The 125,981-nt window shown below is 46.7% G+C and overlaps 4 protein-coding genes, 1 long non-coding RNA gene and 1 pseudogene across 6 annotated transcripts; all 6 read left to right on the top strand.

Moving 5' to 3' along the window:
* The first annotated feature begins 9,982 nt into the window (after positions 1-9,982).
* On the top strand, positions 9,983-14,874 carry LOC131818877 (leukocyte immunoglobulin-like receptor subfamily A member 5). Of its 2 annotated transcripts, XR_009348955.1 has the most exons (8): positions 9,983-10,250; positions 10,406-10,441; positions 10,623-10,910; positions 11,052-11,354; positions 12,092-12,394; positions 12,659-12,773; positions 13,912-13,962; positions 14,105-14,124. XR_009348955.1 is itself a non-coding variant. In XM_059153650.1 (7 exons), the coding sequence occupies exons 1-7, from the start codon at positions 10,109-10,111 to the stop codon at positions 14,239-14,241; spliced, it is 1,260 nt and encodes a 419-aa protein (XP_059009633.1). In that variant the 5' UTR covers positions 9,996-10,108; the 3' UTR covers positions 14,242-14,874. The 2 variants fall into 2 exon arrangements, 1 of the variants encoding a protein (XP_059009633.1); XM_059153650.1 differs by lacking the exon at positions 12,659-12,773 and having other exon boundaries at positions 9,996-10,250; positions 14,105-14,874.
* A 21,512-nt stretch (positions 14,875-36,386) lies between these two features.
* Positions 36,387-43,748, top strand: LOC131818868 (leukocyte immunoglobulin-like receptor subfamily A member 6). Its single transcript, XM_059153627.1, has 11 exons — positions 36,387-36,420; positions 36,576-36,611; positions 36,792-37,076; positions 37,220-37,522; positions 37,895-38,191; positions 38,403-38,705; positions 40,418-40,460; positions 40,540-40,577; positions 40,780-40,832; positions 41,578-41,742; positions 41,817-43,748. Exons 1-11 carry the CDS (start codon positions 36,387-36,389, stop codon positions 41,961-41,963), a joined length of 1,704 nt encoding a protein of 567 aa, XP_059009610.1. The 3' UTR covers positions 41,964-43,748.
* Positions 43,749-50,484: 6,736 nt separating this feature from the next.
* On the top strand, positions 50,485-51,966 carry LOC131818905 (leukocyte immunoglobulin-like receptor subfamily A member 5; annotated as a pseudogene).
* Positions 51,967-60,832: 8,866 nt separating this feature from the next.
* LOC131817668 (leukocyte immunoglobulin-like receptor subfamily B member 3-like) lies at positions 60,833-80,491 on the top strand. The gene is given in 16 exon segments (XM_059151206.1): positions 60,833-60,866; positions 61,023-61,058; positions 61,239-61,523; positions 61,667-61,969; positions 62,344-62,640; positions 62,854-63,156; positions 67,619-67,668; positions 67,756-67,945; positions 72,822-72,869; positions 73,026-73,061; positions 73,240-73,524; positions 73,668-73,970; positions 74,345-74,641; positions 74,855-75,157; positions 80,160-80,243; positions 80,355-80,491. Coding segments are annotated over 16 exon segments (2,991 nt in total).
* Positions 80,492-82,953: 2,462 nt separating this feature from the next.
* LOC131818913 (uncharacterized) lies at positions 82,954-86,632 on the top strand. The gene is made up of 3 exons (XR_009348968.1): positions 82,954-83,299; positions 83,667-83,700; positions 86,495-86,632. It is a non-coding gene; the product is annotated as an uncharacterized LOC131818913 (long non-coding RNA).
* Positions 86,633-86,998: 366 nt separating this feature from the next.
* LOC131818862 (leukocyte immunoglobulin-like receptor subfamily A member 6) lies at positions 86,999-124,367 on the top strand. The gene is given in 13 exon segments (XM_059153614.1): positions 86,999-87,218; positions 87,375-87,410; positions 87,592-87,876; positions 88,019-88,106; positions 88,108-88,327; positions 88,701-88,945; positions 89,164-89,411; positions 89,414-89,500; positions 113,108-113,407; positions 115,273-115,572; positions 123,321-123,425; positions 123,758-123,798; positions 123,907-124,367. Coding segments are annotated over 13 exon segments (2,136 nt in total). The 5' UTR covers positions 86,999-87,184; the 3' UTR covers positions 124,054-124,367.
* The last annotated feature ends 1,614 nt before the right edge of the window (positions 124,368-125,981 follow it).

The raw sequence follows: 125,981 nt of genomic DNA, 5'->3' as shown, positions 1-125,981 counted from the left end.
AGACCTGGGGATAAAAATATATGTATATAAAAAATATATGATTATAAAAAATAAAAAATAAAAAAAAATAAAATAAAATATTCAGAAGCTATGAAAATATCTTAAAAAATACATGTGCTATGATTTCTTAAAAAAAAAAAAAAGATCAAAATCTCCTGCACAGCAAAGGAAACAGTCAACAAAACAAAGAGGCAACCCTCTTTGTTGGGAGAATATATTTGCAAATGACAGTACAGACAAAAGGTTGATATCCAGGATCTATAAAGAACTCCTGAAACTCAACACACACAAAACAGATAATCATATCAAAAAATGGGCAGAAGATATGAGCAGACACTTCTCCAATCAAGACATACAAATGGCTATCAGACACATGAAAAAATGTTCATCATCACTAGCCCTCAGGGAGATTCAAATTAAAACCACATTGAGATATCACCTTACACCAGTTAGAATGGCCAAAATTAACAAAACAGGAAACAATATGTGTTGGAGGGGATGTGGAGAAAGGAGAACCCTCTTCCACTGTTGGTGGGAATGCAAGTTGGTGCAGCCACTTTGGAGAACAGTGTGGAGATTCCTCAAGAAATTAAAAATAGAGCTTCCCTATGACCCTGCAATTGCACTCCTGGGTATTGACCTCAAAGATACAGATGTAGTAAAAAAAAGGGCCATTTGTACCCCAATGTTTATAGCAGCAATGGCCATGGCTGCGAAACTGTAGAAAGAACCAAGATGCCCTTCAACGGGCGAATGAACAAGGAAGATGTGGTCCATATACACTATGGAGTATTATGCCTCCATCAGAAAGGACGAATACCCAACTTTTGTAGCAACATGAACTGGACTGGAAGAGATTATGCTGAGTGAAATAAGTCAAGCAGAGAGAGAGTCAATTATCAAAAGGTTTCACTTATTTGTGGAGCATAACGAATAGTATGGAGGACAAGGGGAGATGGAGAGGAGACAGGAGTTGAGGGAAATTGGAAGGGGAGGTGATCCATGAGAGACTATGGACTCTGAAAAACAACCTGAGGGTTTTGAAGGGGCTGGGGGTGGGAGGTTGGGGGAACCAGGTGGTGGGTATTAGAGAGGGCACGTATTGCATGTAGCACTGGGTGTGGTGCAAAAACAATGTATACTGGGACGCCTGGGTGGCTCAGTTGGTTAAGCAGCTGCCTTTGGCTCAGGTCATGATCCCAGCATCTTGGGATCGAGTTCCACATCGGGCTCCTTGCTCCACAGGGAGCCTGCTTCTCCCTCTGACTCTGCCTTCCACTCTGTTTGCCTGTGCTCGCTCTCGCTCTCTCTCTGACAAATAAATAGATAAAATCTTAAAAACAAACAAACAAACAAAAAACAATGTATACTGTTATGCTGCAAAGAAATAAAAAAAATTAAGAAACCCTATGGAATAAATAAAATTAAAACTTAAGAAATAATTTCAACAGATGCAGACTAAGCACTTGTTAAAACACACAAACAATTCATAAAGAACTCCTCAAACTCAACACACACAAAACAGGCAAACATATCAAAAAATGGGCAGAAGATATGAACAGACACTTCTCCAATCAAGACATACAAATTGCTATCAGACACATGAAAAAATGTTCATTATCACTAGCCCTCAGGGAGATTCAAATTAAAATCACATTGAGATATCACCTTACACCAGTAAGAATGGCCAAAATTAACAAAACAGGAAACAGCATGTGTTGGAGAAGATGTGGAGAAAGGGGAACCCTCTTACACTGTTGGTGAGAATGCAAGTTGGTGCAGCCACTTAGGAGATTCCTTAAGAAATTAAAATAGAACTTCCCTATGACCCTGCCATTTCACTCCTGGGTATTTACCCCAAAGATACAGATGTGGTGAAAAGAAGGGCCATCTGTACCCCAATGTTTATAGCAGCAATGGCCACAGTCGCCAAACTATGGAAAGAACCAAGATGCCCTTCAACAGACGAATGGATAAGGAAGATGTGGTCCATATACACTATGGAGTATTATGCCTCCATCAGAAAGGATGAATACCCAACTTTTGTAGCAACATGGAAGAAATAAGTCAAGCAGAGAGAGTCAATTATCATATGGTTTCACTTATTTGTGGAGCATAACAAATATCATGGAGGACAAGGGGTGTTAGAGAGGAGAAGGGAGTTGGGGTAAATTGGAAGGGGAGGTGAATCATGAGAGACTATGGACTCTGAAAAACAATCTGAGGGGTTTGAAGTGGCGGGGGGCGGGTGGGAGGTCGGGGTACCAGGTGGTGGGTATTATAGAGGGCACGGATTGCATGGAGCACTGGGTGTGGTGAAAAAATAATGAATACTGTTTTTCTGAAAATAAATAAATTAATTAAAAAAAAGAAAACAAAAACTCATGTTTCCTACCATCTATGAAGGCATGATTAGCCATCAGTATCTGGACATCATAATGGGGAACCCTCTTACACCATAGGTGGGAATGCAAGCTGATGCAACCACTTTGGAAAACAGTATGGAGGTTCCTCAAAAAGTTAAAAATGAAGCTACCCTAACACCCAGGAATTGCACTACAGTGTATTTACACCAACGATACAGATATAATGAAAAGAAGGACCATATGCATGCCAATGTTCACAGCAGCAATGTCCACAATAGTCAAACTGAGGAAAGAACTGAGATGCCCTTCAACAGATGAATAGATAAAGAAGATGTGGTTCATATATACAAGGGAATATTCCTCAGCCATCAGAAAGGATGGATACCCACCATTTACATCAGCATGGATGGGACTGGAGCGGATTATGCTGAGTGAAATAAGTCAAGCAGAGAAAGACAATTAGTATATAGTTTCACTCATACGTGAAACATAAGGAATAGAATGGAGAACATTAGGAGAATGATGGGAAAAATAAAGGTGGGGGGGTGAAAATCAGAGTGGGGGAAAAACCATGACAGACTCTGGACCCCAGGAAACAAACTGAGGGTTTCAGAGATGAGGAGGTCAAGGTGGTACGTTAGCCTGGTGATGGGTATTGAGGAGGGCATGTGTTGCAGTGAGCACTGGATGTTACATGCAAACAATGAATCATGGGACACCACATAAAAAACAAATGAAATACTATACAGTGACTAACATGACATAATTAAAAAATTATATATATGTATATGTACTTGAAGTTCTTCTCTCTGTGATGGGAAATGTTCCAAGTATGTTTCTTTTGAGCATTTGTATTCAGCATAGCAATCAATTCATAATTGGAGATACCAACTAATTAAAGGAAACAAAACAAAGGGAGAAGCACTGAAATGGATAGAATAATACTTGTATTCCTCCAAAATTTCACAGTTTGAGCATAACTAATGAATCACTGAACATTATATAAAAAACTAATGATGTACTATACCTTGGCTAATTGAATTTAAATGAAAAAAAAGGAAAAAATGAATAAAATAAAAAATAATATAAAGATGTATTGCCAAAATTGAAAAGGAGAGGGGGAGATGAACTATGAGAGACTGTGGACTCTGAGAAACAAACCAAGGGTTTTGGAAGGGAGGGAGGTGGGCGGTTAGGTGAGCCTGGTGGTGGGTATTAAGGAGGGCAGGTTATGCATGGAGCACTTGGTGTGGTACATAAACAATGAATCTTGGAACACTGAAAAAATAAAATTAAATTTTAAAAAACAATGAAAAGGAGCTTTCCAGATTCACTGCATACATGGTCAATATTTAGAAGTCAATTGCATTCAGAATTCGGGTTCTGAATGAAGATGAAGTAAGTGAATGTTGCCCTATTCCTTGAGTTTATAGCTGTTAGACTCTATTTGTATTTCTGACCTCCAGAATTTTAACATAATCTATTTATATTGTTTTAAGACACCAAGTATGTAGTCATTTGTGACAGCAGCAGTTGGAAGCTAATTCAATGACTTCAATATTCTTTGGATTAGTGTTTCTGTTATACATTTTTCTTTCTCTTACTTTTTATAATGTGGTTGAATATACAGAACATAAAATTTACCATTTTAATCACTACTAAGATATATAATTCAGTGGCATGAACTACATTACCAAGTTAGACAATCATCATCACTATCCATTTCTAGAACATTCTTAATATCCCAGTGGAAAGTCCCTACCCATTACATAATTACTCACATGTGCTTTTGCCACCAGCCCCTGTCAATCTCTGCTCCACTTCCTGTCTCTTGAATTTGCCTCTTCAGGTCATATAAATGGAGTCACACAAGATATGACCTCTGTGTCTGGATATTTTTTCTTAGCATAGTGTTTTTGAGGTTCATCCACATTCTTTATTCTTTTACTTTTAACCTATTTACATCATTACATTGGAAATGAATTTCTTATAGACGCAAATAGAAGAGTCTTGCTTATAGTTGTTTTTCTTGAACCCATCTTACAATCTTTGTCTTTTAAGTGTTGTGTTTAGACTGCTGACATATAATGTAAATACAGATGAGATTGTTATTAGATCTCCATTTTATTTTTGCTTCTCTCCTCTTTCATTTGTTCTACTATTTCCATTATCTGCCTTTTCTTGGCTTTAAGAAATCAATGAAACAAAATGGAATTGGGAGGGAGACAAACCATAAGTGACTCTTAATCTCACAAAACAAACTGAGGGTTGCCGGGGGGAGGGGGTTTGGGAGAAGGGGTTGGGATTATGGACATTGGGGAGGGCATGTGATTTGGTGAGTGCTGTGAAGTGTGTAAACCTGGTGATTCACAGACCTGTACCCCTGGGGATAAAAATATATGTTTATAAAAAATAAATAAATAAATAAATAAATAAATAAATAAAAATTAAAAAAAAAAAAAAAAAAAGAAATCTTTTTAGGATTCCAATTGAATATCCCTATTGGGGTTTTAACTATACCTCTTGGGTGCTGTTAAGCAGTAATCTAGATATTATAATATGCATACTTAACACAGTCAAGTTAGAATTAGTATTTTACCTCTTCAAGTGAAATGTAGGAACCTTAAAACATCTAAATGAGGGTATCCTCACCCTTTTACATTGTAGTTGTTATATGTATTGTATCTAATGACACTTTCAGGATGTGTCAGGCCCCATGGGACCAGGCACAGGTGGGTGTGCCCTCCTCAGAAATCCTGCTTCAACCCAACAACCCCACTGGGCAGCTGGGGGATGCAGAGGGGCAGGGCTGATAATGACCAATGTGGGAGGGCCCTCGGGGTTGCAAGCGGGGAAATGAAAGAAGGGTACCCTTGCAACTCTCCATCTGATTTATTTCTAGGAGTCCTCCCCAAACCCTTACTCTGGGCTGATCCCAGCCCCATGGTCACCAAGGGGAGCCCTGTGACCATCTGGGGTCAGGCATCTCTGCAGGCTGATGTCTACTCTCTATATAAAGAGAAGGTCTCTGAACCCTTCTTTGTGAAGACCTTGCAGGATTCCAGCAACAAGGCCAGTTTCTCCTTTGCATCCATGAGCTCACATGATTCAGGGTGATACCATTGTGCATATCAGAGCAGGAATAGCTGGTCACAGCAGGGTGACCTCCTGACCCTAGTAGTGACAGGTAAGGGCAGGAGCTGGCCCCCTCCCACTGGCACACCTTCTTCAAGCTTAAGGGAAGAGAGTGTGGCCTCAAGAGGATCTCTTGCTCACAGTCCACACCAGGGATAGGTGGGTGATGGCCCTCTTTAGCACACTACCTCCTTCTCCCTCAGGAGTGTAAACTACAACTCTTTTTTTCATTTCCTACCAATCATTCTATCTAGATGGCAAACTGAATGAGTAATTGGATTTATGTTAATTGTGGTAATCCTTCCTCCTAGTGAGATTGCATGGTGGATTGCAGAAATCCCACCATGTCATTCCTCAAAATAATAGATGGACAGATTGAAAAATAGAAAGTGCTGTGGAAATATATAATCCCAAGTCAGGGACCAGAAGGAGTTGGTTAATGTGTGGGGACGAAAAGGTGGATCCTGCTGTTCACTTCTCCACCTTCCTGATTTTAAAAACTGATTATTTCTTTGAGCCAGTGTAGCAGCTCACCACCAGGCTGTCACTTCGAACACCACTGGGTTCCCTCAAACAGATGGTAATTCTGGAAAGCTCTACCAGCTATCATCAGATGAGCAGAGAACAGCTCTATGAGTCCAGAGAGGGTGTAGGGAATGGTCTTCCATTATCTGTTTCCAAGTAGTCTCTCTTTTTACCCCATCTATTCAGTGATTCAAAACCAGATTTTGTGTTCTATAAGGAACAGAAGTATACTTCAAAGGATGTGGTTAATAAAAATGAAGGAGAATGTGTATATATATAGAAGTGGACCAGCCTGTGAGGGTGCGCATACGTGTGGGTCCATACCTGCAACATGAATGCAGTCTCATGTCATGGGAGTGAGACAGGCAGGGACCGGTCAGGGACAATCACTATTGGTAGAGAGGAGATTACCAGCTTAATGGCACAAAAGTCCACTACAAACAAGAAATGTTCTCTCCACACATTTCCTACATGCAAACCATTTTTACTCCTCTGGATATTCTCAACATACAGTTCCCTCAGTGTAATGCTCCAGATTTTCTTCCAGGATTTACCCCACTCAGTGGTGAGGATCTACCTTGCTGAACAGACAGTATTCTATCTCTCAGATTTATCTCCTGGTTGCATCTTGGAGTCTTCTCTGACAGAGCTGCTTGCAAGAGAAGCACCCCGAGAGCCATCAGGATCACAGCAGACATGCCCATCTGGTTGACATTCTCCACTGTGTAATCCTGGCTGTTGTGAGACTAGAGGTTGTGGCGGTCAGGGCAGACTGAAATCACCAGGGATCCCTGCATGTCCACTGGGGTCAACTGCATCTTTGAAAGGATGTGACCCTCTGACCCCAGGCAGATAACCCACAATTCCTCCTCACTCACCTCTCTTGGAGTCTCACTTGTTTTGTGATGTTCTGTGGGTATCAGCTACAACAGAGAGTCAAATATAGAGCCTGTGGTTGAGGAGACATAGGATTGCCTAAGTATTCCCTTCCCTCATTTCTAGGGAGTTCCTGAAACTAACTAATACCATCTCAATCCCTTGAGGTAAACATCTCCAGTGTCTCACCTTCTATCTAACGAGGAGGCAAAAATAAACATGTGAGACTTTATTTTGTCCCAAGAATCAGAAGTCAGATGTCTCTGTTCATCTGATGATAGCTGGTAGAGTTTTCCAGAATTACCATCTGTTTGAGGGAACTCAAGGGTGTTCAAAGTGACAGCCTGCTGGTGAGCTGCTACACTGGCTCTAAGAAATAATCAGTTTTTAAAAAGCTGTCCTTCATGGCATTTTACCTTTACTTTAGTGTAAATATGCCCATCATGGCCAATATCAAGGACCTCTGTGAAGGCACTCTGTGCCCAGGTGGGAGTCATGGATACACTCTTTCACATGTAAGTGTGATCTAACCACCGGCACACCTCACTGGTGACCCCAACATGCTTGTATGCCTTCTTCTATTTTATTTTTCCCCTTTATTTTATAAGTAGACTCTGGGTCCAGCATGGAGCCCAACACAGGGTCTGTAACATGAACCTAAGATCAAGACCTAAGCCAGATCAAGAGTCAGATGTTTAATGGACTGAGCCACCCAGTGGCCCCTCCTTCTATTTTAAACATTTATTTTATTTATTTGAGAGAGAGAGAGAGAGAGAGTAGGGGAAGGGGACAATGGTGAAGCAGAGGGAGAGGGAGAGAGTCTCAACCTGACTCATCTCTGAGCATGTTCACTGACACAGGGCTCAATCTCAAGTCACTGAGATCATGATCTGAACCAAAACCAAGAGTCAGACACTTCACTGAGTCACCCACCACTGTGCCCCTTTTTCTGGCGCCCAGAGTCTCCTTGGACTTGGCAATGTGGGCACTGCTGACACTTTTGCCTTTCTCCCTTCATAATTCCATGGGTGAGTAAGCATTCTTCACTTATCATTGCTTACAGGTGTTCTTCCCAAATCTATTTTTTTTCTGCTCAAAGGTCAGCTTCCGTGAATTTCCTTCACTCCACCATGAGATATGGAAACACAGATTTTATGGACACTTCCATGAACACCAGTACCTGCCTGTTTTGTCTCCATCTGTAAAACTAATATGGCATATTTACTATTGGCCAATGCGACTGTTGCCTGACACCCTCCTCACTGCTTTCCTTCTGGAACTCACAGTACCCAGTGTCCTTCCTGTTCCCCAGATATCTGCAGGCTTTCATTTCAGTCTGTTTTGTACCCCACAAAGCATCCTCAGAATTGTATTCCAGTTTCATGTTCTGCTCTTTAGCTGTGTCTTCTCACAGATGAAACAAATACTTGCATTCTGTTGTATCAAAGATTTATTTATTTATTTATTTTTATTATGTCCAGTTAGCCAATATATAGTACTACATGTTGGCTAAGTTATTATTATTATTATTTTTTACCTCCAGAGTATTTGACTAATTCATTTCCAATTTCTATATTTTTCCACAATATAATTTATTAATTCAAAAATCCAATGTTCACTTTTTCAGTATTTCATGTGCTTAAAGGAAAATGAGTTTCCCATATTCTGGCTGTTCCACTGGACTATGATTGACGACTCTGCACACCGTTTTCCATAGCACTCTTTATCACATTGGTCCACTCTCTGATGTCCATTCCTGTTGGACACTCACATCCCACACTCTTGAGTTCCAGACATAGTTGCTCCCAGAGCTGTCCTGAAGCTCAGGACTGTAAGGAATAGATGGTCACAGCTCCAATTACCCCCTGGCATCCATCTTCCAGCTTAGAAATGGAGCTTGGATGTGTCTGACAGGGATGGCTCCCATGGGAGCCACATACTCATACACGGGCAAGACACCACTGGGGGTGGTGCACTGGATGGAACCATTCCACACACACACACACACACACACACACACACGCACAGAGGATGCGGCTCAGTGTTGACCTCTGGGCTGGGTCAGTGGGCATAGACATGTCAGTGCCCACTCCACACAAAGTGGAAGGGTCACTACTTCCACAGTCAGCCAGAAACTGGATGCCCTTCCTGCCTGTAAAGACCTGGCTACCCACCTGACCTCAGAGAGGCAGAAATCAAATTTGACTACCCCCAACTTGACCCCAGGCACTGGTGGTCACTCAGTTTGGGCCTCTGTTCTATTGAAGTCCCCAAATTCCAGAAATGTTTGTTTCTCTTTTCTGAAATAGGCTGTTGTCAATAATTTCAGAAACATGAGTAGCTTTTCTGAGTGCTAACAGCTCATGGTGTCTCTTGAGAGATGCATCACAGGTCCACCTTCACTGTGGGATCTGACACATGGACCTCTTTGGTCTTAACCACACCCCTCTTAATCAGGTCAGGAATCTAACAAGATTCATCCCATCCACATTCCAGGTCCCACTGACCCCCACAACCACTCTGAGAGTGGGGTTCAGGACAGCAGGCTACAGACCAGGTCACTGTGCTCAAGATCACCTGGGCAGTGGACACTGGAGTAGTAATGGCATGAGAATCAGCTCTGTCTCCCATATCAGAACACTCACCCAAATATTGTTCCCTACAGCTTACAGGCAAGACACCAGGGTGGGGAGCACGACTCTGCCCCTGCAGCAAGAGGCGCCGAGGAGCCAGGACAAACTCACACAGGCCTGTGCCCATAAATGGGGTGTGGACCATGTCACAGGAAAATAGAGAAGTCCTTGGAGGCTGTGACAAAAAGGAAGCCCACACTCTGGGGCCAGGAGAGGGGCCGTGCTTCCTTCCCTAATTGCCCGTTTTTCTCCTCTTGGCTCATTGCCACCGTGACTGTGACCTGGGCCATTCAGAGACATCACGCGCATGTCTGTGCTGACATGAGCTCCCCAGCACAGCAGGAGCCCATGTTCCCTGCAGCGTCTCTGAGTCTGGGGACCCGTCCATGGTGAGGACCAAGGGTTGTGGGGATGAAGGAGACCCATGAGGGAGGCTCTGGGAGGGAAGGACCTTCCCTGGTCCCCTCACCTGGAGGGTGAGGTCCCCCTGCTGCACTGTCCTAGACACCACAGCCAGTCTAGGCCTGGGGAGGGCCGTTCCCCTTCCTATGAGGCTGCTGATGTGACAACTGTATGACAGGCAGGACTGGCCTCTGTGTGGCCACGCCCTGTGTGTTTGTCTGTCCTGTGGTCACAGTAGGCCCTCCGTCTGCAGAGCCACAACCAGAGAAAGGAGACACCATGACACCCACCCTTACGGCCCTGTTCTGTTTCGGTGAGATCTGAGGAGGGGAGGGGACGCCCTAGTCTGGGAGGGACCTGCCCCACAGACAGGTCATGGTCTCTTGGAGACTCCAAGCACAGGAGGCTCATGGGGAGGGGGGATCTGCTAGGATTTGGGGCAAACCTCTCACAGGGACTCTCTTCCAGGGCTGAGTATGAGCCCCCAGACCCAAGTGCAGACAGGTGAGTCTGTCCCCAGGGGCCCCAATCCCACCTCCTCACTGGGGACAGGGGTCACCCACCAGGAAGTGGGGGATGGAGACCAACAGCTCTGGGCTGACAGAGTGGGATGTCTTGGGGTTTTGTGCTGAGCTGGGACCTGGGAGTGCGGAAGGTCTGAGTCCCAGCCTCTGTTTCCTTCCAGGCACCCACCCCAAACCCACCATCTGGGCTGAGCCAGGCTCTATGATGCCCTGGGGGACACCTGTGACCATCTGGTGTCAGGGGAGCCTGAAGGCCCAGGAGTATCGCCTGGGTAAAGATGGGGACTCATGGAATTGGGACTCACAGAAGCCACTGGAGCCCGGGGACAAGGCCAAGTTCTCCATCACACACATGACAGATGTATATGCAGGAAGATACCGCTGTGACTATCTCAGTCCAACTGGCTGGTCAGAGCCCAGTGACACCCTGGAGCTGGTGGTGGTAACGGGTGCGAGCCCACTCAGAGTCCCAGACTCAGACTCTACCCTCAGGAAGGGGGACCTCTCAGGGGTCTCCCTTACACAGCCCAGCCTGGGGATAATGTGAGGGTCTGAGCCCCATTTAACACCACTCTCTCCTCCTCTCCCAGGATCCCAGGACCAACCCACCCTCTCAGCCCTGCCCAGCCCTGTTGTGACCTTAGGAGGGAACGTGACCCTCCAGTGTACCTCATGGATGGGAATCCACAGGTTCATCCTGATGAAGGAAGGAGAGCGCCAGCCCTCCTGGACCCTGGTCTCCCAGGCAGCCCCTGGTGGGGGGACCCAGGCCCTGTTCCCTGTGGGCCCTGTGACCCCCAACCACAGGTGGAGGTTCAGATGCTATGGCTATTACAGCAACACCCCCCAGGTGTGGTCGTACCCCAGTGACCCCCTGGAGCTGCTGGTCTCAGGTGAGAAAGTCTGACTATTGCCCCATATGTGTTTTGAGGAGCCAGACAGTTAACAGGGACTATGCTCCCAGGGAGCCCCAATGAGAGGGTGGGTGAGGGGACCATGAGGATTCACAGGTCAGCATCACTAAGGTTGATGGACAGTGAGACCCGGGGGTCAGAACAGGAGAAGGGGAGGCCCGGGGAGACTCAGCCCCTGCTATCCATGGCTCATCTCTCCCAGGTGTGTTGGGGAAGCCCTCCCTTCTGACCCAGCAGGACACTGTTGTGACCTCTGGACAGAACCTGAGTCTCCAGTGTTGCTCTGATGTTGGCTACAACAGATTCGCTCTGTCCAAGGAAGGGGCACCTGACCCTCCCTGGCAGCTTGGCCGGCAGACCCAGGCTGGACTCTCTGGGACAGACTTCACCCTGGGCCCTGTGAGACCCTCCCACGGGGGCCGGTACACATGCTATGGTGGACATACCCTCTCCTCTGAGTGGTCGGCCCCCAGTGACCCCCTGGACATCCTACTGGCAGGTGAAGGCTCACAGCATCAGTCAGGACCCCAGATTTTGCACAGGTCCTACCAGGGGACCCCCAAGTGGTGGTGGCCAGGACCAAGGCTGTGGGGTCCCCAGGGAGAGAAAGACAGAGAGAGAGACAGGGGATGGGATGGCACAGACTTGGAGGACACAGACAGATGCACTTCAGAACAAGGACTGGACAGCCCCTCACCTGCCCTTCCTCTCTCTAGGACAACTGCCTTTCACACCCTCCCTCTCAGTGCAGCCAGGACCCACGGTGGCCCCAGGAGAGAATGTGACCCTTCTTTGTCAGTCACGGAGCTCTGTGGACACTTTCCTTCTGTCCAAGGAGGGGGCAGCCGATCCCCCGCTGCGTCTAAGATCACAGTACCGAGCTGGGCAGCACCAGACTGAATTCTACATGAGTTCTGTGACCTCAGCCCAAGAGGGGACCTACAGGTGCTACGGCTCTGCCAACACCTCCCCCTACCTCTTGTCACAGCCCAGTGACCCCCTGGAGCTGCTTGTCTCAGGTGAGCGGCCCTGACCCTGTCCTGTCTGAGCTCTGTCAGCTCAGGACACACGTCTCAGGAAAGCCTGACACAATAACAAACATGGGTTTCAAGGGGTCTCCACAGAGGAGGGTCCTGCCCTGGAGAGTTTGGGAAGATCCACAGTATGCACCCGGGTCCCCCACCTTCAGTCTCAGCAGAGTAAGGAGTAGGGGCTGCATGGGGGGTGAGTGAGGACAATGGTGAGTGGACAGCGCCTCCTACTCACCTCCTGTCCTTCCATAGCTGAATCCAATCCGCGGTGTCAGCCCGACGGTACAGTGTCCAGAACAGAAACCTCCACACCTGCAGACACTGCTCGGCTGCCCCTGTGCTCATCTGGGGGCCTCCATGCTCCTTGGTGAGCACCTGACCTGGGAGTGTCAATCCAGGCTCACAGGAGTCCCCAGGGAGGCTGCACCCCATGTCCATATGCAGCTGGTGACCACTCTGCGTTGTGTGTGGACGCTGGTCCAGTGTCCCTGTGTCTGCTTCTCACACCTTCTAGAGCAGCACCTGCAGATGATGACAAAGGGAACTCAGGTGACAGGGACGCCAGACTCAGAAACCAGTCCTCCTTCTCCTGTGTGCATTGGGTCAGACTGGATTCACAGGGTCCTTGTGGGGCACAAGCTCTGGGCAATCCAGGGTCTTAGCGCATTTTCAATCAGTCACATTTATTTTTTTTTGTTCATTTATTTATTTGTTTATTTACTTATGTAGCTCTTCTTCCCATCTCCATCCACACTGCATGCAGGCAATAACTGGGTGTTCCTCTGACCCAGTAACTGACTGTGACCTTCCATGGATACATATTTATATGTCTGTTGTAAATAGGCGCCCACAGATCTCTCTCCCTCTCTCTGTGTGAGTGTGTGTGTGTATGTCTAGCACTGTGGTATCTGTAAGTATTTGAAAAATGAATTAATGAACATAACCAAGGAGGAATACTGCAGGTACAGAATGAAGTGCAGACCCTGAAGGAAGGGAGCTGGTTGACATGGAGGGACAGGAACCCGACCCCAGACATGGGCCCCTCTCTTCTCCTGACAGTCAGGAGCCCCTGGATCCAGCCCCTCGTCCTTGGACGCTGCTGGGACCTCGGCTACTGAATAAGTGGGAACTGTCATCTGCAGGGACATGAGCCCAGGAGGTCTTGTGTCCCAGACAGAACAGAGAACATGCAAGGACATGATGATTTCTGTGCTGGGAGGCCATTTTTCTCTGCAACCCTGAGCTGGTGGGGCACAGCCAGAATCTATTCTGAGTGACTCAGAAGCAGAGTCTGAAATCAAAGAGAACAAGGAGGCTGAAGGAATCCAGTGAGGAGAGCAGAGGAAAGCCAAGGCACCTGCCTTGGGCTCAGGAGAGCAGAGAAGGGTTAGTTCAGGAACTGTACAAAAACCACATAGTGACAGGTTGAGGGATAAAGGCACAGAGCAGAGGACAGGCAAGACAGGGGTCTCTAGCTCCTTCCATCTGCTTCCATCTTCCTGCAGAAGCAGCTGGCACCGTGAGCCCACCCCAAAACAACTCAGACCCCAGCAGTGGTGAGTAGGAGAAAATCCCAGTGATGGGGCTTGTATGGAGGGGGTGTCCTGTCTGGGAAAGCAGGTCCCCTGGGTGGATATGCAGGATATGGATGATTTGGGTCCTCTCTGCCCTCTGCAATCTCTCTGTCCTCATTCCTAGCCTCAGACTCCAGAGATTACATGGTGGAGAATCTGACCCGCATGGGCGTAGCTGTCTTGATCCTGGTGGTCCTCGGGATTCTGCTGCTAGAGGCTCAGCACAGCCAGAGAAGGACTCCAGACTCAGCCAGGAGCTAAACACAAGGGGGAGCAATGCCACCATTCCATGTGGCAGAGCTGTGGGCATGCATCCCAGGTGCCCAGAGGGATCTGGAGGAAAGCCTGCAGCTCACCCTCTCTGATCTGTCTGCTGACAACATCGAGGGGGAGCATGGTTCAAGTGCAGGAGGTGCACCTGGGCTGCTCCCTGTCCTAGACTCGTCCCTCGTGCTCTGTGGTGCTTTCCCTCCTGCATTGTTGGACATCCTGGCTTTCCCCTCCTTCCTCATCCCTGTGAGTTGAGGGTTCGTAACATGAGGCAGGGCTGGTTCATACCTTCCTACAGCGGCAGCTCTGGTCCAGCTTCGTGGGATACATTTTCCTTCACTTTCCATTTCCCTTTTCCCTATTGTCCACTATTGTCCTCCATTCCTCAGCCAAAACCACAGACTCTGTTTTCATAAGTAAATAAGTGGGTGAAAATCAGGTCAACTTTGGAACAGATGAATCCAAAACCATTCCCTGAACCCTCTCTGGACTCACAGAGCTCTTCTGTCCTCATGTGGCGACACCTGGTGGAATCTTCCAGCAACACCATCATTTTGAGTGAGCTCAAGGGCCTTTGAGGTGTAGCCAGGTGGAATACTCCAAGGAATAAATGGGTTTTCCTTTGTTGTTGTTGTTGTGATTTGAGCGACTTAGAGTTTCATTCTGTGAGGCACCTGCCTTGGGCTCAGGTCATGATCCCAGGGTCCTGGGATGGAGTCTTGTGTTGCAGGATGCCTGCTCAGTGGGGAATCTGCTTCTCTCTCTGTCCCTCCTTCCCATTTGTGTTGGCTCTCTGTCCCCCTCTCTCTGTTTCTGTCTCTCTCTCAAAAATAAACAAATAAAATCTTTAAAATAAATAAATAAGTAAATGAATGTACGAATGAAGATAAAGTTGTGTGTAACCGTCCCTCAGAACAAGGTACTGACCAAACATGCTTGATTGTGGCACAGCAGGGGCCCGTGGGGAGAGGATGATACATGTCCTTGCAGTGGAGCAGCTGGGGTTGCGTGCCTGCTCAGGGCGGTACTTCTGTTTTCTCCCCTTCTCCAGAGATCACCTGTAGTTAATTAGATGATTCCTTCAAATGCCTTTACTCAACCACTAACCCCATCCTGCTTGGTCAGGCATATCTGGTTTATCTATAATCTGCTTCCTCCTTTGTTGATTGTTATCTCGAATCTAACAAATACGGGACTGAGGAGTTGTTATGGGCTGCAGTCTCCGCACCTGTTGACCCCTACTCCCACTCTCTGGAAGCAGACTTGTGCCTCCTTCTTCCCCCGAATGCTGTTGGGAAGTGGCAGTTGTGATTGTGGCTTTTCCTGTTTCTTTGCATGTTTATGTAAGGTAAGTTATGAAATATTTCATAATTGTATACATTTGAGCAAGCATTTAGCGTAAAAATTGATTTTGTGCACTCACCACATCTAATGAATAGATTTGTAAATCTGATAATCTTATGCAGATTTTTTGTTATTTAGTCACCACACAGTACATCATTAGTTTCTAATGCAGTGTTCCATGATTCACTGTTTGTGTATAACACCCAGTGCTCCCTGCAACACGTGCCCTCCTGAATACCCATCACCGGGCTTATCCAACCCCACCTTCCCCTCTAAAACCCTCAGTTTATTTCTCAGAGTCCTCATGGTTCATCCCCCCCCTCCGATTTACCCCCTTCATTTTCCCCTTCCTTCTCTTGATGTCCTCCATGCTATTCCTTATGTTCCACATAAGAGTGAAACCATGTGATCATGGACTTTCTCTGCTTGACTTTTTTCACTCAGCATAATCTCCTCCAGTCCCGTCCATGTCGATACAAAAGTTGGGTATTCATCCTTTCTGATGGCTGAGTGATATTCCATTGTATATATGGACCACATATTCTTTTAATAGTGACTCTGAATTACATGGGCTTAATGCTCCAATCAAAAGACACAGGGTATCAGGTTGAATAAAAAAGTAAGAGCCAGGGAGGAGTCAAGATGGCGGAGAAGTAGCAAGCTGAGACTGCTTCAGCTAGCCGGAGATCAGCTAGATAGCTTATCTAAAGATTGCAAACACCTGAAAATCCATCGGCAGATCGAAGAGAAGAAGAACAGCAATTCTGGAAACAGAAAAACAACCACTTTCTGAAAGGTAGGACCGGCGGAGAAGTGAATCCAAAGCGACGGGAAGATAGACCCCGGGGGGAGGGGCCGGCTCCCGGCAAGCGGCGGAGCAACCGCGCACAAAATCAGGACTTTTAAAAGTCTGTTCCGCTGAGGGACATCGCTCCAGAGGCTAAACCGGGGCGAAGCCCACGCGGGGTCAGCGTGGCCTCAGGTCCCGCAGGGTCACAGAAGGATCGGGGGTGTCTGAGTGTCGCAGAGCTTGCGGGTATTGGAACGGGAAAGCCGGCTGCAGAGACAGAGCTGACAGTAAGCTCGCAGCTCCGTGTTACCTTGAACCGGTCGCAGGCTCGGTGAGCTCGGAGCGCGGCCGGAGGTCAGGCAGACGGGAGTAACTGGGCGCGGTTCTCTGAGGGCGCACTGAGGAGTGGGGCCCTGGGCTCTCGGCTCCTCCGGGCCGGAGACCAGGAGGCCGCCATTTGTATTCCCGTCCTCTGGAACTCTACGGAAAGCGCTCAGGGAACAAAAGCTCCTGAAAGCAAACCCGAGCGGATTACTCACCCCGGCCCCGGGTAAGGGCGGTGTAATTCCGCCTGGGGCAAAGACACTTGAGAATCACTACAACAGGCCCCTCCCCCAGAAGATCAACAAGAAATCCAGCCGAGACCAAGTTCACCTACCAAGGAGTGCGGTTTCAATACCAAGGAGAGCAGCAGAATTCCAGAGGAGGAGAAAGCCAAGCACGGAACTCATGGCTTTTTTCCTGTGATTTTTTTTAGTCTTGCAGTTAATTTAATTTTTTCTTTTTCATTTTTTTTTTTTTCTCGCCTTCGGGTAAAATTTTTTTTTTAACTGTTACCTTTTTCTTTTTTAACGACTTTTTACTAGTTTATCTAATATATATATATATATTTTTACATTTTTCTTAGGTGTTTTCTTTTTTTAAAAATTCTTTTCTTTTCTTTTCTTTTTTTTTTCTTTTTCTTTTCTTTTTGTTTTTTTTTTTCTTTCTTCCTTTTTGAACCTCTTTTTATCCCCTTTCTCCCCACTCACGATTTTGGATCTCTTCTAATTTGGTTAAAGCATATTTTCCTGGGGTTGTTGCCACCCTTTTAGTATTTTACTTGCCCCTTCATTTACTCTTATCTGGACAAAATGACAAGACGTAAAAATTCAACACAAAAAAAAGAACAAGAGGCAGTACCGAAGGCTAGGGACCTAATCAGAACAGACATCGGTAATATGTCAGATCTAGAGTTCAGAATGACAATTCTCAAGGTTCTAGCCGGGCTCGAAAAAGGCATGGAAGATATTAGAGAAACCCTCTCGAGAGATATAAAAGCCCTTTCTGGAGAAATAAAAGAACTAAAATCTAACCAAGGTGAAATCAAAAAAGCTATTAATGAGGTGCAATCAAAAATGGAGGCTCTAACTGCTAGGATAAATGAGGCAGAAGAAAGAATTAGTGATATAGAAGACCAAATGACAGAGAATAAAGAAGCTGAGCAAAAGAGGGACAAACAACTACTGGACCACGAGGGGAGAATTCGAGAGATAAGTGACACCATAAGACGAAACAACATTAGAATAATTGGGATTCCAGAAGAAGAAGAAAGTGAGAGGGGAGCAGAAGGTATACTGGAGAGAATTATTGGGGAGAATTTCCCCAATATGGCAAAGGCAACGAGCATCAAAATTCAGGAGGTTCAGAGAATGCCCCTCAAAATCAATAAGAATAGGCCCACACCCCGTCACCTAATAGTAAAATTTACAAGTCTCAATGACAAAGAGAAAATCCTGAAAGCAGCCCGGGAAAAGAAGTCTGTAACATACAATGGTAAAAATATTAGATTGGCAGCTGACTTATCCACAGAGACCTGGCAGGCCAGAAAGAGCTGGCATGATATTTTCAGAGCACTAAACGAGAAAAACATGCAGCCAAGAATACTATATCCAGCTAGGCTATCATTGAAAATAGAAGGAGAGATTAAAAGCTTCCAGGACAAACAACAACTGAAAGAATTTGCAAATACCAAACCAGCTCTACAGGAAATCTTGAAAGGGGTCCTCTAAGCAAAGAGAGAGCCTACAAGTGGTAGATCAGAAAGGAAGAGAGACCATATACAGTAACAGTCACCTTACAGGCAATACAATGGCACTAAATTCATATCTCTCAATAGTTACCCTGAATGTGAATGGGCTAAATGCCCCTGTCAAAAGACACAGGGTATCAGAATGGATAAAAAAACAAAACCCATCTATATGTTGCCTCCAAGAAACACATTTTAAGCCCGAAGACACCTCCAGATTTAAAGTGAGGGGGTGGAAAAGAATTTACCATGCTAATGGACATCAGAAGAAAGCAGGAGTGGCAATCCTTATATCAGATCAATTAGATTTTAAGCCAAAGACTATAATAAGAGATGAGGAAGGACACTATATCATACTCAAAGGGTCTGTCCAACAAGAAGATTTAACAATTTTAAATATCTATGCCCCCAATGTGGGAGCAGCCAACTATATAAACCAATTAATAACAAAATCAAAGAAACACATCAACAATAATACAATAATAGTAGGGGACTTTAACACTCCCCTCACTGAAATGGACAGGTCATCCAAGCAAAAGATCAGCAAGGAAATAAAGGCCTTAAACGACACACTGGACCAGATGGACATCACAGATATATTCAGAATATTTCATCCCAAAGCAACAGAATACACATTCTTCTCTAGTGCACATGGAACATTCTCCAGAATAGATCACATCCTCGGTCCTAAATCAGGACTCAACCGGTATCAAAAGATTGGGATCATTCCCTGCATATTTTCAGACCACAATGCTCTAAAGCTAGAACTCAACCACAAAAGGAAGTTTGGAAAGAACCCAAATACATGGAGACTAAACAGTATCCTTCTAAAGAATGAATGGGTCAACCGGGAAATTAAAGAAGAATTGAAAAAAATCATGGAAACAAATGATAATGAAAATACAACGGTTCAAAATCTGTGGGACACAACAAAGGCAGTCCTGAGAGGAAAATATATAGCGGTACAAGCCTTTCTCAAGAAACAAGAAAGGTCTCAGGTACACAACCTAACCCTACACCTAAAGGAGCTGGAGAAAGAACAAGAAAGAAACCCTAAGCCCAGCAGGAGAAGAGAAATCATAAAGATCAGAGCAGAAATCAATGAAATAGAAACCAAAAAAACAATAGAACAAATCAACGAAACTAGGAGCTGGTTCTTTGAAAGAATTAATAAAATTGATAAACCCCTGGCCCGACTTATCAAAAAGAAAAGAGAAAGGACCCAAATAAATAAAATCATGAATGAAAGAGGAGAGATCACAACTAACACCAAAGAAATACAAACTATTATAAGAACATACTATGAGCAACTCTACGGCAATAAATTTGACAATCTGGAAGAAATGGATGCATTCCTAGAAACATATAAACTACCACAACTGAACCAGGAAGAAATAGAAAGCCTGAACAGACCCATAACCAGTAAGGAGATTGAAACAGTCATTAAAAATCTCCAAACAAACAAAAGCCCAGGGCCAGACGGCTTCCCGGGGGAATTCTACCAAACATTTAAAGAAGAACTAATTCCTATTCTCCTGAAACTGTTCCAAAAAATAGAAATGGAAGGAAAACTTCCAAACTCATTTTATGAGGCCAGCATCACCTTGATCCCAAAACCAGACAAGGATCTCACCAAAAAAGAGAGCTATAGACCGATATCCTTGATGAACACAGATGCGAAAATACTCAACAAAATACTAGCCAATAGGATTCAACAGTACATTAAAAAGATTATTCACCACGACCAAGTGGGATTTATTCCAGGGCTGCAAGGTTGGTTCAACATCCGCAAATCAGTCAATGTGATACAACACATCAATAAAAGAAAGAACAAGAACCATATGATACTCTCAATAGATGCTGAAAAAGCATTTGACAAAGTACAACATCCCTTCCTGATCAAAACTCTTCAAAGTGTAGGGATAGAGGGCACATACCTCAATATCATCAAAGCCATCTATGAAAAACCCACCGCAAATATCATTCTCAATGGAGAAAAACTGAAAGCTTTTCCGCTAAGGTCAGGAACACGGCAGGGATGTCCATTATCACCACTGCTATTCAACATCGTACTAGAGGTCCTAGCCTCAGCAATCAGACAACAAAAGGAAATTAAAGGCATCCAAATCGGCAAAGAAGAAGTCAAATTATCACTCTTCGCAGATGATATGATACTATATGTGGAAAACCCAAAAGACTCCACTCCAAAACTGCTAGAACTTGTACAGGAATTCAGTAAAGTGTCAGGATATAAAATCAATGCACAGAAATCAGTTGCATTTCTCTACACCAACAGCAAGACAGAAGAAAGAGATATCAAGGAGTCAATCCCATTTACAATTGCATCCAAAACCATAAGATACCTAGGAATAAACCTAACCAAAGAGACACAGAATCTATACTCAGAAAACTATAAAGTACTCATGAAAGAAATTGAGGAAGACACAAAGAAATGGAAAAATGTTCCATGCTCCTGGATTGGAAGAATAAATATTGTGAAAATGTCTATGCTACCTAAAGCAATCTACACATTTAATGCAATTCCTATCAAAGTACCATCCATCTTTTTCAAAGAAATGGAACAAATAATTCTAAAATTTATATGGAACCAGAAAAGACCTCGAATAGCCAAAGGGATATTGAAAAAGAAAGCCAACGTTGGTGGCATCACAATTCCGGACTTCAAGCTCTATTACAAAGCTGTCATCATCAAGACAGCATGGTACTGGCACAAAAACAGACACATAGATCAATGGAACAGAATAGAGAGCCCAAAAATAGACCCTCAACTCTATGGTCAACTAATCTTCGACAAAGCAGGAAAGAATGTCCAATGGAAAAAAGACAGCCTTTTCAATAAATGGTGCTGGGAAAATTGGACAGCCACATGCAGAAAAATGAAATTGGACCATTTCCTTACACCACACACAAAAATAGACTCAAAATGGATGAAGGACCTCAATGTACGAAAGGAATCCATCAAAATCCTTGAGGAGAACACGGGCAGCAACCTCTTCGACCTCTGCCGCAGCAACATCTTCCTAGGAACAACGCCAAAGGCAAGGGAAGCAAGGGAAAAAATGAACTACTGGGATTTCATCAAGATCAAAAGCTTTTGCACAGCAAAGGAAACAGTTAACAAAATCAAAAGACAACTGACAGAATGGGAGAAGATATTTGCAAACGACATATCAGATAAAGGACTAGTGTCCAGAATCTATAAAGAACTTAGCAAACTCAACACCCAAAGAACAAATAATCCAATCAAGAAATGGGCAGAAGACATGAACAGACATTTCTGCAAAGAAGACATCCAGATGGCCAACAGACACATGAAAAAGTGCTCCATATCACTCGGCATCAGGGAAATACAAATCAAAACCACAATGAGATATCACCTCACACCAGTCAGAATGGCTAAAATCAACAAGTCAGGAAATGACAGATGCTGGCGAGGATGCGGAGAAAGGGGAACCCTCCTACACTGTTGGTGGGAATGCAAGCTGGTGCAGCCACTCTGGAAAACAGCATGGAGGTTCCTCAAAATGTTGAAAATAGAACTGCCCTATGACCCAGCAATTGCACTATTGGGTATTTACCCTAAAGATACAAATGTAGTGATCCAAAGGGACACATGCACCCGAATGTTTATAGCAGCAATGTCCACAATAGCCAAACTATGGAAAGAACCTAGATGTCCATCAACAGATGAATGGATCAAGAAGATGTGGTATATATACACAATGGAGTACTATGCAGCCATCAAAAGAAATGAAATCTTGCCATTTGCAACAACATGGATGGAACTAGAGCGTATCATGCTTAGCGAAATAAGTCAAGCAGAGAAAGACAACTATCATATGATCTCCCTGATATGAGGAAGTGGTGATGCAACATGGAGGCTTAAGTGGGTAGAAGAAGAATAAATGAAACAAGATGGGATTGGGAGGGAGACAAACCATAAGTGACTCTTAATCTCACAAAACAAACTGAGGGTTGCCGGGGGGAGGGGGTTTGGGAGAAGGGGGTGGGATTATGGACATTGGGGAGGGTATGTGATTTAGTGAGTGCTGTGAAGTGTGTAAACCTGGTGATTCACAGACCTGTACCCCTGGGGATAAAAATATATGTTTATAAAAAATAAAAAATTAAAAAAAAAAAAAAGTAAGAGCCATTCACATGCTGTCTAGAAGAGACCAGCAGAGTTTCACTGACTTGTGGAGCATAAGGAATAACATGGAAGACATTAGGAGTAGAAAAAAGAAAAGGGAATTGAGGGAAATCGGAGGAGTGGACGAACGCTGAGAGACTGTAGACTCTGAGAAACAAATTGAGCATTTTGTAGGGGGGGAAGGGAGAGCCTGGTGGTAGGTATTGAGGAGGGCAGGTACTGCATGGAGCAATGGGTGTGGTGCATAAACAATGAACCTTGGAACACCCCCAAAATAAAGTTTTATTCAGATCTTAAAAATTTTGAAAATACAGGAAGAAATCGACAACCTGAATAGACCGATATCTAGTAACGAGATTGAAGCAGTGATCAAAAACCTCCCAAAAAACAAGAGCCCAGGACCTGACGGATTCCCTGGGGAATTCTACCAAACTTTCAAAAAAGAAATAACACCTATTCTCCTGAAGATGTTTCAAAAAATTGAAGCAGAAGAAAATTTCCAGACTCTTTCTATGAAGTCAGCATTACCCTGATCCCCAAACCAGGCAAAGACCCTACCAAAAAGGAGAATTTTAGACCAATATCACTGATGAATATGGATGCTAAGATTCTCAACAAGATCCTAGCCAGCAGGATCCAACAGCACATTAAAAAGATTATCCACCATGATCAGGTGGGATTCATCCCTGGGCTACAAGGGTGGTTCAACATTCACAAATCAATCAATGTGATAGAACAAATTAATATGAGAAGAGAGAAGAACCACATGGTCTTCTCAATTGATGCAGAAAAGCATTTGACAAAATCCAGCATCTGTTCCTGATTAAAACGCTTCAAAGTATAGGGATAGAGGGAACATTCCTGAACCCCATCAAATCCATCTATGAAAGACCCACAGTAAATATCATCCTCAATGGGAAAAAGCTTGCAGCCTTCCCGTTGAGATCAGGAACACGACAAGGATGCCCACTCTCACCACTCTTGTTCAACATAGTATTAGAAGTCCTAGCAACAGCAATCAGACAACGAAGAGAAATAAAAGGTATCCAAATTGGCAATGAAGAAGTCAAACTCTCTCTCTTCACAGAAGACATGATTCTTTATATGGAAAACCCAAAAGATCCACCCCCAAACTACTAGAACTCATACAGCAATTCAGCAATGTGGCAGGATACAAAGTTAATGTGCAGAAATCAGTGGCTTTCTTATACACTAACAATGAAAATACAGAAAGGGAAATTAGAGAATCGATTCCATTTACTATAGCACCAAGAACCATAAGATACCTGGGAATAAACCTAACCAAAGAGGTAAAGGATCTGTACTCGAGGAACTACAGAACACTCATGAAAGAAATTGAAGAAGAAACAAAAAGATGGAAGACCATTCCATGCTCTTGGATCAGAAGAATAAACATTGTTAAAATGTCTATACTGCCTAGAGCAATCTATACTTTTAATGCTATTCCGAATAAAATTCCACCGGTATTCTTCAAAGAGCTGGAGCAAATAATCCAAAAATTTGTATGGAATCACAAGAGACCCCGAATCGTTAAGGAAATGTTGAAAAACAAAAATAAAGCTGGGGGCATCATGTTACCTGATTTCAAGCTTTATTACAAAGCTGTGATCACCAAGACAGCATGGCACTGGCATAAAAACAGACACATAGACCAGTGGAACAGAGTAGAGAGCCCAGATATGGACCTTCAACTCTATGGTCAATTAATCTTCGACAAAACAGGAAAAAATATACAGTGGAAAAAAGACAGTCTCTTTAATAAAAGGTGCTGGGAAAACTAGAGAGCTATAAGTAGAAGAATGAAACTCGACCATTCTAATACACCGTACACAAAGATAAACTCAAAATGGATAAAAGACCTCAACGTGAGACAGGAATCCATCAGAATCCTAGAGGAGAACATAGGCAGTAATCTCTTCGATATCAGCCACAGCAACTTCTCTCAAGATATGTCTCCAAAGGCAAAGGAAACAAAAGGGAAAATAAACTTTTGGGACTTTATCAAAATCAAAAGCTTCTGCACAGCAAAGGAAACAGTCAAAAAAACAAAGAGGCAACCCAAGGAATGGGAGAAGATATTTTCAAATGACAGTACAGACAAAAGTTTGATATCCAGGATCTATAATGAACTCCTCAAACTCAACACAAATGAAACAGGCAAACATATCAAAAAATGGGCAAAAGATATGAACAGACACTTCTCCAATCAAGACATACAAATGCCTAGCAGACACATGAAAAAATGTTCATCATCACTAGCTGTCAGGGAGATTCAAATTAAAACCACATTGAGATATCACCTTACACCAGTTAGAATGGCCAAAATTAACAAAACAGGAAACAACGTGTGTTGGAGAGGATGTGGAGAAAGGGACACCCTCTTACACTGGTGGTGGGAATGCAAGTTGGTGCAGCCTCTTTGGAGAACAGTGTGGAGATTCCTCAAGAAATTAAAAATAGACCTTCCTTATGACCCTGCAATTGCACTCCTGGGTATTTACCCCAAAGATACAGATGTGGTGAAAAGAAGGGCCATCTGTACCCCAATGTTTATAGCAGCAATGGCCATGGTCGTCAAACTATGGATAGAACCAAGATGCCCTTCAACGGACGAATGGATAAGGAAGATGTGGTCCATATACACTATGGAGTATTATGCCTCCATCAGAAAGGATGAATACCCAACTTTTGTAGCAACATGGACGGGACTGGAAGAGATTATGCTGAGTGAAATAAGTCAAGCAGAGAGAGTCAATTATCATATGGTTTCACTTATTTGTGGAGCATAACAAATATCATGGAGGACAAGGGGTGTTAGAGAGGAGAAGGGAGTTGGGGTAAATTGGAAGGGGAAGTGAACCATGAGAGACTATGGACTCTGAAAAACAATCTGAGGGGTTTGAAGTGGCGGAGGGGTGGGAGGTCGGGGTATCAGGTGGTGGGTATTATAGAGGGCATGGATTGCATGGAGCACTGGGTGTGGTGAAAAAAATAATGAATACTGTTTTTCTGAAAATAAATTAATTAAGAAAAAAAGTCAGAAAAAAATGAAAATAATAAGTAAGTAAGTAAATAAATAAATAAAATAATCTTTGATTTCCTAGATTAAAAAAAAAGAAAAAGTTAGAAAACATTGCCTTATTCCAGGTACAGGACAGTACCCAAGGATAAGGAGTTGGGAACACGCCTGCTGGGGGACTCTCCTCCTACCTCACAGAGATGAAGCCCAAGGCTACACCAAGTCCCTGTATCCTTGTGCTTGAGGATATGGGCCCTGCCGACGCTTTTACCTTTGTCCTTTCAAGTTCCTTTGGGTGAGTAAAGCATCCCTTATTCATGATTCTGTATAAGCGCATGTTCCAAATCTCTCTGCTTTTTCCTTCTGCTCAGCTTCTGCTCTGACTCCTGTCAACTTCCTTTGCTTTATCAGGAGATATGGAGACACAGATCTCAGGGACACATCCATGCATACCAGCAGGCTGATGCTCTATCTGTGTCTCTTTACACCTGAACACTGGCCCCTGGGACTGTTGCCTCACACATTCCTCACTGCTCTCTTTCCAGACTCATGGTATCCACCATCCCCCTGTTCCCTGGGTATCTGCATGTTCTCATTTCAGCCTGTCTGGCATCAGACAAAGCATCCTCAATGTTGTCTTCCAATTTCGTGTTCTGCCTTTCAGCTGCATCTTCTCACAGATGGAAGGATCAGTCACAGTAAGTTTTTGTTTTTCTCTTTTACCTCCAGAGAATTGAATTAACTCACTTCCTGATTTCCATCTTCTTTCCATAATATAACTTCATTATTTCTACAAACACTCAATGTGCTCCATTTTTCAGTAGTTCACATTTTTAAAATTAATTTATTTTTTCAGCATAACAGTATTCATTGTTTTTGCACCTCACCCAGTGCTCCATGCAATACGTGCCCTCTCTAATACCCACCACCTGGTTCCCCCAACCTCCCATTCCCCACCCATTCAAAACCCTCAGATTGTTTTTCAGAGTCCATAGTCTCTCATGGTTCACCTCCCCTTCCAATTTACCCCAACTCCCTTCTCTCTAACACCCCTTGTCCTCCATGATATTTGTTATGCTCCACAAATAAGTGAAACCATATAATAATTGACTCTCTCTGCTTGACTTATTTCACTCAGCATAGTTTCTTCCAGTCCCGTCCATGTTGCTACAAAAGTTGGGTATTCATCCGTTCTGATGGAGGCATAATACTCCATAGTGTATATGCATCACATCTTCCTTATCCATTTGTCTGTTGAAGGGCATCTTGGTTCTTTCCACAGTTTGGCAAACATGGCCATTGCTCCTATAAACATTGGTGTACAGATGACCCTTCTTCTCACTACATCTGTATCTTTGGGGTAAATACCCAGGAGTGCAATTGCAGGGTCATACGGAAGCTCTATTTTTAATTTCTTGAGGAATCTCCACACTGTTCTCCAAAGAGGCTTCACCAACTTGCATTCCCACCACCAGTGTAAGAGGGTGTCCCTTTCTCCACATCCTCTCCAACACATGTTGTTTCCTGTCTTGCTAATTTTGGCCATTCTGACTGATGTAATGCGGTATCTCAATGTGGTTTTAATTTGAATCTCCGTTATGGCTAGTGATGATGAACATTATTTCATGGGTCGTATAGCCATTTGTATGTCTTCATTGGAAAAGTTTCTTTCCATCACTTCTGCCCATTTTTTTGTATGATTGTCTGTTTTGTGTGTGTTGAGTTTGAGAAGTTCATTATAGATCCTGGATATCAACCTTTTGTCTGTACTGTCATTTGCAAATATCTTCTCCCATTCCGTGGGTTTCCTCTTTGTTTTCTTGACTGTTTCCTTTGCTGTGCAGAAGCTTTTGATCTTGACGAATTCCCAAAAGTTCATCTTCGCTTTTGTTTCCTTTGCCTTTGGAGACATATCTTGAAAGAAGTTGCTGTGGCTGATATTGAAGATGTTACTGCCTATATTCTCCCCTAGGGTTCTGATGGATTCCTGTCTCACGTTGAGGTCTCTTATCCATTTCGAGTTCATCTTTGTGTACAGTGTAGTTCACATTTTTTTTTTTTTTTTTTTTTTTTTTTTTTAATTTTTTATTTTTTATAAACATATATTTTTTATATACATATATTTTTATCCCCAGGTCTGTGAATCACCAGGTTTACACACTTCACAGCACTCACCAAATCACATACCCTCCCCAATGTCCATAATCCCACCCCCTTCTCCCCAACCCCCTCCCCCCGGCAACCCTCAGTTTGTTTTGTGAGATTAAGAGTCAATTATGGTTTGTCTCCCTCCCAATCCCATCTTGTTTCATTTATTCTTCTACCCACTTAAGCCTCCATGTTGCATCACCACTTCCTCATATCAGGGAGATCATATGATAGTTGTCTTTCTCTGCTTGACTTATTTCGCTAAGCATGATACGCTCTAGTTCCATCCATGTTGTTGCAAATGGCAAGATTTCATTTCTTTTGATGGCTGCATAGTATTCCATTGTGTATATATACCACATCTTCTTGATCCATTCATCTGTTGATGGACATCTAGGTTCTTTCCATAGTTTGGCTATTGTGGACATTGCTGCTATAAACATTCGGGTGCATGTGTCCCTTTGGATCACTACATTTGTATCTTTAGGGTAAATACCCAATAGTGCAATTGCTGGGTCATAGGGCAGTTCTATTTTCAACATTTTGAGGAACCTCCATGCTGTTTTCCAGAGTGGCTGCACCAGCTTGCATTCCCACCAACAGTGTAGGAGGGTTCCCCTTTCTCCGCATCCTCGCCAGCATCTGTCATTTCCTGACTTGTTGATTTTAGCCATTCTGACTGGTGTGAGGTGATATCTCATTGTGGTTTTGATTTGTATTTCCCTGATGCCGAGTGATATGGAGCACTTTTTCATGTGTCTGTTCGCCATCTGGATGTCTTCTTTGCAGAAATGTCTGTTCATGTCTTCTGCCCATTTCTTGATTGGATTATTTGTTCTTTGGGTGTTGAGTTTGCTAAGTTCTTTATAGATTCTGGACACTAGTCCTTTATCTGATATGTCGTTTGCAAATATCTTCTCCCATTCTGTCAGTTGTCTTTTGATTTTGTTAACTGTTTCCTTTGCTGTGCAAAAGCTTTTGATCTTGATGAAATCCCAGTAGTTCATTTTTTCCCTTGCTTCCCTTGCCTTTTGCGTTGTTCCTAGGAAGATGTTGCTGCGGCAGAGGTCGAAGAGGTTGCTGCCCGTGTTCTCCTCAAGGATTTTGATGGATTCCTTTCGTACATTGAGGTCCTTCATCCATTTTGAGTCTATTTTTGTGTGTGGTGTAAGGAAATGGTCCAATTTCATTTTTCTGCATGTGGCTGTCCAATTTTCCCAGCACCATTTATTGAAAAGGCTGTCTTTTTTCCATTGGACATTCTTTCCTGCTTTGTCGAAGATTAGTTGACCATAGAGTTGAGGGTCTATTTCTGGGCTCTCTATTCTGTTCCATTGATCTATGTGTCTGTTTTTGTGCCAGTACCATGCTGTCTTGATGATGACAGCTTTGTAATAGAGCTTGAAGTCCGGAATTGTGATGCCACCAACGTTGGCTTTCTTTTTCAATATCCCTTTGGCTATTCGAGGTCTTTTCTGGTTCCATATAAATTTTAGAATTATTTGTTCCATTTCTTTGAAAAAGATGGATGGTACTTTGATAGGAATTGCATTAAATGTGTAGATTGCTTTAGGTAGCATAGACATTTTCACAATATTTATTCTTCCAATCCAGGAGCATGGAACATTTTTCCATTTCTTTGTGTCTTCCTCAATTTCTTTCATGAGTACTTTATAGTTTTCTGAGTATAGATTCTGTGTCTCTTTGGTTAGGTTTATTCCTAGGTATCTTATGGTTTTGGATGCAATTGTAAATGGGATTGACTCCTTAATATCTCTTTCTTCTGTCTTGCTGTTGGTGTAGAGAAATGCAACTGATTTCTGTGCATTGATTTTATATCCTGACACTTTACTGAATTCCTGTATAAGTTCTAGCAGTTTTGGAGTGGAGTCTTTTGGGTTTTCCACATATAGTATCATATCATCTGCGAAGAGTGATAATTTGACTTCTTCTTTGCCGATTTGGATGCCTTTAATTTCCTTTTGTTGTCTGATTGCTGAGGCTAGGACCTCTAGTACGATGTTGAATAGCAGTGGTGATAATGGACATCCCTGCCGTGTTCCTGACCTTAGCGGAAAAGCTTTCAGTTTTTCTCCATTGAGAATGATATTTGCGGTGGGTTTTTCATAGATGGCTTTGATGATATTGAGGTATGTGCCCTCTATCCCTACACTTTGAAGAGTTTTGATCAGGAAGGGATGTTGTACTTTGTCAAATGCTTTTTCAGCATCTATTGAGAGTATCATATGGTTCTTGTTCTTACTTTTATTGATGTGTTGTATCACATTGACTGATTTGCGGATGTTGAACCAACCTTGCAGCCCTGGAATAAATCCCACTTGGTCGTGGTGAATAATCTTTTTAATGTACTGTTGAATCCGATTGGCTAGTATTTTGTTGAGTATTTTCGCATCTGTGTTCATCAAGGATATCGGTCTATAGCTCTCTTTTTTGGTGGGATCCTTGTCTGGTTTTGGGATCAAGGTGATGCTGGCCTCATAAAATGAGTTTGGAAGTTTTCCTTCCATTTCTATTTTTTGGAACAGTTTCAGGAGAATAGGAATTAGTTCTTCTTTAAATGTTTGGTAGAATTCCCCCGGGAAGCCGTCTGGCCCTGGGCTTTTGTTTGTTTGGAGATTTTTAATGACTGTTTCAATCTCCTTACTGGTTATGGGTCTGTTCAGGCTTTCTATTTCTTCATGGTTCAGTTGTGGTAGTTTATATGTTTCTAGGAATGCATCCATTTCTTCCAGATTGTCAAATTTATTGCCGTAGAGTTGCTCATAGTATGTTCTTATAATAGTTTGTATTTCCTTGGTGTTAGTTGTGATCTCTCCTCTTTCATTCATGATTTTATTTATTTGGGTCTTTTCTCTTTTCTTTTTGATAAGTCGGGCCAGGGGTTTATCAATTTTATTAATTCTTTCAAAGAACCAGCTCCTAGTTTCGTTGATTTGTTCTATTGTTTTTTTGGTTTCTATTTCATTGATTTCTGCTCTGATCTTTATGATTTCTCTTCTCCTGCTGGGCTTAGGGTTTCTTTCTTGTTCTTTCTCCAGCTCCTTTAGGTGTAGGGTTAGGTTGTGTACCTGAGACCTTTCTTGTTTCTTGAGAAAGGCTTGTACCGCTATATATTTTCCTCTCAGGACTGCCTTTGTTGTGTCCCACAGATTTTGAACCGTTGTATTTTCATTATCATTTGTTTCCATGATTTTTTTCAATTCTTCTTTAATTTCCCGGTTGACCCATTCATTCTTTAGAAGGATACTGTTTAGTCTCCATGTATTTGGGTTCTTTCCAAACTTCCTTTTGTGGTTGAGTTCTAGCTTTAGAGCATTGTGGTCTGAAAATATGCAGGGAATGATCCCAATCTTTTGATACCGGTTGAGTCCTGATTTAGGACCGAGGATGTGATCTATTCTGGAGAATGTTCCATGTGCACTAGAGAAGAATGTGTATTCTGTTGCTTTGGGATGAAATATTCTGAATATATCTGTGATGTCCATCTGGTCCAGTGTGTCATTTAAGGCCTTTATTTCCTTGCTGATCTTTTGCTTGGATGACCTGTCCATTTCAGTGAGGGGAATGTTAAAGTCCCCTACTATTATTGTATTGTTGTTTATGTGTTTCTTTGATTTTGTTATTAATTGGTTTATATAGTTGGCTGCTCCCACGTTGGGGGCATAGATATTTAAAATTGTTAAATCTTCTTGTTGGACAGACCCTTTGAGTATGATATAGTGTCCTTCCTCATCTCTTATTACAGTCTTTGGCTTAAAATCTAATTGATCTGATATAAGGATTGCCACTCCTGCTTTCTTCTGATGTCCATTAGCATGGTAAATTCTTTTCCACCCCCTCACTTTAAATCTGGAGGTGTCTTCGGGCTTAAAATGTGTTTCTTGGAGGCAACATATAGATGGGTTTTGTTTTTTTATCCATTCTGATACCCTGTGTCTTTTGACAGGGGCATTTAGCCCATTCACATTCAGGGTAACTATTGAGAGATATGAATTTAGTGCCATTGTATTGCCTGTAAGGTGACTGTTACTGTATATGGTCTCTGTTCCTTTCTGATCTACCACTTGTAGGCTCTCTCTTTGCTTAGAGGACCCCTTTCAATATTTCCTGTAGAGCTGGTTTGGTATTTGCAAATTCTTTCAGTTGTTGTTTGTCCTGGAAGCTTTTAATCTCTCCTTCTATTTTCAATGATAGCCTAGCTGGATATAGTATTCTTGGCTGCATGTTTTTCTCGTTTAGTGCTCTGAAAATATCATGCCAGCTCTTTCTGGCCTGCCAGGTCTCTGTGGATAAGTCAGCTGCCAATCTAATATTTTTACCATTGTATGTTACAGACTTCTTTTCCCGGGCTGCTTTCAGGATTTTCTCTTTGTCATTGAGACTTGTAAATTTTACTATTATGTGACGGGGTGTGGGCCTATTCTTATTGATTTTGAGGGGCATTCTCTGAACCTCCTGAATTTTGATGCTTGTTCCCTTTGCCATATTGGGGAAATTCTCCCCAATAATTCTCTCCAGTATACCTTCTGCTCCCCTCTCACTTTCTTCTTCTTCTGGAATCCCAATTATTCTAATGTTGTTTCGTCTTATGGTGTCACTTATTTCTCGAATTCTCCCCTCGTGGTCCAGTAGCTGTTTGTCCCTCTTTTGATCAGCTTCTTTATTCTCTGTCATTTGGTCTTCTATATCACTAATTCTTTCTTCTGCCTCATTTATCCTAGCAGTGAGAGCCTCCATTTTTGATTGCACCTCATTAATAGCTTTTTTGATTTCAACTTGGTTAGATTTTAGTTCTTTTATTTCTCCAGAAAGGGCTTTTATATCTCTCGAGAGGGTTTCTCTAATATCTTCCATGCCTTTTTCGAGCCCGGCTAGAACCTTGAGAATTGTCATTCTGAACTCTAGATCTGACATATTACCGATGTCTGTATTGATTAGGTCCCTAGCCTTCGGTACTGCCTCTTGTTCTTTTTTTTGTGGTGAATTTTTACGTCTTGTCATTTTGTCCAGATAAGAGTAAATGAAGGGGCAAGTAAAATACTAAAAGGGTGGCAACAACCCCAGGAAAATATGCTTTAGCCAAATTAGAAGAGATCCAAAATCGTGAGTGGGGAGAAAGGGGATAAAAAGAGGTTCAAAAAGGAAGAAAGAAAAAAGAAAAAAAAAAAAAAAAAAGAAAAGAAAAGAAAAGAATTTTTTTTTTTAAAAAAGAAAACACCTAAGAAAAATGTAAAAAAAAATATATATATATTAGATAAACTAGTAAAAAATCGTTAAAAAAGAAAAAGGTAACAGTTAAAAAAAAAAAAAAAATTTTACCCGAAGGCGAGAAAAAAGAAAAAAAAAAAATGAAAAAGAAAAAATTAAATTAACTGCAAGACTAAAAAAAATCACAGGAAAAAAGCCATGAGTTCCGTGCTTGGCTTTCTCCTCCTCTGGAATTCTGCTGCTCTCCTTGGTATTGAAACCGCACTCCTTGGTAGGTGAACTTGGTCTCGGCTGGATTTCTTGTTGATCTTCTGGGGGAGGGGCCTGGTGTAGTGATTCTCAAGTGTCTTTGCCCCAGGCGGAATTACACCGCCCTTACCCGGGGCCGGGGTGAGTAATCCGCTCGGGTTTGCTTTCAGGAGCTTTTGTTCCCTGAGCGCTTTCCGTAGAGTTCCAGAGGACGGGAATACAAATGGCGGCCTCCTGGTCTCCGGCCCGGAGGAGCCGAGAGCCCAGGGCCCCACTCCTCAGTGCGCCCTCAGAGAACAGCGCCCAGTTACTCCCGTCTGCCTGACCTCCGGCCGCGCTCCGAGCTCACCGAGCCTGCGACCGGTTCAAGGTAACACCGAGCTGCGAGCTTACTGTCGGCTCTGTCTCTGTAGCCAGCTTTCCCGTTCCAATACCCGCAAGCTCTGCGACACTCAGACACCCCCGATCCTTCTGTGACCCTGCGGGACCTGAGGCCACGCTGACCCCGCGTGGGCTTCGCCCCGGTTTAGCCTCTGGAGCGATGTCCCTCAGCGGAACAGACTTTTAAAAGTCCTGATTTTGTGCGCGGTTGCTCCGCCGCTTGCCGGGAGCCGGCCCCTCCCCCCGGGGTCTATCTTCCCGTCGCTTTGGATTCACTTCTCCGCCGGTCCTACCTTTCAGAAAGTGGTTGTTTTTCTGTTTCCAGAATTGCTGTTCTTCTTCTCTTCGATCTGCCGATGGATTTTCAGGTGTTTGCAATCTTTAGATAAGCTATCTAGCTGATCTCCGGCTAGCTGAAGCAGTCTCAGCTTGCTACTTCTCCGCCATCTTGACTCCTCCCTCTGTATATAATATTCTTAATAGCATTTTCTAAAAGAAAGAAAACTACGCCGTCCTGGCTCAGCCCGCTGCTTCATCTGCGCAAGCCCGGGTTCAAACGTCCCAATCTGAGGCGCCGCGGGTCTGTGCGCTCTGTAGTTCACATTTTTAACATAAAATGAGTTTCCTATATTCCTACCATTTCATATCCTGGACTATGATTGATGAGTCTGCACACAATGTTCCTGAGCCCTCCTTATAACATTGGGGTCCCTCTCTGATGTCCATTCATGTTGAACACTCACCTCCTACACCCCTGAGTTCCAGAGACAATTGCTTCCAGGGGTGGCCTGAAGCTCAGAACTGTAAGGGGTCGGTGGTTACAGCCCCACTGACCTCTGGCATCTACTGTCCCAACATAGCATCTGAGCACGGATGTGTCTGGCAGGGATGACTGCCATGGAAGCCGCACCCTCACATATGGACAGCTGCCTGTGCAGGGTTTCACTGGACAAAACTCTTCCACACACACACATACACACACACACACACAGGGGACATGGCTCAGTGCTGATGTCTGGACTGGGTTATTGGGCATAGACATGCCAGGACCCACCCCACACAAGGTATAAGGATCACACTGCTTCCACAGTCAGTGAGACACTGGATGCCCTTCCTGCTTGTGATAATGTGGATGCCTGTTCTGTTCACACAGAGGCAAAAATCAAATTTGATGACCCCCAACTTGATCCCAGACACTGGCATTCACTCAGCTTTCACTTCTTTTTCTGTTGTGGTCTGTGTCAATTTCAGAAAATTTTGTTTCTCATTTTCTGCAAATACCTGTTTCTACTAATTTCAGAAACATTGTAAATAGCATTTCTCAGTGTTAAGAACTATGGGGTCTCTCAAGGATGTGGAGAACCAACTGCAAGCTGACAGGGTCCTTGCAGTCTCAGGAGTCTAGCCAACGGTTAGCTCTCTCAATCCCTGCAGTTCATTCACTACTTGATTGGGATCACATTGGCTCTCACAGTCATGCTGACACAGACCTTGAGCTCCTCTCTAAATATGCTTTAGCAAAGTCTCTTGCTTGGAAGCAAGGCGGTCACCTGGCACTTGTGGTCCTCCAAACTCAATCTCCCTAATAAACATTCTTGTTATTGAAGTATAAAATAAAGTCTCTTGAGCATTTTGGGGGCTCTACTGGGTCATCAGCCTGTGGAGAACTCCTGATCACAGTTTTCTCTCTTTTGTTTTTCATAATTCCCACCGTTTTCTCTCAGTCTTCCCTGGGACTTATCACAATGATCAATGATCTAACCTGACTGTGGGGTCTGACACATGGACCTTTGGTCTTAACCACACCCTTCTTAATCAGGTCAGGAATCTAACAAAAGTCATCCCATGCACAATCTAGGTCCCACTGACCTCACAACCACTCTGAGGAGTAGAGTGAGGATAGCATGCTACAGACCAGGTCACTGTGCTCACAGTCACTAGGGCAGTGGACACAGGAGTAGTAATGACATGAGAATCAGCTTTGTCTCTCATATCAGAGCACTCACCCAAGTATTGTTTCCTATAGCTTACAGGCAAGACCCCAGGGTGAGGAGGATGTCTCTGTCCCTGGAACAAGGGGGCAACAAAGAGCCAGGAGGGACTCAAAGAGGCATTTTCCCATGAATGGGGTGTGGACCATGTTACAGGAAAACACAGAAGTCCTTGGAGACTGTGACAGAAAGAGAGCCCACACTCCAGGGCCAAGAGACGGTCTGTGTTCCCTTCCCTTTTTGCGTCTATTTCTCCTCTGGTTCATTGCCACCAATATCTCAACTTGAGCCATTCGGAGACATCACACAAGTGTCTGAGCTGACTTGAGCTCCCCAGCACAGCAGGAACCCATGTCTTCTGCAGCAGCTCTGGTTCTGGGGACCTGTCCATGGTGAGGACCAGGGTTGTGGGGATGAAGGAGACCCATGGGGGAGGCTCTGGGAGGGAAGGACCTGCCCTGGTCTCCTCACTTGATTGGGCAACACAGGGAGCCCAAGGGTTCCCCCACTGCACCGTCATGGACACCAGAGCCAGGCTAGGACCCTAGGCAGGGGTTGTTCACCTTCCTATTGTCATATCCTGCATACGTGACAACCCCATGATAGGACACCTACCTCTGAGAACCACACCTTGTATGTCTGCATGTCCTGTGGGCACCGTGGTCTCACCCTCTGGCACAGTCGTCTCACCCTCTGTACAGCCAGAGTGAGGGAGACGAGACACCATGACCTCCACCTTCATGGCCTTGCTCTGTCTTGGTAAGATCTGAGGAGGGAAAGGGAGTCCTTATTTGGGAGGAAGCCACCCCAGAGTCAAGCCCTGGTCTGTCAGAGACCCCAGGCTCAGGAGGCTCATGGGCAGAAGGGGTTCTGCTAGGATTCGGGGCAAACCTCTGACACGGACTGTCTTCCAGGGCTGAGTGAAGACCCCAGGATGCAAGCACAGGCAGGTGAGTCTGTCCACAAAGGCCCCAGTCCCACCTCCTCACTAGGGACAGGGGTCACCCAGCAGGCTGCTGGGCATGTAGAACAGCAGTTCTGGGCTGACCCAGGGGCACTTCTGGGGGTGTGGCGTTGAGCTCTTACTGGGGATGGGGAAGGTCTGTGTCCCAGCCTCTGTTTCCTTCCAGGGACACTCCCCAAACCCACCATCTGGGCTGAGCCCAGCTCTGTGATGCCCTGGGGGACACCTGTGACCATCTGGTGTCAGGGGAGCTTGGAGGCCCAGGAGTACCACCTGCATAAAGAGGGGGACTCATGGAATTGGGAGACACGGAAGCCACTGGAGTCCGGGGACAAGGCCAACTTCTCCATCACATACATGACAGATGTATATGCAGGAAGATACCGGTGTGACTATGAACGCCCCAATGACTGGTCAGAATACAGTGACCCCCTGGAGCTGGTGGTGACAGGTGTGAGCCCACTCAGGGTCCCAGCCCCAGACTCTGCCCTCAGGAAGGGGGTGGGCTCTCAGGTGTCTCCCTCTTACAGACCAGCCTGGGGATACCTTGGGGGTCTGAGCCTGATTGAACACCACCCCATCCTCCTCTCCTAGGATCCCATGGCCAACCCAGCCTCTCAGCCCTGCCCAGCCCTGTTGTGACCTCAGGAGGGAACGTGACCTTCCAGTGTGCCTCACAGATGGGATTCCACACATTTGTCCTGATGAAGGAAGGACAGCGCCAGCCCTCCTGGGCCCTGAACTCCCAGCCAGCCCCCCGTGGGGGTACCCAGGCCCTGTTCCCTGTTGGATCTGTGACCCCTAGCCTCAGGTGGACGGTCAGATGCTATGGCTATTACAGCAACACCCCCCAGGTGTGGTCGGACCCCAGCGACCCCCTGGAGGTGCTGGTCTTAGGTGAGAAAGTCTGACTGTTGCCCCATCTGTGTTTTGAGGCACCTGACAGTTAACAGGGACTCTGCTCCCAGGGCCCAGAGCCCCCATCTGGGGCACAGCCTGTCTCTGCATCTTCTTCCAGAGCTGATGGTCCTTCCCGATTGCTCTTATTACCTGAATTCCTCCGGCCATTGTCCTCCCTCCCCTCCCCCTACAATGTCACTGTCATTTTGCAAAAGGACCCATGCCCCAAAGACAGGGTGGGAGAGGGGACCACGGGGACTCACAGGTCAGTGTCACGGAGGGTATGGACAGTGAGACCCGGGTGTCAGGACGGGAAAAGGGAAGTGTGGGGAAAAACAGCTCCTGCCATCCACTGCTGGTCTCTCCTAGGTGTGTCAGGGAAGCCCACCCTGCTGACCCAGCCTGGCTCTCTAATGATGCCTGGACAGAGCGTGACCCTCCAGTGTCGCTCTGATGTTGGCTATGACAGATTCGCTCTGTCCAAAGAGGGGGCACCTGACCCTCCCCGGCAGCTTGGCAAGCAGCCCCAGGCTGGGTTGTCTGGGGCAGACTTCCCCCTGGGCCCTGTGAAACCCTCCCATGGGGGCCGGTACACGTGCTACGGTGGATACACCCTCTCCTCCGAGTGGTCGGCCCCCAGTGACCCTCTGGACATCCTGCTCACAGGTGAGGGCTCACGGCATTGGTCAGGATCCAGACGCTGCACAGGTCCTGCCAGGGGAGCCCAGGTGGTGGTGGCTGGGATTGGGGTGAGGGGGCCCGGGGGGAGGGAGAGACAGAGTGGGACAGGGGATGGGAAGAGACAGACTCGGAGGACACAGACACTCAGTTCAGAACAAGGGCTGGACAGCCCCTCACCCCCCCTTCCTCTTCCTAGGACAGCTGCCCTACACACCCTCCCTCTCTGTGCAGCCACGACGCATGGTGGCCCCAGGAGAGAATGTGACTCTGCTGTGTCAGTCACAGAGCTCTGTTGACACTTTCCTTCTGACCAAGGAGGGAGTAGCTGATCCCCTGCTGCGTCTTAGATCACAGTACCGAGCTGGGCAGCACCGGGCTGAATTCCCCCTGATGCCTGTGACCTCAGACCACGGGGGGTCCTACAGGTGCTACGGCTCTGCCAGCACCTCCCCCTATCTGTTGTCACAGCCCAGTGACCCCCTGGAGCTCCTGGTCTCAGGTGAGAGTTGCTGACTCTGTCCCCTCTGTGTCCCAACATTGTCTTCAGGGCCCTGTGTCCATGAGGGCTCTGGTCTAGGATGGAAGTGAGGGGCTCCAAGGGAATGTCAGCAGAGGGGTCTACTCCTCACAGTGCAGGAGGGAAACAGGGTCTTCCCACCCTTGCCCAACCCTCGCCCACAGCACCAGAATTGTCCTGGTGGAGGAGGGCCTTTGGGGCCACAGGGCACATGAGGAGGAAGAGTGTGTGCAGCGATAAGGAGTCAGGGGAAGCTCCAGCCTCCCTCCCCGCCCCACACTTCTGTTTTTTCCCCAGGACCCTCTATGGGTCCCGGTCCCACAACCACAGAGCCAGGCTCAGCTGACTGTGAGTCACAGGGGCTGCTGTCCAGTGGCTTTTCTTCTATGCTTTCAGAGATGCCAGGGAGACCTTGGGACTCCAGGGGCTTTTAGGCTGGTGGAGGGGGCCGGGGTGGTCATGGCAGAGGGAGGTGGAGGGGCCCAGTAGGGGAGGAGAAGGCAAGTGCAGTGGGGAGTCCTACAGGCCTTTCATTTCACCCTTGCTGACCCTAGGAGGCTCTGAGGGTGAATGATGGTCTCTGTCAGCCTTAGTGGGTGGGTCCATGGGGAGCGGAGGCTGAGCTGCCCCTTCAGGTCAAGGGCCTCCGGAGGTGCTGGCTGGCACATGCCCCTCCCCTGTGTGGACCTCAGTTTCCCCAAGTGTAAAGGAGAGAGTCGTGGACAGAGTAGATTTCCCATCAGACCATGACTCTGATCCTGGGAGAGGAGGGCTCACGGTGAAGACCCCCGGGTAGTGATCTATGGGTCCTTTTGTAACAATGACAGTGACATTGTAGGGGGAGGGGAGGGATGACAATGGCTGGGGGCATTCAGGTAATACGGGCAATCTGGAAGGACCATCAGCTCCGGAAGAAGATGCAGAGACAGGCTGTGCCCCAGATGGGGGCCAGAACTCCGAGCTGGTGTCTGCACAGGAGACAGCATGAGGAGAACACAGGAAACCCATGGTTGGGTTTTAGTCCCAGCCCTGCCGCCTCCATGCTGGGCGACCTGAGACACATGAATGACCTCTTCTCTTTGTCTCAGTTTTCTGTCTGTGGGGTGGGTGGAGGGGCAGCAATTGTCTGCTGGGTGATCGTTGATGGATACAGAGCTGAGTGCACAGAGCCCAGCAGGTTCCTGGCACACAGCAGGCGCTCAGTTAAATGGCATCACTGGCTCATTCATGGTGTAGCTCCTGCCCAAGGTCCCCACTGGTACCTGTACATCCTCATCGTGGCCGTGGTGGCCTTCATCCTGCTGCTCAGCCTCCTCGTCTGCCTCCAGGTTCGACACAGGCATCAGAGCAAAGGCAGGAAGTTGGGTGAGAAGGGAAGGGCATGATGGGCTGCAGGAGTGGTGGCGGCTCCATGGGCCGAACAAAGATGGGCTCAGGGCAGCGGCCAGAGGGAAACCAGAGTGGTGGGAAAGGCCAGCGTGGGAGGACACTTGTGCAGAATCTCAACCCAGAGAACCTAAAAAGAAACACTGAGGTTGGCCCCCATGTGCCAATTGAAAGTTTTCCCCTCTTTTGTTCTGGAGATATGGAGAACCACCCAGACAGTATGTGTGAAGGGCGCCTTTCCCTGGAATCAAAAGGGGGGGGTCATGCCCTCCCAGCCTAGAGGGACACTGATTCTCAATGTCCTGCAGGGGCTGCAGACCCAGAGCCCAAGGACAGAGGCCTGCATGACAGGTAACTCCTGCCCGCAGTCCCCCAGACTCCCACCCACCTGCCCCTGCTATGCCCCCCTAACACACTGTCTCCTCCCCAGCTCCAGCCCAGCTGCTGCCACCCAGGAGGAGAGCTTCTGTGAGATGAAGGGGGAATGCCCTGGGGGTGGGCTGGGAGGGTCTTGGGGAGGGGTTGAGGACTGAATTCCCACATACCCCTCAGCCCTCTGCTGAAGCCCCGGGATGGCAGATGTCCTAACTAGGAGGAGGGCAGAGTCTGTAGCCCTGAGAGGAGGGCTCAGGGAACTTGCCAAGGGACACACCCCGTTCTGTCCCAACAGATGCTGCCATGCAAGACACTCAGCCTGAGGAGGGGGTGGAGCTGAACCATCAGGTGAGACTCCCAACCCTCGTGCAGACCCCAGGGCCCTTGTGGTACCAAACAGAATCCAGTGGACGCTTCTGTGTCCTCACACCACCCAATCTCAGTAGTGTCCTTCAGAGGCCCTCACACTCCTTGGGCACCCAGGATCAGCCCACTGTGATCTCGTGGGTCCTCCTCTGTGCTCCTCTTATCTGGCTCCCCAACCACTGCCTGACTTCTGGTTGTTGGGGTGCATGCCCACGTCTCAAGAGGGTGCATGAAGAAATTCTTCCACTGGTCACTAAGCCCCTTCATTCATTCAGCCAGCAAAAGACACAGGGAGTCCAGCATTTGCCAGGCCCCACCTAGTGCTGCTGGCATAGCTGTGACCTATCTGACCACCTTCCATGAGTTTGTAGGTGGTGGACAATATGCACGGAAATGGGCAGCATCCTCGAGAGCAACGTGTGGCCAAGGAAAATAAAGCAGGGTACAGAGTAGCAGGTACAAAGGTCCTGAGGCAGAAGCATGCTTTATCAGGAGCATGGCCCATGCAGCTGCAACCAAATGAGCAAGAAACTCTGTCCGGAATAGAATCAGAGCCAGAGTTGAATCACACGCCCCAAGGCTCAGGAAGCCCCTGGAGAGTTCACCAGGAACATGACCTAATGGGCAGCAAAGTTTGAAGCATCGCTCTGGCAACCATGGGGAAAATTGTCTGAGGTTGTCGAGGGGAATCAAGGAGACAACCCTCCCCCTCACTGTCTGTCCACAGCAGAACACACAAAATGAAGACCCCCAAGGACTGACGTACATCCAGGTGAGCCTGTCAAGATCAAGATTCAGGTGGGGACTGGCCACTTCTCCTTTCCCTGTGTCAGAGGGATTACTGGACTCGGAGGACAGACAAGCAGAGGAAAACAGGCAGACGGACTGTCAGGTGGGTCCCTTCTTCTTCAAGCATTCAGGGTCCCCCTCCTCAATCACAAACCTCCCCTCTCTTCCCCACTGCAGGTTGCTGCATATGACACCCCCCAGGATGTAACCTACACCCAGCTTCATCCCTTGACTCTCAGACAGGAGACAAGGGCATCCCCTCCATCCCAATTAGGGGAGCCCCCAGCAGAGCCCAGTGTATATGCTGCTCTGGCCATGCACTAGCCCAGGAGGGGTCCTGACACCACACTCCATGGAGGGCGACCACAGGGACCCTGAAAGGCACAGGAGTTGCCCACAGTGAGTGTCACCTAATGATGACCCCAGCCAGCCTGGACTCTTCACTTGGACCAGCAAGAACTCCTGGGACCCTCTGGGAGTCACTGATTCTGCCATCAAAGATAGTAATACCCCTACACTTTGGAAATAAAAGCAACAGACTTCCCAATTACCCATGAATGAAATGAGAAAATCCAAATGGAAATGAGAGAAAGTTTACACTGAAGGACAGTGTAAATGTTACACATCAAATCTATGAAATGGGAAAATAAGAACCAAGAACTAATCTATTAGAACAGAAAAAGACTCAAATAATTAATGACAGAACCTATTCTATTGAGAATTTGGGAAAAGAATAGCAAGTTATTCCAAACAAAGGTAGAAGGCAGAAAATAATAAAGACAAGACATAGCTAGTAATGAGGACAAATTTAAAAATAGAGAAAAATCAATGAAGCTGAAAGTGTTCCTTTTTGTAAGCAATGGTCACATTTATAAATCTTAGCCACAAAACCAAGGAAAGAGAGAGAGAGGGAGGAGGTACACATCATTATTAGGATGGCATCCCATCCTACAGACTTTAAATTTAGAATGCAACATTATTAACTCCTTTATGCTGATATTTGAGACATGTAAATGAAATGGGTAAAATTCTCAAAATAGAAGCTACTAAATTGATGGAGAAGTAGAAATTATGTATCACCTTATGAATACATTGAATGCATTGACTGTGATTAAACTGTCCCCCATCTGAAGTGTGTGGAGACTGAGAGAATTGGAGTCAGAGTGGTGGCTGGCGGGGCTGGACTGTGGAGATGGGGAGGTGTTGGTCAGGATTATAGACAGAAGAAGAACAAGGTCTCTACAGTTGTAAGACCACAAGATCTGGGGATCTCATATACAGCATGATGACCGCAGCTCATAACACTGTATCCTATTCTTGAATGTTGCAAAGAGAGTAGATCTAAATGTTCTCGTCACATACAAGAAAGGCAGCTGTGGTATGGCATGGAAGTGTGAGCTAACTGCATGGGGAGAATCATTTTGTTATATTTGTGTCTGTTGAGTAAGCTTCATTGGCAATTGCTCCAAACACTTACCCCTTGAGGAAACACACACATGGTTACACACATGCATATACACACACCAAAATTACACAAACCTTTCCTGAGAATAAAAAGGGAGGAAGCAATATTGGATCAGGCCAGGGAACCGTGAACACCAAAAAAACTGGCAAGGTAATTACAGAATGAAAAAGGGGCCGAAATTTCTCTCACGTAAACCTAGATGTCCATGTCTAAACAAAACGTTCACAAATAAGATCCAGCAATAGGACTCTACACCATGACCACACTGGATTTTGGGGGGAGGGAAGGAACAGAGTAGTTTAACTCAATCAATATAATCTGATACATTAACAGAATATGTAAAAATGACCATCTCACAAACCAGAGGGAGGGGTATGGGGAGATGGTTGAAAAGGTGAAGGAGATTAAGTCGTACCAACTTCCAGTTACATAATAAATGAGCGCCAGGGGTGAAAATTACACTTTAGGGAATATAATCAGTAACATTGTAATCATTTTTTGTGTGACACATGGTAATTGGATTTCTTAGAGTGAGCACTGCCTAATGTATATAAATGCTAATTCACTATGATGGACCCTTGAAACTAATATCACATGTTAACTATAAATCAAAATTCAAAAATGATGTATTATAAGCTGGCTAATTGAACATAATAATAAAAATTTAAAATTAATAAATAATCTCAACAGTTGCAGACAAAGCTTTTGATAAAACACACCAACAATTCATAATGCATACAAAAGCTCATCAGAAATAAAATGGAGTTTCCAACAATTCATGAAGCCATGGTTAGCAATCAGCACCTGGCCTTCATCTTCAAAGGTGAGAACTTGAAGTCCTTCTCTCTGTGATGGGGATGATCCAAGTATGTTTCTTAAGACCATTTGTATTCAGCACAGCATTCAGTTCATATAATTGGAGGTACCAACCAATCCTTAAACCAGTTAGCATGGCAAAAATTAACAAGACAGGGAACAACAAATGTTGGCGAAGATGTAGAGAAAGGGGAACCCTCCTACACTGTTGGTGGGAAGGCAAATTGGTATAGCCAGTTTAGGAAACAGTGTGGAGGTTCCTCAAAAAATTAAAAATAGAGCTACCCTATGACCCAGAAATTGCACTACTGGGTATTTACCCCAAAGTTACAGATGTAGTGAAAAGAAGGGCCACCTGTACTCCAATGTTCATTGCTGTAAGGACCTATTTAGCCAGAGCGACTCCATCTCGGTTAAATGGCCATTTTGTTGTTTGTGCAGTAAACTTAAATTGATCCTCCCCCAGAGAAACTTACTTAAGAGCAAGTCCAGGAAACCAATAAAATGTAGTCATCTAGTTCCTGATAACACAGCCCAGAATACAAGGACGAGTCAGGCCAGATGGAGACATCTAATCAGTAGGAAGTACTGTTTGTAACACTGAGAAGGTCTTGTCCAAACCAAAATGACTCCATCTTGGGAAGGATGACCATCTTATTATTCACACTGAATATGTTAACTGACTAAGCCTTCCCCCAAAGTACTCTTTGTAACAGTTCCTGGTATGGGGTAATCTTAAATAACACGTCACTAGACCAGATGGAACTGGCCAATCAGCAAGAGACACACAAATCCGGTGGGTTGAGATACCAAGATATGGGTTGCAGTTTCACCCAATAAAAGGTAGACTGTAAGATTGGGAGGGGTTGCTCTCTTTAGAGGTGGCCCTGACCAGTCGATTCTTGAGCCTGTAGACTGGGGGTGGTCACTCTCTTCAAGATGGCCCTCCTCGGTCAGTCTGACTTCTAATGCTGGCATAAAATAGAGCTTTGCATAATTTTTACTTTGTCTCAGTTTTGTTCCTTTGATAACGGACCCTAACAATAGCAGCAATGGCCACGCCGCTAAACTGTGGAAAGAGCCAAGATGACCTTCAATAGATGAATTCTTGCCTTTTTAATTGGTGTAAGGTGGTATCTCAATGTGGTTTTGATTTGAATTAATAAAATCTTGGGAAAAAAACTAATGATGACTCAAGGAGATTATGCTGAGTGAAATAAGTCTAGCAGAGTGAGTCAATTATCATATGGCTTTGCTTACTTGTGGAGCAAAAGGAATGACATGGAGGACATGGGGAGATGGAGAGGAGAAGAGTGTTGGGGGAAATTGGAGGGGGAGATGAACCATGAGAGACTGTGGACTCTGAGAAACAAATAGGGTTTTGGAGGGGAGGGGGTTGGGATGGATGGTTGAGCCTGGTGGTGGGTGTTCAGAGGGCAGCGATCCCATGGAGCACTGGGTGTGGTGCATAAACAATGAATCTTGGAACACTGAAAAGAATACAGACATTAAAAGCAAAATTCAGACATAGGATCTATACTGACTGAGACAAATGAGAACATATGCCTTTAATGATTTACATTGATTAGCTTTCTAAATTCAACAACAACAGTATTTGGGCACTTCTGTTGAATGGTAGATGCTGAGAATACATGAAATGTAATAAAACCACTTTTCCTCATCTAAAAAAAAAACCAATGATGTATTTATGCTGCTTAATTGAATTTAAATTTAAAAAACAAACCTGGTCTCTTCTAGACATGTGGATGGCTTTTACTTTTTTTTTTTTCATTTATTTATTTTCAGCATAACAGTATCATTATTTTTTCACCACACCCAGTGCTCCATGCAATCCGTGCCCTCTATAATACCCACCACCTGGTACCCCGACCTCCCACCCCACCCCCTGCCACTTTAAACCCCTCAGATTGTTTTTCAGAGTCCATAGTCTCTCATGATTCACCTCCCCTTCCAATTTACCCCAACCCCCTTCTGTCTAACTCCCCATGTCCTCCATGCTTTTTGTTATTGTAGCAACATGGACGGGACTGGAAGAGATTATACTGAGTGAAATAAGTCAAGCAGAGAGAGTCAATTATCATATGGCTCTTACTTTTTTATTCGATCTGATACCCTGTGTCCTTTGATTGAAGCATTAAGCCCATTTAATTCAGAGTCACTATTAAAGAAGATGTGGTCCATATATACCATGGAATATCACTCAGCCTGTATCACCTGTAACGTCCTGTTTCTGTAGATTGTTTCTTAGTGGTCCGTGTTACGTTTGGGCTCTCTCTTTGCTTCACAAAATCCCCCTTAATATTTCCTGCAGGGCTGGCTTGGTGGTCACATGTCCTCTCAGTTTCTATCTGTCCTGAAAGCTCTTCACCTCTCCATCAGTTCTGCACAACAGCCTTGCTGGGTGAAGGATTCTTGGCCGCATGTTCCTCTCATTTAGTAATTGAATGTGTCCCGGCTGCCCTTTCTGGATTGTCAGGTCTCTGTGGACAGGTCTGATGTTGGGGTGATGTTTCTACATCCACAGGTTAGGAGCTTCTTGTCCCAACCTGCTTTCAGGATTTTCTCTTTATCTCTGAAATTTGCAAGCTTCAGTATTACATGTTGGGGTGTTGATCTATTTTTATATTGATTTGGGGAGGGGTCATCTCTACCTCTGGGACATGAATGCTTGTTTCCTTTCCCAGGTTAGGAAAGTTCTCAGCTCTGGTTGCTCAAATACACCTTCTGCCCCCACCCCCAGTTTCCCAATAATTCTGATGTCGGTGTATTTCGTAACATCCCTGATTTCTCAAGGCCTCTCCTCACGAGCTGTTAATTGTTTGCCTCTCTTTCCCTCAGCTTCCTTCCTTCGCACCACCCTGTCTTCGACATCACTCACTCTTTCTTCTGCCTCCTTTACCCTCACTGTTAGAGCATCCAATTTAGACAGCATCTGCTAGAGCATTTTTAATTTGGCCTGATTATATCTCATTTCTGCACTAAGGCATTCTCTAGTCTTTTTTCAAGCCCAGATATTAACTTGATCACCGTTATCCAGAGCTCCATCTCTGACATCTTACTGGTATCCATATGGATTACATCTGTGGCGGAGAACATTACCTCTGGTTTTTTGTTTTGTTGTGAATTCTCACTTTGAGTCATTTTGCCCAGACAAGAATGGATGAGTGAGTGAGCAGAATAAAAAATACCCAATATATGGGGTGCCTGCATGGCTCAGTGGGTTAAGCCTCTGCCTTCAGCTCAGGTCATGATCCCAGGGTTCTGGGATCGAGCTCTCTGCTCACTGGGGAACCTGCTTCCCCCTCTCTCTCTGCCTGCCTCTCTGCCTGCTTGTGATCTCTCTCTGTCACAGAAATAAGTAAAATCTCTAAAAAATATCAAATATGACCGAAGCTGAATACAGACTAGACAAATCCGAAGAGGTCAGAAATGAAAACAGAAAAGGAAATAAAAGGGGTGGGGGTGATCTGCTTGTTCCTGAGTGAATTTTGCTTTGTGTTTGAGATTTGATACTAATTTGAGATTAAGACACTTGATCTCAAAATTGCAAAGAAAGCAAAATTTACATATATACACAAATAAAATTGAAGAGTGAAAGGAGGCCAGAAATGACCAATATATGTATAAAATGTAGATGTAAGGAATGAAAGTTTAAGCATGACTTAAATACAGAGTCAATTATCATATGGTTTCACTTATTTGTGGAGCATAACAAATAGCATGGAGGACAAGGGGAGATGGAGAGGAGAAGGGAGTTGAGGGAAATTGGAAGGGGAGATGAACCCTGAGAGACTATGGACTCTGAAAAACAATCTGAGGGTTTTGAAGGGGCGGGGGGTGGGAGGTTGAGGGAACCAGATGGTGGGTATTGGAGAGGGCACGGATTGCATGGAGCACTGTGTGTGGTGCAAAAACAATGAATACTGTTATGCTGAAAAGAAATAAAAACTTAAAAAAATACATGAATACTGTTATGCTGAAAATAAAAATTAAAAAAAAATACATGTTGGGGGAAATTGGAAGGGGAGGTGAACCATGAGAGACTAGGACTCTGAAAAACAATCTGAGGGGTTTTAAGTGTTGGGGGGTAAGAGGTTGGGGGAACCAGGTGGTGGGTATTAGAGAGGGCACGGATTGCATGGAGCACTGGGTGTGGTGCAAAAATAATGAATACTGTTATGCTGAAAAGAAATAAAAAATAAATTTAAAAAATTTCAAAACAAATACATGTTGATAAAATGGGAAAATAATTAAAAAGAGAAACAAGAAAAAAGAGAAAGATACAGATGTAGTGAAAAGAAGGGCTTCTCCTGGAGGAAGACAGAGGGTGGCCCTGTACTGTCCTTTACTGTGCTGTCACCCTGAGACCTGTTGCCCAGTCGGGAGAGGACCCATTTTGCCCATCTGGAGGATGGTGGAAGGTCCCCATGTTCCAGTCCTCTGCAGGGTGCCCAGGCTGACAGCAGTCCCCCAGTTGGCACAGCTCGGGGTTTGTGGTGAATCAAGCTGAGAGTTCCCCCCGGGCTCACTGACCACAACCAGTTTCCCAGCTCTGCTGCTTGGGATCTCTACCGTCTCAGGCACTATGTTATTTTGAGGGTCCTGGGATCCAGGGACCACACGACCCACCTAGAAGTCTGCCTGTTTCATACCAAAAGCCCCTTTCAGGCAGCCATATATCTCACTGGAGGAGATTTCTAAGGGTTCATATTTTGCCCTCGGGGCTATAACACTCCTTGGTGAAGGACACATGGAGGCTCCCTCCCCCCTCCATTTGTCTTTGTTATCTCCCTCAGATTCACGTCTCTGGACATCCCACCTTGAAAAAAGCGCTCACTTCTCCACTTGTAGAGTTCCAGGTATGTTTTTTTCTTACATCTCAGGTTGAATTCAAGGTGTGTAGAATGGCTTGATAGTTACGTAGCTAAATTCAAGGGACTGGATGAGACGGGGCCCCCCACTCTCCCACCATCTTGTCTCTTCCCTTCAATATTTCATATTCTTAGTGCAAAATGTGTTTCCCATATTCCTGCTGTTCCACGACCTGGACGATGACGGACCACTCTGCACACAGTCTTCCATAGCACTCCTTACATATCGGGGTCACTCTCTGATGTCATTCCTGTTGGACACTCACCTCCCACACCCCTGAGTTCCAGACACAATTGTTTCCAGAGCTGCCCTGATTTCAGGACTGTAAGGGGTGGGTGGTCTCTGTCGCCCTCCCTGTGCATCCACTCTCCGAACTTAACATCTGAGCAGGAATGTGCCCATCAGGGATGACTCCCATGGGAACCGCATACCAACCCATGGGCAGACGCCAGTGGAGGGTGGGTCCATGGGACAGAACCATTCCACATACACACAGAGGGGATGTGGCTCAGGGCTGATCTCTGGGCTGGGGCAGAGGGCAGAGACATGCCAGCGCCCACCCCACACATGGTGGAGGGTCACGCTGATTCCACAGTCACCCAGAAACTCGATACCCTTCCTGCCTGTGAGAATGTGGCAACTCTTTTGGCCAAACAGAGGCAGAAATCATATTTTACCACCCTCAGCTGGACCCCAGCCTCTACTGATCACTCAGCTTTCATCACTGTTCTGCTGTGGTCCCTCTCAATTCCAGAAACTCTTGTTTCTTATTTCCTGCAAAACGTAATGTAAACCATTTCAGAAACATCACCAATAGCATTTGTCGTCTGTAGGGATGCACAGGATCTCTCGGGGACACGGATCTCTGGTCCACCCTGATTGTGGGGTCTGAACCATGGACCTCTTGTGTCTCAGCCACACCCCTCTTAATCAGGTCAAGAAATACCAATGATTGATTGCAACCACCAAGTGGGGTTCACAAGGTCACTAGGGCAGTGGACACGGCAGTAGTATTCACACCAGAATCAGCTTTGTTCCCCAAATCACAGCACTCAGCCATGAATTGCCCCCTACAGCTCTCAGAAAGGACCACCGTGTGGGGAGGACATCTCTGCCCCTGGATCAAGGGACAGAGGAGCCAGCAGGGGACTCAGAGGTGTGCTCCCAGGAAATGGAAGTGGACAGACTCAGAGGAAAATAGAGAAGTCCACAAGGCTGTGCAGATGGAAAGCCCATGCTCCAGGGCCAGGAGAGGGGCTGTGTTTCCTTCCCTATTTGCCCCTATTTCTCTTCTGGCCTCATTGCCACCATGATTTCATCCTGAGCCGAGCAGATTTGTCACAGGTGTGTCAGTCTTCACATGACCTCTAAAGGGCAGCAGGAACCCACATCTTTGCATCATTCCCGGGGTCTGGGGACCCTCTCCATGGTGGGGACCCCGGATGTGCTGAGGAAGAAGGCGACCCATGGGGCAGACTCTGGGAGGGAAGGGCCGGCCCTGTTCTCCTCACCTGGATGGGGCACCTCAGGAAGCCACGGGGTCCACCTGCTGCACTGTCATGGACACCAGAGCCAGGCTGGGCCTGGGGAGGGGTTGTTTCCCTTCCTGCTGACGTGGACTGGGACTGCTGACGTGACAACCCTGTGACAGGCAGGACAGGCCTCCATGTGGCCACAACCTGTGGTTTTGTCTGTCCCATGGTCACAGTGGGACCTCCGTCTGCACAGCCAGAACCAGGGAGAGGAGACGCCATGACCCCCACCCTCACTGCCCTGCTCTGTCTTGGTGAGATCTGAGGAGGGGAGGGGACACTCTAGTCTGGGAGAGACCAGCCCCACATCCAGGCCTGGTCTGTCAGAGACCCCAGGCTCAGGAGGCTCATGTGGAGGAGGGGTTCAGCAAGGATTCAGGGCAAACCTCTCACAGAGACTCTCTTCCAGGGATGAGTGTGGGCCCTAGGACCAGAGCGCAGACAGGTGAGTCTGTCCTAAGGGGTCCTAGTCCCACCTCCTCATTGGGGACAGGGGTCACCCACCAGACATGGGGGAGGGAGAAGAGAAGTTCTGGACTGACCAAGGGGGACGTCTGGGGGTTTGGAGCTGAACTGGGACCTGGGGGTGGGGAAGGTCTGTGTCCCAGCCTCTGTTTCCTTCCAGGGACCCTCTCCAAACCCACCATCTGGGCTGAGCCAGGCTCTGTGATGCCCTGGGGGACATCTGTGACCATCTGGTGTCGGGGATGGGGCTGGAGGCCCAGGAGTACCGCCTGCATAAAAAGGGAGAGTCAAGGGTCTGGGACAGACAGAAGCCACTGGAGTCCAGGGACAAGGCCCAGTTCTCCATCACACACATGACAGATGTACATGCAGGAAGATATCACTGTAACTATTTCAGTCCCACTGGCTGTTCAGAGCCCAGTGACCCCCTTGAGCTGGTGGTGGTGGCAGGTGCGAGCCCACTCAGGGTCCCAGCCCCAGACTCTGCCCTCAGGAAGGGGGTGGTCTCTCAGGGGTCTCCCTCTCACAGCCCAGCCTGGGGATAACGTGGGGGGTCTGAGCCCCATTTCACATGTCGCCCTCCTCCTCTCCTAGGATCCCAGGGCAAACCCACCCTCTCAGCCCTGCCCATCCCTGTCATGACCCCAGGAGGGAACGTGACCCTCCAGTGTGCCTCACGGATAGGATTCCACAGGTCCATCCTGATGAAGGATGGAGAAGGTCAGCCGTCCTGGACCCTGAACTCCCAGGCAGCCACCCGTGGGGTGACCCAGGCCCTGTTCCCTGTGGGCCCCGTGACTCCCAGCCTCAGGTGGACGTTCAGATGCTACGACTATTACAGCAACATCCCCCAGGTGTGGTCGGACCCCAGTGAGCCCTGGAGCTGCTGGTCTCAGGTGAGAATGTTTGACTGGTGCCCCATCCATGTTTTGAGGCACCAGACAGGTAATGGGAACTCTGCTTCCAGGGGAGCCCCAATGAGAGGTTGGGTGAAGGGACCACGGGGACTCACAGGTCAGAGTCACCAGGAGTGACAGTGAGACCCAGGGGTCAATCAGGAGAAGGGGAAGTTTGGGGAGAGGCAACCCCTGCCATCCACAGCTGGTCTCTCCCAGGTGTGTCGGGGAAGCCCTCCCTCCTGACCCAGCATGGCTCTCTCGTGACCTCTGGACAGAGACTGACCCTCCAGTGTCGCTCTGATGTTGGCTACGACAGATTCACTCTGTCCAAAGAGGGGGCACCTGACCCTCCCCAGCAGCTTGGCGGGCAGCCCCAGGCTGGGCTCTCTGGGTCAGACTTCCCTCTGGGCCCTGTGAGACCCTCCCACATGGGCTGGTACACGTGCTACGGTGGACACATACTCTCCTCCGAGTGGTCGGCCCCCAGTGAACCCCTGGACATCCTGCTCACAGGTGAGGGCTCACGGCATCCGTCAGGACTGCAGATTCTGCACCAGTCCTGCCAGGGGCACCATAGGTGGTGGTGGCCGGGACCAGGTGTGTGGAGTCCCCAGGGAGAGAGACACAGAGAGAGAAGGGGGATAGGAAGGGACAGACTCAGAGGACACAGACTCAGTTCAGAACAAGGGCTGGACAGCCCCTCACATGCCCTTCCTCTCTCTAGGACAGCTGCCCTACACATCCTCCCTGTCGGTGCAGCCGCAACCCAAGGTGGCCCCAGCAGAGAATGTGACTCTGCTGTGTCAGTCACAGAGCTCTTTGGACACTTTCCTTCTATCCAAGGAGGGGGCAGCCCATCCCCTGCTGCGTCTTAGATCACAGTACCGAGCTGGGCAGTACCAGGCTGAATTCCCAATGAGTCCTGTGACCTCAGCCCATGGGGGGTCCTACAGGTGCTACGGCTCCACCAGCACCTCTTCCTACCAGTTGTCACAGCCCAGTGACCCTCTGGAGCTGCTGGTTTCAGGTAAGGGGCCCTGACCTTGTCCTATCTGAACTCTGTCAACTCAGGACACACATCTCAGGAAAGCCTGACACAGTAACACATGTGGAGGTCATGGGGGCTCCACAGAGGAGGGTCCTGCTCTGGAGAGGTTGGGAAGATCCACAGTGTGCACACGGGGCCCCCATCCCGCCGTCTCAGCAGAGTAAGGAGTAGGGGCCGTGTGTGGGGTGAGCGAGGACAATGGTGAGTGGACAGCGCATCCCACTCACCTCCTGTCCCTCCGTAGCAGAATCTGATGGTACTGTCAGCCGCACAGGACACTCTCCTGGACAGAAGCCTTCCCACCTGCGGGCACTGCTCTGCTGACCCCGCATGCTCACCTGGGGGCCTACATGCCCCTTGGTGCACACCTGAGACCCAGGAGTGTCGATCCCGGATCACGGGAGTCCCCAGGGAGGCTGCACCCTGTGTCCATGTGCACTGGTATCCTCTCTCCTTTTTGTGTGGTCGCTGGTTCAGTGTCCCTGTGTCTGCTTCTCACACATTCTAGAGAAGCACATGCAGATGATGACAAAGGGTACTCAGGTGACAGGGACGCCAGACTCAGAAACTGTCCTCCTTCTCCTGTGTGCATTGGGGTTAGATGGATTCACAGGGTCCCTGTGGGGCACAAGCTCTGGGCACTCCCCGGTCTTAGCATGCTTTCAATGAGTCTCATTTATCTTTTTTGTTTGTTTATTGGTTGGTAGGTTGGTTGGTTGGTTGGTTTATTTACTTATGTAGCTCTTTTTCCCATCTCCATCCACACTGCATCCAGGCAATAACGCCGTTCCTATGACCCAGTGCCTGACCATCACCTTTCCTGGATACATATTTATATGCCTGTTGTAGATGTGCGCACACAGATCTCTCTCTCTCTCTCTCTCTCTCTCTCTCTCTCTCTTTCTTTCTCTCTCTCTCTCTCTCTCTCTGTGTGTGTGTGTGTCAGGCACTGTGGGTATCTGTAAGTATATGAAGAATGAATTAGTGAACATACCAAGGAGAAATACTGTAGGTACAGAATAAAGTGCAGACCCTGAAGGAAGGAAGCTGGTTGACATGGAAGGACACGGACCCGACCCCAGACATGGGCCCCTCTCTTCTGACAGTCAGGAGCCCCTGGCTCCAGCCACTCAACCATGGACGCTGCTGGGACCTCAGCTACTGAATAAGCAGGAACTGTCATCTGCTGGGACATGAGCACAGGAGGCCTTGTGTCCCAGACTGAGCAGAGAACATGCAAGGACAAGATGATTTCTGTGCTGGGAGGCCATTTTTCTCTGCAACCCTGAGCTGGTGGGGCACAGCCAGAATCAACCCCAAGTGACTCAGAAGCAGATCTGAAATAAAAGAGAACAAGGAGGCTGAAGGAATCCAGTGAGGAGAGCAGAGGAAAGCCCTCTAGTGCAGAGAAGGGCTAGTTCAGGAACTGTACAAAAACCACATAGTGACAGGCTGAGGGATAGAGACACAGAGCAGAGGACAGGCTGGACGGGGGTCTCTAGCTCCTTCCATCTGCTTCCATCTTCCCTGCAGAAGCAGCTGGCACCGTGAGCCCACCCCAAAACAAATCAGACTCCAGCAGTGTTGAGTAAGAGTAAGTCCCAGTGATGGGGCTTGTATGGAGGGAGTGTCCTGTGTGGGGAAGCAGGTCCCCTGGGTGGATATACAGGATCCTGGGTGATCCTCTGCAACCTCTCTGTCCTCATTCCTAGCCTCCGACCCCAGAGATTAAAGAGTGGAGAATCTGACCCACATGGGCATACCTGTCTTGATCCAGGTGGTCCTCGGGATTCTGCTGCTAGAGGCTCAGCACAGCCAGAGGAGGACCCTAGATGCAGCCAGGAGCTAAACACGAGGGGGAACAAAGTCACCTTTCCCGTGTGGCAGAGCTGTGGGCATGCGTCCCAGGTGCCCAGAGGGAACTGGAAGAAAGCCTGCAGCTCACAATCGCTGATCTCTCTGCTGACAACATTGAGGGGAAGAAGGGTTCAGGTGCATGACATGTCTGGGCTGCTCCCTGTCCACGACTCGTCCCCCGTGACCTCTGGTGCTTTCCCTCCTGCATTGTTGGACATCCTGGTCTTGCCCCTCCTTCCTCATCCCTGTGAGTTGAGGGTTCATAACACAAGGCAGGACTGGTTCATAACTTCCTAGAGCGGCAGCTCTGGTCCACCTTCGTGGGATACATTTTCCTTCACTTTCCATTTCCATCTTCCCTGATGTCCACTATTGTCCTCCATCACTCAGCCGAAAACACAGACTCTATTTTCATAAGTAAATAAGTGGGTGAAAATCAGGTCCGCTTTGGAACAGATGAGTCCAAATCATTCCCTGAACCCTCTCTGGATTCACAGAGCATTTCTGTCCTCATGCGGCGACACTTGGTGGAATCTTCCAGAACCACCATCAGTTCAAGTGAGCTCAGGGGTGTTTGAGGTGTAGCCAGGTGGGAGCTGCTACACTGACTCCAAGGAATAAATGGGTTTTCCTTTTTAATTTTTTTTTTATTAAATTTTTTATTTTTTATAAACATATATTTTTATCCCCAGGGGTACAGGTCTGTGAATCACCAGGTTTACACACTTCACAGCACTCACCAAATCACATACCCTCCCCAATGTCCATAATCCCACCCCCTTCTCCCAAACCCCCTCCCCCCGGCAACCCTCAGTTTGTTTTGTGAGATTAAGAGTCACTTATGGTTTGTCTCCCTCCCAATCCCATCTTGTTTCATTGATTCTTCTTCTACCCACTTAAGCCTCCATGTTGCATCACCACTTCCTCATATCAGGGAGATCATATGATAGTTGTCTTTCTCTGCTTGACTTATTTCGCTAAGCATGATACGCTCTAGTTCCATCCATGTTGTTGCAAATGGCAAGATTTCATTTCTTTTGATGGCTGCATAGTATTCCATTGTGTATATATACCACATCTTCTTGATCCATTCATCTGTTGATGGACATCTAGGTTCTTTCCATAGTTTGGCTATTGTGGACATTGCTGCTATAAACATTCGGGTGCATGTGTCCCTTTGGATCACTACATTTGTATCCTTAGGGTAAATACCCAATAGTGCAATTGCTGGGTCATAGGGCAGTTCTATTTTCAACATTTTGAGGAACCTCCATGCTGTTTTCCAGAGTGGCTGCACCAGCTTGCATTCCCACCAACAGTGTAGGAGGGTTCCCCTTTCTCCGCATCCTCGCCAGCATCTGTCATTTCCTGACTTGTTGATTTTAGCCATTCTGACTGGTGTGAGGTGATATCTCATTGTGGTTTTGATTTGTATTTCCCTGATGCCGAGTGATATGGAGCACTTTTTCATGTGTCTGTTGGCCATCTGGATGTCTTCTTTGCAGAAATGTCTGTTCATGTCTTCTGCCCATTTCTTGATTGGATTATTTGTTCTTTGGGTGTTGAGTTTGCTGGGAAAATTGGACAGCCACATGCAGAAAAATGAAATTGGACCATTTCCTTACACCACACACAAAAATAGACTCAAAATGGATGAAGGACCTCAATGTACGAAAGGAATCCATCAAAATCCTTGAGGAGAACACGGGCAGCAACCTCTTCGACCTCTGCCGCAGCAACATCTTCATAGGAACAACGCAAAAGGCAAGGGAAGCAAGGGAAAAAATGAACTACTGGGATTTCATCAAGATCAAAAGCTTCTGCACAGCAAAGGAAACAGTTAACAAAATCAAAAGACAACTGACAGAATGGGAGAAGATATTTGCAAACGACATATCAGATAAAGGACTAGTGTCCAGAATCTATAAAGAACTTAGCAAACTCCTTTTTAATTTTTTTAGTTGTGATTTGAGTGCCTTAGAGTTTCATTGTGTGAGACACCTGCCTTGGGCTCCGGTCATGATCCCAGGGTCCTGGGATGGAGTTCTCTGTTGTAGGTCTGCTTCTCCCTCTGTCTCTCCTTCCCATTTGTATTTGCGCGCTCTCTCTCTCTCTCTCTCTCTCTCTCTCTCTCTCTCTCTCTGTTTCTGTCTCTCTCTCAAAAATAAACAAATAAAATGTTTAAAATAAATAAATAAATAAGTAAATGAATGTACGAATGAAGATAAAGTTGTGTGTAACCGTCCCTCAGAACAAGGTACAGACCAAACATGCTTGATTGAGGACCAGCAGGGGCCCCTGGGGAGAGGATGATACATGTCCTTGCAGTGGAGCAGCTGGGGTCCCGTGCCTGCTCAGGGCGGTTCTTGTTATCTCCCCTTCTCCGGAGATCACCTGTAGTTAATTAGATGATTCCTTCAAATGCCTTTACTCAACCACTAACCCCATCCTGCTTGGTCAGGCATATCTGGTTTATCTATAATCTGCCTCCTCCTTTGTTGATTGTTATCTCGTATCTAACGAATACGGGACTGAGGAGTTGTTCTGGGCTGCAGTCTCCACACCTGCTGACCCTGCTCCCGATCTCTGGAAACTGACTTGTTTGTGCTTCATTCTCCCCCGAGTGCCGTTGGGAAGTGGCAGTTGTGATTGTGACTTCTCCTGTTTCTTTGCATGTTTATGTAAGGTAAGTTATGAGTTACTTCATAATTGTATACATTTGAGCAAGCATTTAGCGTAAAAATTGATTTTGTGCACTCACCACATCTAATGAATAGATTTGTAAATCTGATAATCTTATGCAGATATTTTGTTATTTAGTCACCACACAGTACATCATTAGTTTCTAATGCAATGTTCCATGATTCACTGTTTGTGTACAACACCCAGTGCTCCCTGCAACACGTGCCCTCCTGAATACCCATCACTGGGCTTACCCAACCCCACCTTCCCCTCTAAAACCCTCAGTTTATTTCTCAGAGTCCTCATGGTTCATCCCTCCTCCGATTTACTCCCTTCATTTTCCCCTTCCTTCTCTTGATGTCTTCCATGCTATTCCTTATGTTCCACATAAAAGTGAAACCAAGTCCCTTCTCCTCTCCATCTCCCCTTGTCCTCCATGCTATTTGTTATGTTCCACAAATAAGTGAAACCATATGATAATTGACTCTCTCTGCTTGACTTATTTCACTCAGCATAATCTCTTCCAGTCCCGTCCATGTTGCTCCAAATGTTGGGTATTCATCCTTGCTGATGGAGGCATAATACTCCCTACTGTATATGGACCACATCTTCCTTATCCATTTGTCCGTTGAAGGGCATCTTGGTTCTTTCCACAGTTTGGCAACCGTGGCCATTGCTGCTATGAACGTTGGGGTACAGTTGGCCCTTCTTTTCACTACATCTGTATCTTTGGGGTCAGTACCCAGTAGTGCAATTACAGGGTCATAGGGAAGCTCTCTTTTTAATTTCTTGAGGAATCTCCACACAGTTTTCAAAGTGGCTGCACCAACTTGAATTCCCACCAACAGTGGAAGAGGGTTCCCCTTTCTCCACATCCCCTCCAACACATGTTGTTTCCTGTCTTGCTAATTTTGGCCATTCTAACCGGTGTAAGGTGGTATCTCAATGTAGTTTTAATTTGAATCTCCTTGATGGCTAGTGGTAATGAACATTTTTTCATGGGTCTAATAGCCATTTGTATGTCTTGATTGGAGAAGTGTCAGTCCATATCTTCTGCCCATTTTTTGATATGTTTGTCTGTTTTGTGTGTGTTGAGTTTGAGGAGTTCATTATAGATCCTGGATATCAACCTTTTGTCTGTATTCTCATTTGCAAATATCTTCTCCCATTCCGTGGGTTGCCTCTTTGTTTTCTTGACTGTTTCCTTTGCTGTGCGGAAGCTTTTGATCTTGACGAAGACACAAACGTTCGTTTTCGCTTTTGTTTCCTTTGCCTTTGGAGACATATCTTGAAAGAAGTTGCTGTGGATGATATTGAAGAGGTCACTTCCTATATTCTCCCCTAGGGTTCTGATGGCTTCCTGTCTCACGTTGAGGTCTTTTATCCATTTCGAGTTTATCTTTGTGTATGGTGTAGTTCACATTTTTAACATAAAATGAGTTTCCTATATTCCTGCCGTTTCATATCCTGGACTATGATTGATGAGTCTGCACCCAATGTTCCTGAGCCCTCCTTATCACATTGGGGTCCCTCTCTGATGTCCATTCCTGTTGAACACTCACCTTCTACACCCCTGAGTTCCAGAGACAACTGCTTCCAGGGCTGAACTGAAGCTCAGGACTGTAAGGGGTGGGTGGTTACAGCCCCACTGACCTCTGGCATCCACTTGTCCCAACTTAGCATCTGAGCAGGGATGTGTCTGGCAGGGATGACTACCATGGAAGCCACACCCTCACACGTGGACAGCTGCTTGTGCGGGGTTCCACCCACATGCACACATACACACACACACACACACACACATACACAGGGGACATGGCTCAGTGCTATTGTCTGGACTGAGTTATTGGGCATAGTCATGCCAGGACCCACCCCACACAAGGTAGAAGGGTCACACTGCTTGCACAGTCAGTGAGACACTGGATGCCCTTGCTGCCTGTGATAATGTGGATGCTTGTTCTGGTCACACAGAGGCAGAATTCAAATTTGATGACCCCCAACTTGACCCCGGACACTGGCAGGCACTCAGCTTTCACTTCTTTTTCTGTTGCGGTCCGTGTCAATTTCAGAAAAATTTAGTTTCTCATTTTCTGCAAATACCTGTTTCTACTAATTTCAGAAACATTGTAAATAGCATTTCTCAGTGTTAAGAACACATGGGGTCTCTCAAGGATGTGGAGAACCAACTGCAAGCTGACAGGGTCCTTGCAGTCTCAGGAGTCTTGCCAATGGCTATCTCTCACAATCCCTGCAGTTCATTCACTACTTTATTGGGATCATATTAGCTCTCACAGTCATGCTGACACAAACCTTGAGCTCTTCTGTAAATATGCTTTAGAAAAGTCTCTTGCTATGAAGCAAGGCAGTCACCTGGCACTTGTGGTCCTCCAAACTCAATCTCCCTAATAAACATTCTTGTTATTGAGGTATGAAATAAAGTCTCTTAGGCATTATGGGGCTCTACTAGGTCATCAGCCTGTGGAGAACTCCTGATCACAGCTTTCTCTCTCCTGTTTTCTTAATTCCCACCATATTCTCTCAGTCTTCCCTGGGACTTCTCACAATGATCAATGATCTAACCTGACTGTGGGGTCTGACACATGGACCTCTTTGGTCTTAACCAAACCCCTCTTAATCAGGTTAGGAATCCAACAAAATTCATCCCATGCACAATCTAGGTCCCACTGACCGCACAACCACTCTGAGGAGTAGAGTGAGGATAGCATGCTGCAGACCAGGTCACTGTGCTCACAGTCACTTGGGCAGTGGACACAGGAGTAGTAATGACATGAGAATCAGCTTTGTCTCTCATATCAGAGCACTCACCCAAGTATTGTTTCCTATAGCTTACAGGCAAGACCCCAGGGTGAGGAGGATGTCTCTGTCCCTGGAACAAGGGGGCAACAAAGAGCCAGGAGGGACTCAAAGAGGCATTTTCCCATGAATGGGGTGTGGACCATGTCACAGGAAAACACAGAAGTCCTTGGAGGCATTGACAGAAAGAGAGCCCACACTCCAGGGCCAAGAGACACTCTGTGTTCCCTTCCCTTTTTGCGTCTATATCTCCTCTGGCTCATTGCCACCGATATCTCAACTTGAGCCATTCAGAGACATCACACGAGTGTCTGAGCTGATATGAGCTCCCCAGCACAGCAGGAACCCATGTCCTCTGCAGCAGCTCTGGTTCTGGGGATCCGTCCATGGTGAGGACCAGGGTTGTGGGGATGAAGGAGACCCATGGGGGAGGTTCTGGGAGGAAAGGACCTGCCCTGGTCTCCTCACATGATTGGGCATCACCGGGAGCCCCAGTGTGCCCCCGCTGCACCGTCATGGACACCGGAGCCAGGCTAGGAACCTGGGCAGGGGTTTTTCACCTTCCTATTGTCATATCCTGCGTACGTGACAACCCCATGACAGGACACCTACCTCTGAGAACCAAACCTTTTATGTCTGCATGTCCTGTGGGCACCGTGGTCTCACCCTCTGACACCGTGGTCTCACCCTCTGCACAGCCAGAGTGAGAGAGACGAGACACCATGACCCCCACCATCATGGCCTTGCTCTGTCTCGGTGAGATCTGAGGAGGGAAAGGGAGGCCTTAGTTTGGGAGGAAGCCACCCCAGAGTCAAGCCCTGGTCTGTCAGAGACCCCAGGCTCAGGAGGCTCATGGGGAGAAAGGGTTATGCTAGGATTTGGGGCAAAACTCTCACATGGACTGTCTTCCAGGGCTGAGTGAAGACCCCAGGATGCAAGCACAGGCAGGTGAGTCTGTCCACAAAGGCCCCAGTCCCACCTCCTCACTAGGGACAGGGGTCACCCAGCAGGCTGCTGGGCATGTAGAACAGCAGTTCTGGGCTGACCCAGGGGCACTTCTGGGGGTGTGGCGTTGAGCTCTTACTGGGGATGGGGAAGGTCTGTGTCCCAGCCTCTGTTTCCTTCCAGGGACACTCCCCAAACCCACCATCTGGGCTGAGCCCAGCTCTGTGATGCCCTGGGGGACACCTGTGACCATCTGGTGTCAGGGGAGCTTGGAGGCCCAGGAGTACCACCTGCATAAAGAGGGGGACTCATGGAATTGGGAGACACGGAAGCCACTGGAGTCCGGGGACAAGGCCAACTTCTCCATCACATACATGACAGATGTATATGCAGGAAGATACCGGTGTGACTATGAACGCCCCAATGACTGGTCAGAATACAGTGACCCCCTGGAGCTGGTGGTGACAGGTGTGAGCCCACTCAGGGTCCCAGCCCCAGACTCTGCCCTCAGGAAGGGGGTGGGCTCTCAGGTGTCTCCCTCTTACAGACGAGCCTGCGGATACCTTGGGGGTCTGAGCCTGATTGAACACCACCCCATCCTCCTCTCCTAGGATCCCATGACCAACCCAGCCTCTCAGCCCTGCCCAGCCCTGTTGTGACCTCAGGAGGGAACGTGACCCTCCAGTGTGCCTCACGGATGGGATTCCACACATTTGTCCTGATGAAGGAAGGAGAGCGCCAGCCCTCCTGGACCCTGAACTCCCAGCCAGCCCCCCGTGGGGGTACCCAGGCCCTGTTCCCTGTTGGACCTGTGACCCCTAGCCTCAGGTGGATGGTCAGATGCTATGGCTATTACAGCAACACCCCCCAGGTGTGGTCAGACCCCAGTGACCCCCTGGAGCTGCTGGTCTCAGGTGAGAAAGTCTGACTGTTGCCCCATCTGTGTTTTGAGGCACCTGACAGTTAACAGGGACTCTTCTCTCAGGGCCCAGAGCCCCCATCTGGGGCACAGCCTGTCTCTGCATCTTCTTCCAGAGCTGATGGTCCTTCCAGATTGCCTTTAGTACCTGAATTCCTCTGGCCATTGTCCACACTCCCCTCCCCCTACAATGTCACTGTCATTGTTGCGAAAGGACCCATGCCCCAAAAACAGGGTGGGAGAGGGGACCACGGGGACTCACAGGTCAGAGTCACAGAGGGTGATGGACAGTGAGACCCGGGTGTCAGGACGGGAGAAGGGAAGTGTGGGGAAAAGCAGCCCCTGCTATCCACTGCTGGTCTCTCCCAGGTGTGTCGGGAAAGCCCACCCTGCTGTCTCAACAGGGCCCTGTCGTGACCTCTGGACAGAGCCTGACCCTCCAGTGTCTCTCTGATATTGGCTACGGCAGATTCGCTCTGTCCAGGGAGGGGGCACCTGACCCTCCCTGGCAGCTTGGCCGACAGCCCCAGGCTGGGTTGTCTGGGGCAGACTTTCCCCTGGGCTCTGTGAGACCCTCCCATAGAGGCCGGTACAGGTGCTACGGTGGACACACCCTCTCCTCCGAGTGGTCGGCCCCCAGTGACCCCCTGGACATCCTGCTTGCAGGTGAGGGATCACGGTGTCAGTCAGGACATCAGAATCTGCTCAGGTACTGCCAGGGTAGCCCCAGCTGGTGATGGCTGGGACCAGTTGTGTGGGGTCCCCAGGGAGAGAGAGACAGAGGGAGACAGGGGATGGGAAGGGACAGACTCGGAGGACACAGACAGTCTCCACAGAGCAAGGGCCCGACAGCCACTCACCTGCCCTTTCTCTCTCTAGGTCAGCTGCCCTACACACCCTCCCTCTCAGTGCAGCCGCGACGCATGGTGGCCCCAGGAGAGAATGTGACCCTGCTGTGTCAGTCACAGAGCTCTGTGGACACTTTCCTTCTGTCCAAGGAGGGGACAGCCTATCCCCCGCTGCGTTGTAGATCAAAGTCCCGAGCTGGGCAGCACCAGGCTGAATTTTCCATGAGTCCTGTGACCTCAGCCCACGGAGGAACCTACAGGTGCTATGGCTCTTCCAGAACCTCCCCCTACCTGTTGTCACAGCCCAGTGACCCCATGGAGCTGCTCGTCTCAGGTGAGTGTCCCTGAGGATGTCCTGTCTGAGCTCTGTCAGCTCAGGACACACATCTCAGGAAAGCCTGATGCAGTAACACATGTGGGGATCGTAGGGGCTCCACAGAGGAGGGTCTTGCCCTGGGGCATTTGGGAAGATCCACAGTGTGTACCCGGGGTCCCCCATCCTGCAGTCTTGGCAGAGTAAGGAGTAGGGGCTGCGTGGGGGTGAATGAGGATGATGATGAGTAGAAGTGCCTCCCACTCACCTCCTGTCCCTCCATAGCAGAATCTGATGGTGTTGTCAGCCCCCGGGTACACTCTCCTAGAGAGAATCCTCCCCACCTGCGGGCACCACTCTGCTGCCCCCCACCTGTGCTCACCTCGGTGCCTCCATGCCCCTCGGTGCACATGTGAGACCCAGGAGGGGCCAATCCAGGCTCACAGGAATCCCCAGGGAGGCTGCACCCTGTGTCCATGTGCACTGGTATCCACTCTCCATTTTGTGTGGTCACTTATTGCCGTCGCCCCGCAAGGACGACAAGACGCCCTGGTTCGGATGCATCTTCTTTCTCTTCTCTCCCTTTATTTCCACAAGTCTACACACTTATATACGCTTACATGACCAATCAGCAAGCAGGGTACAGGAGCGAGCGAATCAGGCTGTGCACCTAAATGAACAACTTCGCTAGCAACCAATGCTGTTTACTTCCTCTTTGGGCGTTCTGCTTAGTCTCACGAGGCAATCCTAACCTGGCAACTAGCCAGGCACCATCTTTTAATGGCGGAGGCCGCCCTGGCCAGGGGCCTGCCTCCGACATCTCCCCCTTTTTTCTTTTATGGCAGGGATCGTGCCTGTCTTAGGTTGTCAGTGGCGGGGAATATCCTTACCCGTCATCAGACGGCAGATATCAATGATCTGCGTCCTGTCTTAGGTTGGTATATTTCCCCCACCAATCTTACCCGTCATTGACTACCGATCCAACATACTTAGCCACACTTGGGGGGGATGTTCCAGCCTCGATGGCTAACAAGGCCTGCACCATGGCTTGCTGTTGCCTATGTTGCTGTCGCCTCCAAATTTGCAGTTTCCTTACTAGCAAAATCAAGCCCACTACGAGGATTGTCATCAGACCAATTATGCTAGCCCATTGTTTCGTAAAGGTTAACACATCTTGCAATGTTTTGATTATCTCTGGGAGGGTTGCAAGCTCAACTCTGGTATTATTTATCCTTGTTATGCCTAGTAGCAGGTGCTGAGTGTAGTTTTGGAATTCTGCAGACTAATTCCCCCGCAAGTTTTGCGAGAGCTGTCGGGAGACATTCTGTAAGTCACTCATATTAGTATAGGCTATGGGAGTTACACAAATTGCCGGGAAGGGTACTATACATCCCAGTCCCAATAGGGCCCCCCATATGTCCACTTGTTCTTGAACCAAATCCACTCTCTGGTTGACTATCAGGATTCCTGCTTGCAGATGTGCATTGATCTGAGTCTGTGTTTGAAGGGCAGCGCCGTTCCTTCTGCAAGGATGTTCGCAGCTTCTGCAGTGGGTATAGTTGCAGCAAGCGAGACTGCTGCTGCCGTGGCAGCTGCTGTAGATATAGCCAATGCTGTCACAACGGCGGCTGTGATACCAAAATCTCTCCTCTTTCTGGATAGCACCACCGGTAACTTGTCCTCTGGAATGGAAACTGGGATAGGAACATGGGTAGGGATACGCATAATCACAGCCAGCTTGAAGGCTGTGACATTCCAGCACTGGGAAAGATAGCAATTCTTAGTGCAATTCAACATATCATTCAGCTCACTAGCATTTGTTACGAGGAAAGGGAACGGTGGCCAGACGCATATGGGAGTGGGCTGATAAGTAATATTATTGGGACAAGACACATTAACTGTTGTCTCAAAGGTACTAGAGTCATTTTGTTTATAAGAACAGTTGAGGAATTTGCCACCATGACACTGCTGAGATATCATCACATGCCCCTAGCAAGTTACAGACCTGCCATGCATCAAAGGGAGAGGAGGGAATATAAGAGAAGAGTTAGTAACTGGTAAAGGATATAGCCATGCTTTAACCACTGCTCACAGCTCTCTGGCTTGAGTCTGCCGCAGGAGGTGTAGCATCCCCTGAGTTATCATCAGCATCTTCAGCATCATGACTGGTGTTTGGAGGCAAGGCTGCACGCACCAGCCGCTCTGGGATCCAAATTGGAGCCTACTTTTCATGAACATATCTTAACTTTCCAAATTCTGAAACATGTGTGACATCCATATGCCATATAGGATTAGGTAACAAACCCTTAGGATTAACCCCCAAGGACGGTGCAGGTAGTAAGATCACGCAATTTCTGCAGGAGACTACTATGTCCCATGCCTGTGCTTTTGTTATGTTAAATTTGAGGCGAAGAGTTAAAGCATTCACATGGAACAGCTTGTGTTATTGTCTCGCCTGTTGCACTGGGTCCTCAATGGCAAAAGCATTTTATTGTCCTGTTTCTTCAAATTCTCCCTTAAGTGGTCCCATTGAGGTATGTTTAGCAAGCCTTCATCTAGGAACCATGGAGCCGCCTTTTCCACTGTATTCAAAAAGGCCCGAGCAGTTTTTGTTTTTAATGGCGTGCCATTGGCCTTTAGAAGGTCCTTTAGGGAACCCTCTAACCTCGACTTTGACAGTCCAGATCCCATAATTAGAATCCCAACCTAATGGCTGTTCCGCGTATACTCGCCGCTAAATCCCGGCTCTAAGGCCGCCCCGCTTCTTATTGCGGACTTGTACAAGTGAATCCCGGCTCAGGGCCGCCCCGCTTCTTATTGCGGACTTGTACAAGATTCCCACCACTTTGATCGTGGTCCCTTCCCCACTTACCTGCGGTTTCAATAAGAAAATCCCGGCTCTATGGCTGCCCCGCTTCTTGTTGCGGTCTTGTACAAGTTTCCCACCACCTTTGTTGTGGTTTTACCCCGCTTACCTGCGGACTTCTCCCTTTACAAGGTTTTTCTATTTTTACTCCCCGCTTTACCATGGAATTCCCACTTTTGAACATGGCTAATGTCCCCGCTTTCCTGCGGATTACCTTGCAAGATTCCTTTATTTAGTTCCCAGGTGCTGGCGCCATTTATTGCCCTCGGCGCACAAGGACGACAAGACGCCCTGGTTCGGATGCATCTTCTTTCTCTTCTCTCCCTTTATTTCCACAAGTCTACACACTTATATACGCTTACATGACCAATCAGCGAGCAGGGTACAGGAGCGAGCGAATCAGGCTGTGCACCTAAATGAACAACTTCGCTAGCAACCAATGCTTTTTACTTCCTCTTTGGGCGTTCCGCTTAGTCTCGCGAGGCAATCCTAACCTGGCAACTAGCCAGGAGCCATTTTTTAATGGCGGAGGCCGCCCTGGCCAGGGGCCTGCCTCCAACAGTCACTGGTCCAATGTTCCAGTGTCTGCTTCTCACACATTCTAGAGCAGCACCTGCAGATGACGACAAAGGGAATTCAGGTGACAGGGACGCCAGACTCAAAAACCGTCCTCCTCTGTGTGCACTGGGGCTAGATGGATTCACACGGTCCTTGTGGGGCAGAAGTTCTGGGCACTCCCCAGTCTTAGCACGTTTTCAATGAGTCTCACTTATCTTTTTTGTTTGTTTATTGGTTGGTTGGTTGGTTGGTTGGTTGATTTATTTACTTATGTAGCTCTTCTTCCCATCTCCATCCACACTGCATGCGAGCAATAATGGTGTTCCTATAACCCAGTGACTGACCGTCACCTTTTGTGGATACATATTTATATGCCTGTTGTAGATGTGCGCACACAAATCTCTCTCTCTCTCTCTCTCTCTCTCTCTCTCTCTTTCTCTGTGTGTGTGTGAGTGTGTGGTGTGTGTCTGGCACTGTGGATATCTGTAAGTAAATGAAGAATGAATTAATGAATACATGCAAGGAGGAATACTGTAGGTATAGTATAAAGTGCAGACCCTGAAGGAAGGGAGCTGGTTGACATGGAGGGACATGGACCTGACCCCAGACATCGGCCCCTCTGTGCTCCTGACAGTCAGGAGCCCCTGGCACCAGCCCCTCATCCATGGATGCTGCTAGGACCCCGGCTACAGAGTGAGTGGGAACTGTCATCTACAAGGACATGAGCCCAGGAGGTCTTGTGTCCCAGACTGAGCAGAGAACATGTGAGGACACGATGATTTCTGTGCTGGGAGGCCACTTTTCTCTGCAACCCTGAGCTGGTGGGGCACAGCCAGAATCAACCCCAAGTGACTCAGAAGCAGAGTCTGAAATCAAAGAGAACAAGGAGGCTGAAGGAATCCAGTGAGGCGAGCAGAGGAAAGCCCCCTAGTGCAGAGAAGGGCTAGTTCAGGAACTGTACAAAAACCACATAGTGACAGGCTGAGGAATAGAGACACAGAGCAGACAGGCAGGACGGGGGTCTCTAGCTCCTTCCATCTGCTTCCATCTTCCCTGCAGAAGCAGCTGGCACCGTGAGCCCACCCCAAAACAACTCAGACCCCAGCAGTGTTGAGTAAGAGAAAAGTCCCAGTGATGGGGCTTGTATGGAGGGAGTGTCCTGTGTGGGGAAGCAGGTCCCCTGGGCGGACGTACAGGATCCTGGGTGATTTGGGTCCTCTCTGACCTCTGCAACCTCTCCGTCCTCATTCCTAGCCTCGGACCCCAGAGATTACATGGTGGAGAATCTGACCCGCATGGGCGTAGCTGTCTTGATCCTGGTGGTCCTCGGGATTCTGCTGCTAGAGGCTCAGCACAGCCACAGAAAGACTCCAGACGCAGCCAGGAGCTAAACATGAAGGGGGAACAAAGTCACCATTCCGTGTGGCAGAGCTGTGGGCATGCGTCCCGGGTGCCCAGAGGGATCTGGAGGAAAGCCTGCAGCTCACCCTCGCTACTCTGTCTGCTGTCAACATCGAGGGGGAGCATGGTTCAGGTGCATGACATGTCTGGGCTGCTCCCTGTCCATGACTCGTCCCCCGTGACCTCTGGTGCTTTCCCTCCTGCATTGTTGGACATCCTGGTCTTGCCCCTCCTTCCTCATCCCTGTGAGTTGAGGGTTCATAACACAAGGCAGGACTGGTTCATAACTTCCTAGAGCGGCAGCTCTGGTCCACCTTCGTCGGATACATTTTCCTTCATTTTCCATTTCCACCTTCCCTAATGTCCACTATCGCCCTCCATTCCTCAGCCGAAAGCACAGACTCTGTTTTCATAAGTAAATAAGTGGGAGAAAATCAGGTCCGCTTTGGAACAGATGAATCCAAATCATTCCCTGAACCCTCTCTGGACTCACAGAGCATTTCTGTCCTCATGCGGCAACACTTGGTGGAATCTTCCAGAACCACCATCAGTTCAAGTGAGCTCAGGGGTGTTTGAGGTGTAGCCAGGTGGGAGCTGCTACACTGACTCCAAGGAATAAATGGGTTTTCCTTTTTAATTTTTTTAGTTGTGATTTGAGTGCCTTAGAGTTTCATTGTGTGAGACACCTGCCTTGGGCTCCGGTCATGATCCCAGGGTCCTGGGATGGAGTCCTCTGTTGTAGGTCTGCTTCTCCCTCTGTCTCTCCTTCCCATTTGTGTTTGCTCTCTCTTTCTCTCTGTTTCTGTCTCTCTCTCAAAAATAAACAAATAAAATGTTTAAAATAAATAAATAAATAAGTAAATGAATGTACGAATGAAGATAAAGTTGTGTGTAACCATCCCTCAGAACAAGGTACAGACCAAACATGCTTGATTGAGGACCAGCAGGGGCCCCTGGGGAGAGGATGATACACGTCCTTGCAGTGGAGCAGCTGGGGTCGCGTGCCTGCTCAGAGCGGTTCTTGTTATCTCCCCTTCTCCGGAGATCACCTGTAGTTAATTAGATGATTCCTTCAAATGCCTTTACTCAACCACTAACCCCATCCTGCTTGGTCAGGCATATCTGGTTTATCTATAATCTGCCTCCTCCTTTGTTGATTGTTATCTCGTATCTAACGAATACGGGACTGAGGAGTTGTTCTGGGCTGCAGTCTCCACACCTGCTGACCCTGCTCCCGATCTCTGGAAACTGACTTGTTTGTGCTTCATTCTCCCCCGAGTGCCGTTGGGAAGTGGCAGTTGTGATTGTGGCTTCTCCTGTTTCTTTGCATGTTTATGTAAGGTAAGTTATGAGTTACTTCATAATTGTATACATTTGAGCAAGCATTTAGCGTAAAAATTGATTTTGTGCACTCACCACATCTAATGAATAGATTTGTAAATCTGATAATCTTATGCAGATATTTTGTTATTTAGTCACCACACAGTACATCATTAGTTTCTAATGCAATGTTCCATGATTCACTGTTTGTGTACAACACCCAGTGCTCCCTGCAACACGTGCCCTCCTGAATACCCATCACTGGGCTTACCCAACCCCACCTTCCCCTCTAAAACCCTCAGTTTATTTCTCAGAGTCCTCATGGTTCATCCCTCCTCCGATTTACTCCCTTCATTTTCCCCTTCCTTCTCTTGATGTCTTCCATGCTATTCCTTATGTTCCACATAAAAGTGAAACCAAGTCCCTTCTCCTCTCCATCTCCCCTTGTCCTCCATGCTATTTGTTATGTTCCACAAATAAGTGAAACCATATGATAATTGACTCTCTCTGCTTGACTTATTTCACTCAGCATAATCTCTTCCAGTCCCGTCCATGTTGCTCCAAATGTTGGGTATTCATCCTTGCTGATGGAGGCATAATACTCCCTACTGTATATGGACCACATCTTCCTTATCCATTTGTCCGTTGAAGGGCATCTTGGTTCTTTCCACAGTTTGGCAACCGTGGCCATTGCTGCTATGAACGTTGGGGTACAGTTGGCCCTTCTTTTCACTACATCTGTATCTTTGGGGTCAGTACCCAGTAGTGCAATTACAGGGTCATAGGGAAGCTCTCTTTTTAATTTCTTGAGGAATCTCCACACAGTTTTCAAAGTGGCTGCACCAACTTGAATTCCCACCAACAGTGGAAGAGGGTTCCCCTTTCTCCACATCCCCTCCAACACATGTTGTTTCCTGTCTTGCTAATTTTGGCCATTCTAACCGGTGTAAGGTGGTATCTCAATGTAGTTTTAATTTGAATCTCCTTGATGGCTAGTGGTAATGAACATTTTTTCATGGGTCTAATAGCCATTTGTATGTCTTGATTGGAGAAGTGTCAGTCCATATCTTCTGCCCATTTTTTGATATGTTTGTCTGTTTTGTGTGTGTTGAGTTTGAGGAGTTCATTATAGATCCTGGATATCAACCTTTTGTCTGTATTCTCATTTGCAAATATCTTCTCCCATTCCGTGGGTTGCCTCTTTGTTTTCTTGACTGTTTCCTTTGCTGTGCAGAAGCTTTTGATCTTGACGAAGACACAAACGTTCGTTTTCGCTTTTGTTTCCTTTGCCTTTGGTGACATATCTTGAAAGAAGTTGCTGTGGATGATATTGAAGAGGTCACTTCCTATATTCTCCCCTAGGGTTCTGATGGCTTCCTGTCTCACGTTGAGGTCTTTTATCCATTTCGAGTTTATCTTTGTGTATGGTGTAGTTCACATTTTTAACATAAAACGAGTTTCCTATATTCCTGCCGTTTCATATCCTGGACTATGATTGATGAGTCTGCACCCAATGTTCCTGAGCCCTCCTTATCACATTGGGGTCCCTCTCTAATGTCCATTCCTGTTGAACACTCACCTTCTACACCCCTGAGTTCCAGAGACAACTGCTTCCAGGGCTGACCTGAAGCTCAGGACTGTAAGGGGTGGGTGGTTACAGCCCCACTGACCTCTGGCATCCACTTGTCCCAACTTAGCATCTGAGCAGGGGTGTGTCTGGCAGGGATGACTACCATGGAAGCCACACCCTCACACGTGGAGAGCTGCCTGTGTGGGGTTCCACCCACATACACACACACACACACACACACACACACACACACACACAGGGGACATGGCTCAGTGCTATTGTCTGGACTGAGTTATTGGGCATAGTCATGCCAGGACCCACCCCACACAAGGTAGAAGGGTCACACTGCTTGCACAGTCAGTGAGACACTGGATGCCCTTGCTGCCTGTGATAATGTGGATGCTTGTTCTGGTCACACAGAGGCAGAATTCAAATTTGATGACCCCCAACTTGACCCCGGACACTGGCAGGCACTCAGCTTTCACTTCTTTTTCTGTTGCGGTCCGTGTCAATTTCAGAAAAATTTAGTTTCTCATTTTCTGCAAATACCTGTTTCTACTAATTTCAGAAACATTGTAAATAGCATTTCTCAGTGTTAAGAACACATGGGGTCTCTCAAGGATGTGGAGAACCAACTGCAAGCTGATAGGGTCCTTGCAGTCTCAGGAGTCTTGCCAACGGCTATCTCTCACAATCCCAGCAGTTCATTCACTACGTTATTGGGATCACATTAGCTCTCACAGTCATGCTGACACAAACCTTGAGCTCTTCTGTAAATATGCTTTAGAAAAGTCTCTTGCTATGAAGCAAGGCAGTCACCTGGCACTTGTGGTCCTCCAAACTCAATCTCCCTAATAAACATTCTTGTTATTGAAGTATGAAATAAAGTCTCTTAGGCATTATGGGGCTCTACTAGGTCATCAGCCTGTGGAGAACTCCTGATCACAGCTTTCTCTCTCCTGTTTTCTTAATTCCCACCGTTTTCTCTCAGTCTTCCCTGGGACTTATCACAATGATCAATGATCTAACCTGACTGTGGGGTCTGACACATGGACCTCTTTGGTCTTAACCACACCCCTCTTAATCAGGTTAGGAATCCAACAAAATTCATCCCATGCACAATCTAGGTCCCACTGACCGCACAACCACTCTGAGGAGTAGAGTGAGGATAGCATGCTACAGACCAGGTCACTGTGCTCACAGTCACTTGGGCTGTGGACACAGGAGTAGTAATGACATGAGAATCAGCTTTGTCTCTCATATCAGAGCACTCACCCAAGTATTGTTTCCTAAAGCTTACAGGCAAGACCCCAGGGTGAGGAGGATGTCTCTGTCCCTGGAACAAGGGGGCAACAAAGAGCCAGGAGGGACTCAAAGAGGCATTTTCCCATGAATGGGGTGTGGACCATGTCACAGGAAAACACAGAAGTCCTTGGAGGCATTGACAGAAAGAGAGCCCACACTCCAGGGCCAAGAGACACTCTGTGTTCCCTTCCCTTTTTGCGTCTATATCTCCTCTGGCTCATTGCCACCGATATCTCAACTTGAGCCATTCAGAGACATCACACGAGTGTCTGAGCTGATATGAGCTCCCCAGCACAGCAGGAACCCATGTCCTCTGCAGCAGCTCTGGTTCTGGGGATCCGTCCATGGTGAGGACCAGGGTTGTGGGGATGAAGGAGACCCATGGGGGAGGCTCTGGGAGGGAAGGACCTGCCCTGGTCTCCTCACATGATTGGGCATCACCGGGAGCCCAAGGGTTCCCCCACTGCACCGTCATGGACACCAGAGCCAGGCTAGGACCCTAGGCAGGGGTTGTTCACCTTCCTATTGTCATATCCTGCGTACGTGACAACCCCATGATAGGACACCTACCTCTGAGAACCACACCTTGTATGTCTGCATGTCCTGTGGGCACCGTGGTCTCACCCTCTGGCACCGTGGTCTCACCCTCTGCACAGCCAGAGTGAGAGAGACGAGACACCATGACCCCCACCATCATGGCCTTGCTCTGTCTCGGTGAGATCTGAGGAGGGAAAGGGAGGCCTTAGTTTGGGAGGAAGCCACCCCAGAGTCAAGCCCTGGTCTGTCAGAGACCCCAGGCTCAGGAGGCTCATGGGGAGAAAGGGTTATGCTAGGATTTGGGGCAAAACTCTCACATGGACTGTCTTCCAGGGCTGAGTGAAGACCCCAGGATGCAAGCACAGGCAGGTGAGTCTGTCCACAAAGGCCCCAGTCCCACCTCCTCACTAGGGACAGGGGTCACCCAGCAGGCTGCTGGGCATGTAGAACAGGGGTGCTGGGCTGACCCGGCACTTCTGGGGGTTTGGCGTTGAGCTCTTACCTGGGGATGGGGAAGGTCTGTGTCCCAGCCTCTGTTTCCTTCCAGGGACACTCCCCAAACCCACCATCTGGGCTGAGCCCAGCTCTGTGATGCCCTGGGGGACACCTGTGACCATCTGGTGTCAGGGGAGCTTGGAGGCCCAGGAGTACCACCTGCATAAAGAGGGGGACTCATGGAATTGGGAGACACGGAAGCCACTGGAGTCCGGGGACAAGGCCAACTTCTCCATCACATACATGACAGATGTATATGCAGGAAGATACCGGTGTGACTATGAACGCCCCAATGACTGGTCAGAATACAGTGACCCCCTGGAGCTGGTGGTGACAGGTGTGAGCCCACTCAGGGTCCCAGCCCCAGACTCTGCCCTCAGGAAGGGGGTGGGCTCTCAGGTGTCTCCCTCTTACAGACCAGCCTGGGGATACCTTGGGGGTCTGAGCCTGATTTAACACCACCCCATCCTCCTCTCCTAGGATCCCATGGCCAACCCAGCCTCTCAGCCCTGCCCAGCCCTGTTGTGACCTCAGGAGGGAACGTGACCTTCCAGTGTGCCTCACGGATGGGATTCCACACATTTGTCCTGATGAAGGAAGGAGAGCGCCAGCCCTCCTGGACCCTGAACTCCCAGCCAGCCCCCCGTGGGGGTACCCAGGCCCTGTTCCCTGTTGGACCTGTGACCCCTAGCCTCAGGTGGATGGTCAGATGCTATGGCTATTACAGCAACACCCCCCAGGTGTGGTCAGACCCCAGTGACCCCCTGGAGCTGCTGGTCTCAGGTGAGAAAGCCTGACTGTTGCCCCATCTGTGTTTTGAGGCACCTGACAGTTAACAGGGACTCTTCTCTCAGGGCCCAGAGCCCCCATCTGGGGCACAGCCTGTCTCTGCATCTTCTTCCAGAGCTGATGGTCCTTCCAGATTGCCTTTAGTACCTGAATTCCTCTGGCCATTGTCCACACTCCCCTCCCCCTACAATGTCACTGTCATTGTTGCGAAAGGACCCATGCCCCAAAAACAGGGTGGGAGAGGGGACCACGGGGACTCACAGGTCAGAGTCACAGAGGGTGATGGACAGTGAGACCCGGGTGTCAGGACGGGAGAAGGGAAGTGTGGGGAAAAGCAGCCCCTGCCATCCACTGCTGGTCTCTCCCAGGTGTGTCGGGAAAGCCCACCCTGCTGTCTCAACAGGGCCCTGTCGTGACCTCTGGACAGAGCCTGACCCTCCAGTGTCTCTCTGATATTGGCTACGGCAGATTCGCTCTGTCCAGGGAGGGGGCACCTGACCCTCCCCGGCAGCTTGGCCGACAGCCCCAGGCTGGGTTGTCTGGGGCAGACTTTCCCCTGGGCTCTGTGAGACCCTCCCATAGAGGCCGGTACAGGTGCTACGGTGGACACACCCTCTCCTCCGAGTGGTCGGCCCCCAGTGACCCCCTGGACATCCTGCTTGCAGGTGAGGGATCACGGTGTCAGTCAGGACATCAGAATCTGCTCAGGTACTGCCAGGGTAGCCCCAGCTGGTGATGGCTGGGACCAGTTGTGTGGGGTCCCCAGGGAGAGAGAGACAGAGGGAGACAGGGGATGGGAAGGGACAGACTCGGAGGACACAGACAGTCTCCACAGAGCAAGGGCCCGACAGCCACTCACCTGCCCTTTCTCTCTCTAGGTCAGCTGCCCTACACACCCTCCCTCTCAGTGCAGCCGCGACGCATGGTGGCCCCAGGAGAGAATGTGACCCTGCTGTGTCAGTCACAGAGCTCTGTGGACACTTTCCTTCTGTCCAAGGAGGGGACAGCCTATCCCCCGCTGCGTTGTAGATCAAAGTCCCGAGCTGGGCAGCACCAGGCTGAATTTTCCATGAGTCCTGTGACCTCAGCCCACGGAGGAACCTACAGGTGCTATGGCTCTTCCAGAACCTCCCCCTACCTGTTGTCACAGCCCAGTGACCCCATGGAGCTGCTCGTCTCAGGTGAGTGTCCCTGAGGATGTCCTGTCTGAGCTCTGTCAGCTCAGGACACACATCTCAGGAAAGCCTGATGCAGTAACACATGTGGGGATCGTAGGGGCTCCACAGAGGAGGGTCTTGCCCTGGGGCATTTGGGAAGATCCACAGTGTGTACCCGGGGTCCCCCATCCTGCAGTCTTGGCAGAGTAAGGAGTAGGGGCTGCGTGGGGGTGAATGAGGATGATGATGAGTAGAAGTGCCTCCCACTCACCTCCTGTCCCTCCATAGCAGAATCTGATGGTGTTGTCAGCCCCCGGGTACACTCTCCTAGAGAGAATCCTCCCCACCTGCGGGCACCACTCTGCTGCCCCCCACCTGTGCTCACCTCGGTGCCTCCATGCCCCTCGGTGCACATGTGAGACCCAGGAGGGGCCAATCCAGGCTCACAGGAATCCCCAGGGAGGCTGCACCCTGTGTCCATGTGCACTGGTATCCACTCTCCATTTTGTGTGGTCACTTATTGCCGTCGCCCCGCAAGGACGACAAGACGCCCTGGTTCGGATGCATCTTCTTTCTCTTCTCTCCCTTTATTTCCACAAGTCTACACACTTATATACGCTTACATGACCAATCAGCAAGCAGGGTACAGGAGCGAGCGAATCAGGCTGTGCACCTAAATGAACAACTTCGCTAGCAACCAATGCTGTTTACTTCCTCTTTGGGCGTTCTGCTTAGTCTCACGAGGCAATCCTAACCTGGCAACTAGCCAGGCACCATCTTTTAATGGCGGAGGCCGCCCTGGCCAGGGGCCTGCCTCCGACATCTCCCCCTTTTTTCTTTTATGGCAGGGATCGTGCCTGTCTTAGGTTGTCAGTGGCGGGGAATATCCTTACCCATCATCAGACGGCAGATATCAATGATCTGCGTCCTGTCTTAGGTTGGTATATTTCCCCCACCAATCTTACCCGTCATTGACTACCGATCCAACATACTTAGCCACACTTGGGGGGGATGTTCCAGCCTCGATGGCTAACAAGGCCTGCACCATGGCTTGCTGTTGCCTATGTTGCTGTCGCCTCCAAATTTGCAGTTTCCTTACTAGCAAAATCAAGCCCACTACGAGGATTGTCATCAGACCAATTATGCTAGCCCATTGTTTCGTAAAGGTTAACACATCTTGCAATGTTTTGATTATCTCTGGGAGGGTTGCAAGCTCAACTCTGGTATTATTTATCCTTGTTATGCCTAGTAGCAGGTGCTGAGTGTAGTTTTGGAATTCTGCAGACTAATTCCCCCGCAAGTTTTGCGAGAGCTGTCGGGAGACATTCTGTAAGTCACTCATATTAGTATAGGCTATGGGAGTTACACAAATTGCCGGGAAGGGTACTATACATCCCAGTCCCAATAGGGCCCCCCATATGTCCACTTGTTCTTGAACCAAATCCACTCTCTGGTTGACTATCAGGATTCCTGCTTGCAGATGTGCATTGATCTGAGTCTGTGTTTGAAGGGCAGCGCCGTTCCTTCTGCAAGGATGTTCGCAGCTTCTGCAGTGGGTATAGTTGCAGCAAGCGAGACTGCTGCTGCCGTGGCAGCTGCTGTAGATATAGCCAATGCTGTCACAACGGCGGCTGTGATACCAAAATCTCTCCTCTTTCTGGATAGCACCACCGGTAACTTGTCCTCTGGAATGGAAACTGGGATAGGAACATGGGTAGGGATACGCATAATCACAGCCAGCTTGAAGGCTGTGACATTCCAGCACTGGGAAAGATAGCAATTCTTAGTGCAATTCAACATATCATTCAGCTCACTAGCATTTGTTACGAGGAAAGGGAACGGTGGCCAGACGCATATGGGAGTGGGCTGATAAGTAATATTATTGGGACAAGACACATTAACTGTTGTCTCAAAGGTACTAGAGTCATTTTGTTTATAAGAACAGTTGAGGAATTTGCCACCATGACACTGCTGAGATATCATCACATGCCCCTAGCAAGTTACAGACCTGCCATGCATCAAAGGGAGAGGAGGGAATATAAGAGAAGAGTTAGTAACTGGTAAAGGATATAGCCATGCTTTAACCACTGCTCACAGCTCTCTGGCTTGAGTCTGCCGCAGGAGGTGTAGCATCCCCTGAGTTATCATCAGCATCTTCAGCATCATGACTGGTGTTTGGAGGCAAGGCTGCACGCACCAGCCGCTCTGGGATCCAAATTGGAGCCTACTTTTCATGAACATATCTTAACTTTCCAAATTCTGAAACATGTGTGACATCCATATGCCATATAGGATTAGGTAACAAACCCTTAGGATTAACCCCCAAGGACGGTGCAGGTAGTAAGATCACGCAATTTCTGCAGGAGACTACTATGTCCCATGCCTGTGCTTTTGTTATGTTAAATTTGAGGCGAAGAGTTAAAGCATTCACATGGAACAGCTTGTGTTATTGTCTCGCCTGTTGCACTGGGTCCTCAATGGCAAAAGCATTTTATTGTCCTGTTTCTTCAAATTCTCCCTTAAGTGGTCCCATTGAGGTATGTTTAGCAAGCCTTCATCTAGGAACCATGGAGCCGCCTTTTCCACTGTATTCAAAAAGGCCCGAGCAGTTTTTGTTTTTAATGGCGTGCCATTGGCCTTTAGAAGGTCCTTTAGGGAACCCTCTAACCTCGACTTTGACAGTCCAGATCCCATAATTAGAATCCCAACCTAATGGCTGTTCCGCGTATACTCGCCGCTAAATCCCGGCTCTAAGGCCGCCCCGCTTCTTATTGCGGACTTGTACAAGTGAATCCCGGCTCAGGGCCGCCCCGCTTCTTATTGCGGACTTGTACAAGATTCCCACCACTTTGATCGTGGTCCCTTCCCCACTTACCTGCGGTTTCAATAAGAAAATCCCGGCTCAAACTATGGAAAGAACCTAGATGTCCATCAACAGATGAATGGATCAAGAAGATGTGGTATATATACACAATGGAATACTATGCAGCCATCAAAAGAAATGAAATCTTGCCATTTGCAACAACGTGGATGGAACTAGAGCGTATCATGCTTAGCGAAATAAGTCAAGCAGAGAAAGACAACTATCATATGATCTCCCTGATATGAGGAAGTGGTGATGCAACATGGAGGCTTAAGTGGGTAGAAGAAGAATAAATGAAACAAGATGGGATTGGGAGGGAGACAAACCATAAATGACTCTTAATCTCACAAAACAAACTGAGGGTTTCCGGGGGGAGGGGGTTGGGGAGAAGGGGGTGGGATTATGGACATTGGGGAGGGTATGTGATTTGGTGAGTGCTGTGAAGTGTGTAAATCTGGTGATTCACAGACCTGGGGATAAAAATATACGTATATAAAAAATATATGTTTATAAAAAATAAAAAATTAAAAAAAAAAATCACTGAAACGAAAAAAAAAAAAAAAAAAAAAAAGAAAATCCCGGCTCTATGGCTGCCCCGCTTCTTGTTGCGGTCTTGTACAAGTTTCCCACCACCTTTGTTGTGGTTTTACCCCGCTTACCTGCGGACTTCTCCCTTTACAAGGTTTTTCTATTTTTACTCCCCGCTTTACCATGGAATTCCCACTTTTGAACATGGCTAATGTCCCCGCTTTCCTGCGGATTACCTTGCAAGATTCCTTTATTTAGTTCCCAGGTGCTGGCGCCATTTATTGCCCTCGGCGCACAAGGACGACAAGACGCCCTGGTTCAGATGCATCTTCTTTCTCTTCTCTCCCTTTATTTCCACAAGTCTACACACTTATATACGCTTACATGACCAATCAGCGAGCAGGGTACAGGAGCGAGCGAATCAGGCTGTGCACCTAAATGAACAACTTCGCTAGCAACCAATGCTTTTTACTTCCTCTTTGGGCGTTCCGCTTAGTCTCGCGAGGCAATCCTAACCTGGCAACTAGCCAGGAGCCATTTTTTAATGGCGGAGGCCGCCCTGGCCAGGGGCCTGCCTCCAACAGTCACTGGTCCAATGTTCCAGTGTCTGCTTCTCACACATTCTAGAGCAGCACCTGCAGATGACGACAAAGGGAATTCAGGTGACAGGGACGCCAGACTCAAAAACCGTCCTCCTCTGTGTGCACTGGGGCTAGATGGATTCACACGGTCCTTGTGGGGCAGAAGTTCTGGGCACTCCCCAGTCTTAGCACGTTTTCAATGAGTCTCACTTATCTTTTTTGTTTGTTTATTGGTTGGTTGGTTGGTTGGTTGATTTATTTACTTATGTAGCTCTTCTTCCCATCTCCATCCACACTGCATGCGAGCAATAATGGTGTTCCTATAACCCAGTGACTGACCGTCACCTTTCGTGGATACATATTTATATGCCTGTTGTAGATGTGCGCACACAAATCAATCTCTCTCTCTCTCTCTCTCTCTCTCTCTCTTTCTCTGTGTGTGTGTGAGTGTGTGGTGTGTGTCTGGCACTGTGGATATCTGTAAGTAAATGAAGAATGAATTAATGAATACATGCAAGGAGGAATACTGTAGGTATAGTATAAAGTGCAGACCCTGAAGGAAGGGAGCTGGTTGACATGGAGGGACATGGACCTGACCCCAGACATCGGCCCCTCTGTGCTCCTGACAGTCAGGAGCCCCTGGCACCAGCCCCTCATCCATGGATGCTGCTAGGACCCCGGCTACAGAGTGAGTGGGAACTGTCATCTACAAGGACATGAGCCCAGGAGGTCTTGTGTCCCAGACTGAGCAGAGAACATGTGAGGACACGGTGATTTCTGTGCTGGGAGGCCACTTTTCTCTGCAACCCTGAGCTGGTGGGGCACAGCCAGAATCAACCCCAAGTGACTCAGAAGCAGAGTCTGAAATCAAAGAGAACAAGGAGGCTGAAGGAATCCAGTGAGGCGAGCAGAGGAAAGCCCCCTAGTGCAGAGAAGGGCTAGTTCAGGAACTGTACAAAAACCACATAGTGACAGGCTGAGGAATAGAGACACAGAGCAGACAGGCAGGACGGGGGTCTCTAGCTCCTTCCATCTGCTTCCATCTTCCCTGCAGAAGCAGCTGGCACCGTGAGCCCACCCCAAAACAACTCAGACCCCAGCAGTGTTGAGTAAGAGAAAAGTCCCAGTGATGGGGCTTGTATGGAGGGAGTGTCCTGTGTGGGGAAGCAGGTCCCCTGGGCGGACGTACAGGATCCTGGGTGATTTGGGTCCTCTCTGACCTCTGCAACCTGTCCGTCCCCATTCCTAGCCTCGGACCCCAGAGATTACATGGTGGAGAATCTGACCTGCATGGGCGTAGCTGTCTTGATCCTGGTGGTCCTCGGGATTCTGCTGCTAGAGGCTCAGCACAGCCACAGAAAGACTCCAGACGCAGCCAGGAGCTAAACATGAAGGGGGAACAAAGTCACCATTCCGTGTGGCAGAGCTGTGGGCATGCGTCCCGGGTGCCCAGAGGGATCTGGAGGAAAGCCTGCAGCTCACCCTCGCTACTCTGTCTGCTGTCAACATCGAGGGGGAGCATGGTTCAGGTGCAGGACATGTCTGGGCTGCTCCCTGTCCATGACTCGTCCCCCGTGACCTCTGGTGCTTTCCCTCCTGCATTGTTGGACATCCTGGTCTTGCCCCTCCTTCCTCATCCCTGTGAGTTGAGGGTTCATAACACAAGGCAGGACTGGTTCATAACTTCCTAGAGCGGCAGCTCTGGTCCACCTTCGTCGGATACATTTTCCTTCATTTTCCATTTCCACCTTCCCTAATGTCCACTATCGCCCTCCATTCCTCAGCCGAAAGCACAGACTCTGTTTTCATAAGTAAATAAGTGGGAGAAAATCAGGTCCGCTTTGGAACAGATGAATCCAAATCATTCCCTGAACCCTCTCTGGACTCACAGAGCATTTCTGTCCTCATGCGGCAACACTTGGTGGAATCTTCCAGAACCACCATCAGTTCAAGTGAGCTCAGGGGTGTTTGAGGTGTAGCCAGGTGGGAGCTGCTACACTGACTCCAAGGAATAAATGGGTTTTCCTTTTTAATTTTTTTAGTTGTGATTTGAGTGCCTTAGAGTTTCATTGTGTGAGACACCTGCCTTGGGCTCCGGTCATGATCCCAGGGTCCTGGGATGGAGTCCTCTGTTGTAGGTCTGCTTCTCCCTCTGTCTCTCCTTCCCATTTGTGTTTGCTCTCTCTTTCTCTCTGTTTCTGTCTCTCTCTCAAAAATAAACAAATAAAATGTTTAAAATAAATAAATAAATAAGTAAATGAATGTACGAATGAAGATAAAGTTGTGTGTAACCGTCCCTCAGAACAAGGTACAGACCAAACATGCTTGATTGAGGACCAGCAGGGGCCCCTGGGGAGAGGATGATACACGTCCTTGCAGTGGAGCAGCTGGGGTCGCGTGCCTGCTCAGAGCGGTTCTTGTTATCTCCCCTTCTCCGGAGATCACCTGTAGTTAATTAGATGATTCCTTCAAATGCCTTTACTCAACCACTAACCCCATCCTGCTTGGTCAGGCATATCTGGTTTATCTATAATCTGCCTCCTCCTTTGTTGATAGTTATATCTAACAAATACGGGACTGAGGAGTTGTTCTGGGCTGCAGTCTCCACACCTGCTGACCCTGCTCCCGATCTCTGGAAACTGACTTGTTTGTGCTTCATTTTCCCCCGAGTGCCGTTGGGAAGTGGCAGTTGTGATTGTGGCTTCTCCTGTTTCTTTGCATGTTTATGTAAGGTAAGTTATGAGTTACTTCATAATTGTATACATTTGAGCAAGCATTTAGCATAAAAATTGATTTTGTGCACTCACCACATCTAATGAATAGATTTGTAAATCTGATAATCTTATGCAGATATTTTGTTATTTAGTCACCACACAGGACATCATTAGTTTCTAATGCAATGTTCCATGATTCATTGTTTGTGTACAACACGCAGTGCTCCCTGCAACACGTGCCCTCCTGAATACCCATCACTGGGCTTACCCAACCCCACCTTCCCCTCTAAAACCCTCAGTTTATTTCTCAGAGTCCTCATTGTTCATCCCTCCTCCGATTTACTCCCTTCATTTTCCCCTTCCTTCTCTTGATGTCCTCCATGCTATTCCTTACGTTCCACATAAGAGTGAAACCATGTGATCATGGACTTTCTCTGCTTGACTTTTTTCACTCAGCATAATCTCCTCCACTCCCGTCCATGTCGATACAAAGTTGGGTATTCATCCTTTCTGATGGCTGAGTGACATTCCATTGTATATATGGACCACATCTTCTTTTATTTTTTTAAATTTTTTATTTTCGGCATAACAGTATTCATTATTTTTCACCACACCCAGTGCACCATGCAATCCATGCCCTCTATAATACCCACCATCTGGTACCCCAACCTCCCACCCACCCGTCAATTCAAACCCCTCAGATAGCTTTTCAGAGTCCATAGTCTTTCATGGTTCACCTCCCCCTCCAACTTCCCCCAACTCCCTTCTCCTCTCTAACTCCCCATGTCCTTCACATCTTCTTTTAATAGTGACTCTGAATTACATGGGCTTAATGCTCCAATCAAAAGAGACAGGGTATCAGATTGAATAAAAAAGTAAGAGCCATCCACATGCTGTCTAGAAGAGACCAGCAGAGTTTCACTGACTTGTGGAGCATAAGGAATAACATGGAAGACATTAGGAGTAGAAAAAAGGAAAAGGGAATTGAGGGAAATAAGAGGAGGGGACGAACGATGAGAGATTGTAGACTCTGAGAAACAAATTCAGCAATTTAGGGGGGAAGGGAGAGCCTGGTGGTGGGTATTAAGGAGGGCAGGTATTGCATGGATAAATGGGTGTGGTGAAAAAATAATGAATACTGTTTTTCTGAAAATAAATAAATTAATCGAAAAAAAAGAAAATAATAAGTAAGTAAGTAAGTAAAAAAATAAATAAATAAAATCATGTTTGATTTCCCAGATCACAAAAAAAAAAAAAAAAGAAAGAAAAAAAGAAAAAAAAAGAAAACGTTAGACAACATTGCCTTATTCCAAGTACAGGAGAGGACCCAAGAATAAGGAGCTGGGAACATGCCTGCTGGGGCACTCTCCTCCTCCCTCACAGAGATGAAGCCCAAGGCTACACGAAGTCCCTGTCTCCTTGTGCTTGAGGATGTGGGCCCTGCCGACGCTTTTACCTTTGTCCTTTCAAGCTCCCTTGGGTGAGTAAAGCATCCCTCATTCATGATTTCGTATAAGCACATGTTCCAAATCTCTCTGCTTTTTTCTTCTGCTCAAAAGTCAGCTCCTGTCAACTTCCTTTGCTTTATCAGGAGATATGGAGACACAGATCTCAAGGAAACATCCATGCATACCAGCAGACTGCTGCTCTACCTGTGTCTCTTTACAACACCTGAACACTGGCCCCTGGGACTGTTGCCTCACACATTCCTCACTGCTCTCTTTCCAGATTCATGGTATCCACCATCCCCCCGTTCCCCAGGTATCTGCATGTTCTCACTTCAGCCTGTCTGGTATCAGACAAAGCATCCTCAGTGTTGTCTTCCAATTTCGTGTTCTGCTTTTCAGCTGCATCTTCTCACAGATGGAAGGATCAGTCACAGTAAGTTTTTGTTTTTCTCTTTTACCTCCAGAGAATTGAATTAACTCACTTCCTGATTTCCATCTTCTTTCCATAATATAACTTCATTATTTCTACAAACACTCAATGTGCTCCATTTTTCAGTAGTTCACATTTTTAAAATTAATTTATTTTTTCAGCATAACAGTATTCATGTTTTTGCACCTCACCCAGTGCTCCATGCAATACGTGCTCTCTAATACCCACCCCCTGGTTCCCCCAACCTCCCATTCCCCACCCATTCAAAACCCTCAGATTGTTTTTCAGAGGCCATAGTCTCTCATGGTTCACCTCCCCTTCCAATTTCCCCCAACTCCCTTCTCCTCTCCATCTCCCCTTGTCCTCCATGCTATTTGTTATGCTCCACAAATAAGTGAAACCATATGATAATTGGCTCTCTCTACTTGACTTATTTCACTCAGCATAATCTCTTCCAGTCCCATCCATGTTGCTACAAATGTTGGGTATTAATCCTTGCTGATGGAGGCATAATACTCCATAGTATATATGGACCACATCTTCCTTATCCATTTGTCCGTTGAAGGGCATCTTGGTTCTTTCCAGTTTTGGCAACCGTCGCCTTTGCCGCTATGAACGTTATGATACAGTTGGCCCTTCATTTCACTCCATCTGTATCTTTGGGGTCAATACCCAGGAGTGCAATTGCAGGGTCATAAGGAAGCTCTCTTTTTAATTGCTTGAGGAATCTCCACACTGTTCTCCAAAGTGGCTGCACCAACTTGCATTCCCACCAACAGTGGAAGAAGGTTCCCCTTTCTCCACATCCCTTCCAACACATGTTGCTTCCTGTCTTGCTAATTTTGGCCATTCCAACCGCTGTAAGGTGGTATCTCAATGTGGTTTTAATTTGAATCTCCCTGATGGCTAGTGGTGATGAACATTTTTTCATGGGTCTAAGCCATTTGTATGTCTTGATTGGAGAAGTGTCTGCCCATATCTTCTGCCCATTTTTTGATATGCTTGTCTGTTTTGTGTGTGTTGAGTTTGAGGAGTTCATTATAGATCCTGGATATCAACCTTTTTTCTGTATTCTCATTTACAAATATCTTCTCCCATTCCGTGGGTTGCCTCTTTGTTTTCTTGACTGTTTCCTTTGCTGTGCAGAAGCTTTTGATCTTGACGAAGACACAAACGTTCGTTTTCGCTTTTGTTTCCTTTGCCTTTGGAGACATATCTTGAAAGAAGTTGCTGTGGCTGATATCGAAGAGGTCACTGCCTATATTCTCCCCTAGGGTTCTGATGGCTTCCTGTCTCACGTTGAGGTCTTTTATCCATTTCGAGTTTATCTTTGTGTATGGTGTAGTTCACATTTTTAACATAAAAGGAGTTTCCTATATTCCTGCCATTTCATGTCCTGGACTATGATTGATGAGTCTGCACCCAATGTTCCTGAGCCCTCCTTATCACATTGGGGTCCCTCTCTGATGTCCATTCCTGTTGAACACTCACCTTCTATACCCCTGAGTTCCAGAGACAACTGCTCCCAGGGCTGACCTGAAGCTCAGGACTGTAAGGGGTGGGTGGTTACAGCCCCACTGACCTCTGGCATCCACTTGTCCCAACTTAGCATCTGAGCAGGGGTGTGTCTGGCAGGGATGACTGCCATGGAATCCAAAAGCTCACACGTGGACAGTTGCCTGTGCGAGGTTCCACCCACATGCGCACGCACACACACACACTCACACACACACACACACACACACACACACACACACACAGGGGATATGGCTCACTGCTATTGTCTGGACTGAGTTATTGGGCATAGACATGCCAGGACCCACTCCACACAAGGAAGAAGGGTCACAGTGCTTGCACAGTCAGTGAGACACTGGATGCCCTTCCTTCCTGTGATAATGTGGATGCCTGTTCTGGTCACACAGAGGCAGAGATCAAATTTGATGACCCCCCAACTTGACCCCAGACACTGGCAGTCACTCAGCTTTCACTTCTTTTTCTGTTGTGGTCTGTGTCAATTTCAGAAAATTTAGTTTCTCATTTTCTGCAAATACCTGTTTCTACTAATTTCAGAAACATTGTAAATAGCATTTCTCAGTGTTAAGAACACACGGGGTGTCTCAAGGATGTGGAGAACCAACTGCAAGCTGACAGGGTCCTTGCAGTCTCAGGAGCCTTGCCAATGGCTAGCTCTCTCAATCCCTGCAGTTCATTCACTACTTGATTGGGATCACATTAGCTCTCACAGTCATGCTGACACAGACCTTGAGCTCCTCTGTAAATATGCTTTAGAAAAGTCTCTTGCTTGGAAGCAAGGCGGTCACCTGGCACTTGTGGTCCTCCAAACTCAATCTCCCTAATAAACATTCTTGTTATTGAAGTATGAAATTAAGTCTCTTAGGCATTATGGGGCTCTACTAGGTCATCAGCCTGTGGAGAACTCCTGATCACAGCTTTCTCTCTCCTGTTTTCTTAATTCCCACCGTTTTCTCTCAGTCTTCCCTGGGACTTCTCACAATGATCAATGATCTAATCTGACTGTGGGGTCTGACACATGGACCTCTTTGGTCCTAACCACACCCCTCTTGATCAGGTCAGGAATCTAACAAAATTCATCCCATGCACAATCTAGGTCCCACTGACCTCACAACCACTCTGAGTAGTAGAGTGAGGATAGCATGCTACAGACCAGGCCACTGTGCTCACGGTCACTTGGGCTGTGGACACAGGAGTAGTAATGACATGAGAATCAGCTTTGTCTCTCATATCAGAGCACTCATCCAAGTATTGTTTCCTATAGCTTACAGGCAAGACCCCAGGGTGAGGAGGATGTCTCTGTCCCTGGAACAAGGGGGCAAGAAAGAGTCAGGAGGGACTCAAAGAGGCATTTCCGCATGAATGGGGTGTGGACCATGTCACAGGAAAACACAGAAGTCCTTGGAGGCTGTGACAGAAAGACAGCCCACACACCAGGGCCAAGAGACAGTCTGTGTTCCCTTCCCTTTTTGCGTCTATATCTCCTCTGTCTCATTGCCACCGATATCTCAACTTGAGCCATTCAGAGACACCACACGAGTGTCTGAGCTGACATGAGCTCCCCAGCACGGCAGGAACACATGTCCTCTGCAGCAGCTCTGGTTCTGGGGATCCGTCCATGGTGAGGACCAGGGTTGTGGGGATGAAGGAGACCCATGGGGGAGGCTCTGGGAAGGAAGGACCTTCCCTGGTCTCCTCACTTGATTGGGCATCACAGGGAGCCCCAGCGTGCCCCCGCTGCACCGTCATGGACACCGGAGCCAGGCTAGGACCCTGGGCAGGGGTTGTTCACCTTCCTATTGTCATATCCTGCGTACATGACAACCCCATGACAGGACACCTACCTCTGAGAACCACACCTTGTATGTCTGCATGTCCTGTGGGCACCGTGGTCTCACCCTCTGGCACCGTGGTCTCACCCTCTGCACAGCCAGAGTGAGAGAGACGAGACACCATGACCCCCACCATCATGGCCTTGCTCTGTCTCGGTGAGATCTGAGGAGGGAAAGGGAGGCCTTAGTTTGGGAGGAAGCCACCCCAGAGTCAAGCCCTGGTCTGTCAGAGACCCCAGGCTCAGGAGGCTCATGGGGAGAAAGGGTTCTGCTAGGATTCGGGGCAAACCTCTCACAAGGACTGTCTTCCAGGGCTGAGTGAAGACCCCAGGATGCAAGCACAGGCAGGTGAGTCTGTCCCCAAAGGTCCCAGTCCCACCTCCTCACTAGGGACAGGGGTCACCCAGCAGGCTGCTGGGCATGTAGAACAGCAGTTCTGGGCTGACCCAGGGGCACTTCTGGGGGTTTGGCATTGAGCTGGTACCTGGGGATGGGGAAGGGCTGTGTCCCAGCCTCTGTTTCCTTCCAGGGACCCTCCCCAAACCCACCATCTGGGCTGAGCCCAGCTCTGTGATGCCCTGGGGGACACCTGTGACCATCTGGTGTCAGGGGAGCTTGGAGGCCCAGGAGTACCACCTGCATAAAGAGGGGGACTCATGGAATTGGGACACATGGAAGCCACTGGAGTCCAGGTACAAGGCCAACTTCTCCATCACATACATGACAGATGTATATGCAGGGAGATACCACTGTGAGTATGAATGCCCCAATGACTGGTCAGAATACAGTGACCCCCTGGAGCTGGTGGTGACAGGTGTGAGCCCACTCAGGGTCCTAGCCCCAGACTCTGTCCCGGGAAGGGGGTGGGCTCTCAGGTGTCTCCCTCTTACAGACCAGCCTGCGGATACCTTGGGGTTCTGAGCCTGATATAACACCACCCCATCCTCCTCTCCTAGGATCCCAGGGCCACCCCAGTCTCTCAGCCCTGCCCAGCCCTGTTGTGACCTCAGGAGGGAACGTGACCCTTCAGTGTGCCTCACGGATGATTCCACACATTCGTCCTGATGAAGGAAGGAGAGCGCCAGCCCTCCTGGATCCTGTACTCCTAATCAGCCCCCCATGGGCGTACCCAGGCCCTGTTCCCTGTTGGACCTGTGACCCCTAGCCTCAGGTGGATGGTCAGATGCTATGGCTATTTTAGCAACACCCCCCAGGTGTGGTCAGACCCCAGTGACCCCCTGGAGCTGCTGGTCTCAGGTGAGAAAGCCTGACTGTTGCCCCATCTGTGTTTTGAGGCATCTGACAGTTAACAGGGACTCTTCTCTCACAGCCCAGAGCCCCCATTTGGGGCACAGTATGTCTCTGCATCTTCTTCCAGAGCTGATGGTCCTTCCAGATTGCCCTTATTACCTGAATTCCCCTGGCCATTGTCCTCTTTCCCCTCCCCCTACAATGTCACTGTCATTTTGTGAAAGGACCCATGCCCCAAGACAGGATGGGAGAGGGGACCACAGGGACTCACAGGTCAGAGTCACGGAGGGTGATGTACAGTGCGACCCGGGTGTCAGGACGGGAGAAGGGAAGTTGGGGAAAAGCAGCCCCTGCCATCCTCTGCTGGTCTCTCTCAGGTGTGTCAAGGAGCCCTCCCTCCTGACCCAGCATGGCTCTGTAATGGCCTCTGGACAGAGCCTGACCCCTCAGTGTCGCTCTGATGTTAGCTACGACAGGTTCGCACTGTCCAAAGAGGGGGCACCTGACCCTCTCCAGCGGCTTTGCAAGGAGCCTCAGGCTGGGTTGTCTGGGGAAGACTTCCCCCTGGACCCTGTGAGACCGTCCCATGGGGGCTGGTACTCATGCTTCGGTGGACACACCCTATCCTCCGAGTCGTGAACCCCCAGTGACCCCTGGACATCCTGCTCATAGGTGAGGGCTTACGGCATTAGTCAGGACCCAGATGCTCTACAGGTCCTGCAGGGGAGCCCCAGGTGGTGGTGGCTGGGATGAGGGGTGGGGGCTTCCGGGGGGAGGGAGAGACAGATGGGACAGGGGATGGGAAGGGACAGACTCGGAGGACACAGACAGACTCAGTTCAGAACCAGAGCTGGACAGCCCCTCACCCGCCCTTTCTCTCCCTAGGACAGCTGCCCTACAGACCCTCCCTCTCGGTGCAGCCGCGATGCATGGTGGCCCTAGGAGGGAATGTGAACCTGCTGTGTCAGTCACGGAGCTCTGTGGACACTTTCCTTCTGTCCAAGGAGGGGGGAGTCGATCCTCCGCTGCGCCTTAGATCACAGTACCGAGCTGGGCAGCACCGGGCTGAATTCCCCATGAGTCCTGTGACCTCAGACCACGGGGGACCTACAGGTGCTACAGCTCCGCCAGCACCTCCCCCTACCTGTTGTCACAGCCTAGTGACCCCCTGGAGCTCCTGGTCTCAGGTGAGAGTCGCTGACTCTGTCCCCTCTGTGTCCCAACATTGTCTTCAGGACCCTGTGTCCATGAGGGCTCTGGTCTAGGATGGAAGTGAGGGGCCCCAAGGGAATGTCAGCAGAGGGGTCTACCCCTTCACAGTGCAGGAGGGAAATAGGGTCTTCCCACCCTTGCCTAACCCTCACCCACAGCACCAGAATTGTCCTGGTGGAGGAGGGCCTTTGGGTCCACAGGGCACATGAGGAGGAAGAGTGTGTGCAGCAATAAGGTGTCAGGGGAAGCTCCAGCCTCTCCCCCGCCCAGCCCCACACTCCTGTCTTTTCCTCAGGACCCTCTATGGGTCCCGGCCCCATAACCACAGGGCCAGGCTCAGCTGACTATGAGTCACAGGGGCTGCTGTCCAGTGGCTTTTCTTCTAGGCTTCCAGAGATGCCAGGGAGACCTCGGGACTCCAGGGGCTCTGAGGCTGTTGGAGGGGCCTGGGGTGGTCATGGCAGAGGGAGGTGGAGGGGCCCAGTAGGGGAGGAGAAGGCAAGTGCAGTGAGGAGTCCTGCAGGCCTTACACCTCACCCTTGCTGACCTCAAGAGGCTCTGAGGGTGAATGATGGTCTCTGTCAGCCTTAGTGGGTGGGTCCATGGGGAGTGGAGGCTGAGCTGCCCCTTCAGGTCAAGGGCCTCTGGAGGTGCTGGCTGGCACATGCCCCTCCCCTGTGTGGACCTCAGTTTCCCCAAGTGTAAAGGAGAGAGTCGTGGACAGAGTAGATTTCCCATCAGACCATGACTCTGATCCTGGGAGAGGAGGGCTCACGGTGAAGACCCCCGGGTAGTGATCTATGGGTCCTTTTGCAACAATGACAGTGACATTGTAGGGGGAGGGGAGGGAGGACAATGACCGGGGGCATTCAGGTAATAAGGAGGGAGGATAACTCCGGGGGCATTCAGTTAATAATTACTGAATCAATAATAATTCAGTAAATAAGGTCCCTGAAAGGACCATCAGCTCCAGAAGAAGATGCAGAGACAGGCTGTGCCCCAGGAAACCCACAGTTGGGCTCCAGTCCCAGCCCTGCCGCCTCCATGCTGGGCGACCTGAGACACATGAATGACCTCTCTTTGTCTGTTTTCTGTCTGTGGGGTGGGCAGAGGGGCAGCAGTCTGCTGGGTGATCATTGCCGGGGTCAGAACTGAGTGCACAGAGCCAAGCATGTTCCTGGCACACTGTAGGCGCTCAGTTAAATGGCATCACTGGCTAATTCATGGTGTAGCTCCTGCCCAAGGTCCCCACTGGTACCTGAACATCCTCATTGTGGCCGCAATGGCCTTCATCCTGCTGCTCAGCCTCCTCATCTGCCTCCGGGTTCGACACTGGCATCAGAGCAAAGGCAGGAAGTTGCGTGAGAAGGGAAGGGCATGACGGGCTCCAGGGGTGGTGGCTCTCCCATCGGCCGAACAAGGATGGGCTCAGGGCAGCGGCCAGAGGGAAACCAGAGTGGTGGGAAAGGCCAGTGTGGGAGGACACTTGTGCAGAATCTCAACCCAGAGAACCTAAAAAGAAACCCCGAGGTCGGTCCCCACGTCCCAATTGAAGGTTTTCCCCTCTTTTGATCTGTAGATATGGAGAATCACCCAGACAGTATGTGTGAAGGGCACCTTTCCCTGGAATCAAAAGGGGGGGGTCGTACCCTCCCAGCCGAGAGGAACACGGATTCCCAACGTCCTGCAGGGGCTGCAGACCCAGAGCCCAAGGACAGAGGCCTGCACGACAGGTAACTCCTGCCCGCAGTCCCCCAGACTCCCACCCACCTGCCCCTGCTATGCCTCCTAACACACTGTCTCCTCCCCAGATCCAGCCCAGCTGCTGCCACCCAGGAGGAGAGCTTCTGTGAGATGAAGGGGGATGCCCTGGGGGTGGGCTGGGAGGGTCTTGGGGAGGGGTTGAGGACTGAATTCCCACATACCCCTCAGCCCACTGCTGAAGCCCCGGGATGGCAGATGTCCTAACTGGGAGGAGGGCAGAGTCTGTAGCCCTGAGAGGAGGGCTCAGGGAACTTGCCAAGAGACACACCCCGTTCTGTCCCAGCAGACGCTGCCATGCAAGACACTCAGCCTGAGGAAGGGGTGGAGCTGGACCATCAGGTGAGACCCCCAGCCCTCGAGCAGACCCCAGGGCCCTTGTGGTACCAAACAGAATCCAGTGGACACTTCTGTGTCCTCACACCACCCAATCTTAATAGTGTCCTTCAAAGGCCTTCACACTCCTTGGGCACCCAGGATCAGCCCACTGTGACCTCGTGGGTCCTCCTCTGTGCTCCTCTTATCTGGCTCCCCAACCACTGCCTGACTTCTGTTGTTGGGGTACATGCCCATGTCTCAAGAGGGTGCATGAAGAAATGATTTTCCCACTGGTCACTAAGTCCCTTCATTCATTCAGCCAGCAAAAGACACAGGGAGTCCAGCATTTGCCAGCCCACCTAGTGCTGCTGGCATAGCTGTGAGCAAATCTGACCACCCTCCATGAGTTCACTTTGTGGGTGGTGGACAATATACAAGGAAGTGGGCAGCATCCTTGAGAGCAATGTGTGGCCAAGGAAAATAAAGCAGGGTACAGAGTAGCAGGTGCAAAGTTCCTGAGGCAGCAACATGCTTTATCAGGAGCATGGCCCATGCAGCTACAACCAAATGAGCAAGAAACTCTTTCCGGAATAGAATCAGAGCCAGAGTTGAATCACACGCCCCAAGGCTCTGGAAGCCCCTGGAGAGTTCACCAGGAACGTGACCTAATGGGCAGCAAAGTTTGAAGCATCGCTCTGGCAACCATGGGGAAAATTGTCTGAGGTGGTCGAGGGGAATCAAGGAGACAAACCTCCCTCTCACAGTCTGTCCACAGCAGAACACACAAGATGAAGACCCCCAGAGACCAACGTATGCCCAGGTGAGCCTGTCAAGATCAAGATTCAGGTGGGGACTGGCCACTTCTCCTTTCCCTGTGTCAGAGGGATTACTGGACTCGGAGGACAGACAAGCAGAGGAAAATGGGCAGACGGACTGTTAGGTGGGTCCCTTCTCCAAGAGTTCAGGGTCCCCCTCCTCAATCACAAACCTCCCCTCTCTTCCCCACTGTAGGTTGCTGCATATGACACCCCCCAGGATGTAACCTACACCCAGCTTCACGCCTTGACTCTCAGACAGGAGACAAGGGCATCCCCTCCCTCCCAATTAGGGGAGCCCCCAGCAGAGCCCAGTGTGTATGCTGCTCTGGCCATGCACAAGCCCAGGAGGGGTCCTGATCCCACATTCCATGGAGGGTGACCACAGGGACCTTGGAAGGCACAGGAGTTGCCCACAGTTGGTGTCACCTAATGACGATCCCAGCCAGCCTGGACTCTTCACATGGACCAGTAAGAACTCCTGGGCCCCTCTGGGAGTCACTGATTCTGCCATCAAAGATAGTAATACCCCTACACTTTGGAAATCAAAGCAACAGACTTCCCAATTACCCATGAATGAAATGAGAAAATCCAAATGGAAATGAGAGAATGTTTACAGTGAAGGACAGTGTAAATGTTACACATCAAATCTATGAAATGGGAAAATAAGAACAAAGAACCAATTTATTAGAACAGAAAAAGACACAAATAATTGACAGAACCTATTCTATCGAGAATTTGGGAAAAGAATAGCAAGTTATTCCAAACAAAGGTAGAAGGCAGAAAATAATAAAGACAAGACATAGCTAGTAATGAGGACAAATTTAAAAATAGAGAAAAATCAATGAAGCTGAAAGTGTTCCTTTTTGTAAGCAATGGTCACATTTATAAATCTTAGCCACAAAACCAAGGAAAGAGAGAGAGAGAGAGAGAGAGAGAGAGAGGAGGTACACATCATTATTAGGATGGCATCCCATCCTACAGACTTTAAATTTAGAATGGAACATTATTAACTCCTTTATGCTGATATTTGAGACATGTAGATGAAATGGATAAAATTCTCAAAATAGAAGCTACTAAATTGATGGAGAAGTAGAAATTATGTATCACCTTATGAATACATTGAATGCATTGACTGTGATCAAACCGTCCCCCATCTGAAGTATGTGGAAACTGAGAGAAATGGAGAGCAGAGTGGTGGCTGGCAGGGTTGGACTGTGGAAATGGGGAGGTGCTGGTCAGGATTATAGGCAGAACAAGGTCTCCACAGTTGTAAGACCACAAGTTCTGGGGATCTCATATACAGCTGATGACCGTAGCTCATAACATTGTATCCTATTCTTGAATGTTGCAAAGAGAGTAAATCTAAATGTTCTCATCACATACAAGAAAGGCAGCTGTGGTACGTCATGGAAGTGTGAGCTAACCGCTTGGGGATAATCATTTTGTTATATTTGTGTCTGTTGAGGAAGCTTCATTGGCAATTGCTCCAAACACTTACCCCTTGAGGAAACACACACATGCTTACACACATGCATACACACAAGCATATACACACACCAAAATTATACAAGCCTTTCCTGAAAATAAAAAGGGAGGAAACAATATTGGATCAGGCCAGGGAACTGTGAACACCAAAAAACTGGCAACGTAATTGCAGAATGAAAAAGGTGTGGAAATTTCTCTCACATAAACGTAGATGTACATCTCTATACAATATGTTCACAAATAAAATGCAGCAATAGGACTCTACATCATGAACACACTGGATTTTGGGGGAAGGGGAGAAAGACAGTAGCTTAACTCAATCAATATAATCTGACACATTAACAGAATAAGTGAAAATGATCATCTCACAAACCAGAGGCAGGGGTTTGGGAAGATGGGTGGAAAGGTGAAGGGGATTAGATGTACCAACTTCAAGTTACATAATAAATGAGCGCCAGGGGTGAAAATTACACTTTAGGGAATATAATCAGTAACATTGTAATTATTTTTTGTGTTTCACATTTTAATTGGATTTCTTAGAGTGAGCACTGCCTAATGTATATAAATGCTAATTCACTATGATGGACACTTGAAACTAATATCACATGTTAACTATAAATCAAAATTCAAAAATTATGTATTATGGGGGGAGGAGTCAAGATGGCGGAGAAGTAGCAGGCTGAGACTACTTCAGCTAGCAGGAGATCAGCTAGATAGCTTATCTAAAGATTGCAAACACCTGAAAATCCATCGGCAGATCGAAGAGAAGAAGAACAGCAATTCTGGAAACAGAAAAACAACCACTTTCTGAAAGGTAGGACCGGCGGAGAAGTGAATCCAAAGCGACGGGAAGATAGACCCTGGGGGGAGGGGCCGGCTCCTGGCAAGCAGCGGAGCAACCAACCACAAAATCAGGACTTTTAAAAGTCTGTTCCGCTGAGGGACATCGCTCCAGAGACTAACCGGGGCAAAACCCACATGGGGTCAGCGTGGCCTCAGGTCCCGCAGGGTCACAGAAGGATCGGGGGTATCGGAGTGTCGCAGAGCTTGCGGGTATTGTAACGAGAAAGCCGGCTACAGAGACAGAGCCAACAGTAAGCTCGCAGCTCGGGGTGACCTTGAACTGGTCGCAGGCTCGGTGAGCTCAGAGCGCGGCCAGAGGTCAGGCAGACGGGAGTAACTGGGTGCTGTTCTCTGAGGGCGCACTGAGGAGTGGGGCCCTGGGCTCTCGGCTCCTCCAGGCCGGAGACCAGGAGGCCGCCATTTGTATTCCCGTCCTCCAGAACTCTACAGAAAGCGCTCAGGGAACAAAAGCTCCTGAAAGCAAACCAGAGCGGATTACTCACCCCGCCCTGGGTAAGAAGGTGTAATTCTACCTGGGGCAAAGACACTTGAGAATCACTACAACAGGCCCCTCCCCCAGAAGATCAACAAGAAATCCAGCCGAGACCAAGTTCACCTACCAAGGAGTGCGGTTTCAATACCAAGGAGAGCAGCAGAACTCCAGAGGAGGAGAAAGCCAAGCACAGAACTCATGGATTTTTCCCTGTGATTTTTTTTTTAGTCTTGCAGTTAATTTAATTTTGTTCTTTTTCATTTTTTGTTTGTTTTTTATTCTCGCCTTCGGGTAAAATTTTTTTTTAACTGTTACCTTTTTCTTTTTTAACGATTTTTTACTAGTTTATCTAATATATATATATATATATATATATATATATATATATATATTATATTTTTCTTAGGTGTTTTCTTTTTTTAAAATTATTTTTTTTCTTTTTTCTTTTTTTTCTTTCTTCCTTTTTGAACCTCTTTTTATCCCCTTTCTCCCCCCTCACGATTTTGGATCTCTTCTAATTTGGTTAAAGCATATTTTCCTGGGGTTGTTGCCACCATTTTACTATTTTACTTGACCCTTCATATACTCTTATCTGGACAAAATGACAAGACAGAAAATTTCAACACAAAAAAAAGAACAAGAGGCAGTACCGAAGGCTAGGGACCTAATCAATACAGACATTGGTAATATGTCAGATCTAGAGTTCAGAATGACAATTCTCAAGGTTCTAGCCGGGCTCAAAAAGGGCATGGAAGATATTAGAGAAACCCTCTTGAGAGATATAAAAGCCCTTTCTGGAGAAATAAAAGAACTAAAATCTAACCAAGTTGAAATAAAAAAAGCTATTAATGAGGTGCAATCAAAAATGGAGGCTCTCACTGCTAGGATAAATGAGGCAGAAGAAAGAATTAGTGATATAGAAGACCAAATGACAGAGAATAAAGAAGCTGAGCAAAGGAGGGACAAACAGCTACTGGACCACGAGGGGAGAATTCGAGAGATAAGTGACACCATAAGACGAAACAACATTAGAATAATTGGAATTCCAGAAGAAGAAGAAAGAGAGAGGGGAGCAGAAGGTATACTGGAGAGAATTATTGAGGAGAATTTCCCCAATATGGCAAAGGGAACAAGCATCAAAATTCAGGAGGTTCAGAGAACGCCCCTCAAAATCAATAAGAATAGGCCCACACCCCGTCACCTAATAGTAAAATTTACAAGTCTCAGTGACAAAGAGAAAATCCTGAAAGCAGCCCGGGAAAAGAAGTCTGTAACATACAATGGTAAAAATATTAGATTGGCAGCTGACTTATCCACAGAGACTTGGCAGGCCAGAAAGAGCTGGTATGATATTTTCAGAGCACTAAACGAGAAAAACATGCAGCCAAGAATACTATATCCAGCCAGGCTATCATTGAAAATAGAAGGAGAGATTAAAAGCTTCCAGGACAAACAAAAACTGAAAGAATTTGCAAACACCAAACCAGCTCTACAGGAAATCTTGAAAGGGGTCCTCTAAGCAAAGAGAGAGCCTACAAGTGGTAGATCAGAAAGGAACAGAGACCATATACAGTAACAGTCACCTTACAGGCAATACAATGGCACTAAATTCATATCTCTCAATAGTTACCCTGAATGTGAATGGGCTAAATGCGCCTGTCAAAAGACACAGGGTATCAGAATGGATACAAAAACAAAACCCATCTATATGTTGCCTCCAAGAAACTCATTTTAAGCCCGAAGACACCTCCAGATTTAAAGTGAGGGGGTGGAAAAGAATTTACCATGCTAATGGACATCAGAAGAAAGCAGGAGTGGCAATCCTTGTATCAGATCAATTAGATTTTAAGCCAAAGACTATAATAAGAGATGATGAAGGACACTATATCATACTCAAAGGGTCTGTCCAACAAGAAGATCTAACAATTTTAAATATCTATGCCCCCAACGGGGGAGCAGCCAACTGTATAAACCAATTAATAACAAAATCAAAGAAACACATCAACAATAATACAATAATAGCAGGGGACGTTAACACTCCCCTCACTGAAATGGACAGATCATCCAAGCAAAAGATCAGCAAGGAAATAAAGGCCTTAAATGACACACTGGACCAGATGGACATCACAGATATATTGAGAACATTTCATCCCGAAGCAACAGAATACACATTCTTCTCTAGTGCACATGGAACATTCTCCAGAATAGATCACATCCTCGGTCCTAAATCAGGACTCAACCGGTATCCAAAGATTGGGATCATTCCCTGCATATTTTCAGACCACAATGCTCTGAAGCTAGAACTCAACCACAAGAGTAAGTTTGGAAAGAACCCAAATACATGGAGACTAAACAGCATCCTTCTAAAGAATGAATGGGTCAACCAGGAAATTATAGAAGAATTGAAAAAAATCATGGAAACAAATGATAATGAAAATACAATGGTTCAAAATCTGTGGGACACAACAAAGGCAGCCCTGAGAGGAAAATATATAGCGGTACAAGCCTTTCTCAAGAAACAAGAAAGGTCTCAGGTACACAACCTAACCCTACACCTAAAGGAGCTGGAGAAAGAACAAGAAAGAAACCCTAAGCCCAGAAGGAGAAGAGAAATCATAAAGATCAGAGCAGAAATCAATGAAATAGAAATCAAAAAAACAATAGAGCAAATCAACGAAACTAGGAACTGGTTCTTTGAAAGAATTAATAAAATTGATAAGCCCCTGGCCAGACTTATCAAAAAGAAAAGAGAAAGGACCCAATAAATAAAATCATGAATGAAAGAGGAGAGATCACAACTAACACCAAAGAAATACAAACTATTATAAGAACATACATGAGCAACTCTATGCCAACAAATTTGACAATCTGGAAGAAATGGATGCATTCCTAGAAACATATAAACTACCACAACTGAACCAGGAAGAAATAGAAAGCCTGAACAGACCCATAACCAGTAAGGAGATTGAAACAGTCATTAAAAATCTCCAAACAAACAAACGTCCAGGGCCAGATGGCTTCCCGGGGGAATTCTACCAAACATTTAAAGAAGAACTAATTCCTATTCTCCTGAAACTGTTCCAAAAAATAGAAATGGAAGGAAAACTTCCAAACTCATTTTATGAGGCCAGCATCACCTTGATCCCAAAACCAGACAAGGATCCCATCAAAAAAGAAAGCTATAGACCAATATCCTTGATGAACACAGATGTGAAAATACTCAACAAAATACTAGCCAATAGGATTCAACAGTACATTAAAAGGATTATTCACCACGACCAAGTGGGGTTTATTCCATGGCTACAAGGTTGGTTCAACATCCGCAAATCAGTCAATGTGATACAACACATCAATAAAAGAAAGAACAAGAACCATATGATACTCTCAATAGATGCTGAAAAAGCATTTGACAAAGTACAGCATCCCTTCCTGATCAAAACTCTTCAAAGTGTAGGGATAGAGGGCACATACCTCAATATCATCAAAGCCATCTATGAAAAACCCACCGCAAATATCATTCTCAATGGAGAAAAACTGAAAGCTTTTCCGCTAAGGTCAGGAACACGGCAGGGATGTCCATTATCACCACTGCTATTCAACATAGTACTAGAAGTCCTAGCCTCAGCAACCAGACAACAAAAGGAAATTAAAGGCATCCAAATCGGCAAAGAAGAAGTCAAATTATCACTCTTCGCAGATGATATGATACTATATGTGGAAAACCCAAAAGACTCCACTCCAAAACTGCTAGAACTTGTACAGAAATTCAGTAAAGTTTCAGGATATAAAATCAATGCACAGAAATCAGTTGCATTTCTCTACGCCAACAGCAAGACAGAAGAAAGAGAAATTAAGGAGTCAATCCCATTTACAATTGCACCCAAAACCATAAGATACCTAGGAATAAACCTAACCAAAGAGACACAGAATCTATACTCAGAAAACTATAAAGTACTTATGAAAGAAAATGAGGAAGACACAAAGAAATGGAAAAATGTTCCATGATCCTGGATTGGAAGAATATATATTGTGAAAATGTCTATGCTACCTAAAGCAATCTACACATTTCATGCAATTCCTATCAAAATACCATCCATCTTTTTTAAAGAAATGGAAGAAATAATGCTAAAATTTATATGGAACCAGAAAAGACCTCGAATAGCCAAAGGGATATTGAAAAAGAAAGCCAACATTGGTGGCATCACAATTCCGGACTTCAAGCTCTATTACAAAGCTGTCATCATCAAGACAGCATGGTACTGGCACAAAAACAGACACATAGATCAATGGAACAGAATAGAGAGCCTGGAAATAGACCCTCATATCTATGGTCAACTAATGTTCGACAAAGCAGAAAAGAATGTCCAATGGAAAAAAGACGGCCTCTTCAATAAATGGTGCTGGGAATATTGGACAGCCACATGCAGAAAAATGAAATTGGACCATTTCCTTACACCACACAGAAAAATAGACTCAAAATGGATGAAGGACCTCAATGTGCAAAAGGAATCCATCAAAATCCTTGAGGAGAACACAGGCAGCAACCTCTTCGACCTCAGCCGCAGCAACGTCAAAGGCAAGGGAAGCAAGGGCAAAAATGAACCTATTGGGATTTCATCAAGATCAAAAGCTTTTGCACAGCAAAGGAAACAGTTAACAAAATCAAAAGACAACTGACAGAATGGGAGAAGATATTTGCAAACGACATATCAGATAAAGGACTAGTGTCCAGAATCTATAAAGAACTTAGCAAACTCAACACCCAAAGAACAAATAATCCAATCAAGAAATGGGCAGAGGACATGAACAGACATTTCTGCAAAGAAGACATCCAGATGGCCAACAGACACATGAAATAGTGCTCCATATCACTTGGCATCAGTGAAATACAAATCAAAAGCACAATGAGATATCACCTCACACCAGTCAGAATGACTAAAATCAACAAGTCAGGAAATGACAGATGCCTCATGGATGCGGAGAAAGGGGAACCCTCCTACACTGTTGGTGGGAATGCAAGCTGGTGCAGCCACTCTGGAAAACAGCATGGAGGTTCCTCAAAATGTTGAAAATAGAACTGCCCTATGACCCAGCACTTGCACTACTGGGTATTTACCCTAAAGATACAAACGTAGTGATCCAAAGGGGCACATGCACCCGAATGTTTATAGCAGCAATGTCCACAATAGCCAAACTATGGAAAGAACCTAGATGTCCATCAACAGATGAATGGATCAAGAAGATGTGGTATATATACACAATGGAATACTATGCAGCCATCAAAAGAAATGAAATCTTGCCATTTGCCACAACATGGATGGAACTAGAGCGTATCATGCTTAGCGAAATAAGTCAAGCAGAGAAAGACAACTATCATATGATCTCCCTGATATGAGGAAGTGGTGATGCAACATAGGGGCTTAAGTGGGTAGGAGAAGAATCAATGAAACAAGATGGGATTGGGAGGGAGACAAACCATAAGTGACTCTTAATCTCACAAAACAAACTGAGGATTGCTGGGGGGAGGGGGTTTGGGAGAAGGGGGTGGGATTATGGACATTGGGGAGGGTATGTGCTTTGGTGAGTGCTGTGAAGTGTGTAAACCTGGTGATTCACAGACCTGTACCCCTGGGGATAAAAATATATGTTTATAAAAAATAAAAAATTAAAAAAATAAAAAAGAAATGAAATCTTGCCATTTGTGACAACATGGATGGAACTAGAGCGTATCATGCTTAGTGAAATAAGTCAAGCAGAGAAAGACAACTATCATATGATCTCCCTGATATGAGGAAGTGGTGATGCAACATGGTGGCTAAGTGGGTAGGAGAAGAATAAATGAAACAAGGTGGGATTGGGAGGGAGACAAACCATAAGTGACTCTTAATCTCACAAAACAAACTGAGGGTTGCTGGGGGGAGGGGGTTTGGGAGAAGGGGGCGGGATTATGGACATTGGGGAGGGTATGTGCTTTGGTGAGCACTGTGAAGTGTGCAAACCTGGTGATTCATAGACCTGTACCCCTGGGGATAAAAATATATGTTTATAAAAAATAAAAAATTAAATTAAAAAAAAAGAGGATATGAAGGATGAAAAATAAACTTCAAGTCTCTCAAAAAAATTATGTATTATAAGTTGGTTAATTGAACATAATAATAAAAATTTAAAATTAAGTAATAATCTCAACAGATGAGACAAAGCTTGTGATAAAACACTCCAACAATTCATAATGCACACAAAAGCTCATCAGAAATAAAAAGGATTTTCCAACTATTCATGCAGCCATGGTTAGCAATCAGCACCTGGCTTCATCTTCAAAGGTGAGAAGTTGAAGTTCTTCTCTCTGTGATGGGGATGATTCAAGTATGTTTCTTATGACCGTTTGTATTCAGCACAGCATTCAGTTCATATAATTGGAGGTACCAACCAATCCTTTTTTTTTTTTCAATTTATTTATTTTCAGAAAAACAGTATTCATTATTTTTTCACCACACCCAGTACTCCATGCAATCCATGCCCTCTATAATACTCACCACCTGGTACCCCAACCTCCCACTCCCCCGCCACTTCAAACTCCTCAGTTTGTTTTTCAGAGTCCATAGTCTCTCATGATTCACCTCCTCTTCCAATTTACCCCAACTCCCTTCTCCTCTCTAACACCCCTTGTCCTCCATGATATTTGTTATGCTCCACAAATAAGTGAAACCATATGATAATTGACTCTCTCCATGGTGTCAGCCCCTCGGGATACTCTCCTGGACAGAAGCCTCCCCACCTGCGGGCACCACTCTGCTGTTTCCTGTGCTCACCTGAGCACCTCCATGCCCCTTGGTGCACATCTGAGACCTAGGAGGGGCTGAACCTGGCTCATGGGGATCCCCAAGGAGGATGTACCACATGTCCATGTGCACTGGTGTCCACTCTCCTTTTTGTGTTGATGCTGGTCCAGTGTCCCTGTGTCTGCTTCTCACACCTTCTAGAGCAGCACCTGCAGATGATGACAAAGGAAACTCAGGTGACAGGGCCGCCTGACTCAGAAACCGTCCTCCTTCTCCTGTGTGCATTGGGTCAGACTGGATTCACAGGGTCCTGGTGGGGCACAAGCTCTGGGCACTCCCAGGTCTTAGCATATTTTCAATCAGTCACATTTATATTTTTGTTCATTTATTTATTATTTGTTTATTTACTTATGTAGTTCTTCTTCCCATCTCCATCCACACTGCATGCAGGCAATAACGGTGTTCCTATGACCCAATGACTGACCATCACCTTTCGTGGATACATATTTATATGCCTGTTGTAGATGTGTGCACACAGATCTCTCTCTCTCTCTCTCTCTCTCTCTCTCTCTCTCTCTGTGTGTGTGTGTGTGTGTGTGTGTGTGTGTGTCTGGGACTGTGGATATCTGTAAGTAAATGAAGAATGAATTAATAAACATAGCCAAGGAGGAATACTGTAGGTACAGAATAAAGTGCAGACCCTGAAGGAAGGGAGCTGGTTGACATGGAGGGAGAGGGATCCGACCCCAGACATGGGCCCCTCTGTCCTCCTGACAGTCAGGAGCCCCTGGCACCAGCCCCTTATCCATGGACACTGCTGGGACCCCGACTACTGAATAAGTGGGAACTGTCATCTGCAGGGACATGAGCTCAGGAGGTCTTGTGTCCCAGACTGAGCAGAGGACATGCGAGGACATGATGATTTCTGTGCTGGGAGGCTATCTTTCTCTGCAACCCTGAGCTGGTGGGGCACAGCCAGAATCTATCCCGAGTGACTCAGAAGCAGAGTCTGAAATCAAAGAAAACAAGGAGGCTGAAGGAATCCAGTGAGGAGAGCAGAGGAAAGCCCCCTAGTGCAGAGAAGGGCTAGTTCAGGAACTGTACAAAACCACATAGTGACAGGGATAGAGGGATAGAGACACAGAACAGAGGACAGGCTGGACGGGGTTCTCTAGCTCCTTCCATCTGCTTCCATATTCCCTGCAGAAGCTGCTGGCACTATGAGCCCACCCCAAAACAAGTCAGACCCCAGCAGTAGTGAGTAGGAAAAATTCTCAGTGATGGGGCTGGTGTGGAGTGGGTATCCTGTGTGGGGAAGCAGGTCCCCTGGGTGGACATGCAGGATCCTGGGTGATTTGGGTCCTCTCTGACCTCTCTGTCCTCATTCCTAGCCTCGGACCCCAGAGATTACACTTGGAAAATCTGACCTGCGTGGGCATGGCTGTCTTGATCCAGGTGGTCCTCAGGATTCTGCTGCTAGAGGCTCAGCACAGCCAGAGAAGGACCCCAGATGCAGCCAGGAGCTAAACACGAGGGGGAACAAAGCCACCATTCCATCTGGCAAAGCTGTGAGCATGCATCTCGGGTGCCCAGAGAGATCTGGAAGAAAGCCTGCAGCTCATGCTTGCTGATCTGTCTGCTGACAACATCGAGGGGGAGCATGGTTCAGGTGCTGGACATGTCTGGGCTGCTTCCTGCCCAGGACTTGTCCCCTGTGACCTGTGGTGCTTTCCCTCCTGCACTTTGGACATCCTTGACTGCCCCCGTCTTTCCTCATGCCTGTGACTTGGGGGTTCCTCCCACACAGCACAGCTGGTTAATACCTTCCTACAGCGGCAGCTCTGGTACACTTTTGTGGGATTCATTTTCCTTCACTTTCCATTTCCACCTTCCCTGATGGGCGCTATTGCCCTCCGTCCCTTCAGTGCAAAACATAGACTATAAATAAGTGGGTGAAAATCAGGTCTACTTTGGAACAGATGAATCCAAAACCGTTCTCTGAACCCTTTCTGGACTCACAGAACTCTTCTGTCTTCATGTGGCGACACCTGGTGGAATCTTCCAGAAACACCATCAGTTTGAGCGAGCTTTGGGGTGTTTGAGGTGTAGCCAGGTGGGGAGCTGCTACACTTGACCCCAACGAATATGTGGGTTTTCCTTTTTTTTTTTTTTTTGAAGTAGTGATTCATAGCATTTGCCCATTTCTTTGGTGTAAACACGCCGTCATCGGCAACATCAAGGAGCCATGTGAACCCACTGTGCACCCAGGTGGAAGTCATGGATACACTGTCTTCATGAGTGAGTGTGATCCAGCTGTGGGCTCATCTCACTGGTGATCCCAACGTGCACGTGTGCCTACCTGTATCGTAAACATCCTGGTATTTTCCAGCTCAGTGTAATGCCACGGTTTCAGGGAAACTGACACACAAATCCTACTAGCCACAGGACAGGCAAGAGAACACAATGGCAATATCCATCATTGTTGAAAATACTGTGTACCAAGAACCCCAGTACATTCCGGGTAGGGGCATAAATTGCTAAGGACAAGTTGGGTATCAGATCAGAATCACCTGGTGAAAAGGGATGCAGCTCTGCCCCAGGAGTCCACACCCTAGAGGAAACCATGTGTGTAGGCATGGGCACCTGCGGGAGAATATTGACAAGTGTGTTGCTCAGTGTAGACACAAACCAGAGAGTTCAATCCCACACAATTAGTATTTAATGGCTAATATGGAATGGGAATTTTTAAGATTGAAAATCAGAAACTGAAACCACCAGCAGTGTACAGATCAATTTCATCCTCCACATCGTGTATAGGAAAGCACATGTCAAGAACCCTGCATATAGGACTAATCCATCACATACATAATGTTCATCAAGAGACCAGTCATGAATGGATAAGGAAGATGTGGTCCATATACACTATGGAGTATTATGCTTCCATCAGAAAGGATGAATACCCAACTTTTATAGCAACATGGATAGGACTGGAAGAGATTATGCTGAGTGAAATCAGTCCAGCAGAGAGAGTCAATTATCATATGATTTCACTTATTTGTGGAGCATAACAAATAGCATGGAGGACATGGGGAGATGGAGAGGAGAAGGGAGTTGAGGGGAATTGGAAGGGGGAGGTGAATCATGAGAGACTATGGACTCTGAAAAACAATCTGAGGGGTTTGAATTGGCAGGTGGGTGGGAGGTTGGGGTACCAGGTGGTGGGTATTATAGAGGGCACGGATTGCATGGAGCACTGGATGTGGTGAAAAAATAATGAATACTGTTATGCCGAAAATAAATAAAAAATAATAAAAAAAGAGACCAGTCGTTTTTTAACCACAACAGACTAACTTCAACCCCATAAATAATGGGAGGAAAGTCTTCCCATAATCCATTATGGTGGTAAACCATACAAATGCCTGAACTATGTATAGGTCCATCTCTAAGAATCTGTCTGTTCTTCCTCATGGACTCGCCCTCTGTCCTATCAGACCATCATCCTGAGCACCTGGGAGGAACCTCAGTTCCAGCTCATTCCTCGTCTGTCCCATCCCTAATCTCTGAGAGTTCAGGACAGACAGCTGTGTGCAAGAGTACTGGTCACCAGGGTCAGAGTTCTCTCCACTCCATTCCTAGATGGAAATTTATTAGGGACCTGACCTTGAAAACAGATACAGAACCTCTTGACCTTAGTGTTGTATTAAAAAGTAGAAATAGGGCATCTGAGAGGCTCTGTGGGTTAAGCCTCTGCCTTCAGCTCAGGTCATGATCTCAGGGTCCTAGGATCGAGGCCCACATGGGGCTCTCTGCTCAGCAGGGAGCCTGCTTTCCCCTCTCTCTCTCTGCCTGCCTCTCTGCCTACTTGTGATCTCTCTTTGTCAAATAAATAAATAAAATATCTTTAAAATATATATAAAATAATTTTTTTTTAAAGTGGAAATGACTTTTGGGTGGCAGAGAGCTTCCAACACAGGAAAACCTCTAATGACAATCCCTGGAATAATTCTTGCCCACAGCTAATAGTTCCTTCCCTTATGGATCTTACTTCCAGAGAGAGAAAAGAGTGGGACCTGTGAAGAAAGACCCCCATTTCCTCTGAGGTTCACCATGCACGAGGGTCCTAGATATGCTGGCCCATTTCCATGGCAATGGCAATATGACCCTCTACACCTCTACACCTTCAGGAAGAGAAATGCTTTGAGCTCAAGGAAACCAGGCTCTATGAGATCCCAGAAAAAACCAGCAGGCCCCAAGCAATGACTGTAGGCATTGCAAATGCCCCCGAAAGAAAGTGTCCCTGGTGAGTGGAGTTGTCATCTCAGGGTCCTGTGTCTCCACATGAAGCCCATCTTCCCCTTGTGACTTGAAGTACATTAGGGACCAGACCTGGGTCATGGTGCTGCTGATTCTCACAGTAGCCCCACTGAAAAATCTCTGTATGCTGTTCCACACCCTTCGAATAACAACACTTTTGTTCTAAGTGCAACAAACAGATTAGTTCTCTCATAAACCTCAGCAGGACATTAGCAATACTATTGTCATTTGGGAGAATCATTTTCCCATCAAAATCCAAAATTTTTTGGTGAAAAACACATCCACAGGGTTTGGGGGAGGCCAGGTGTTGCTTGTTCAGTAACTCAAGCCCAGAGAGATGAGTTACTTCTTGAAGGAAAGGCGATTGAATTTGTATCAAATTCAGCTGCTTCCATTCAGTAAGCCAGAAAAGTTAAAAAGAGGGATTACCAGGGGCAGCTGGGTGGCTCAGTGGGGTAAAGCCTTTGCCTTTGGCTCAGGTCATGATCCCAGGGTCCTGCCGCCGAGCCCCACATTGGGCTCTCTGCTCAGCGGGGAGCCTGCTTCCTCTTCTCTCTGCCTACCTCTCTGTCTACATGTGTTCTCTGTCTGTCAAATAAATAAATAATCTTTAAAAAAAAAAAGAAGGATGACCAAAAAATGTTTGGGGTGGTATCTATGTTTCAGAGAAAAAAACAGCTTAGCAGGCTGGTAAACAAGATCCAAGTTTTCTGGCTACAGAAACAGCAAGATGCCAGATGACTTTTCAAACTTACTTGTTAGTGACAACCATAACACAATATTTGTGATATTTGAAAGATACAATAAAAGCTGAATTGATGTGGAGGAGGAGGAAACGATCTCATTTATAATAACATCAATAATAAAATATTTTGGAATAAATTTAACCAAAGAGGTGAAAGCTATACCCTGAAGACTGTAAGACTTTTGATTAAAGAAAATGAAGAAGACACAAACAAATGAAAGATGTCCCATGTTTATGGGCTGGAAGAATACTATTGTTAAAGTATCTCTATCACCTGTATTATCCCAATATGCATGTTAGCCTGATATCTATAATAATGAGAATGGATAAATACATGTTGATATATTCATGCAAGAAATACTATATTGTAGTACAGAACAATGAAATGGAGCTATAAAAACTGTTATGTGGAGATTCCTTAAGAAATTAAAAAGAGAGCTGCTTTATGACCCCCCAATTGCACTACTGGGTATTTACCCCAAAGATACAGATGTAGTGAAAAGAAGGGCCATCTGTACCCCAATGTTCATAGCAGCATTCATAGCCACAATTCATAGCCACAGTTGCCAAACTGGAAAGAACCAAGACACCCTTCAACGGACAAATGGTTAAAGAAGATGTGGTCCATATACACTATGGAGTATTATGCCTCCATCAGAAAGGATGAATACCCAACTTTTCTATCAACATGGGCAGGATTGGAGATTAAGCTGAGTGAAATAAGTCAAGCAAAGAGAGTCAGTTATCATATGGTTTCACTTATTTGTGGAGCATAACAAATAACATGGAGGACATGGGGAGATGGAGAGGAGAAGGGAGTTGAGGGAAGTTGGAGGGGGAGATGGACCATGAGAGACTGTGGATTCTGAGAAACAAACTGAAGGTTTTGAAGGGGTGGGGTGGGAGGTTGGGGAGCCTGGTGGTGGGTATTATGGAGGGCACGTATGGCATGGAGCACTGGGTGTGGCGCATAAACAATGAATTCTGTTACACTGAAATGAAATTAAATTTAAAAATTTTTTAAAAGGTGAGTTTCATTCTTCTATATATAGCTGTCCAGTTTTCCCAGCACCATTTATTGAAGAGATTGTCTTTTTTCCACTGTGCATTTTTTCCTGTTTTGTCGAAGATTATTTGACCAGAGAGTTGAGGGTCCATATCTGGGCTTTCTGCTCTGTTCCACTGTTCTATGTGTCTGTTTTTGTGCCAGTACCATGCTGTCTTGGTGATCACGGCTTTGTAGTAAAGCTTGAAATCAGGTAACGAGATGCCGCCAGTTCTGTTTTTCAACATTTCCTTAGCAACTTGACGATTCTCTTACACCGTACACAAAGATAAACTCGAATTGGATAAAAGACCTCAACGTGGATTCCTCCTCTAGGAATCCATCAGAATCCTAGAGGAGAACATAGGCAGTAACCTCTTTGATATCACCCACAACAACTTCTTTCTAGATATGTCTAGATATGTCTCCAAAGGCAAAGGAAACAAAAGCGAAAATGAACTTTTGGGACTTCATCAAGTTCAAAAGCTTCTGCTCAGCAAAGGAAACAGTCAACAAAACAAAGAGGCAACCCACAGAATGGGAGAATATATTTGCAAAGGACACTACAGACAAAGGGCTGATATCCAGGATCTATAAAGAACTTCTCAAATTCAACACACACAAAACAGATAATCATGTCAAAAATGGGCAGACGACATGAACAGACACTTCTCCAATAAAGACATACAAATGGCTATCAGACCCATGAAAAAATGTTCATCATCACTAGCCATCAGGGAGATTCAAATTAAAACCACATTGAGATACCACCTTACACCAGTTAGAATGGCCAAAATTAGCAAGACAGGAAACAAAAAATGTTGGAGAGGATGTGGAGAAAGGGGAACCCTCTTCCACTGTTGGTGGGAATGCAAGTTGGTGCAGCCACTTTGAAAACAGTGTGGAGATTCCTCAAGAAATTAAAAAGAGAGCTTCCCTATGACCCTGCAATTGCACTACTGTGTATTGACCCCAAAGATACAGATGGAGTGAAAAGAAGGGCCATCTGTACCCCAATGTTTATAGCAGCAATGGCCACGGTCGCCAAACTATGGAAAGAACCAAGATGCCCTTCAACGGATGAATGGATAAGGAAGCTGTGGTCCATATGCACTATGGAGTATTATGCCTCCATCAGAAAGGACGAATACCCAACTTTTGTAGCAACATGGACGGGACTGGAAGAGATTATGCTGAGTGAAATAAGTCAAGCAGAGAGAGTCAATTATCATATGGTTTCACTTATTTGTGGAGCATAACAAATAGTATGGAGGACAAGTGGAGATAGAGTGGAGAAGGGAGTTGTGGGAAATTGGAAGGGGAGGTGAACCATGAGAAACTATGGACTCTGGAAAACAACCTGAGGGTTTTGAAGGTGCGGGGGTGGGAGGTTGGGGGGGCCAGGAGGTGGGTATTAGGGAGGGCATGAATTGCATGGAGCACTGAGTGTGGTGCAAAAACAATGAATACTGTTACACTGAAAAGAAATAAAAAATTTAAAAAATATTATTAATAACAACTTCAAACTGGCTAAAATTGATCTCAGGTAAAGATAAATTGTACCCCAAATCTATAATAAACTGTCACAAGAGATTATTTGAAAAAGGTTATTATTGAAAATAATAAAACTGAGGTTCATATTAATGCAAAAAAATAAGAAATTAAATTTAAAAATTTTTTTAAAAAGAAGGTGAATTTCCCATAGCATTATATTAATGGATACTTAAATTTAGTAACATTGAGAGAGAGATATATAGATAGACACAGAAAAATGGATCTCTGAGTTTGGATTTCTGGGTCATATGATGAATTTCAGGTAAAACCATACAATCCAGAATTTATGCGCATTGTTCTTTGCTAATAAAGTGATATTCTACAATTCTAAATGACTGCATAATTCTTCAAAAGGGAAATTAAATAAGTTTTGATAAATATGGGTTCAGTATCAGAAATGTCAGCTTAGAAAATCATTTTGACTGTACTGTCATTTGCCCCAAAGATACAGATGTAGTGAAAAGAAGGGCCATCTGTACCCCAATGTTTATAGCAGCAATGGCCATGGTCGCCAAACTTGGAAAGAACCAAGGTGCCCTTCAATGGACGAATGGATAAGGAAGATGTGGTCCATATACACTATGGAGTATTATGCCTCCATCAGAAAGGATGAATACCCAACTTTTGTAGCAACATGGATGGGACTGGAAGAGATTATGCTGAGTGAAATAAGTCAGTGAATAAGCAGAGAGAGTCAATTATCATATGGTTTCACTTATTTGTGGAGCATAACAAATAGCATTGAGGACATGGGGCGTTAGAGAGGAGAAGGGAATTGGGGGAAATTGGAAGGGGAGGTGAACCATGAGAGACTATGGACTCTGAAAAACAATCTGAGGGTTTTGAAGGTGCGGGGGTGGGAGGTTGGGGAATCCAGGTGGTGGGTATTGCAGAGGGCACAGATTGCATGGAGCACTGGGTATGGTGCAAAAATAATGAATACTGTTATGCTGAAAATAAATAAAAAATAAGTTTAAAAAAGAGAAAAAAAAGAAAATCATTTTGATTCATATATTATAATTCTTTTTATAATAGTATCTACTAGATATGTTGTATGTTACATACGGAGATTTTGAAGCTTAGATTTAAAGAAAAAAAAAAACGATTATCCTTTCATCATTTTGGGAATGAGACATTGTGTCTGAGATGTGTTTCAAGTCTCACCACAGTAAATGATGTGACACTACAGGTCCAGTCTAAACGATTTCCAGGAAGCCCAACTTTACCCTCAGCTGAGCCCCACAGCCACCTAGATGCAGAGTAAGAAGAGTTTCTGTGCATCACCTTTCCTCACTGCGGTCAGCTTATGAACATGAACAGGGCCCCATTTCATGACATCCTGTGTACTGTCAACTCTGTTGGGTCACCGTGCAGCAGGAGCAGCACCATGTCCCCTGCAGTCATCAGCCTCGTATGTCTTGGTGAGTCCCAGAAGGCGACGAAGAGGGGGAATGAATGGTGGAAATACTGGCTTGGAAGGTTGGGTCTCTCCACCGCAGAAAATTCCCATGGGGACAAAGCAGACCTGATGGTGACGCTCAAACCAGGTCGGGGGAGTGGGAGGCTGGGTCTTCTATGGAGATGGACAATCCATCGTGAGTCTTTCTTTCCAGGGTTCTTCTTCAGCCAGAGGATTGGGGCACAAGTGGGTGAGTCCTTTCCCCAAACCTTGGGCTTCCATCCACTCAGAATAAGAGAATTCCTGTAATAGGAAGGCAGACGGCGCAGGAGGTTGGGTGATTGTTTGACTGTGGGAGGAATTGTGGGTGAATCTCTTGTGAACTAGAAAGTAGGGGGCCCAGGGAAACCCTAGTCCCAATATTGGTCCAGAGACCCTCCCTACACCTTCTTCCCCCGGGCTCTAAAGCCATCTTATAAGCCATCTAGAGCCAGGCTCTAAAGCCATCTGGAGGATACTGCTGCTCAGACCTGGGGGGGTCTAGGAGGAACTGGTGCTGTCTGTAGATCAGGGTTGGCAAGCAGTGCCAGGAAAAACAGACTGTCTGAGTCTGAGACAACTACTTGAGCTCCGCAGTACACCCACGAGGGTAGGAGCCCCAGGCAGCTGCCACTGATGTTCCCCAGGCAGCTGCCACTGATGTTCTCTGCAGAGGGGAGAGATCCCCATTCCAGGACCCCTGGAATTCCACCACATTCCAACATGGCACTATCAGGTAACCTGCTTCATGGGTTTGCTGATGTTATGGCATATACATAGGTCATCACTCTCCTGTTCAGCATTTCCTTTGTCTTCTTTTACATAACTAACTTACATTACTAACACCTAGGAAGAGCCCACTGTTCAGTACTCACCCAGAACTCTCAGCTGACATGTGTGTTGTAGGAGAGGACTACATGTCTGTGTATTGTGGGGAGTCTTTGTGTGGTGTGGGCATGATGGGAGTGGAAAGGAGCCATGGAGACTTGGAAAGAAGGGAGGCCTCTGAGTCAAGGGAGGGGAAACCAATACTGTGACTCCTCCTCCCCCAGGTGGTCAGAACAAGCCCTTCCTCTCTGCCTGGCCAAGCCCCGTGGTTCCTCAAGGGCAGCATGTGACTCTTCATTGTCGCTCCCATCACAAGTTTGAAACATTCAGACTGTACAAGGACAATGACATCTTCATCTCCAAGCTCCATAGCACAATATCGCAATACGGTGTCCTCATTGGCCCTGTAACCCCAGAACATGCAGGAACTTACAGCTGTCGTGGATCCTACCTTTCTGTGGTCAGCACCCAGTGACCCCCTGGTGATTGTGGTCACAGGTCAGAGAACACCTGTCTAGAGGGTCTAGTCACGGTCCCAATCTTCCTAATGTCAGATTTCCTGATGGAAGTGTTAGTCAAGTCCAATTAGAACAATGGGAATGGCTCCAAGTATTGTAGATGAGAGGGCATTTCATGAAGGTGGGCAGAATAATGGCCCCCCAATGACATCTGTATCATAACACTCCATGTCCAAGGGCAATTAAGGGTGAATATGGAATTAAGGTTATTAAGCAGGTGACCCTGACATGGGGGGATTATCCTGGATTATCCAGGTGAGCTTGCTGTAATTACAAAGTAGAAGGAAGCAGGAGAATGAGCTTCAGAGTCATGCTGCCCGAGAGAGTCCACCAGCCACTGCTAGCCTGATGATCGAGGAAGGAGTCACAAGACAGGGAATACAGGCGGCCCCCAGGAGCTAGAAAAGACTCAGGTGCGAATTCTCCCCTTCAGCCTCCATAAGGATCCCAGTCCTCTCAACCCCTTCCTTGATCCTAGCCCATAAAACCCATGTTGGCAGAGATAGACGTGGATATTCAGACAGAAAAGGATACAGAGGAGAAGGAGACAGACAGACACAGGGCACCCTCAGTCATTTCAGATCCCAGGAAATGGGGTGAGGCAGGGTGGCCCCTTCTCAATTTACAACATCTATGTTCTTAGGAATCTACAGAAAACCTTCCTTGTTAGCCCAGTCAGGTCACCTGGTGAAATCAAGAGGGAATGTGACCTTGGTCTGTTGCTCAGAGATCCTGTTTGAAAGCTTCATTCTTCACAGAGAGGGGGTATCCAAGGACCACTTGTACCATGCTGGTCAGCACCATCATGGGGGCTCCCGTGCTAACTTTTCCATGGGTCCTGTGACAGCCGCCCATGCAGGGACCTACAGGTGCTTCGGTTCTCTCAATCGCTCCTCTCATGTGTGGTCTACCCCCAGTGACCCCCTGGACATCGTGATCACAGGTGAGACTGTCCAGACCTGTCCTCATCCTCTTGGAGATACAGATAAGACCTGGAAGCCCCAGGTGGTGAAGAAAGTGATGAACATGGGTTTTTATGAAGAGAGGAAGCCTGGGCGCGAGCTACACCAAGAGAGACAATGACAGAAGAGAAACTGTTTGTTATAGGGTGCAGAGACAGAGTCAGTAATGGAGACAAAGAACAAAGGGACATATAGAGTCAGGTACACCCCCATCAGAGACAGGGTGCCCTTCCACCCTGAGTTTGTTCAGAGACCTGGGACAGTTTAAAATGTGGTTTCCAATTAATGTCCATGCCCTTTTCTCTAACCAGGTGAACCCAAAGACACACCATATATGTGACCAAGTTTCAGGGCCAGGCTGGCCTATCTCAGGCTGGTGACTGATGGGCTCCAGGTCTTCACCGCATGTGGCACCCACAGATGCTGCATGCACTCTCACATGCCTTCATCCCATGTGGTTGAGCCACAATAGGCCCCAGGAAATCATGCTCCCAGGGGGAGGAGCCCGAACCAGCCCCTTTGTGTGGTGTGTTTTATGGGTTCCCAAAGCTGATTCCCAGGCCTATGTTGAAGGTTACCCCAGATGTTACAGGATTACTGAGGTCAAAGCCCACAGAGAGTTGCCATCAGAGAGAAAGCAGAGTCAATGTGTGTCAATGTACATAGAAAGTTTCTGTGTAAATAGACCCAAAAATGCATGTGTGCATGTGAACACACACACAGAATGGAGGGACAACAGAGAAAGTCAGACAGATAGACAGACAGACACTGGCTTGGAGGCACAAAAAACAAAATAAAGAAAAAGGGATAGAGAAATAGAAAGATGGAGAGTGCAGATAAAAGCCCTAAAGGACTAAGACCTGAGAGTGGGGCAAAAAGAGAAAGATGATGTGGGGGTGGGTGACAGAGATCCCAGAAGAGGACTGGGGACAGAGAATCAGAGCAGGTCACAGAAACCAAGGTGATGGAGATAGATGATAGATAGAGAAATGATGGTAGATGATAGATAGATAACAGATGATGATAGATAGATAGATACATAGTAGACTGATACATCATGATAGATATATAGAAGATAGATTGATAGATGATTGATAGATAGATAGATAGATGATAAATAAAGAGATAGGTGACAAATTGATAGAAGATAGATAATAAATTGATAGATGATAGATAGATGATAGATAATTGATAGATGATAGGTACATAGATAGGTGATATATTGATAAGTGATAGAAGATAGAGATGATAGATGATAGTAGAGAGATAGATGATTGACAGATGATAGAAAGATACATAGATACATAGGTAGATAGGTTATAGATTGATAGATAGATAGATAATGCAGAAAGACAAAGACAAGGTGGAATGAGAGACTCATAAATAAAGTAAAAGGCATCTCAAACCAACAGACTCCAGGAGGAGCAGAGAGAGTAAGGCAGCACAAAAGGGAAAAAGAGGGGCGCCTCTGGGTGGCTCAGTGGGTTAGGCCTCTGCCTTCGGCTCAGGTCATGGTCCCAGGGTCCTGGAATCGAGCCCCGCATCAGGCTCTCTGCTCAGCAGGGAGCCTGCTTCCCTTCCTCTCTCTCTCTCTCTGCCTGCCTCTCTGCCTACTTGTGATCTCTCTCTGTGTCAAATAAATAAATAAAATCTTAAAAAAAAATTTAAGAAAGGGAAAAAGGATAGGAGGGAAGCAAGCACAAGAAACAATAGGAGAGGTGGACATGAGGGGACACAGTGGGCCTTGGGCTCTGGGAACAGGGGGAGAGAATTCTCAGTCCAGGTGTGAAGGACACTATGAGCAAGGAAGAGCCTCTCTGTACTGAACTGCCTCCACTTCCTTCAGGTCTACATGATAAACCTTCTCTCTGGACCCAGCCAGGCACCGTGGTGAGGACAGGAGAGAACGTGACCTTGTCCTGCTGCTCAGAGAGGTCCTTTGATGTGTACCATCTATGCAGAGACGAGCAGCCCCATGAGTGCTGGCTTGCTAAGGGGCAGAAGCACGGCAGTGCAACCCAGGCTGACTTCCCTCTGGGCCCTGCACACCCAGCCATGGGTGGGACCTACAGATGCCACGGCTTCTTCAACACCTCTCCTTGTGAGTGGTCAGGCCCGAGTGACCCACTGTACCTTTCTGTCGCAGGTGAGGAAGTCCAGAACCTGCCCTGTGTCCAGTGATTCAGGATAGATTTGAAGGTCATACGACAGGGGAGTCCTGCTGGTACTAGTGGGATGCTTAGGAGTTCTGGGGAGATGGAAGCATAGATAGAGACAAGGAAGGAGAGACTGAAGGCTCCCCTCCAGCATCCTCCTGCATGGCTTGTGTGGTGGCCCAAACCGGGGATCTCTGTCCCCAGGAAGATGGAAAGAGATCAGGGCAAACCCAGAATCAGGAGAGAAGAGGCTCGGTTTATGGATATCAGACATTGCATTGGCACCTCACCATTACCCACTTCCTAGCAGCCCTTCCTCACCTCTCAGCCACAAAGTGCTCTCCGAGGTGGCATGAGTGTCTTTACCACAAGATGGAGAAGCCTCCTCTGTAGTAGAGGTCCTTTCCCCTTTTCGTCATCAACCTCTCCCATCTCCTCTCAGCAGCTTGAAGGTCCAGGGAGTCAAGGCCCCAGAGATTCTAGGGAGGGGTTCTAGGAGCTCCCAGGAGCTCAATGTTAGATGATGAGGAGCTTCAGTGGGTAGAAGACAGTCAGTTCCACTTCTCCACCTCTTTCCTGGCTTGCTTTTTATGAGACTCTTCAAGTAGTTGCCTCCCATCCACAAAACCAACCTCCAAAACTGGTGAGTAAAGAGTCCTTTTTATCCCTGTTTGTGGAAACCTGACAAAGAGAAGCCTTGGGTTTGAGTGTTGGCTCAGCCACCTTCCGGTTCTGTGATCTTATTACCTTCCCTCTCTGATCCCCAGACTCTATGACAGCAGAAGCGGTCTGGGTCAGCACGGGGCCAGTGAGGACTCTTAACCTCTAATGTTCTACATCAGAGACCTCCTCCAGGAGAGGAGGGTGAGAATAAACCTGATCTCCTGGCTGGGAATAATGCTGGGCTTACTCTGTTCCCATTCCTTCTATTTATTTATTTATTTATTTATTTATTTATTTATTTATTATTTCTTAATTTTTTATTTTTTATAAACATATATTTTTATCCTCAGGGGTACAGGTCTGTGAATCGCCAGGTTTACACACTTCACAGCACTCACCAAAGCACATACCAAAGCACATACCCTCCCCAATATCCATAACCCCATCCCCCTTCTCACAACCCCCCTCCCTCCAGCAACCCTCAGTTTGTTTTGTGAGATTAAGAGTCACTTATGGTTGGTCTCCCTCCCAATATCCCATCTTGTTTCATTGATTCTTCTCCTACCCACTTAAGCCCCCATGTTGCATCACCACTTCCTCATATCAGGGAGATCATATGATAGTTGTCTTTCTCTGCTTGACTTATTTCACTAAGCATGATACGCTCTAGTTCCATCCATGTTGTCACAAATGGCAAGATTTCATTTCTTTTGATGGCTGCATAGTATTCCATTGTGTATATATACCACATCTTCTTGATCCATTCATCTGTTGATGGACATCTAGGTTCTTTCCATAGTTTGGCTATTGTGGACATTACTGCTATAAACATTTGGGTGCACGTGCCCCTTTGGATCACCACGTTTGTATCTTTAGGGTAAATACCCAGTAGTGCAATTGCTGTGTCATAGGGCAGTTCTATTTTCAACATTTTGAGGAACCTCCATGCTGTTTTCCAGAGTGGTGACACCAGCTTGCATTCTCCGCATCCTCACCAGCATCTGTCATTTCCTGACTTGCTGATTTTAGCCATTCTGACTGGTGTGAGGTGATATCTCATTGTGGTTTTGATTTGTATTTCCCTGATGCCAAGTGATATGGGGCACTTTTTCATGTGTCTGTTGGCCATCTGGATGTCTTCTTTGCAGAAATGTCTGTTCATGTCCTCTGCCCATTTCTTCATTGGATTATTTGTTCTTTAGGTGTTGAGTTTGCTAAGTTCTTTATAGATTTTGGACACTAGTCCTTTATCTGATATGTCATTTGCAAATATCTTCTCCCATTCTGTCAGTTGTCTTTTGATTTTGTGAACTGTTTCCTTTGCTGTGCAAAAGCTTTTGATCTTGATGAAATCCCAATAGTTCATTTTTGCCCTTTCTTCCTTTGCCTTTGGCGAAGTTCCTAGGAAGATGTTGCTGCAGCTGAGGTTGAAGGTTGCTGCCTGTGTTCTCCTCAAGGATTTTGATGGATTCCTTTCGCACATTGAGGTCCTTCATCCATTTTGAGTCTATTTTTGTGTGTGGTGTAAGGAAATGGTCCAATTTCATTTTTCTGCATGTGGCTTTCCAATTTTCACAGCACCATTTATTGAAGAGGCTGTCTTTTTTCCACTGGACATTCTTTCCTGCTTTGTTGAAGATTAGTTGACCATAGAGTTGAGGGTCTATTTCTGGGCTCTCTATTCTGTTCCATTGATCTATGTGTTTGTTTTTGTGCCAGTACCATGCAGTCTTGATGATGACAGCTTTGTAATAGAGCTTGAAGTCCGGAATTGTGATGCCACCAACGTTGGCTTTCTTTTTCAATATCCCTTTGGCTATTCGAGGTCTTTTCTGGTTCCATATAAATTTTAGCATTATTTGTTCCATTTCTTTGAAAAAGATGGATGGTACTTTGACAGGAATTGCATTAAATATGTAGATTGCTTTAGGTAGCATAGACATTTTCACAATATTTATTCTTCCAATCCAGGAGCATGGAACTTTTTTCCATTTCTTTGTGTCTTCCTCAATTTCTTTCATGAGTACTTTATATTTTTCTGAGTATAGATTCTGTGCCTCTTTGGTTAGGTTTATTCCTAGGTATCCTATGGTTTGGGGTGCAATTGTAAATGGGATTGACTCCTTAATTTCTCTTTCTTCTGTCTGGTTGTTGGTGTAGAGAAATGCAACTGATTTCTGTGCATTGATTTTATATCCTGACACTTTACTGAATTCCTGTACAAGTTCTAGCAGCTTTGGAGTGGAGTCTTTTGGGTTTTCCACATATAGTATCATATCATCTGCGAAGAGTGATAATTTGACTTCTTCTTTGCCGATTTGGATGCCTTTAATTTCCTTTTGTTGTCTGATTGCTGAGGCTAGGACTTCTAGTACTATGTTGAATAGCAGTGGTGATAATGGACATCCCTGCCGTGTTCCTGACCTTAGCGGAAAAGCTTTCAGTTTTTCTCCATTGAGAATGATATTTGCGGTGGGTTTTTCATAGATGGCTTTGATGATATTGAGGTATGTGCCCTCTATCCCTACACTTTGAAGAGTTTTGATCAGGAAGGGATGCTGTACTTTGTCAAAAGCTTTTTCAGCATCTATTGAGAGTATCATATGGTTCTTGTTCTTTCTTTTATTGATGTGTTGTATCACACTGACTGATTTGCCCATGTTGAACCAACCTTGCAGCCATGGAATAAATCCCACTTGGTTGTGGTGAATAATCCTTTTAATGTACTGTTGAATCCTATTGGCTAGTATTTTGGTGAGAATTTTTGCATCTGTGTTCATCAAGGATATTGGTCTATAGCTCACGTTTTTGATGGGATCCTTGTCTGGTGTTGGCATCAAGTTGATGCTGGCCTCATAAAATGAGTTTGGAAGTTTTCCTTCCATTTCTATTTTTTGGAACAGTTTCAGGAGAATAGGAATTAGTTCTTCTTTAAATGTTTGGTAGAATTCCCCCGGGAAGCCATCTGGCCCTGGACTTTTGTTTGTTTGGAGATTTTTAATGACTGTTTCAATCTCCTTACTGGTTATGGGTCTGTTCAGGCTTTCTATTTCTTCCTGGTTCAGTTGTGGTAGTTTATATGTTTCTAGGAATGCATCCATTTCTTCCAGATTGTCAAATTTGTTGGCATAGAGTTGCTCATGTATGTTCTTATAATAGTTTGTATTTCTTTGGTGTTAGTTGTGATCTCTCCTCTTTCATTCATGATTTTATTTATTGGGTCCTTTCTCTTTTCCTTTTGATAAGTCTGGCCAGGGGCTTATCAATTTTATTAATTCTTTCAAAGAACCAGTTCCTAGTTTCGTTGATTTGCTCTATTGTTTTTTTTATTTCTATTTCATTGATTTCTGCTCTGATCTTTATGATTTCTCTTCTCCTTCTGGGCTTAGGGTTTCTTTCTTGTTCTTTCTCCAGCTCCTTTAGGTATAGGGTTAGGTTGTGTACCTGAGACCTTTCTTGTTTCTTGAGAAAGGCTTGTACCGCTATATATTTTCCTCTCAGGGCTGCCTTTGTTGTGTCCCACAGATTTTGAACCGTTGTATTTTCATTATCATTTGTTTCCATGATTTTTTTCAATTCTTCTTTAATTTCCCGGTTGACCCATTCATTCTTTAGAAGGATGCTGTTTAGTCTCCATGTATTTGGGTCCTTTCCAAACTTACTCTTGTGGTTGAGTTCTAGCTTCAGAGCATTGTGGTCTGAAAATATGCAGGGAATGATCCCAATCTTTGGATACCGGTTGAGTCCTGATTTAGGACCGAGGATGTGATCTATTCGGGAGAATGTTCCATGTGCACTAGAGAAGAATGTGTATTCTGTTGCTTTGGGATGAAATGTTCTCAATATATCTGTGATGTCCATCTGGTCCAGTGTGTCGTTTAAGGCCTTTATTTCCTTGCTGATCTTTTGCTTGGATGATCTGTCCATTTCAGTGAGGGGAGTGTTAAAGTCCCCTGCTATTATTGTATTATTGTTGATGTGTTTCTTTGATTTTGTTATTAATTGGTTTATATAGTTGGCTGCTCCCACGTTGGGGGCATAGATATTTAAAATTGTTAAATCTTCTTGTTGGACAGACCCTTTGAGTATGATATAGTATCCTTCCTCATCTCTTATTATAGTCTTTGGCTTAAAATCTAATTGATCTGATACAAGGATTGCTACTCCTGCTTTCTTCTGATGTCCATTAGCATGGTAAATTCTTTTCCACCACCTCACTTTAAATCTGGAGGTGTCTTCGGGCTTAAAATGAGTTTCTTGGAGGCAACATATAGATGGGTTTTGTTTTTTTATCCATTCTGATAGCCTGTGTCTTTTGACAGGGGTATTTAGCCCATTAACATTCAGGGTAACTATTGAGAGATATGAATTTAGTGCCATTGTATTGCCTGTAAGGTGACTGTTACTGTATATGGTCTCTGTTCCTTTCTGATCTACCACTTGTAGGCTCTCTCTTTGCTTAGAGGACCCCTTTCAAGATTTCCTGTAGAGCTGGTTTGGTGTTTGCAAATTCTTTCAGTTTTTGTTTGTCCTGGAAGCTTTTAATCTCTCCTTCTATTTTCAATGATAGCCTGGCTGGATATAGTATTCTTGGCTGCATGTTTTTCTCGTTTAGTGCTCTGAAAATATCATGCCAGCTCTTTCTGGCCTGCCAGGTCTCTGTGGATAAGTCAGCTGCCAATCTAATATTTTTACCATTGTATGTTACAGACTTCTTTTCCCGGGCTGCTTTCAGGATTTTCTCTTTGTTACTGAGACTGGTAAATTTTACTATTAGGTGACGGGGTGTGGGCCTATTCTTATTGATTTTGAGGGGCGTTCTCTGAACCTCCTGAATTTTGATGCTCGTTCCCTTTGCCATATTGGGGAAATTCTCCTCAATAATTCTCTCCAGTATACCTTCTGCTCCCCTCTCTCTTTCTTCTTCTTCTGGAATCCCAATTATTCTAATGTTGTTTCGTCTTATGGTGTCACTTATCTCTCGAATTCTCCCCTCGTGGTCCAGTAGCTGCTTGTCCCTCTTTTGCTCAGCTTCTTTATTCTCTGTCATTTGGTCTTCTATATCACTAATTCTTTCTTCTGCCTCATTTATCCTAGCAGTGAGAGCCTCCATTTTTGATCGCACCTCATTAATAGCTTTTTTTATTTCAACTTGGTTAGATTTTAGTTCTTTTATTTCTCCAGGAAGGGCTTTTATATCTCCCGAGAGGTTTTCTCTAATATCTTCCATGCCCTTTTTGAGCCTGGCTAGAACCTTGAGAATTGTCATTCTGAACTCTAGATCTGACATATTACCAATGTCTGTATTGATTAGGTCCCTAACCTTTGGTACTGCCCCTTGTTCTTTTTTGTGGTGAATTTTTCCGCCTTGTCATTTTGTCCAGATAAGAGTATATGAAGGAGCAATAAAATAGTAAAAGGGTGGCAACAACCCCAGGAAAATATGCTTTAACCAAATTAGAAGAGATCCCAAATCGTGAGGGGGGAGAAAGGGGATAAAAAGAGGTTCAAAAGGAAAGAAAGAAAAAAAGAAAAGAATTAGAAAAAGAAAACGAATAAAGAAAAATATAAAAAAGGAAAAAATATATATATTAGATTAACTAGTTAAAAATGTTTAAAAAGAAAAGGGTAAAAATTTAAAAAAAAATTTAGCAGAAGAGGAGAAAAAAATGAAAAAGAAAAAAATTAAATCAACTGCAAGACTAAAAAAATCACAGGGAGAAAGCCATGAGTTCCATGCTTTGCTTTCTCCTCCTCTGGAATTCTGCTGCTCTCCTTGGCATTGTAATTGCACTCCTTGGTAGGTGAACTTGGTCTTGGCTGGATTTCTTGTTGATCTTCTGGGGGAGGGGCCTGTTGTAGTGATTCTCAAGTGTCTTTGCCCCAGGCGGAATTGCACCGCCCTTACCAGGGGCCGGGCTGAGTAGTCCGCTCGGGTTAGCTTTCAGGAGCTTTTGTTCACTGAGCGCTTTCCGTACAGTTCCCGACGACAGGAATACAAATGGAGGCCTCCTGGTCTCCGGCCTGGAGGAGCCGAGAGCCCAGGGCCCCACTCCTCAGTGTGCCCTCAGAGAACAGCGCCCAGTTACTCCCGTCTGCATGACCTCTGGCCGCGCTCCAAGCTCACTGAGCCTGCGACCGGTTCAAGGTAACCCTGAGCTGGGAGCTCACTGTCGGCTCTGTCTCTGTAGCCGGCTTTCCCGTTCCAATACCCGCAAGCTCTGCAACACTCAGACACCCCCAATCCTTCTGTGACCCTGCGGGACCTGAGGCCACGCTGACACGGCATGGGCTTCGCCCCGGTTTAGCCTCTGGAGCAATGCCCCTCAGCATAACAGACTTTAAAAAGTCCTAATTTTGTGCTCTGTTGCTCCACCACTTGCCGGGAGCCGGCCCCTCCCCCGGGGTCTATCTTCCTGTCGCTTTGGATTCACTTCTCCGCCAGTCCTACCTCTCAGAAAGTGGTTGTTTTTCTGTTTCCAGAATTGCTGTTCTTCTTCTCTTCCATCTGCCAATAGATTTGCAGGTGTTTGCAATCTTTAGATAAGCTATCTAGCTGATCTCCTGCTAGCTGAAGTAGTCTCAGCCTGCTACTTCTCCTCCATCTTGACTCCTCCCCCTCTCTTTTCCCATTCCTAAGTGGAGATAAGGTTTGTGGGGAATTGAGGGCAGGGGAAGGAAGAGAGCATTTGGTGAGGGGCAGGCAGTGCTTAGAGAAGTTCCATTTGCCAAGAAATTAGCTCTTGTCTGTCAGGCTGCAACTGTGATATACCCAGTAGAGGAAGAGAGAACTGAGAATGCTGTCTGCCACCCAAATTCACAATTGCCTCATTTATTCACTCAAGAACTGCTCCACTATACATCCTTGTGCTGGATATGCACTTTGTATCCATTTCATTTTGCTGCTATAACAAATCTCTACAAGCTCACTGCATGAAAACAACACAGTTTTAAAAATAATCTTACAGTTGTGTAGGTCATAGATCTGAAATGGTCTCGTGGGGCTGGAACCCAGATGGCAGCAGACTGGGTACCTGCCTGGATTTGCTTCTATTGGATTCATTTCTTCCTACAGATAACCCCAGACACCAGCATGTTCTCGCTGTGCCCTTAGTGGTCATCATCTTCCTCGCTGTCCTACTTTTCTTCCTCAGTCGTCAGTGGTGCCCTCCCAAAGAGGGTGAGTCTTGGGAAGTAGAGGCTAGTACCTGTCTGGGGAGGAGTGGGGGAGCAGGGGTACCTCTGTGTGCAGACTGACTCCTGGTTCAAAGCAGGGGCCACAGAGGTTGGGCTTTCTAGAGAGAACCTCCATGCCCCCATCCTCATCAACGGAATGGAAATAGGGAGACACGAAGTGGATACATTTTTGAACTTCAGAGAGTAGAACTTCTGACTCTACTTTGTGGCAGTAATTCCAGGCCTTCACTGCATCTCTCTGTGCTTTGGTATCTGTATCTATAAAATGAGAACCTTCCAAGTTTTTTTTTTTTTGATGACTTCCATTCCTTGCAGATGCTGCTATAATGAACAGAGAACCTGAAGTGGATAGAATGGTGAGTAGAGAGGTAGGTTGTCCTCACCTCACCCTCTTCAGGGCCATCTCATCTCCTCTAAATCCCCTGAGTTTGTGCTCATCCTCTTAACCATTTCCTGTCATGCAGGACCCTCAAGCAGAAGTCCCACAGGAAGTGACATACACACAGTTGGATCATCGCATTTTCATGCAGAAAAACACCACCCCCACTTCCCAGAGGCCTGGGGAACCCTTGCATGATGAAAGTGTGTACATGGAACTTGCAACAGGCTGAGACCAATGAAGGCATAAATCCTATGCCCCAAGAACCCACAAGAAGACCCTGGGGAGGCTCTCTATAGATGCCATAGCACTTTCTGAACACACCCCTACCCAACAACAGCCAGAATCGGAAGACAGAAGTCTTCATCTTCCTTTCATCCTAAGAAGGAATAACAATCTTAGAAAACCCCCCATCCCTTCTAGGATACTATTATGATGATCCAGACATTTCCAATATTGTCCACAAAACCACCTTTCCTTCTCAAGGGTAAGTTCTGACTCCTGTTGCTATGTTATATAAACAAATAAATCTATCATCTATCAACAGTCATGTTTCTTCCTAGCTATTATTTAGTTTCATCTACATGGAATCTCTTCTTTCCTTCAACATTGTATGTTTGAAATTTTTTTCTTTTTTTTTTTTAATTTCTTTTCAGTGTAACAGAATTCATTGTTTATGCACCACACACAGTGCTCCATGCAATACGTGCCCTCTATAATACCCACCACCTGGTTCCCCCAACCTCCCACCCCCCGCCCTTTCAAAACCCTCAGATTGTTTTTCAGAGTCCTTAGTCTCTCATAGTTCATCTACCCTTCCAATTTCCCTCAACTCCCTTCTCCTCTCCATCTCCTCATGTCTTCCGTGTTATTTGTTATGCTCCACAAATAAGTGAAACCATATGATAATTGACTCTCTCTGCTTGACTTATTTCACTCAGCATAATCTCCTCCAATACTGTCCATGTTGATACAAAAGTTGGGTATTCATCTTTTCTGATGGAGGCATAATACTCTATAGTGTATATGGATGACATCTTCCTTATCCATTTGTCCGTTGAAGGGACGATGAAGGGCATCTTGGTTCTTTCCACAGTTTGGTCACAGTGGGCATTGCTGCTATAAACATTGGGGGTACAGATGGCCCTTCTTTTCACTACATCTGTATCTTTGGGGTCAATATCCAGTAGTGCACTTGCAGGGTCATAGGGAAGCTCTCTTTTTAATTTCTTGAGGAATCTCCACACTGTTCTCCAAAGAGGCTGCACCAACTTGCATTCCCACCAACAGTGGAAGAGGGTTCCCCTTTCTCCACATCCTCTCCAACACATGTTGTTTTCTGTCTTGCTAATTTTGGCCATTCTAACTGGTGTAAGGTGGTATCTCAATGTGGTTTTAATTTGAATCTCCCTGAGGGCTAGTGATGATGAACATTTTTTCATGGGTCTGATAGCCATTTGTATGTCTTCAGAGGAGAAGTGTCTGTTCATGTCTTCTGCCCATTTTTGACATGATTATCTGCTGTGTGTGTGTTAAGTTTGAGAAGTTCTTTATAGATCCTGGATATCAACCTTTGTCTGTAGTGTCATTTGCAAATATCTTCTCCCATTCCGTGGGTTGCCTCTTTGTTTTGTTGATTGTTTCCTTTGCTGTGCAGAATCTTTTGATCTTGATGAAGTCCCAAAAGTTCATTTTTGCTTTTGTTTCCTTTGCTTTTGGAGACATAACTTGAAAGAAGTTGCTGTGGCTGATATTGAAGAGGTTACCGCCTATGTTCTCCTCTAGGATTCTGATGGATTCCTGTCTTACGTTGAGGTTTTTTATCCATTTTGAGTTTATCTTTGTGTACGGTGTAAGAGAATAGTCGAGTTTCATTCTTCTACATACAGCTTCCAATTTTCCCAGCACCATTTATTGAAAAGACTGTCTTTTTTCCACTGTATATTTTTTCCTGCTTTGTCGAAGATTATTTGACCATGGAGTTGAGGGTCCATATCTAGGCTCTTTACTCTATTCCACTGGTTTATGTTTGAAATTTAATCGTATCCATGCATGTAAGAGAAGTGTCTTCCCTCCTGTGTAGGAATCCATTGTGTGACTATGTCACAATTTTGTATCTAGTCATGGTGAGTCTCTCAAAGTCTGATGTCTTAAATTTCT

Source organism: Mustela lutreola, chromosome 16 (genome assembly GCF_030435805.1).
Source record: "Mustela lutreola isolate mMusLut2 chromosome 16, mMusLut2.pri, whole genome shotgun sequence".
Lineage (NCBI taxonomy): Eukaryota > Metazoa > Chordata > Mammalia > Carnivora > Mustelidae > Mustela > Mustela lutreola.
The sequence above is the reverse complement of the archived record's forward strand: the minus strand, read 5'-3'. Positions and strand labels throughout refer to the sequence as shown.

Bases quoted from the DNA above. Each gene is read 5' to 3' on its own strand.
- LOC131818868 (XM_059153627.1), top strand. From the start codon at position 36,387: ATGACCTCCACCTTCATGGCCTTGCTCTGTCTTG. The intron at 40,461-40,539 runs GTAACTCCTGCC...TCTCCTCCCCAG, and splicing joins GACAGAGGCCTGCATGACAG to CTCCAGCCCAGCTGCTGCCA. The intron at 41,743-41,816 runs GTGGGTCCCTTC...TCCCCACTGCAG, and splicing joins ACAGGCAGACGGACTGTCAG to GTTGCTGCATATGACACCCC.
- LOC131818877 (XM_059153650.1), top strand. From the start codon at position 10,109: ATGACAGGCAGGACTGGCCTCTGTGTGGCCACGCCCTGTGTGTTTGTC. The intron at 10,911-11,051 runs GTGCGAGCCCAC...CTCCTCTCCCAG, and splicing joins GGAGCTGGTGGTGGTAACGG to GATCCCAGGACCAACCCACC. The intron at 11,355-12,091 runs GTGAGAAAGTCT...TCCTCTCTCTAG, and splicing joins CCTGGAGCTGCTGGTCTCAG to GACAACTGCCTTTCACACCC.